The sequence below is a fragment of the Pan troglodytes genome, chromosome 1, assembly GCF_028858775.2.
Source record: "Pan troglodytes isolate AG18354 chromosome 1, NHGRI_mPanTro3-v2.0_pri, whole genome shotgun sequence".
NCBI classification, from domain to species: Eukaryota; Metazoa; Chordata; class Mammalia; order Primates; family Hominidae; genus Pan; species Pan troglodytes.
The window spans coordinates 18,746,213-18,888,970 of NC_072398.2; the positions used below are offsets into that span (position 1 = coordinate 18,746,213).

The following is a 142,758-nucleotide window of genomic DNA, read 5'->3' on the forward strand; positions in this document are numbered from 1 at the left end:
CAAAACGAAGTTATACTTTCTCTTCAAAGGAAATGGCAAAATGGTTAATTTTGCCAATTAATAGTGTGTTGGGCATAGAAGGTGCTCAACAAGTGTCTTTTATTTGATAAATTATGGATTTTGAAAGAAGCCTGTCTCTTGTATCTAAAAGTAACATAAATAGTAACAAAAATAAGAAAGGCACACTGGCGGCCAGTGACATGTAATTAAACTTATCCCTGCTCTATGAAGCCAAGAGCTTAATTACGTTTGAATGATTGAGTAGAGTATGATTAAGAACAAACACCAACGAGATGCCCAAATGCTCAATTCCTCTTCCTGTTAATTTTCTGCTAGAACAAAACAAAAGCCCCAGGGAGGTTTATGTTGCTACTGAACATAAAGGGTGCCAAATCCCACACTAGGGAGCCTTGGGAGTTGTTTTGATTGTGGATATGTGGAGTTACATGGAAGTGCAAAGGATGGCTCACCATATGTCTATCTACTAAGGTGCACAAGAAATATAATTTTAGTTTTCTGAAATGTGTCTAAATTTCTGTTTCAAATGCAATTTTGCCTATTATTATGGGGTGCATTGTGTCCCCCCAAAATTTATATGTTGAAGTCCTAACCTGTAAGACCTCAGAATCTGACTGAATTGGGAGATAGAATCATTAAGGAAGTAATTCAATTAAAACAGGGTTATTAGGGTGGGCACTAATCGAATATGACCTATGTATTTATGAGATGAAGCAGTTAGAACACAGATACACACAGAGCTGCGACCATGTGAAGACACAGGGAGAAGACAGTGCTCTGCAGGTCAAGAGAGGCCTCAGAAGAAATCAACCCAGAGGCCGGATATGGGGGCTCACACCTGTAATCCCAGCACTTTGGGAGGCCGAGGCGGGCAGATCACCTGAGGTCAGGAGTTTGAGACCAATCTGGCCAACATGGCGAAACCCTGTCTCTACTAAAAATACAAAGATTAGCCAGGCGTGGAGGTGGGCACCTGTAATCCCAGCTACTTGGGAACTGAGGGAGGATAATTGTTTGAACTCGGGAGGCAGAGGTTACAGTGAGCCGAGATTGTGCCACTGCACTCCAGCCTGGGCGACAGAGCCAGACTCCATCAAAAAAAAAAAAAAAAAAAAAAAAAAACAGAAAGAAAGAGAGAAAAGAAAGAAAGCAAGGAAGGAAGAGAGAGAGAGAGAGAGAGAGAGAGAGAAAGAAAGAAAGAAAGAAAAAGAAAGAGAAAGAAAGAAAGAAAGAAAGAAAGAAAGAAAGAAAGAAAGAGAAAGAAAGAAAGAAAGAAAGAGAAATCAACCCAGCCAACACCTTGATTTTGGACTTCCAGATTCCTGAACTGTGGGAAAATAAAGTTCTGTTGTCTGAGCCACTCAGTCTGTAAGACTCTGCTGTGGCAGCCCTAGTATACTAATACGCCTATGTTTCAGAAATGATCTCTTTCAAATTGAGGGTCCTTCCCTTTGCCCTAAGGTTTTATTTCAGTTTGGGGGGTTTGTGTGGCGCTACTGTGTCAGGGCAGGAGGCAGGGAAGGAGATCATGGGCATTTGCCCCACAGGGTCATCCAGTTACTGCACAGCTGTTCCCAGGGCTGGCTATAGAATTTGCAACCTTAGTGCAAAAGGAAAATATAGGACCTTTTGGTCAAAAAGCATAAAGAAAAGCACTGTTAAAGATACTAAAATAGAAAGAATTTTTCTTTCTTCTGGGGTCTCTCTCTTGGCTTGCCATGGTGTTTTAATTTCCTATTTAATGCTGCCCTAAGTAAAGAAGTATTTGAAATTTTAATCATCAGGATGAATTTTACCATTTATCTTTAGAGTGTGCAATGCTAGCTTTGAATCACTCATATGTGGACCCACCAAAATGACACAACTCAATCTCAAAACTGGTATAGGCATATGGATTTTGTTCTTCACAGAAGGGTGGAAATCCTGCACAAAATGAACTCAACTGCTTTTATTTCGCTTCTTGATGCACACACATTCTACCAACACTCCTTCCTCTGGCTAACTGATGAGTAAGGAAGGGCTGAAAAGACAAGGAACTATGGGTTGCCCTATCTGTTCCTTTCCTTCTATGTCACCATTCTCAGCGTAAGTGGTTGGCTGACCCTAGGAAGTAATAGGGGTGTGGAAGGATATGCTGAGGTTCCTGGTTGTTCATGTTTCTTAGAACACCATTGCCTTCTTTCTGCATCTGGTGCAAGTTCTTGTGTGCGGGGAGCATGTGGCCTCTGTGGGTGGCCCATGCCCTTTTTTACTGAGTGGCAGATGTCACTCGCTTTGCTTGTATTCACTGCCCTCTCTCACATTGTCCTGGGTAATGCTGGGCTCACGGGCACCCTGAATGCTTCATGCAGATGAGGAGGCTAGAAGTGTAGGACACAGCCGTCATCCTACCTCCTATGCTCAGAAACATGCTCCTCTGTCCCACCAACTTCACTCACAAAACACAAGTTCAAAGATAAAATCACTGAAAATCTCAACCCATCCACCGCAGAGCACAAGACCCAGCTCCAGGCACTCCTGAGGGCAGGTCTCTGTGTCTACGGATTTCCACCCCGAAGCCAGCCCCGCCTGTCCCTCCACTTTCTTTCCCCAGTCACCTTTAGGCTTGGAGACTAGAGTCAAAACTAAAGGAATGTGTCCAGTTGTTTTACAACTGCAGTGGATGGCATGTTTTCAATATCAATTGACTGGTTGTTCTCAGCATGTTTCAACCCCCTCACAATCCCCAGGTTTTACTTTTTCTACTTTATTTAACTGCACAAGATATAACATTTTGTGCTCAAGGACTGAGGGAATAGAGATGAGGGGAGAGAGCAGAGAAAACTTAGTCTATTCTCAATTTTTAAATTTCCAAAGGCTCATCAGTAAATGGAAAAGAGTTGTGGCATAGACAAGAGATTTGGAAGAAAGCATGGTGATAAAAAGAAATTGTCTTGCTGGGTGTGGTGAGACACGCCTATAGTCCCTGCTACTCTGGAGGCTGAGTTAGGATAACTGCTTGAGCCAGGAGTTCAAGTCCAGTCTGGACAATGTAGCAAGATCCCCCTTCTCTATATAAAAAAAATATAATCAGTCAAGACTGGAAAACAATTCCCAGGCAGAGGGAGCATGGAGATTTGGTGGGAAATCCAGAGAAGGCAGCCATCAGCAGTTTCCCTGGAAATAGGTCTTAATCAAATCCCTAAATCCCAGGGCTGAGCCTTGGGAATTAATGAGATTGTTCAAAGATCATTTTATATATACCACAAAACCGCAGTTGTAGGAGAACAGTCATAAATGTGAAAGATAGAAATTATATTTTAAGATAAAAGCATATTTTAAATATATATTCTTTAATCAAAACAAACGATAAAGCCAGAATACAGACAAAATTCTTGAATACTTGTGTGGTGAGTTAATGATGACCCTCTAGAGTGTCTACATCCTAATCCCTGGAACCTGTGAATATGACCTTACATGGCAAAGGGAACTTTGTGGACATGATTAAGAATCTTGAGATGGGGGATCATCCTGGATTATCCTCGTGGGCCATAAATATGATAATAAGAATGCTTATAAAAAGGAGACAGAGGAACATTTGACTACAGAAGGGGAGATGGTGATGTGATGAGGGAGCAGAGATTGGGTGATGCACTTTGAAGATGGAGGAAGGGGCCACAAGCCAAGTAATGCAGGTGGCCACCAGGAGCTGGAAACAGCAAGGAAATGGGTTCTCCCCTAGAGTCTCCAGATGGAACCAGCCCTGCAGACACCTTGACATTAGTGTAGGGGACCTGATTTGGGATTGCTGACCTCCAGGAGTGTAAGGGAGGTGATAATGATGAAACAGAGTAACTTTGTTCTCCATTCTCAGGTTTACCTTTAGTTTACTCTTGCTTTGATCCTTGGAAAGTCTCTGGAACAAACAGATTTAGGAATGCACAGATCTTTATATTTCTTTCTTTCTTTCTTTCTTTTTGAGACGGAGGTCTCACTCTGTCACCCAGGCTGGAGTGCAGTGGCACAATCTCAGCTTCCTGCAACCTCCACCTCCTGGGTTCCACTAATTCTCCTGCCTCAGCCTCCCAAGAAGCTGGGATTATAGGTACATGCCACCATGTCCAGCTACTTTTTTGTATTTTTAGTAGAGACGGGGTTTCCCCAGGTCGGCCAGGCTGGTCTCCAACTCCTGACCTCAAGTGATCCACCCACCTCAGCCTCCCAAAGTGCTGGGATTACAGGCGTGAGCCACTGCGCCCAGCTCAATCTTTATATTTCAACACTGATTTACGTTGGTGGAGCAGACACTTGGGCCTGGGAGTCGGGGGTGGCTGGGAGAGGAGGAGGCCAGAGCTATCCAATCTTTCAAAGATCACTCTACATTTTTTCAAGTTTCTCTTAATGTCACCTGTCTCTGCCCAAAAAGGGGATACTTTAGATGACTTAAGTGGCCTGGAGAATAAACCTGCTTCACCGTCTCTTGCAGGCCTGGATGAGTGACCTGAAGAGTGAATGCTGTTTGTGCTGAGGTAGAAAAGCTCTGTTTGCTTCATGAACAATTCTGCATTGGCAGCATCTTATAAAGTAGTGCAAGGCTGGTCTTTCAACTGGGGCCGGGCCTTTTTGTGAGTCTCTGCAAACACCTGCTCCTCTTCAACAGCTCCGGAGGGCAGTGCTGCATCTTGAGATAAACATAAATATGTATATTAAATTTCTTTGTATACATATTTACATATATAAATATAAAATATGAATATCATTTAGAATACTGATTCGCCTTCTATTTTGTCAAGATAACACTGCTCCCAACTTCATGACCTCAATGTAACATTCTCTTTTCTTTTCTTTTCTGAGACAGGGTCTTGCTCTGTTGTCCAGGCTGGAGTGCAGTGGTGCCATTGTAGCTCAGTGCAGCCCTGACCCTCTGGGCTCAAGTGATCCTCCTGCCTCAACTTCCCAAGTACCTGGCTTTTTTTGTTTTTTTGTTTTTTTGTAGAAGGGTCTCAAACTCCCAGGCCCAAGCATTCCTCCTGTCTTGGCCTTCCAAAGTGCTGGTGTGAGCTATTGCACTCAGCCACATTCTCTTAATTAACCCTCACAACATCCCTACCCTTTAGATGTTACAATTAAGGTTCAGTGAGGTCCAGTCACTTGCCTAAGGTCATACACCCAGTATGTGGCCTCCAGCTTTGGTTAAGCAGCCCCAGTGGGGGATTTGGCTGGGTGTCCTTGACCAGGAAGACAAAGCCAGAAGATGAAGGCAGAGGCAGACACACTGGAGTGGAGTTGTTGGGGGGAGTCTGAATTGGTCTTCTTCCGCTAAAGAAGGTTCCTTAGAAAGAGTCCTGTCACCCAGAGAAGGAGGCATCCCACTGGTCCGGAGTGGGCAGGAATCTCAGAGCAGAACTCTCCAAATTGTGGATTGGGGGTGGGCTCTCCTGGGAAATGCTTGGCCAGTAGGGAGCACTGCCTTCTCCATTCTACAAATGTCGTAGGCTCCCTCCCACCTGATAGCTTTCTGCCCACTTGTCATTCTTCCGCTTAAACAGGGTTCTCAGGAAAAGGCCTGACCCATGCATCCAAACTGCAGAAATTCTGCAAATGGCATGCCGCATTGACCCATGCCCAGAGCTGTTGATTATTATGAGGGTGCAAGTAACCTTAAGAGAAATTAATACATTTGGAGCACCAGCAAAATGACTCCAAGAGTAACGTAAGGGCTAGCTATCATTATTGGACCAGAAATATTTCTGGGAGTTGCTCTTAACATCCCCCCTTCATTCTTCTTTCTCATCTGCAAGTGAATGCTGTGATGTTTAGGTTTCCTGAAAGAAACATGGTTGACAGTAAACTGTGTGTGACCGCTGCAGCTTAATTCATCCCTGAACAACAATTAATATTGATGGTTTGAAGGATGGATAGTTTCTTGGGCAGAGGAAAAAGCTGAAGCAGAACATATGAGTCAGCCCTTCCATCCTGGGTATAAATTATTAAAGCCAGCAGTTACTCCTCATGCACAGCCACTGTGATTTAGAGATTGCTGATAGTCCCTAAGTAGGAATGGGATAGGGAGCAGGTGACAGTCAAAAAACTATAGGTAGCCTCCATTAAGAGCTCAGTTTGGAACTGGACTGCCTATGTTCTTTTCTTTTCTCTTCCTTTTCTGTGACAGGATCTCTTCAGTTGCCCATTCTGGAGAGCAATGGCACAATCAGAGCTCACTGCAGCCTCGACCTCCTGGACTCAATTGATCCTCCTACCTTGGTCTTCCAAAGCGCTGGGATTACAGGCTTGAGCCACTTTGCCTGATCTGAGTTCTAATTCTGACTGCATTGTCTACTAGTTGAACAACACTGGAAAATTGACTTCACCTCTCTTAAGTGTAAGTGTTGTCATCTACAAAATGAGGGTCATGAGCATACTGATCTTGTAGGGTTTGTTGTGAGGGTTAAACCAGATACTCTATGTAAATCATTGAGCACAGTTTCTGGTATACATAAAGCATACATAAAACTTTACTTTTTTTTGTTTTTTTTTAGACACTAGGTCCCACTATGTTGTCTGGGCTGGTTTTGAACCCCTGGCCTCAAGGGATCTTCCTGCGTTGGCCTCCCAAAGCCCTGGGATTACAGGCACAAGCCACTGCCTCTGACTAAAGATGATTATTATGTTTATGGACTTCCATTTGTTAGCCTTCAGTAAAGAACCAAATGTTGTTTCTAAAAAATACCCACTACTGGCCGGGCGCAGTGGCTCATGCCTGTAATCCCAGCACTTTGGGGGGCAGAGGCAGGTGAATCACCTGAGGTCAGGAGTTCAAGACTAGCCTGGCCAACATGGTGGAAACCCCGTCTCTACAGAAATACAAAAGTTAGCCAAGCGTGACGGTGGGTGCCTGAAATCCCAGCTACTAGGGAGGCTGTGGCAGGAGAATTGGTTGAATCCAAGAGGCGGAGGTTGCAGTGAGCCCAGATCAAGGCACTGCACTCCAGCCTGGGCAACAGAGTAAGACTCTGTCAAAAAAAAAACAAAAACAAAAACAAAAACAAAAAACCACTACTTAGAATGTTATGAGAAAGAGATATCTGTGTTGACCTTATTAGAATAAAGTGAGACATCCTTTTTGTTTAAACCTTGATTAAAATGTCCTAACCTCTATTAATTAGTAGTGCTCCTTTAGCAATTAGAACAAACATTAGAGAGCAATGTTTTTCTGATAATTGAGCTGCCCATTGTAATCAGGGGCATTATTAATCCCAACATTAATGCCTATAAAAAACAATTACTGAATTGTTTATCAGTAATAGAGAAATGGTTGGAGGTTTCACTAAATTTGATGAAATCCCTAATATGAGTGTTTCTTATTGTGGTTCTATTCTCTTTCTCCCACCATGAGTGCAGTTGTGTTCCACCTAGGTGATGGCTCAGGTTTGCTACATGTGTTTTGTAGATGTCTAGCCTTTTGATGATGATTTTTTAGGAGCCATTCTTCAGTATTCTCACAGTAAGAAACCTGAGGGATAGATGTGACTTTATACTAAGTCTACAACAATATGTCAGTTCAGACTCCAGTGCTGGTCAGGCATGGTGGCTCACACCTGTATTCACAGCACTTTGGGAAGCCAAGGTGGGCGCATCACTTCAGGTCAGGGGTTCGAGACCAGCCTGGCCAACTTGGTGAAACCCTGTCTCTATTAAACATACACACACAGACACACAGACACACACACACACACACACACACATTAGCCGGGCATGGTGGCTCATGCCTGTAATCCCAGTTACTCGGGAGGCTGAGGCAGGAGAATCGCTTGAACCTGGGAGGCAGAGTTTGCAGTGAGCTGAGATCACGCCACTGCACTCCAGCCTGGGCAACAGAGCTAGACTCTGTCTCAAAAACAAAACAAAACAAAACAAAAAACAACCAACCAACCAACCAAACAAACAAAAACAACCCAGTGTTGACCTTAAGTTGCACTTGTGCCATCCATGAGGTTGTGAATTCAGGAGTGCTATGAAAGGCTCCCAGCTAGGAGTATCCCTCTCCGCTTCTTAGAATACCTGGGATCCTACTGCTAAGCACTTTGTTCATTTGTGTTAAGCACCAACCTGCAATTTCTCTTTTACAGGCAAATGCACTTCAGGGATGGTACTTGTATCAGATCCCTTCATTTCGTTGGGGAACAAGTAGAGTGGGGGTTGGGTGTGTTTAAAGTGGGAAGATGTAGCCAAGGGGACAGGGAAGAGACAAGACAAACTTACAAAACTGGGAAAGGGGCTTTGGAATCAGCAGTGGCTCACTAAATTATCCCATTATCTAAGAATAGGAAGATCTATAATATTTTCCAAAATGTTTTTTTTCTTCACTCTAAATGTCTCATGATGTTTGCTTGTTGAAAAAAAATTAATTTCAAACCCTGGGAAAAAAAGGTAGGTTGAAACATTAATCAGAGTTATTTGTGCTGCTTTGCAGGTGTCTAGCTGCCTTAAATTACTTTGTGAAAATGTTAATTATCTAAACAACTTAAAATAGAAAAAAAAATCTCATGATAAGAAGCCATTTATCTATCTCCCAACTACTTCCTTTTTTTTTTTTTTTTCTTTTGAGACAGGGACTGGGTCTGTCACCCATGCTAGAAGGCTGGAGTGTAGTCGTGAAATCATGGCTCACTGCAATCTCTGTTTCTTGGGTTCGAGCCATCCTCCCACCTCAGACCCCTGAGTAGATGGGACTACAGGCATGCATCACCACGCCTGGCTAATTTTTGTTTTTTTGTTTGTTTTTTGGTAGAGATGAGGTTTCACCATGTTGCCCAGGCTGGTCTTGAATTCCTGGGCTCAAGCAATCTGCCCATCTCGGCCTCCCAAAGTGCTAGGACTATAGGCATGAGCCACTGTACCCACCTCCATTTAATGTACTTTAATTCTTTCCCCCAAGTCCTCACTTGCTTCCTTTGCTGGCACAGATTCCATGCCCATCATTAGGATCAATCTCTCAAACTCTCCCACTCCGCCATACATATGTGTCAAAACCCCACTTTGGCAAAACCCAATCCATTGTCAACCCTGTTTCTGAGCCTGACAACTGAATGCAGTTAGAGAGAAACATAACGATGGTGGCCCATTTCAGGTTAAATTCTCAACCACAAATCCAGATTGTTTCTCTCTAGTCCATTGATCCTTGAACTCTCCTAGATAGCTATTTTGACTATTCCACACATTCTTTCCTCAAACTCCTAGCCCAGGGATCCTCAGTTCTGGCTGCACTGTTGAGTCACCCAGAAACCTTATAACACACCAGTGCCCAGGTCCCACCTCCAGAGAATCTAATTTACTTGGTGTGCTCTGGTGCAGTGGCTCATGCCTATAATCCCAGCACTCTGGGAGTCTGAGGCGGGTAGATCACCTGAGGTCAGGAGTTTGAGACCAGCCTGGCCAACATGGTAAAACCCTGTCTCTACTAAAAATACAAAAATTAGCCAGGTGTGGTGGTGGGCTTCTGCAATCCCAGCTACTTGGGAGGCTGAGGCAGGAGAATCGCTTGAACCCGGGAGGTGGAGTTTGCAGTGAACCGAGATCGTGCCTTTGCACTCCAGCCTGGGTGACAGAGTGAAACGCTGTCTCAAAAATAATAATAATAATAATAATTTACTTGGTGTGGATCAGGGCCCTGGATATGTGTTTTTGAAACTCCCCAGGTGATCCTAATGTACAGCCAAGAACGGAAGCTAAACTCCTCGCCCTCCCTTCATCAGGCGGAGCTCATGACCTGACTTCCCACTTCACTGAGAACATCAAATCAGTAAGGAAAGAACACCACAGCAGACTTCCACTAAATCTAGGAATGTGCCTGCACGAAGTCTTTACTTCACTGCCTTCTGCAATAAGACAAACCTTCTGCTTGTGCATTCCAACTCGCCACCATTCAAGCAATCAAGGATTTTGCTTTGGCAACTGTTCCCTTTCTCTCCAGCATCTCTCCCATATCCTTTCTATTGAAACATTCCCACAATCATTCAAACATCTGATTTTTTTTTTTAATCCCTCCCTCAACTCCTTAGTCCTGTTTGGCACCTCCCCTTTCTTCCTCCCTTTTCAGCAAAACTCCTCAAACTTTATATTGACTCAATACCCCCATTTCTTCTCCCATTCTCAGATCCACTCCAATCATAGTTTTGTCTGCTCACTGACAAACCCAGAAGTTAATTCTCAGTCCTCTTCTTATATCTCTTAGCAGCATTTGACAGTTATTTGAAAGTATTCCTCCTTGAGATACTCTTAGCCACCAGGACTTTACTTTGTCTCAATTCTCCAGCCTTCTCAGTCTCCTTGAGTGATTCATCTGCCTCATGTTTAGAAATCATGTGCTCTGGGAATCCCCCTCACACCCATTTCCTCCATATTTATGCTCCATCCACGGTGGTTTCATCCAAGATGTATCTACTGCCGGGTGCAGTGGCTCAGGCTTGTAATCCCAGCACTTTGGGAGGCCGAGGTGGGCAGATCATTTGAGGTCAGGAGTTTGAGATCAGCCTGGCCAACATGGTGAAACCCCGTCTTACTAAAAATACAAAAATTAGCCCTGCGTGGTGGCAGGTGCCTGTAATCCCAGCTACTTGGGAGGCTGAGGCAGGAAAATTGCTTGAGCCTGGGATGCAGAGGTTGCAGTGAGCCCAGATCAAGCCACTGCACTCCAGCCTGGGTGACAGAATGAGACTGTCTCAAAACAAAAACAACAACAACAACAACAACAAAAGAAACAAGATGTATCTACTATCTATCTGCTGATGGCACTCACAATCTTACCTCCAGCCTAGACCTGGATGAACTCCAGATTCCTGTTTTCAACTACCTGCTTTCCAGACCCACTCAGATATGTTAAACTCTACAGCTGAAAACCAAGCTATTGTTCCTCCCTTTTAATCCTGCTGCTCTTGCAGTAGCCCATGCAAACAACAAGAGCAAAGCCAAAACCATGGAGTCCTTCTCAACTCATCTCTTTCTCTCACTGTCCACATTTAATTCTTTCATAAAAGTTGTGGGTTCTACCTTCAAGACATATTCTGATCTGACCAATTCTCATCACTTCCATCACTCCCAGTCTGGTCCCAAATACCCTCTTTTATGGCCTGGACTATCACAATAGTATCTGAACTGGTCTTCCTGATTCCACTTTTCCTCTGCTCCAATCTATTTCCCTCTAAGCAGCTAAAGTGAGGCCCTTAAAATGCAAGCCAGATCTTATTTGTCTGCTCTATGCTCTCCAGTGGCTCCCAATTTTACCCAAAATAAAGTACAAAGTATTGCAAGATTTAACACCCAACTCTTCGATTTCATCTGCTACCACTTCCTCTCATCTATGTCTCAACCACATCTGCCTCCTCATTGCTGACTGACCACAGCTAGTGTGCTCCTGCTTTGGGTGCTTTGCACTTGTTTCTCATCCTTGAATGCACATGGCTTGCTTCTTTAATCCATTCAAGGTTCTGCCCAAATGTCACCTTATCAGAGCAACTTCTCCCAACCAATTTATACAAGCTTGTGCACACACACACACACACACTCCACCACCATCAGTGTGTCCCTGATCACAACCACCATCAGTCTCTGTCCCTCTGCTTTTTATCTCTTATCAACAACAGGTATATACATATTTACTGGGTTGTTTATTTTTTGTCTCTTCTCTCCCCACCCCCCGCCACCATTCCAATGTAAGTGCTATAAAAACAGGGTCTTCGTTCTTTTTCTCTGATTTATTTCCAGTGCCTAGAAGAGAGCCTGGCACATAATAGGACTCAATACATATTTTTTGAATTAGTGAGTGAATGAATGAATGAATCAATCAATGAAAAAGTCAGATCATCTCAATCTGAACACAAGGGAATTTTCTCGAGAGTTTTCCAGAGGATTGTCCTATTTCCTTCTTTCTGCCTCTCTGTGTTGGCTCCTAGATAAATTTACCACATAAAAGCACTGTGAGAGAGGTTGGACCCTTAGGTCCCTGCGTTAGATATGACCCCAAATGTCACCCTGTGCCACGCATATTCTCCTCCGACCTCCTCCCCAACATGCGGGCCACCATCCAGCAGCTGCACTCTTTCTCCCCCTACCCTCTCGCAGCCCCAGGAGCTTCTCCTTGGCTGTAGCTCCCTCCTTTCGGGTGATGAAGGCAACATGGGGAGAAGCAGCAGCTTCACTGACACCATCCCTGCCGTCTCCATCCAGAGTGACCAGCAACACGCAGACTTCCCAAGCCTCATCTGGCCTGTGCAGTCTGGAGCTGGCCAGGGCACTCTCTGCCACATTAGCATTCATGTTCATTTCTGTGTCCTGCCACAGCTTGACTATTTGCAAAATCAAGACTTGTAAAACTACCGAGGAAAAATATATACTGTATTCCATGGCTTCTAAGATGCCCACTTCCTTTTTTTCACATTTCACATCACTAACATCAGGAATGTCTTATAACTGGTGCTGGGCAAGTGAAAATCCCTGTGCAGTTAACAGAGTCTGAGTCTATGCCAACTTCATTGCTATTCCTAGGACATGCCTGACCTCATATACCCCTTGGTGTGCCAGGCCACAGGCCTGCTGAGAACCACTGGAAGAAGGAAATTGAATCTAGTTATTGTATGAAAACCTTGGATTAGGTAAAACAAAACAAAACAAACAAAACATCAGCATCAAGATCTTATTTCTCTGCTCTGTGCTCTCCAGTGCCTCCCCATATCACTCCAAATAAAATCTGAAGTCTTGCAAGATTTAACACCCACCCAACTTCCTCTTTGATTTCATCTGCTACCGCTTCTCTCTCAGCTCTGTCATCTGCCTCCTCAGTGCTGACTGACCACAGCTAGCATGCTCCTGCTTGGGGGACACATAGAGTGGGAGGCCAGTAGCTTGGATGAGTTAGGAGCACTTGTATAAGAAATGCAGCATATCAAATGCTCTGAGTGACTTGGAGGAGCATATTCTGGAGAAAACCTGGGCACTGACAGCTCTGAGTTAGAAAGTAAACAAGGATAGTGAGATTCTGAATGTGAAATTCGGAAAACTTTAATCAATTAATTTATATTTTATCTGTATGCATGCAATAGAGTGATACGTAATAAAAATCTGTCCAAAAATTATGATCAAATAGCTTTTTCAATAAGTTTAAATTATAATTAGAACAGAAAAGGAACCATTGTATCATAGTTTCCTATGGCAGCACTTTTTTTTTTAGTGATACATAAAACAATGGTTCACTGTACCATGAAAGGAGGTTTAGACTTAATGAAATATGGTGCTTAGCCCTAGTTACATAAAAGCATGAACCATTGGTTTAACAAAACCTAAGGAATCTACTACACAAATGAATTCTTTTTACTACCTTGAGCTGTTTGGGAAAACCATAAAACCAAAAGCTCAATATTAATCTAAAATTATTTAATTATATTTTATAATTAAATTATTTGGAAGATGTTTTCAAATGACTCAAAGTTAAAAGATCTCAGTGTGATATATATTCTATAATTACTCTCAGAAATGATGTTACTAATAAAAGTTAATGATGTAGAATCATAATCGTCATTATCAAATAGGAGGATGCCAGCCAGAGGAGAAAGCTTTTGTTTTGCAATTGTTTTGTCCCCTCACTCCTTCTCTTACCACAGTGAGAAGCAGTCATCTGTTTTCAAAGGTTGGAATGTTTTTACTTTTCTTGTTTGGAAACTGGCTTAAACAAATGTAAGTGCTATAAAATACTTCACTCTAAGTTGAAATATTCATCTAATTTTTATTGGACAAGCTTTGAAGTAACAATTTGACTTCTCAGTGTTTCTTTTGTGTCCATATAATCCTCTCCTCAGTGTTGCATGCGGTGTGAGCTACAAGCATTTGCGAGCCTAGGAAGCACAAGGCCCCAAGGTTTCCTGGGAATTAGCACCATAAAAATGCAAATTAGGGACACCGGAAGACTCTGTCCATCCTGGCCACTGCTGTTGTTTTGTTCCTTGGTTCCTTATGGGTAGCAAAGCAATTCATCGTTTTTAAAACACGTGCCTTAGCTGTTGACTTTTTCATTGGCTAGCTGGAGAAGAAAAGAAGGAACTCTTTCCTACAGATTTTAACTCTCTGAATCCCATTCAATTATTTTTTCCATTCAACTATTTAAAATAGATAACATGAAATCTTGCAGGAGCCTCACACAATTCCTAATTGCAGAATTTGAACTTGAGCTATGGAGTCTTACTCTTCTTCTTGCATCTTCAACCTATGCTTTACTATCACTCTTTTTGATAAGTCAGATTACCTGTACTCTCTTCAACAACTTTCAGCTGGTTAGCACAGTATATAGGTATGTTGGAAACCAGATATTTTCCGTGGCATAATTCTTCCAAGGGAGTAAAAATGCTTTGCAAGCACTTCCTCATTTTTCAGCCAATCCACATAGCAAGGAAAGTTCCATGAATCTTTTCCTTTTTATATATTGTCTGTTAGTGATGATCATGAACCTATGCCTGTGCAGAGCCCCTGATGTGGAAGGAGGAACCACAGGGGCTGGGGAGGGGAGGGCATGAGTGAAGGTTCCTGCTCGACACTAGAAGTGACCCCACTTGGCGGCAAAATGGTCCTTCATCCTTTATGCATTCGTAGAAATCGCAACATGCCTTTCTGTTTCATGTAACTACAATTTAGTTAATGCCCAGTAGGATTTGTAAGCCCTTCACATCTCTGAGGATTTATTTTATTTCAGAGTGAAAGTGACTTTATGGCCCATTTACCATTAGTGTGACTTATTGCATTATTCGAAGGAGGAGGAGGGGAGCAAGAAGACAAGGCAGTCTCCGTTACGCGTATCGCCATCAACAGGATGACCACCACACATTCCTGCCCAAGGAAGAGGGGCGGATGCAACCTTTCTGTGCTATTGTTTATGAGAGCACTGAAGCCTGGGTGATCATGCAATATTTCAGTACATGAGTGTTTCAAGTGTGTGTGTGAAGGAGATATTAAAATAGAGGTGTGAGAGTAATTAGTATTTGGAAGTAATGGATATTTGGAGTTCAAAAGATGCCACACGTCAACGATGATGAGGAATGACTAGCTACTTAACTCCAGTGCTGGCACCCTTAAATTACAGGGATACTGAAGCGAGACGGAGTTAGCAACTGACCAGCGACCAACAGTGGACCGGCGAGGCGGGCTCCTAATTAGAGCGAGATTCCCAGAAGCTGGACAGCCCCTGTATTTATGGGAGCATGCGGCGCAGCTGGCAGTGACCCCCAGGAAACCTCGGCAGCAGCCGCCGCCGCGGGAGTGGTGACCTCGGGCGCGCCGCCTACCTGGAGCGTTTCGGCGGCGCCTGGTTCAGAACCACCGGGGCGGACAGCTCCCTGGAGCTGCACGCGGACTGCGGAAGGGGACAGTGAGCGGAATCGGCCCGCGTTCCGTCCGCGGGCCCGGACCGCTGGAAGCACCCGGGTCCCCCTCCCCTCCTGTTCCCCGGTCCCGCCCTCCCCCTCCCGCGCTGCGCGTGGCGGTCCCGGGCTGCGCGTCCCTGTAGGAGGAGACCGGCACTGCCGCCGGCGGCCCTCCCACTTCCCGCCAGCCCCGGCCGCGCGCCGCGCCCCGCCCCGCGGAGGAGGGTGGGGGCGTTCCCCGCGCCGGGCCCGCCCAGCTCCCCCGCGGCCGTCCGGGCCGGGCTCCCCATTGGCCGGCGGGCGGGAGGTGAGAGGAGGCAGGGCCCGCCTCTGGCGGCTCGCGCCCGGGAAGGTCGGCAGCCGAGCGCCGGAGGCCGTGGAGAGGGCGGGCAGGGAGGCGGCGGGCGCCAAGGAGACGCAGCGGCGGCGGTGGTGGCGGCGGTGGCGGCGGCGGTGGCGGCGGCGGCGCCTGGTCTCGGCCGCAGCCTCTGCGTCCCGCCCGCGCTGGGTCGCCCCTGCCAGCCCCGCGCGCGGCTCGCCTCCCGCCGCGGCCCGCAGCCTGCGGCGCCCGAGCTCCGAGGGCGCTTCCCCGGGCGCTGGGCCCGAGGCGGCCAAGACGGCGGGCCGGCCGGGCACGGGGCGGCGGGCGCTGTGCTGCGGGCTGCGCTGGTGGGGGGCGGCGGGCCGCGGCGCGGGCCCGGGGCCCGGCGTGTGCGGCTGGGAGGCACTGTGGGGGGCGGGCGCGCGGGCGGCGGCCGGGGCCATGGCCGAGGGCGGCGGGGGCGCGCGGAGGAGGGCGCCGGCGCTGCTCGAGGCTGCCCGCGCGCGCTACGAGAGCCTGCACATCTCGGACGACGTGTTCGGCGAGTCCGGCCCGGACAGCGGCGGGAACCCCTTCTACAGCACCTCGGCCGCCTCGCGCTCCTCCTCGGCCGCCTCCTCGGACGACGAGCGCGAGCCCCCGGGACCCCCAGGGGCCGCCCCGCCACCGCCCCGCGCCCCGGACGCACAGGAGCCGGAGGAGGACGAGGCCGGCGCGGGCTGGAGCGCAGCGCTGCGGGACCGCCCGCCCCCGCGCTTCGAGGACACCGGCGGTAAGGGGCTGCCCGCGGGTGGATGTCGGGGGCGGCGCTGGAACCGGGCGCGGGGGAGGCGTGGGTGCTGGGGCGGGCGAGTCCAGACTCTCCGTGGGCTGGCTTGTGGGTGTCTCTCCGGAAACAAATGAGGCTGCAGGAGCGGTGATCGGTCTGACTGCTCCTGGGGGCTCCGAACCCGTGGGTGGAGAGGGTAAGGCGGAGGCCGTGGCCAGCACTTTTCCAGTGACAGTGTCGTCGGGGACCTTTTCCTTCACTTCCTGGGAGCACCCCAGCCCCTGCATGGGAAGTCTGTCACACCTGTGGGTCGGACTTTTAGGGGTGGATTGAAGTTAGGCTTTCCTAGTTGAGGGGGCTTTTCTGAAAGCCCGGCGTGGCTGGTGGAGGCAGGGGGAGTCGTTTTTTCACTGACAGCCCAAGAGCAAGCCTTACAGCAGGTGACGGAGGCGAGGCAGGTAGGAGTTGGCCCAGTGAGAGTTGAGGGAGAGGCCACCCGCGGCGTCTTGACTTGGCTTAGTTTTCTCCTTAATCTGAGAAACTTTCCCTGTCCGCGCCATTCCAGATCTCTTGTTAAGAATGGGGAGGAGTGAAGGGACCGATTGGGCAGCGTTAAGGTGCTTGCTTTTCCGCCAGAAGGTACTTTCAGGTGTGTCCTGCTTACCACTGTGGTCACAGACAAGCCCCGAATACCTGGAGAAGGTGGCTAGGGTGCTGGCAGCTGCGGCTGCCCCACTCCTCTTCACTGTCTGTTTTTGTGGGAGTTGGCTGTTGAAATATCACCACTTCCTCTGCAGAAGCTCCGCAGCCTCTGCCTTCTTTGAAAGCTGCAGACCAGCCGCCCTCTCATGCTGGTATTTCTTGTTCCACGGCCTTCTGTAGCAGGCCCGTGCTCCTGCATGCTGTGTTCTTCCGTAGAAGTGCGCGCAACCGGTGTTGATGAGGGCCAGGAAGTGGCCGCGGTGGGCATGATGCGGCTTTTCCTGTGGCCTTCTCTGATTATTGTTCAACCGGTCAGGAACACGGCACATGGGAAGGCAGGCCCAAGGGACCTCCAGCTGGTGCCTGGACTTGGATCTGGGCATCATGCTGCAGCCTGCTGGGAGGCCGGTAGGGTTAGCTGGACTCTGAGTAGGGAGTGGTCTGCAGACCTCTGGCAGGCTGCGGTGTGGATGCGCGGAGCTAAAGCTGGGCTTGCAAAGTCACAGTTAGCTGTGCACTGCTTTGGGGGTGGGTACATTTTAAAGCATGTGCATTTGGGCTGTAGTTAAGAGCTTGGGAATTTTCAAAATCATTGACTCTGTATAGTCCTTTTATACTGTCCTATATTTTCCAGGATGTCATTAAGGTCTCCTGGCCCTAGACAGCTGTTTTCCTATTGGCTCTTTAAGAATTGTACCAGTCCACAGACCTGGTTTGGCAGACTTTATGCCGTGAGCATCTGTGATCTAATTTCGATCCTGGAACATTTGAGATCCAGGTCCACCTGGGACTGCACAGCAAGTCTCTGCGTGTCTCAGGGCGAAATAGAGAACTTGTGCTAGGTCAAGCCTAGTTATGAAAAAGAATCCTGAATGTGCTGATGTGAGAAGGGTGAGCACACAGATAAATTTTAAATCCATCTTATATTTCTTAGTAACCTTGAAATGGGAGAAATTCTGCAGCAGAGCCATTTAATCCAGCCACCGCAGCACTTACGGTCATGAAGAGCAGGATCGTGTGTCATTTAGCGTTAGGTTCAAATTCTGCTTCCTGCAGATGCCCACTGAGTTCACACCTGGACCGAAGAATCAGGTCCTTTAACCAAAGACATTAGTGGTTATTGCCGGTATTTTTACCCAGTTTTGTTTTCCTGCCCTGTGTGGGAGCTTGCCTTTCAACTCCACATCTGATTTAGAATTTCCTCTTTGCAAATTTCTCCCTGAGGGAAATTTGGAGTGGTGGGGAATGGAGGGATGAGGTTGATGGCTTGTTAAACTTGAATTCAGTTTCCCCAAAACAATGGAATATGATTTATGGGGGCTGAAAATAGATGCAGAAGTGTGGGTTTGGTCAGAGAAAATCCTTGCGCCTACCAGTGTGGAGGGAGATGGATGTGTTTATTAAGAGGCTGAGAGCTGCATCCCGGCCACTTGGGGAGCAAAGAGGATCAGCCTGCTAGGGTTTACCAGAGCACAGTATCTAAAACGCTCCGACAAGCGTGCGCTCCCCACTTGCAAAGAATGCAGCCTGGATCTCTCTTCCATCTTTGTTCCCCTGTTTATTAACAAATCTCACTGCATGGGTAGAGTGGGGTGGGGAGGAAAGTAAGCAGGTGGCATTTTGATCTCTAATCAGGCTTTATAATGGAAAATTTATAATTCAAATTGCTCTTGCTGCTGGAATCAGATGAGGAAAGCACAGAATTCGAGATTTGATAGAGGCTTCCTGCCTTGCTGCAACTGTAAAAACAGGTATATGTGTATGTACATAAATGTGTGTTTTATGGAAATGTGCGGGTATGTAAATGTGTGTATGTAACTGGGTATTGTATGCAAATGTGTATTGCTTGTGCTAGGTTTTTGGTTTTTTTTTTAATCAAAAAGATAACTCTGATGACCTAGAAACCTTTGCAGAGTCGCTGTGCATGAGGGAGGTAGACACTGGGGACCATTATGAGTTGTAGTCGGAGTTGCCACATCCCCCCACCCCCACCATAAGGGAGTGCACACAGTAGGGAGATACTTGGTGCCCAGCTGGGAGAGGGAGGAAGCAGTGCTAGTTCCCGTGCCAGTCCTAAAAGCAACATTTCTGTAGTTAAGGTGGGAAATCCTCGCCATTCTTCAGGCTGTTCTTGTCTTCCCAGCCCTTTCCTTCTGTTTTTCAGCGTATTTAGCTTCCTAGATCAGCTCCTCCGGAAGTGCGGCCAGTAGTTATGGGTGGAGAGGGCCCTTGCCCACTCCTCTGTCTCCTCTCTCACCTCCCCTAGGTTCTGGCTGTGCATTGAGGTGTGGATTCCCTCGGGATGACTTAAATGCACACGCTATGCTTGTCGGGCTAGCTGTTGGGCTCTTAACCCCTGTGGAGATGCATGATCTGCCTGGGAGCTGAAATGCCTACTGGGAGTGCAGAGCCTAGGACCCTCTCTTAACCAGACTTGCAGCATATATCCCCCCAAAATAGCCCCCTCAAGCTGTCAGCCTGCCTGCCCACTGTGCAAATAACCAACACAGCATGTGAGCTCACTCTTTGGAAACAGAATGAAATTCAGGCCCGGCTGCTTTTTGAGCCTCTGCCCTTTTGGTTTCTTATTCTGAGCAGTCTTGTGATTCGTTTCTCGGAGGAGGCAGAGGAACAGACAGATTTCACAGATGCTCAAGGGCTCCCGTCTGTTTGGTTTGTCAGTCCTTTGTCATGGCTGGCCGGGATCTGAGCTGTTCACTCTTTCTATTAGAGGTTAGACTTCATAGAAGAGAGAGAGAGAGAGAGAAAAAAAAAAAAAAAAATATATATATATATATATATATATATATATTTGTGTGTGTGTATGTGTGTGTTTTCCCCCCATTTACCATCTCAGCAACCCTCTAATCATTCAGTGGGGAGGTATGACCTTGAGCAGCTGGAGAGAAACATATAGCATTGGAAATTAACATTGTTGAATGTTTTATCTTTACAGTTTGTTGTTGGTTTAAAGCCTTTTTAACAAAAAGAAAAATCTTTCTCTCAAAACCAGAATTAAACTGAGACCCTTGGCTCTAAAGGGGTTTGTGAACTCAGAGACCTGGAACCCTTTCTATGGTGTTAAGTATAAGAAGCTGCTCCTACCTTTAGCTCTGTACAGGATTCTGTGGCTCCAGGAGGAACTTTGAAGCTTGGTGAGCTGCAAGATAATCTTAGGCAAAGCTACATAGTAATCAAGTGCAAGACTGTGTGTCATCTTGCAGTGGCTGCACAGAATTCAGAGAAGGGAGCTTCCTGGGAGAGCTGTTTTGCTCTTTTCCCAGGAGTCTGTTCATGTAGGGGGTGAAACTGGAGCTGCTACTGCTAACCCTCAGTTCTCATTTGTCACTTGCATTTTCATGCATTATTATCAAACTCAGTCTTCACAAGGACTCTGTGGCCGAGAAGTTGCCACTGCCGTGTGACTGGGGAAGGAAGTTGCTGCCCCCACTTTCCCGGGGGTGATGAGATTACCAGATTAAGTGATCACCATCTAACTAGTCAGACTCAATAATTCAGGAAATGTAGTGCCTTTTTTTCTTTTACTAGAACCTTTTTCAGTAAAAAATATTTATTTTTATGGTTATACATGAATTGCTTTTAGTTTTGGGGGGAAGCGGATACAGTTCTGTGAGTTTTAACTCATGATTTGTGTAATCGATACCACAACCAGGATACAGAAGGGTAGAATCTTGCCAGGGTGTTGGTGGTATAGTGGTTGGCGTAGCTGCCTTCCAGAAGAGGAGAATCTGGATTTCTCTCTAGCTCCCTGTTTAATCCTTGCTGTCCCGAGTTGTCCTAATGAGTACTCAGAGCTGTTTTTCAGGAGGTGGGGCTTTGCATACACTGAAACAGGTGGTGAGGTCTAACCTAGTTTTAGAGTCCAAAACTCACTTTGTAGACTTCTTTTTAGAGGCACGGTCTCACTATGTGCCCAGGCTGGACTCAAACTCCTGGGCCCAAGTGATCCTCCCGCTTCAGCTTCCCGAGTAGCTGGGACTAAAGGTGCATTCCACCATACCTTGCTCACGCCTTTGTTTTTAAGGACTGTGATTGTATGTTTTTTTCTTATTAACAAGTTACATATATTCATTTTAGAAAATAAATAAGAAAAAGGATAAAAATTGTATTACTCCATTTTCATGCTGCTGATAAAGACATACCCAAGACTGGGCAATTTATAAAAGAAAGAGGTTTTTTGGACTTATAGTTCCACATGGCTGGGGAGGCCTCACAATCATGGTGGAAGGCAAGAAGGAGCAAGTCACATCTTACATGGATGGTGGCAGGCAAAGAGAGAATTTGCCAGCAAGGGAAATGCCAGATGCTTATAAAGCCATCAGATCTTGGTTCACTCACTGTCACGAGAACAGCATGGGGGGAACTGCCCCCATGATTCAGTTATCTCCACCTGGCCCCGCCCTTGACACATGGGGATTATTACAATTCAAGGTGAGATTTGGGTGGGGACATAGAGCCAAACCACATCAAAAATTGTAAAAATCAAATTACCTTCCTTTTCCCAGAGATAACCACAGTTGACATACAGAATATGTGCTTCATGTATCTTACATTACATTTTGTTGAGGGACCTGATTTTTAATTGTTATTAATATATTATGAACATTTTCCATTTAAATTTTAAAAAGATGTTTTCACTGAATCTGTAATACTCTAGGGTTCCCTTTTGTTAGGATTGAGTTTATTGCCCCTCTTCTCTCTCCCCTTTGTTTGCTGTTAAATTAGTGCTGTGGTGAACATTGTTGAGGCCTAAGTTTGTTTTTTTGTTTGTTTTTGAGGTGGAGTTTTGCTCATTTTGCCCAGGCTGGAGTGCAATGGCACAATCTTGGTGCACTGCAACCTTTGCCTCCTGGGTTCAAGTGATTCTCCTGCCTCAGCCTCCTGAGTAGCTGGGATTACAGGCACGCACCACCACGCCTGGCTAATTTTTGTATTTTTAGTAGGGATGGGGTTTTGCCGTGTTGTCCAGGCTGGTCTCGAACTCCTTACCTCAGGTGATCCACCTGCCTTGGCCTCCCAAAGTGCCGAGATTACAGGTGTGAGCAACCACGCCTGGCCTGAAGCTTAAGCTTATATATACATCCTCAATTTACTCCTTAGCATCAAATGATAAAGCAATATTGAGGTAAGGATTTTGTGTATTTTAAAGGGTTTTGATATCTGTCTTGAAAGAGTCTTCCAGAAATGTACCTTTTTATGCCTTTGCCAGCAGTACCCCAGAGAGTCCATTAGAACATCCTGCTTACAAGGCAGCAAACCGGTATGCGATGCCCACCAGTAAGAGTAAGATGGCTCTTAGAGGAGTATTTTGTTTTATTTTAATTTGTATTTACTTTTCACCTTTTATTTTAGACTCAGGGGATACATGTCCAGGTTTGTTATAAAGGTATATTGTGTGATGCTGAGGTTTGGAGTCTGATTGAGCCCATTACCCTGTGGTGAGCAGAGTACCTAATGGGTAGTTTTTCTCACCTTGCTCCCCTCCCTCCCTCCTTTAGGAGTCCCCAGTATCTATTTTTGCCATCTTCATGTCCATGTGTACCCAATGTTTAACTCCCATTTCTAAGTGACAACATGCAGTGTTTGGTTTTCTATTCCTGCATTAGTTCACTTAGGATAATGACCTCCAGCTGCATGCATGTCACTGCAGAGGACATGATTTCCTTCTTTTTTATAACTGCGTGGTGTTCCATGGTGTATGTGCACCATATTTTCTTTATCCAGTCCACCATTGATGGGCACCTGGGTTGATTCTGTGTCTTTGCTATTGTCAATAGCACTGTAATGAACATATGGGTGCATGTGTCTTTTTGGTAGAACAATTTGTTTTCCTTTGGGTATATACCCAGTAATGGGATGGCTGGGTCAAATTGTTCACTCTCAGTTCTTTGAGAAATCTCCAAAGTTCTCTGCACAGTGGCTGCACTAATTTACATTCCCACTAACAGTGGAATGATTAAGTGTTCTAGAGGATTACTTTATATAATGAAGCTTATGTGTGTCATAGCACACATAGATTGCATGAGACATTCGTGCACAGCACAGTGCATTCTTACATGGGTATACCTGTGTCACTACCACCCAGATCAAGGTAAAGAATGTTCCTAGTTCCAGATGCAGTGGCTCATGCGTAGCCTGTAATCTCAGCCACTTGGGAGCTGACGTGGGAGAATTGTTTGAGACCAAGAGTTCGAGACCACCTTGGGAAACACAAAGAGAGCCCACCTTTCCTAAAAAATATTCTAAAAAATTAGCCAAGCGTGGTGGTGAATGCCTGTAGTCCTAGCTACACTAAAGGCTGAGGTGGGTGAGGCTGCAGTGAGCTGTGTTTGTACCACTGCACTCCAGACTGTGGTACAAGCTGACAGAGTGAGACCCCATCTCGAAAAGAAAAAAGAAAAACATTCTTAGCATCCTGAAGATTCCTACCTGCCCCTTCCCCATCAGTACCTCCCTGTCCCCAGAGGTAGCCATTATTCTGAGTTCACCAATACTTAATTGTTTTACCTGTAAGATTCATCCATATCGCATAGAGCAGTACTATCTTTATATTGCTGTGTAGTATGCCACTGTACAACTGTACTACAGTTTATTTACCTGGTGTCCTATCGGTAGACTTTTGGTTTGTTTCCAAACCCGAAAGTTGCTACAAACGTTCTTGTACATGTTTTCTTGATGTTTGTATGCATCACTTCCTTGGGCCATATATATCTAGGAGTGGGATTGCTAGGCCATGGATTCATTGTATATTTACCCTTAGTACAAGGTCTTTCAACTTGGGCCAGATAATTCTTTGCTGGTGGAGGGCTGTCCTGAGCACTGCGGGACGTTTAGCAGCATCCCAGGCCTCTACCCACTGAATGTTACCAGCACCCCTCCTCCCCAGTTGTCGCAAACAGACATGTCTCCAGACATTGCCAAATGTCCCCTGGGGGGGCAAAAGCACCAGGTATTGAGAACCACTACTTTAGGAAGTGCTGCCAAGCAGTTTTCCAATTTACACTCCCACCAGCAATGGATGAGATGTGCCTCGTATTAATTCAGCCAGCACATTGAGCCCTGCTGGGATAAAACGAGAAGTTAGACATGTCCCCTGGGGTTCAATAGGAGAGACAGAGTGAAGGAAAAGAGATAAGTGTCTCTGGTGAATGCTGTGATCAGGGAAAACATGGATTTCTATGGGATTCCAGAGGTGCCTCACTTCCTCCAGCTGGGTTGGAGAAGAGGCGGCATTTCTGGAGGAGGTGGCCCCTGAGCTGCACCTTGAAGAACAAATAACTAGTCAGGTGAAGAGGAAGGAAAAGTGTCTCAAACAAGAGAGCCATTTGAGCAAAGGGGAGAGAAGGCGTGCCATTTTGCCCGTGGGCAGTCGCACTGGCCCCTAAACTGAGCTTCCCTACTTGAGACTTTCTTAGTGAAAATATCTTAAAATTTAACACCTATAATTATTACTATTGCAAGTAACTGTAGCTAGAATCCAAACTCCAGGTTCAGGCATGGATGTAGATTTACGTAGCAAACCCTGGATCCCACAGGGAGGGGGATTTGCCAAGCATGTTGAGAAATGAGTACTTAGGGCAGAATCCATGGAGAAGCGCTGGGGTCCTTCCTTTAAGGAAGGAGGAGGGAAAATGACAGCAGAAGGGAATGGGATAAGACCTTTATTGGTGAGAGGAAATACAGCATGATCTTGGGGGTGGGAGAATACTGAAATCCCTGAAATATCTGACTATGGAGAAGGAATGCTTGCCTATCCTCCCACAGGGTATAAAGAACTTTCCTTCCCCTCATTTGTGAGTTGCACGAAGAATTATTACAAAAGAATGAAAAACCGGCCACATTTAGGCATATATTTAAGAAGTTACTTTCATGAAAAAGTTTAGAACTACAAATCCTTCCACTTCTTATATCATTGCCATTGCTGCCAACCTTAGCCAAGACAGCATCACCCCTTGGCCAGGCTGGTGGGGCTTTCATCCGCTTGGATTCTCAGCCTCCACCTTTGTTGACTGCCCCTGCCCCGGTTTCAGTTTCCCCAGGCTGTGCTGGGAAAGTGATGTTTTACAAACACAAGTTCATATACTCACTTCTCTGCTTAAACTCCTCCAGTAACTTCCCATCCAAACCGAAGGGAAATCCAGATTCCTTAGCATGGCCTCCGGGTCTCTAGGTCCACCCTGGTCTTCCTCTCTATTGTCACCTTGTGGCACACGTCCTACCATTGTCTCTGGCCATGTGATCTTCTGTCTGCCAGGCCCTTGCCCGGAATGTTCTTCCTGACTTTCGAACGGCAGCCCTTGCCTGCTGGCCTGGTCTTGTTTCCAGTGTCACTGTCTTTACCCATCTAAAATCACTACCTTCCCTCTGGTCTCTCCTAGCACTCATTGCCACCTGCATAAGCTAATTTATTTATCATGTGTGGAGACCTTGGACATTCTGGTCACAGTATATCGTAAAAATGTGGCAGGTGCTCAGTTTTTTTTGAATGCTTGAATGAACAAAGGAATAGATGGACGCAGAGGTAGATTTTTAAATGGGTACGGGATTCGGTGCCGGTAAAAAATGTTCACAAGCTGAGCATTTCCAACATCCAAAATAGTGGAAGAGTTAATGGGGCAGCTCCACGAAGGAGTGAGTTTCTTACCCCAGAGGCACCAATGCCACCAAATATGAGGATTTCTGTCCTGGATGGAAGACCAAACTTGATGGCTACTGGGGAATTTAAAACAGTCTTGGGCTTCTACAACCTGCTCACTTCCTGGTGGCCCAGAGACACCCAAGATAGGCAGGAATCTATGAGGAATTTACAGGGAAGCCAGCTGCTTGCACCCCTTTATTCATTTAACAAATGCTTGTATATCACTTACTATATGCAGATGCTTTTCTAAGCACTTTCTAACTTATGTAATCCTCACAGCCATCCTGTCAAGTGAATACTGTCATTATCCCTATTTTTAAAATGAGGAAGTGGAGCTACAGAGTGCTCAGGAGTAGACTGGTCCCTTTGATTAGGGGACTAGGAAGAATCATATTAGAGCAATGAGTGTGGAACATGGTATATGTGGGTCAGATCAACTAATTTATAACAAGTCCCTAGCAAAGGGCTCTGAACCAAAGATGATCATTGCATAGCAAACCTGTCTTCCCCCATCGCCTTGTATTCTGGGAAATGGCTGCACCTCTTGGAGTGAGATGGGACTGCTGCCTGGTTTCTGAACAGTGCAACGTAAGCAGACGTTCTCACTGAGGTCTGTCATCTGCCTGCCCACGGGGGAAGAGAGACCCACATGGGCAGATGACAGGCCTCAGTGGGAAGTGGTCACTGCACTCATCTCTGCCAGGCAGCAGACAGGAAGCCAGTAGATAAATTCAATTTTGATGTTTCAAAGCCTCCAGCAAGCTTCCCTGGCAAAAGCAACTGCAAATGGAATCTGTCACCTTAGGAGTAACCAGAGGGGGAAGAAGGAGAGACCTATTTTCTCAAGTTTGAGAAACAGGGTTACAAAGAGAATATAAAGGATCACAATACAGGGAGATTTTTCTGGGAGGAAAGTCTGTCAACAAGTGGAATCACCCAGAGTGGTTAGTGGGCATCTTTCTTATTTGAACACTTTTTTTTTTTTTAGACAGAGTCTCGTTCTGTCACCCAGGCTGGAGTGTACTGGTGTGATCACAGCTCACTGCAGCCTTGAACTCCTGGGCTCAAGCAGTCCTCCCACCTCAGTCTAAGACTGCAGTCTCAGCGGAGACTACAGATAGGCTCCACCATGCTCACCTAATTTTTTAAAATTTTTTTGTAAAGACAAGGTCTCACTATGTTGCCTAAGCTGGTCTGAAACTCCTGGCTCAAGCCATCCTTCCACTTCTGCCTCCCAAAGTGCTAGGATTGCATGCATGAGCCACTGCACCTGGCTTATTTGAGCACTTTATGCGTTTGGGGAAGGTGACATCTTCCACCAGTGCCATCTTAAATAAGTGTTCCCAGGAATTCCACTGCTGAGTTTGTGGGTGTGGATCACATGAAGACGTGAGGTTCTGTGAGTAGACATTCACTTCAGAATGCACATGTAAAGCAGTCTTCATCTCCTTCCTTATCTGACGTAATGACATTTGCTTCCTTCAGGTCCCAGCATTGAAGGTAAATACAAATGTCCTATTTGGTTTGCTCTTTAGTGCTGATATTTCAGCTGAATTGCCTGTGTGTTTTCCTTGGCTGCATTTTCTTAGGCGAGCTGGGGTGTTGGAGCACAGCCTGTGGCATCTTAGGGGGATGTGCATTCAGAGTGCCAGTGGAGACCTGGAACAGAACCTCATTGGAAATTGAGACAACAGTTGTTTTTCTTTAAGATCGAAAGAGGTAAATTACAGGTAAATAATAGCAAGGGTAAACTCACACCTTGTATTATAAATGTATAGACTCGGTCTCTTCCAGAAGTGTAGCAGAGAAGAAATACAAACATTTTGAAAAAGATTAGGTAAATTTAGGAAGAAGGCAAATGACACTGGGGAAATTGGAATAGTTGAGAGAGTGCAGCCCCCATTTCTGAAGGTAGTGTGTGGGATGCTTTGGTGGGAAGGAGGGAAGATCCGCGGCTGTCTTTGGTTCTGCCTGTCAGAAAGGCATTGCGATGTGCACAGAGCTTTGGAGACACACAGACACTGGTCCCAGCTCTGCCTCTAGATTGTCATCTCCCAGAGGGGTGACTCCAGGCACCAGATGGGATTATATAGGGTCCTGCACAGGAGACATTCAGCCAAGTACCCTTTGCACTGTCTCTGTTGGGCTCCTAAGAGTGATCCAATGTTCGTAATCCCAAATGACTAACCTAAGTCACATGCACCTTGGGGTGTGCCAACGTTCCTTCACCCCATCAGTTTATCAGCTGCAGAGGTAGAAATTTTAACATGAAACGGAAGTAGAACAGCCCTGAGAAGTTTTTGAGTGTAGGCTTCATATCTTCTTTCAAATACATTTCATACATTTGGCAGATATTTATAGAGTGCCTACTCTGCACCAGGCACTATGTTAAAAACTGGGGATTGATAAGAAGAAGAGGTTCTAGCCCTCAAACAGCGTAACTCCTGGTGGTGAAGACAAACGGCCGATCCACAGATAGTTGTGATGCAGCGTAAGAGGTGCTGACATGAGCAGGTTGTCCTAGGTCCTAAGGGAACACCCAGCAGGAGACAGCGTGAAGGCATCTTTAGAGCCACAGAAAACATGATAGATGCAGATGGTACCAAGGGAAACCAAAGGATGACATGAAGTTTCATGCAGTATATTTTTTTAATGATTTAAAAAATCTCCATTGCATTTGCTTTTTTATACCTGCTCTCAATCATAATCTTGTCTGTTTTTGCACATCCTCCCTCTCTTCCCCTCCCCGCCCTTTTATGAGATGGGGGTCTGTGCTCTGTTGCCCAGGCTGGAGTGCGATGGTGCGATCACGGCTCACTGCAGCCCCTACTTCCCAGGCCCAAGCAATCCTCCCACCCCAGCCTCCTGAGTAGCTGGGACTACAGGTGTGTGCCACCATACCTAATTTTTTGCTCGAAATTCTGCTCCCTAACAGCTCCAGAATATCTCCCTCTGAGACAGAATAGGGAGGTTGGCAAGCTGGGAGTCTGGTTCCGGGTGGGAGTGTGGATGGCTGTGCCTGAGTTCTGAGCGGCATGCCACCAGTAGTCTGATTCGTATTTCCATTAGGGAGTGCAACTAAAGGTAATATTTACCACAAAGCACAGTAAGTCCTCACTTAACATCATCAGTAGGTTCTTCTGCAACTTTAAGCAAAACAATGTACAGCAGGCCCTTGAATAATGTCTTTTTGTTATAATGTTGATGAGAAAAAATACTGGTTTTCTTACATTATTTTGCTTAAAGTCACAGTTTCCAAGAACCTGTTAATGACTTACTGTATGTTACCCTGAAACTTGGACTGGGAAGGCAGGTGGTGGTTGTGGAGTTAAAAACAAAAGGAGGACTTTTTATTAGTCGTTGTGATATTGCATGCAATCTTTAAAAAAATTATGCATGCGAAAATATATACAGTTGACTCTTGAACAACACAGGTTTGCACTGTGTGGGTCCACTTATACACAGATTTTCTTCCACCTCCACCCCTGAGACAGCAAGACCAACCACTCCTCTTCCTCCTCCTCCTCCTCAGCCTACTCAGTGAAGATGATGAGGATAAAGACTTTAGGATGGGCCGGGCGCGGTGGCTCATGCCTGTAATCCCAGCACTTTGGGAGGCCGAGGAGGGTGGATCATGAGGTCAGGAGATTGAGACCATCCTGGCTAACATGGTGAAACCCCATCGCTATTAAAAATACAAAAAATTAGCCGGGTGTGGTCGTGGGTGCCTGTAGTCCCAGCTACTCGGGAGGCTGAGGCAGGAGAATGGTGTGAACCCAGAAGGTGGAGCTTGCAGTGAGCCAAGATCACGCCATTGTACTCCAGCCTGGGCAACAGAGCGAGACTCTGTCTCAAAAAAAAAAAAAAAAAAAAAGACTTTAGGATGATCCATTTCCCCTTAATGAATAGAAAATATGTTTTTTCTGCCTTATGATTTTCTTAATATCACTCAACAGTAGGCTATTAGTAGTTGAGTTTTGGGGAAGTTGAAAATTATACATAGATTTTCAACTGGGTTGGGGTCAACCCCTTAACCCCTGCATTGTTCAAGGGCCAACTGTAATTTCATTGATAAGCATTAATATAATATTATACATGGTTCTTGACTGGAGTCCTTTTTCTGACCCTTTTCCCTTTGTTGTTGGAATTTCCCTCCCTTCTCCTTCTCTATCTCTGTCCACATAACCCATGTAGAAAACTTGGTGCTCATACATGAACACATTTTTGCATACATGTACATGTGTAGGGTTTTTCTTTTGGGGGGAGAGTTCATTGTTTAACAAATACGGGTTTGTTTTATATACCTTTTGTCAAGCTCTTCTCATGAATATCTTCTATTTTACTTCATTTTTAAAAACTTTTATTAAATGCCTTTTTAGCATTTGTTGCTATTATTGCTATGATTCTGTAGTCTTTTCCATAATTAATTTGTTGACGAAGTGAATTTTATTGATTTCCTGGTACTGAGGTACCCTTATGTTCCTGGGATAAACTCAGGTTGGTCTCAGTATGTAGTTCTCTTTGATACACAGCTGAATTATGTTATTTGCTAATATTAGTTCAGAGTTTCTGTAACAAATCAATCATAAGCCAGATTTGTTAATAATTTCTCATCTCTCAAGTTTGGGAATTAAAATTATGCTTGGCTTCATAAAGGAATTGGTTTATTATTTCTTAATTGCCTTTTGCCATTTAATAGTAGAATTACGGGTTAGATAAAACTCAGCTGTGAACCTGTCTGGTCATGGTGACTTTTTCTGATTTTTTCCACTTACTGAATCAGTTTGATGATTTATATTTAGGAAATCATTTGTTTCTTCTAAGGCTTTCAAATTTGTTGACATGAAGTTCCATGCAGTATATGTTTTTAATGATTTAAAAAATTTCTACTGCGTTTGCTTTTTTATACCTGCTCTCAATCATAATCTTGTCTGTTTTTGCACATCCTCCCTCTCTTCCCCTCTCCGCCCTTTTTTGAGATGGGGGTCTGTGCTCTGTTGCCCAGGCTGGAGTGCGATGGCACGATCACGGCTCACTGCAGCCTCTACTTCCCAGGCCCAAGCAATCCTCCCACCCCAGCCTCCTGAGTAGCTGGGACTACAGGCGTGTGCCACCATACCTGACTAATTTTTTTTTTCCTTAATTTTTTGTAGACAGGGTCTTGCTATGTTGCCTAGGCTGGTCTTGAGCTCCTGGGCACAAACAGTCTTCCCACTTCAGCCTCCCAAAGTGCTGGGATTACAGATAGTGTGAGCCACTGTACCTGGCCTCTCTCCCTTTTCCTTTGCTCTTCCCCTACCTTTCCCCTCACCACCCCCACCACACTCACCTTTTCTTTATCTTATGCTTAATTGGGCATTTGAGGGGTTTTTCTATTTTATTGGTCTCTTCAGAGAGCCAGCTTTGGGCTTACGTGTCCTTTTTTATTTTTTATTAGTTTGAACTTTTATCTTTTTTGTGAAATCTTCCTTTTGAAGTAGAAGCTGTCCTTTTCTAATTGCTTAAGATTAGTGCAAAGTTCCTTTTTATTTGTAAAATACCTTCATTAATATTGAAGGCATTTGACACTAAAGTCTCCTCAGAGTAAATCTTCTGGAGCGTTCTATAAATTTTGATATGAAGTGTTCTCTTTTCCATTGCTTTCAAGATATCCTCCAGTTCCCCTTTTGATTTCTTCTTTGATCTAAGAATATGTTTCTTAATTTCTAAGTAGTTAAGATTTTTTGGTTACCTGATTATTTAATCCTAATTTTATTGGATTGTGATCAACGAAGTATCCTTTAAATTTTTAATTTTAAAGGTTTGCAAAGGTTTTCTTTGTTGCCAAATATGCAGTTAATCTTTAAAAATGTGGCATAGGTGTAAGAAAAAATATATATTCTTATTTGAGGGAAGTAAGGGTATCTGTTGATCTATTTCTCTTCTTCATGTCTTTATTATTTTCTCTCTGGGAAATATTCTCATTTGAGAAATAACTTTTTGTCATGTTCTTGAATTTTAAGAATTTTTAGTTGCCGTATTATTTGGTGCACACATACGTCTACCTTTTATATTTCTTCCAAAACCATGCATTTAGTAATACCACTCTATCCATCAGTGCCTTTAAGCTCAAGTCCAGCTTGTCTGCTGTTAATTTTGCCATCCCTGCCTTCTTCTTTGCATTTGCCTGGTATCTCCTTGTTTTGTGTATTATTTTCAACCCTATTTGTCCTTTTAGGTATGTCTCTTGAACAGCATAAATTTATATATATTTTTAACACAACCTTATAGGCCCTTTAGTTGGATAAATCAATCTGTACACATTTAAAGTAATAACAAACAGGCTTGATTTTATTTCTTCCATCTTATTTTATTGATTCAGCTTTTTTTCTCATTTCCCCATTTTTGATATTTTGATCAACTTGTTTATCCTTTTTTTTTACTTGATAATATGGAAGTTCTTCACTTTCCATTTTTTTAGTAACAGCTTTATTATAAAATAATTCAGCCATTTAGTGTGTACAATTCAGTGGCTTTTAGTATATTCACAGTTGGTGAAACTATTTCCATCACCCCATAAAGAAACTTTAGCCATCTAAATTACCATTAATCTCCTTTCTGTCTCTTTAGCTTTGCCTATTCTAGACATTTCGTATACATGTAATCATAATATGTGGACTTTTGTGACTGGCTTCTTTCATCTAGTGTAATGTTTTCAAGCTTCATGTTGTCACATGTCTCAGTATTTCAGTCCTTTTTCTTGTTGAATAATATTCCATTGAGTGTATATACCACATTTTATTTATTCATCAGTTGAACATTTGGGTTGTTTTCACCTATTGGCTATTATGAATAATGGCAAAACCTTTATGTACAGGTTTTCGTGTGGACATAGTTTTCATTTTTCTTGGGTATATACCCAGGAGTGGAATTGCTGGGTCATCTGATAACTCTGTATTCAACGTTTTGAGAAACTACCAGGCTGTTTTCCAAAGTGACTGTACCATTTTACAATCCCAGTGGCAGTGTATGAAGGTTCCAGTTTCTTCATATTCTTGCCAGCACTTGTTAATGCCTGTTGTTTTGATTCCAGCCTTCCTGGTAGGTGTGAAGTGGAAGCTCATTGAGGTTTTGACTTGTGTTTCCTGAATGACTCATGATGTTGAGCATCTTCTCATATGCCAACTGTCCATTTGCATATCCCATTTGGAGAACTGTCTATCAAAGTCTTTTGCCCATTTTTAAATTGAGTCATTTGTCTTTTTATTGAGTTGTTAGAGTTCTTTATATATTCCGAATATTCCTTATATAGTCTTATCAGATATATGACTTCCAAGTTTTTTCTTCCATTTAGTGGGTTGTCTTTTCACTCTCTTCATGATGTCCTTGGAAGCACAAAAGTTGTACATTTTGTGACATCCCATGTATCCATTTTTCTTTGGTTGCTTGTTTTTGGTGTCCTAGCTAAGAAACCACTGACAAGTTTGAAATCACTGAGATTTAACCCTATGCTTTCTTCTAAGAGCTTTATCATTTTATGCTTGCATTTACATCTTTGGTCTATTTTGAGTTTTTTTGATATATGATGTAAGGTTTCCATTTTTTCTTTTGCATGTGGATATTCAGTTGCTTCAGCACCATTAATTGAAAAAAACTGCTTTTCCCCCATTGAATTATTTTGACACCTATGGTCAAAAATCAATCGATTGTAATTTATTTTCTATTTTAATAACTGTCCCTTTTTTCTTGACTACTTCGCAATAAAATATGTATTGCTCTACAGTCCTTTGAAAACGGTATGCTATTTCCCCAGGTAAGACTACTTTCCCCTCAACAAGACCTTCTATATCAGGAATTCTTATTTAACTTTTATCATACTCAGTCCCAGAGATTGATTGTTCTTTTACATTACATGCATACATACATACAAGATACATCAAATATACATTTTTGTCCAAGTGGGTAAATGTTTGCTTAAGTCAAGACGAAGCCAATTATGGAAGGAATTTCTAGGATACAAGAGTACTGCCTGAACTTTTGTTTAAAAAATTTATACTGTATTAGATTCAAAATTATAAAGGTTGACAATGTAGTATAGATATAATAACCTCTCATGCTGTCAGTGGCTTGATTGTACCTGTAGTCACTCTACCACACATTTGTGAAAATTAAGAGAGATTCAGTTGGGACTGGGGACTGGGCAAGGCAATTTGGGCTACAACTGTGAACACAGGGTACTTCTGCCAGTGACGTCTCCACCATCCTCTCCAGCAGTAGCTCTCTAAGGTAAAGACTTACCTTCTTTTCATCTCCTAGACTTGAGGATTTGACCAATCCACAGGATGATGCAGTTTCATGGACACAAACCCATGAACAAATCCTTGGTTCACTGCTTAGAGGTATTCTTTGAATATTTTTAGGAGTAAATTTCAGATGTTGCCCCGATTATAATTTTTACTTGTGATATTTCTGCATGCAGTTGTTTCCTCTCATAATCGCTTGAGGAAAAACTAGGAATGTGTCAATGGAGCAATATGTCTATCTTTCAAGATAAAATCATTTTTGAACTTCTGTCTGCATCTCAGATTTTTTTTTCTATGAACATTAGTTTTGATGTCTTCCCTGAGGAGACAATAGATATCATGTAAGGAACACTTAACGCTCTCAGGACACATCAGTTTGATTACCCAGAATTCCCTGGGACAGCCAGCCAGAAAGGGAGGGAGAAACATGGCTGATTTCCTCATTAATCCAGCAAGCAGGCTGTCAGACTCAAAGGCCTGGATGTGTTTGCACAGCCAAATGTCTGCTGTACAAGATACAGAAGGAGCACATTAATTCAGGGAACAGTTTTTTTTTCCATAATATGGTTTCCAGGAGGAACTTAATAATCAGGATTCATAGCTTGGGCAAATCTCAGCAATTCTTCATCTTCTAACTACTGAAAATGATAATTTGTTCATGATAATCATTTTAACAGCCATTTTGAGTGTCGCTTTAGTCTCCATAGACTTAAAACTACAAGGAGTTGTCTGAAGACATTCTTAAGAGGTCTATTATTGAAAACAGACATTTTTCTGTAACTCTTTTCTTCAAGCTCTGAATATTCTTTTTTAGTCCTAGATTGAAAGTGATGTATTCTGGGCTGGACATGGTGGTTCACACCTGTAATCCCAGCATTTTAGGAGGCCAAGGCAGGCGGATCACCTGAGGTCAGGGGTTCAAGACCAGCCTGGCCAACGTGGCGAAACCCCGTCTCTACTAAAAATACAAAAATTATCTGGGTGTGGTGGTGCATGCCTGTAATTCCAGCTACTAAGGAGGCTGAGGCAGAATTGCATTTGAACGTGGGCGGTGGAGGTTGCAGTGAGCGAAGATTGCGCCATTGCACTCCAGCCTGGGCAACAAGAGTGAAACTCTGTCTCAAAAAAAGTGATGTTGTCAAACTTGATTGTGAAATTTTTATCCCTGAATTTTTAACGTGGTATAGTTGAGTTTTTGCTTTTAACTCATCATCACCAGATGAAGAATTTGCAAATAGGAATGTTTCTTGAAATAGTTATAGCCTGAATAAAATTAAATGACAATAAAATTACACTAAGTTCTTAAGGGCTATTTAGTATTATGAAAGCTAATATATGAAATAATTCTCCAAAGATTATAATTATGATCTAAACTCTGTTGTTCTGTCTTGTATTATTACTTAAATTTTATAACTGTCATTTCTAAAAGGATAAATATTCTTTCTAAAGTTATCTGGACTACATACTCATAATATTTCTGTTAACTGTCATTCTGTTTCTCAATTTATATACTTGAAGGCTCTTAATTTCTTAATTTTTTTGCCTATAAAATTAGTAGCTATTACAGTCTTTAATTATTGCAACATTTTACTCTTGCAGTAATAACTAAATATTTCTACTTTAACAGAATTTCTTTTTTTTTTTTTTTTTTTTTGAGACGGAGTCTCACTCTGTTGCCCAGGCTGGATGGAGTGCAGTGGCGCGATCTCGGCTCACTGCAAGCTCTGCCTCCTGGGTTCACGCCATTCTCCTGCCTCAGCCTCCCGAGTAGCTGGGACTACAGGCGCCCGCCACCACGCTCGGCTAATTTTTTGTATTTTTAGTAGAGATGGGGTTTCACCATGTTAGCCAGGATGGTCTCGATCTCCTGACCTCATGATCCACCTGCCTCGGCCTCCCAAAGTATTGGGATTACAGGCGTGAGCCACTGCTCCTGGCCAACTAACAGAATTTCAAACTGTAAAGAATCTTAGCATATTTTTAGTCTGAGTTGTGTCTTAGAATTATCTGTAAAAGTAAATACTGTGGCATTAATTTAAAAACTGAATTGCATGTCTTGTGCATATCACTGAGATGCATTCTGCTTAGACATGATGGGAATCTACACGATTAAATGACAACAATCACCCATCAAATCAAGGGTGTCAGAAACAACATTGAAATAGGCATCAACTATTCACCCCTGAGAAGGCCCAAGACCGTTCGGCTCATTGGTCATTAGTTCTTTCTCCTCTTTTCTCACTGTAGGGTCTTGGTTCTGGTCCATATATTTTTAGAGACCTTTTTTTACTGTTGTCCTCAGCCAGGGAGGCTACTGGTATATACAGCTGATGCTTGAACAACACAAGGCTTAGGGGAGCTGACCTCCCACACAGCCAAAAATCTGTGATAAAACTTAACTAATAACAGACTACTGTTAACTGGAAGCTTTACCAATCATATAAATGGTCAATTAACAAATATTTTGTATGTTATGTGTATTATATACTGTATTCTTAAAATAAGCTAGAGAAAAAAATGTTATGAAGAAAAATCATAAGAAAGAGAAAATATATTTACTGTTCGTTTAGTGGAGGTGGATCATCCACGCCTTCTTCAGGTTGAGAAGGCTGAGGAGAGAAGGATGAGGAGGGATTGGTCTTGCTGTCTCAGGGGTGGCGGAGGAGGAAGGAAATCCGGGTATAAGTGGACCCACACAGGTCAAACCCGTGTTGTTCAAGGGTCACCTGCACTCTCAATTTTTTTCTTCATATATCTTTTTTTTTTTTTTTTTGAGGTGGAGTCTCGCTCTGTCACCCAGGCTGGAGTGCAGTGGCGCAATCTCAGCTCACTGCAAGCTCTGCCTCACAGGTTCACGCCATTCTCCCGCCTCAGCCTCCCAAGTAGCTGGGACTACAGGCGCCCGCCACCACGCCCAGCTAATTCTTTTGTATTTTTAGTAGAGACGGGGTTTCACCTCTTCATGTATCTTTAAAAAAAAAAAAAAAAAAAAACTTGATAGCCGAGTGATACCTTGCCTTGGGAAGCCATTTTTTTGTTTGTTTGTTTTTGAGATGGAGTTTCGTTCTTGTTGCCCAGGCTAGAGTGCAATGGCGCAATCTTGGCTCACTGCAACCTCTGCCTCCCTGGTTCAAGCAATTTTCCTGCCTCAGCCTCCAGAGTAGCTGGGATTACTCTACCACGCCCAGCTAATTTTGTATTTTTTGGTAGAGACGGGATTTCTGCATTTTGGTCAGGCTAGTATCGAACTCCTGACCTCAGGTGATCTGCCAAACGTCAGCCTCCTGAAGTGCTGGGATTACAGGCATAAGCCACCATGCCAGGCCAAAAAAAAAAAATATATATATATATATATATATATATATTTTTTTTTTTTTTTGAGACAAGACCTTGCTCTGTCTCACCCAGGCTAGAGTACAGCAGCACAGTTGCAGCCCACTGCAGCCTCAGCCTCCTGTACTCAAGTGATCCTCCCCTCCGTCCTCAGCCTCCCAAGTAGCTGGGACCACAGGTGCACGCCACCACACTTGGCTAATTTTTTAAAATTATTTTTAGAGATGGGGGCCCAGGCTGGTCCCAAACTCCTAGGCTCAAGCAGTCTTTCCACCTCAGCCCCCCAAGTAGCTCAGACCACAGGAGTCTGCCACCACTTCTGGCTAATTTTTTAAATTATTTGTAGAGATGGGGTCTCCCTGTGTTGCCCAGGCTAGTCTCGAGCTCCTAGGCTCCAGCAGTTCTCCTGTCTCGGTCCCTGAGTAGCTGGTGTGCATGTTTTCTCATGGCATGTATCTAGAGCTTGGGGTCTTCACTGCCCCTGTTCATCCTTCCCTTTTCCTCCCAGGTCTCAGGATGCACCCTCACAGTCTCATAGCTTGACGCCTTCCACCCGGCATCTTCCACTCTTTTCTTTCCTGGTCTTGATCTTCTGAGTGAGTAACTCAAGAATCCTATGTGCCCACCTTTCTTCTCTTTGAAGAGTTGTTTAGTTGGGAAATCATGTTTTCTAGTTACAGGAAATCTTTTTTTTCCCTCCTCTGTATGTTGCAGTGGAATCCTCTTGAGCACTATAATTATTTTAATTAGAATTCAAGTTGTATGTATCCTCCAGTAGCTCCCTCTTTCTGGGGGTGTGTCTGTTTCTTCTGGGCAGTCCCCCTTGTGTGTTGCTGAGACTCTTGGAAGGGGTTATCACTCTTTGTTGGCTCAGGGGGCCTGGGTCTGGTGGAGCACTGATGGGGTTAGTGGGCCTGCCCTGGTGGGAGAGAAGGCGGCTCTTCTGTGTCCAGAGCGGACCCCGCATGACCTTCCCTTTACTTGTGGGCTCTGGGACTTGCAGCACCACCTGTTGCTTTGCCTCTGGAGCCTGGGAATCCAGGCGGAGCACTCAGGTTGGGGCTGGTTTTCCTCCAGGGCCTGCAGGTCTCTCCAGGCCAGCCTCCCCTGAGGCCTTTGGCTCTAAGATCCTCATCCTGAGGCTCTGGTGCTGGTCCCTCCAGCTTGAGAGGGAAGAAGCCCTACACTGGACCTCTCCACTGGGAACTACACTGAGTGCACCCAGCCACTTCTTCTCAGTGCTATAGAGACAGAAGGAGGACAATTGGAGGGTGAGGGGCGATGTTTGGCTCGACCATCTTCACTCAGATACCTGAAAGGCTTGATCTCGAGGAAAAGAGTAAACATTGACAGGGCAGCACTCTACTTAAATTATTTTATTTCACACTTAGGTGTAAGTATTGTTATCCCCATGAAACAGACGTTGGGAGATTAAGACACTTCGACTGTAAGTATTAGTGGTAGAGTCAGGAATTGAATGGGGTGTGCTTTGGTCAAACTCTTAGGTGCTTTTGCATCCACCCATGTTTCTGTTAGAGAAGAGGCCTGGAGGCATGCTTGCCATAGACTAAGCACTTGGTGTTAGCTGTTCTTGTCTGATAGGACTCTAACGACCTCACAATTACACACCGATGGGCAGCTGGGAAGAAAATGATGGAGTGATGTGCGGTTCACAAAGACTTGATCTTGTAGTTGCTTGGATGAAGACAAGGATCCATTAAAGGCAGGTCTCCCTAACAAACCTCATTCTGGAACATCAAGTTCAGTGGCCATATAAGCAGTTGCTCAAAGCTACCATATCATTGGCAGAGAGTCACATGACATGTGTTCTACCAGACTAAATATATAATCATTGAGACATATTAAAATGTTGCTGGCTGGGCACTGGGGCTCGTGCCTATCAACCCAGTGCTTTGGAAGGCCAAGGTGGAAGGACTGCTTGAGCCAAAGAGTTTGAGACCAGCCTGGGCAACATAGCGACGGCAAGCCAAGGAGTTTGAGACCAACCTGGGCAACAAAATCTCTACAAAAAATTTTAAAAATTAGCCAGGAGTGGTGGTATGTACCTGTAGTCCTACCTACTTGGGAGGCTAAGGCAGCAGGATTGCTTGAGCCCAGGAGTTTGAGGCTAAACTCAGAGGCAAAGCCCTCTCCCCCAACAGTGAGCTCTCTTCACACCACTGCACTCCAACTTTGGTGACAGAGCAAGACCCTGTCTATAAAAAAAAAAAGTTAAAATGTTGCTATTGCTATCATTAAAAGCTTTTTGTTTGGGTCTTTAGAGATAGCTTCTCACTTTCTATCTGGAGAAGCGTTCCTGGACCTTCCTCGAGGGCAGCGAGGAGAGGCGTTAGGCCACATGGACTTCTGTGGGCCTGCCTAGGCCGTGAACTCCCAGGCCCACTCCCTCTAGGGTGATGACTTGTGTGTGAACACGGATGTCAGTTTCATTTAGAATCAACTCACATGGAATCTGTAGCTCACAAGAAATGTGGTTACAGAATATGCTTAGTAATGCTTGGCATGATCATTTCTTTTTTTTTAAGGAAAGACTGGAAAAATCTGAGCCTGAAAGGCTTCATCTGGACTCAAAGGCAAAACTGCCTTCTCTCCCCCTCCCTGTCACCCACCACTTCCTGACAGCAGCTTTGGTATCTGGGGCTGCTGCTATCTTACAGTGTGAGACACTTCAGGAGCCCTTGCCCTCTCCCTCCCCACAGCTCATCAGAGTCCATCAGCTCTCAAAGGCCAGCAGCCCTGCCTCTCCTTGCCTGGGAGCAGTTGTGGATGTCAGCCCCGTTTGCTCTTGGTGTGCCAGGAGGTGTGTCGTATGGGGAAGTGAGCAGCGTACCTGCCTGTGTTGCCAGGGCGCCTCCAAGCCCGGGTGCAGGAGAAAACCGACCCCAGGAAAGGAAGCCCAGTGACTAGAGGTCAGCGAATGTGGCCGGAGGCCTGAGGGCTCTGATGCGGGGAAAGGCCGGGCAGCAGAAACCCTAGATTATGAAGGGTAAAATCTGATTACTTGCTGAGGCCAGTGTGTTTTCAGTGTTTCTTTAATCCACTGGAAGTCAGAGGTGAGTGAAAATTTCATAAAAGAATCATTTTTTCCTTCTGGGTCTTGCCGCCTTTTGATCTTGGCATAGGACAAGGGTCTGCTCAAGGGTTGTTTCTCGGATCTTTCCTTAGTGCTGTTTGCTATTCACGCTTCTCCCTGGCCCCAAGCAACAGGCCAGATCAGGCCCTCATGTGACAAGCTGGGCGTTCCCCATGAGAAGAGCCACCTCAACGGGGATGAGCAGTCCCGGAGCACATACTGCCTGTTGGAGGCCGTGTTGTACACATGCGCATATGCTGACCGGACCAGACCCACCTGTGTCCAGTGTGCTTTGTCTATGCCCCACAGCATGTGAGGGGTGGAGCCAGGATGTGCTCCTGTGACCCAGGGGAGCTGGTGACCCAGGTGCCGAGGCCAGCGTCCTTAACTCCCACCACGCAGCTCCCCTAATGGTGAATGCGGCCCAATGCCTGTCCTGACCGTCTGCGTAGGGCTGTTCCTTCTGGTAAATGTTAGGTATCAGGTGGGAGGGACAGTGAATGAGGAAGGGGACAAGGACAGTCTCCACGTAACTGTAGATAATATGCGTGCTTCTCAGGGTGGCGATACAATCTCGTGGGCTTTCGTATCTAGGTCAGAATTCTGACCTGTTTGTGGTTATGTGTTCTCTGAGTCCGTTTTCTCATTTATAAAGTAGAGAAACTTCAACCTGACTTACTACAAGGCAGTTGTGAACATTGAATTGTGCAGCCTTTTTGTTAGAGATGGGATTATGCTATGTTGCTCAGGCTAGAGTGCAGTGGCTATTCACAAGTGCAGTCAGCACACTACAGCCTAGAACTCTGGTGAGTGATCCACACACCTCAGCCTCCTAAGTAGCTGGGACTGCTGACATGTGCCACCGTGTCCAGCTTAAATTGTGCAACATTTAACATTTAACATTTCTAAGAAAGAAAACCTCTTTCTTAGTGTCTGGCACATGAGAAGTACTGAATAAGTATTGGCACTTCTCCTGCTACTGTTCTTTGGTGACCACGCAGTGGATAGTGAAGCACCTAGGTTTTAAGTCTTTACTGAGCACCCATTATGTCTCAGGCACTGTTTTGGGCTTTTAGAATACATCAGTGAACCAAATAGATTCTGGCCTCCATGAAGCACACATTCTAGAGTGGGTAACAGACAATAAGCAGTGAACCAATAAGCAGATGGCATGTTAGAAAGGAAATGTTGTAGAAGGAAACAGTAGGCAGGTTTAGGGGGCTTGAGAGTGTGGGGGAGGGGTGGAAGGCGTCTGTTGCAGAATTAAATAGGGTGGGCAGGCCTGATTCAGAAGGTAAGATTTGAGCAAAGCTCCCAGGCAGTGAAGGAGTTGGCCCAGTGCATTTCTGGCAAGTGGAGATCCCTCCCATCCAGGTGAGGTGCCTGACGGTGTGAGGCCCGAGGCAGGAGTGTGCCTGGTGGGCGAGGCGCGGAGGAAGGAGGAAGGCGGTCAGAGAGCTGCAGGGTGGAGGCGGGGCACAGAGGGCCTTGCAGGCTGTGGGAAGAACTTGCCTTGCATTTTGAATGAGATGGGGAGTCTTTGGTGGATTTTTAGCAAAGGGATAACATAGCCCTGTGTAAGTTTTAAAGAGATGCTATGAGTGCCAGGTTGAGAACAGACCCTAAGAGGACAAGCGTGGGATCTGGCTCCCGCCATAACCTGGCAAGAGATGGTGGAGACGATGAGACGCCTTCAGATTCCCGACGTGTTGTGAAGCTAGGACCAGCTGGCTGCCCTGATGGATCGCGTGTTTCCACCGTGGGAACTGAGTGTTGGAAGGATCTGCGGCAACGTGGGCAGGAGAAATAGGCGTCATTTTGTGAGTTTGGATTGAGTATCATGTGCCCTCAGCAGCATCCTCCGGTCTGCGGGGATCCTTCAGTCACTTGACCCTACCCCCACTGCACATTCCTATGGTCACGACTGGTGACGGTGGGAGCAGCACTGGTAGCAGATGTCTGAGAGAGGACCAGACCAGAAGGCTGGCTCTACGTGGTCCATGATGGCTGAATTCAGGGGTGTCGAGGAGATGGCATGTACCTGCCTTCTCCTATAAAGTAAACATATGGGTAACCAGACCCATGGGAGGGTTTTGGAAGAGGGTGGGGCCACGGCAAGGGGTTAGGTCTGCAGGTAGCCCCCTCCTGTGGGGATCAGCTCTCCAGGGCATCCCTGGCCTGGGCCTCGTGCTCTGAGCAGTCAGCTCCGTGGGAGAACGGACTCCCTGAGAAGACACCAAGTGTATATCAGCAAAGTGGGGGACTGTTCTCATGAAGTAGGGTTGCCAGACAGAATACAGGACACCAGTAAAATTTAGATTTCAGATATACAATAATTGTTCAGCTTAAGCTTGCCGGTCATTACATGGGCCGTATTTACATATGAAAAAAATTACTTGTTTATTTGAAATCCAAATAGCGCTAGCTATCCTGTATTTTAAGTTGCCAACTCAGGCTCCTGTCTCGGTGTGTTCTTGCTCGCTGATGAGCTGCACCTGACACTTAGCCAGCCCCCTTAGTAACCTGTGAGGGTTGCCAAGAAACAAGACTTTGAAAGAGCCATTGAATTTTGTGGGGAAAAGGTTCTGCCGGGCTCCTGGGTCTGTCTTTCCCTGTTGTCGGAGCCTGGCCCCGAACTCATTGGAGCACTCTGCATCCAGCCCTTCCGCTTCTGTTTCAGACCAGCTGCTCTGGGGGACTCCATGCTGGCCCATGGCTATGTTTTGAATCTTACCGATGTGACAGTGCAGGCCCTTAAGGAGGTGGTGCTGAGGACTGATAGCAATGCACTGACGCTCGAGATCTTCACCCCCTAAAAACCCAGTTCTGGGAGCTGTGGGGTGGGGTCACTGCCAGGAGCCCAGAGGTCTTGGGTGGGCTCTGCCTACTGAGGGCTTATGGTCTGGTCTGCTGGGGAGAGGGCCTTGCCCAAGACCCCTGTCTCTAGTTCTTCTGTCCTAGAACTGCCTAGTTCTGTCTAGTTCTGCTGAACAGCACCTCCCATCTGTCATGAGCTGAATTGTGTCCACCCCAAATTCATATGTCGAAGTCCTAACCCCTAGTACTTCAAAATGTGACCTTCTTTGGAGATGAGGTCTTTAAAAGGTAATTAAGGTAAAATGAAATCATATGGGTGGGCCCTAATCCAATCTGATTGGTGTCCCAGTAAGAAGAGAGGAGGACACAGACACACATGGGGGAGCCCATGCGAAGACACGGAGACCGCCCTGTGCGAGCTAGGAGAGAGGCCTCAGCAGGAAAGAAGCCTGCCAGCACCTTGATCTCACACTTCTCGCCTCCAGCACTGTGAGATAATAAAGTTCTGTTGTTTAAGCCACCGTTCTGTGGTACTTTGTTATGGTTGCTTAGCAAATGAATGTACCATCCTACAAGATGAGACGTGCAAGGCTAGACAGGAAAGCAAGGCAGGGAGGCTGGATTCTGGGGGTTCAGATGGAGCGGTCTCAGCTCTGCGCCACTCAGCCTTTTGCCAACTGGGACTGTTTCAGGGTCCTATAGGAGTTTCTGGGTGCCAGATGTGCCATTTCAGACTGGAAGGTAACCCATTAAAGCTGGCCTTGCAGATCTGTGAGAGGGGAACGACTCCTTCTCCAGGGCACAGCCACCAGTTGGGTGGTGATAGCTTCTGAGCAAGAGGAGTCTGTGCCCATGTAGGGGACGCTACCCCCAAAGCCAGCTCTGTGCTCTCACATACAGCTGGATTCTTCCCGGCAGCATCCTGTGGTTAAGCTTTAGAGAAGGCAAGACACGTAAGGAAAATGTCATCCGATTCAGAAGCTCTGAGCCTGCCGATCTTCCTTGAGGAGGTCTGACTTTGGTGTGTGTTTGAGCTGTGGAAGAGATCACCATCTTAAGTCACAGGCCCATGATTTTTGCTTCTGTGTATGCCCAGGCATTCCTTGAGGAGATTTGGGGAAAAATATCCCAGAGCTATTTTTATGTCAGTGACATCTTTGGGTAATTAAAATTATTTTTATATCATTGTTCTCAGGCATGAACTTGATAAATATTCTTAAATCTCCTCTTGCTTGGATTAATTTGCCATTTAAAGATTCATCTTTATAAAAATGTCACTTTATATGTCAAAAACTAGGAATTAGAAGACTGGGTAGATTTAAGGAAACGAGCAAATCTTGATTCTGTATTGGTTTTGCTATGCTTCAGAACTTCAAAATTATGAAAGTCTTACTTTTGCTACTGGAATGCTATGGTGGTGTTTTTACTTTGAATTCCATAGTTAGGGAGACAATTAGAAAATGTAGCCACTGAGGTTAGCAAAGCCAGGGTTGTAGTTCCACGTGATAAAGCAGTACAGCTTGCAAGGTGGGCATCCAGATTTCTGAGCGGGAACAGTGGGAAGGAATTCCTCCACAGTGGCGGGGGTGAAGGTGTGGTGTGAGCATGCAGGCGCGTGTGCGGGTGGGCGATGGGAGGCCTCAGTGGAGTCTTGATTCCCATCTCTTGGAATCGGGTCACAGAGAGCCGAGGATTTGGCATAAACCAGGTGAACTCCCTGTCCAGTGGCAACAGTGCACCTCCCAGCTGTCCATAGAAAGGACCCCCAAGGTGTGACTCCATACCCCTAGAAGGGGCCATAGGTGTGGGACATTTCCAGGAGTGCTCTGACTTCCAGCGTGATTTTAAATGTGAGTGGCCATTGTACATAGCACCTTGCTAACAGGCTTGTCACACTCATTGGTCTGCTCCGCACACAATCCCATGGGGAGGGTGCCTCTCCGCCAGTGTATGCTCCTGGTTTTAAATGCAAGGAAATGGAGGCTCTGAGAGCAGAGTGGCCTGCCGGGATCTCATGTCAGTACACGGTGTTGTTTCAGGCGGACACCATGGTTTTGTAACTCCAAAGCCAGGCCCTTCCTATGATGCCCCCATGTGTGCCGTCCTCAGGTGCCTCAGGATAGGTGTGTCTCTGGGTTAAGTGTGGTCTCATGTTCAGGAGCTTGTGGTCCATTCCAGATGAATGGGGGGGTGGCACCAAAATGTACCTTAGCTGTCAAGGGGGCTGGAAGGAGAACCTGATAGGAGTATGGGTGAGTGGAGGAGGACCCTGGCTGCGGAAGTAGGGGGAAGTTGAGGGGGAGGAGGATAGAGAGTGAAAGGGAGGATGGTGGGGATGGGGGAGGAGGGTGGAGAGTGAAAGGGAGGAGCTTGGGGAGCAAAGGGGGAGGAGGGTGAAGAGAGTAACTTAAGAATAGGGAGTAGAGGAAAAGGAGTGTGGGGGTAAAAGGGAGGAGTGTGGGGGTAAAAGGGAAGAGTGGGGGTAAAAAGGAGGAATGTGAGTAAAAGGGAAGAGTGTGGGGGTAAAAAGGAATGTGGTGGGTAAAAGGGAGGAGTGTGGGAGTAAAAGGGATGAGTATGGGGGGTAAAGGGGAGGAGAGTGGAGGGTGGAGCAGTAGGAGGAGCGGAAAGAGGGAAGCAAAGGGAAGATGGAGGAAAGAGGGAAGCAAAGGGAAGAGGGAAGCAAAGGAGCAGAAAGAGGGAAGCAAAGGGAAGAAAGAGGGAAGCGAAAGAAAGAGGAGCTTGAGGTTGGGGAGGAGGGTGGGAAGTAAAAGGGAGGAGCTCAGGGATGGGGAGGAGCGTGAGAGGAGGGGAGTAGGGTGGGAGTGAGAGAGGAACTTGGATGGGGAGGAGCGTGAAGAGGGGGAGGAGGGTAGGAATGAGAGGAGCTCAGGGATGGGGAGGAGTGTGGGAATGACAGGAACTCAAGGATGGGGAGGAGTGTGAGAAGGGGGGAGGAGGGTGGGAGTGAGGAGCTCAGGGATGGGGAGGAGTGTGAGGAGAGGAGGGGAGGAGGGTGGGAATGAGAGAGGAGCTCAGGGATGGGGAGGAGCGTGAGGAGAGGAGGGGAGGGGGTTGGGAATGAGAGGGGAGCTGGGATGGGGAGGAGTGTGAGGAGAGGAGGGGAGGAGGGTGGGAATGAGAGAGAAGCTCAGGGATGGGAAGGAGTGTGAGGAGAGGAGGGGAGGAGGGTGGGAATGAGAGAGAAGCTCAGGGATGGGAAGGAGTGTGAGGAGAGGAGGGGAGGAGGGAGGGAGTGAGAGAGGAGCTCAGGGATGGGGAGGAGTGGGAGGAGAGGAGGGGAGGAGGGTGGGAGTGAGAGAGGAGCTCAGGGATGGGGAGGAGTGGGAGGAGAGGAGGGGAGGAGGGAGGGAGTGAGAGAGGAGCTCAGGGATGGGGAGGAGCGTGAGGAGAGGAGGGGAGGGTGTTGGGAGTGAGAGGAGCTGGGATGGGGAGGAGTGTGAGGAGAGGAGGGTGGGAATGAGAGAGGAGCTCAGGGATGGGGAGAAGCGTGAGGGGGGGAGAAGGGTGGGAATGAGAGAGGAGCTCGGGGATGGGGAGGAGGGAGGGAGAGAGGAGCTCGGGGATGGGGAGGAGTGTGAGGAGAGGAGGGGAGGAGGGTGGGAGAGGAGCTCGGGGATGGGGAGGAGTGTGAGGGGAGGAGGGAGGGAGAGGAGCTTGGGGATGGGGAGGAGTGTGAGGAGAGGAGGGGAGGAGGGAGTGAGAGAGGAGCTCTGGGACGGGGAGGAGGGAGGGAGTGAGAGAAGAGCTCGGGGATGGGGAGGAGTGGGAGGAGAGGAAGGGAGGAAGGTGGGAACGAGAGGAGCTTGGGGATCAGCAGGAGCGTGAGTGGAGGAGAGGAGGGTAGGAGTGAGAGGAGCTCGAGGATGGGGAGGAGCATGAGAGGGGGGAGGAGCATGAGGAGAGGAGGGAGGGAGTGAGAGAGGAGCTCGGGGATAGGGAGGAGCATGAGGAGAGGAAGGGAGGAAGGTGGGAATGAGAGGACCTTGGGGATTGGGTGGAGCGTGAGTGGAGGGGAGGAGGGTAGGAATGAGAGAGGAGCTTGGGGATAGGGAGGAGCATGAGGAGAGGAAGGGAGGAAGGTGGGAATGAGAGGACCTTGGGGATTGGGAGGAGCGTGAGTGGAGGGGAGGAGGGTAGGAATGAGAGAGGAGCTCAGGGATGGAGAGGAGCACGAGGAGAGGAGGGGAGGGGGGTGGGCAATGAATGGAGCTTGGGGTTAGGAGAGGAGGGCAGGGAGTGAAAGGAGCTTGGGGATGGGAAGAAGCACAGCGGGAGGAACTTGGAGGACCCTGGCCAACTAGGGGGAGGAGCAGCACAGGGAGGGGCTTGGGGAGCAGAGGTGGGGTGTGGGCAGCAGGGGAGGAGCACCATTAGCAGTGCTTGACAATGAGCAAATCCTAGGAGTAGGCTCCCCCTCCTCATACTCGAAAACCGCCACTCCTGTAGCACAATAGAAGGGCAGAGTCAGAGTTGGTCCCTGTGGAGTTTTTTAGGGGAAACGAAACAGAGGTTCTTGAGGGTACTGGGCACGTTTATCTAGCATGCTTTGTCCTGGTCCTCAGGCCTGAGACAGGAGGGAGCACCCTCCCTGGCCCTGTGGGATGATCCCCATCCAGGAGTGGCTGATCTCCAGGGAGATAAAATAGGCATGGTTTGTTGAATATGAGTATAGGATATGGGGTGGCGTTCTCTGAGGAGCCATAGGTAGAATTTGGATAAAAGAAGTCCATGTTTCTATAAGATTTGTAGCCCAGTCAGGGGCGGAATGAGCCAGAAGAGTGGGAGAGCTGGAAGCCTGCAGAGGACGCCAGGCCGGGGCAGGTGTGGCAGACTCTAGGGCGGGGAGCCAGTGAGGGAGAGCCTTGCGAAGCCACATGTTTCTAATCAGGCTGTGGACTGGCGGGCCCCGGGCCTATTATTTTCTTTTCTGAGCTCCTTCTGAGGCTCTTAAAGCAGGCGCTAAGATTGGGTGGAAGCCTCTGGCAGCAGAGACCCTCCCGTGTCCTGTGAGAATCTGTGAGTCACCTCCTTAAAGGTGGGATGGTGAAGTGTCCTAGGGTGAGCCTCCTAGAGTCTGCCTCCTCTCCTCCTCCTCGCATCCCCGCCAGTGGTCTCCTGTGTCCAGTGGCTGCACTGGCCCCTGAGCACAGCACGCCCCTCCCCCTCCCCTTTCTCTTCTCTTGGCTTTTTCCTCCCTCCTCCTCCTCCTCCTCCCCCCCCCCTTTTCCCTGCTCTTCTCCCTTCCTTCCTCCTCCTCTCCTCCTTTCCCTTGGCTTCCCTGCCTCCTCCCTCCTCCCCCCCCTTCCCCTTCTCTTCCCTTTTTCCTTCCTCCTCTTCTTCCTCCCCTACTCTTCTTTTTTTCCCCTTCCCCTTCTTTTTCCCCTCTCCTCCTTCCTCTTCCTCCTCCGCCTTCCCCTTCCTATCCCTCTCCCCCTTTCCTTCCTTTCTCCCTCTCCCCCTTTCCTTTTCCCTGATTTGCTCCCCCGCCCACCACTGCTCTCCCTTTTCCTCCTCCTCCCCTTCCTGTGCCTCTCCCTCCAGTTCCTCTTCTCTTGCAGCTGGGGTTGGAGAGCTGTCTGCTCCTGCTGCTCCAGGCTCTGGGGCTGAACCCCACGGGGTCTAGTGTGCTGTCAGCCAGGCCTGCCTTCATGCTGCTGGGCTGAACTTTTCTAGCTCAGCCCCTCCAGCTTCCCAGGCCGGAGAGCCAAGCACTGTGGGGCTTGTATCTCCATTGTGAGGTGGACCTCAGGGCCGCACGGGGGATTTCCTTGGGTGAGAGCAGGCCGCTGCTGAGGAGCGGGTGTGGAGCACAGGTTTTGCTGGTGGGAAGTCCTGACAGTCCTCTGGTGAAGGACACGCTTGCAAGGAGCCCCGGAAGGAGGAGAGTCGGGAGGAGGCAGGGGCTGAGCAGCCTCAAAGTTCCAAAGCAGCTGCCCTCCCCGGGCTCCTGCGAGCCGGAGATAAAATAACAAAGCTCGGGTGCTTTGTAACTCAGCTTTGGAGGGGGAGAAGATCTGCCTGGAATGAACTGACATCTGAAGGCTTCCTGTCAAGCAGGCCTGTCATCAAAGCCTGGGGCTCATCAGCCGGGCCTCGGGCTCTGGCCTTCCCCAGCTTGATTCTCACCCAATGGGATAGAAGGAGGGGAGACGCAGGGGTACGTGGGGCACAGGCATCCTCTTATCCTGGAGGGATGCCCCTCCAGGGCTGTGGGTCAGTGCTTATCCCCAAAGGACCCGTGACTTTCCCCATGCCTCTCAGGGCAGCCCTGGTGTGGGGGGATGTGGCCAGGAAGCACTGAGGTTATCTGAAGCTGGTGGCAGCTGGGGATCAGCCCCATGACACATGACCAAGGCACTCTTAAGAGAAAAAAATCAAAGCAAGTAGAATTTTCGTTTGGAGATCTGGTAGTGAAGCTTCACAGTCCTAGTAAGCCTCGGTCCAGCCTTTTCCTATAAAAAGTTCATTTCATCTTCTGTTCCTTTCTAACCGCATCATTAAAATGAGCAAACGCCCAGCAGGACTCCTGTGTCGGGCTCCCTTTGGGGGAGAAGGGCAGCTTGGCCCCCTTCTCTGGGGTAGGCTCGGGCCACTGCTGAGCATGGAAGAAAGAAATGCAGCATGGGGCTCGTTTTTTATTGAATTTAACGAAGATCAGTGCCAGGTGTTTGGGGCTGCTTAATAATTATAAAGCCTCGCTATTTATTGGCTACTAGAAATGGTGAGGAAGAGGTTTATTTTTCTGGAAATAGCATATCCTCCTAAGTGCACCAAAATACAGTAGGAGCTGTGTTTTATGGATGGCCAAATACAGCTCTCTCTCTCCTTGGTACCTCACAGTTTGGTCTTGGAAATTGTTTTACTACAGGAGGCAAAAGCTTGTCACTGAGGTCTTAAGGTGTGAGGAGGAGGGAGAGGGGTGAGGAGAAAGGGTCTGATTTGACGTTTGCTTTGTGTGTTATACTTTTCCCTGATTCCAGGAAATTTCACACATAAGGTACACCTTAGCATATACCATTTTGTAATGATGCAATTTGAGAAATTCTCTATCCGTAAAACCTCTATTACATCCCTGCAGGGAAGGAGACAGCAAACTCATATTTTTTCCTAGGGGAGAAAATGAGGGGGCAAAATCGGAAAATTGCTAAACTGTAATCCCATGTGCAATTTCTGAATCTTTCCTAAATGTTTTGATGACTAAAAGGAGGGTGAGTTGGGACTATGTCTCAGGCCCTCGGAGATGTTACCATGAAGTCCCCATCTGCTTTGTTCCAGATGTCAGCCACAGCGACAGGCTGGTAGCAGCTCCCTCCCGCCCCACCCCCCACACTCAGGCAAACTGTCCTGCCTCGGTGACATGCCCTGGTGCTTTCCTGATGGACTGAGCTCAGTCACTATGACTAGTCACTATGAAATGGAGGTGGATAAAAACTGGCAATGAGGCTGGGCGTGGTAGCTCATGACTGTAATCCCAGTACTTTGGGAGGCCAAGGCAGGCAGATCACTTGAGCTCAGGAGTTCGAGACCAGCCTGACCAACATGATGAAACCCTGTCTCTACTAAAAATACAAAAATTAGCTGGCTGTGGTGGTGCGTGCCTGTAATCCTAGCTACTCGGGAGGCTGAGACAGGAGAATCGCTTGAACCCGGGAGGCAGAGGTTGCAGTGAGCCAAGATCACACTGCTGCACTCCAGCCTTTTTTTGAGACTCCATCTCAAAAACAAAAGAAAACAAAAAACTGGCAATGAGCCTCTGCTAAAACACACACCCAACAAGTGGGCTTCTTGAGATGTCCCAGGAAGCCTTCCCTGGCCCCATGATTCTGAGCTGCAGGAGCAACCCAGGCTCCCTGGAGTGGGCAGGTAGGGATGGGCAGGGCTTGGAGATGCTACATGTGATTCTGATACCACCTCCACCCTCTGGGTGAGATGCCCGACCTTAGACTTGAGTTTGCCCTCACCCTTTGAAAGCCCACCAGTAACACAACTATTGTCAAACAAATGTAGGCTGATTTGGTTTGCTGCAGCCAGAGAGGATGCACCCCAGAAGAGGGGTGAGATGTTCAGGTGAGGTGAGAGGGGTTGGGAGGAGCCAAGAATGGGGTTTGGGCTTCTGCTGGTGATTCTAAGGAGGGTGTGAGGAAGCTGAAACCAGCTCTGACGGAAGGCTGTGTAGACCCAAAGGCATGGGTGGGTGAGAGAGCATCTGGGTCCCTTTCACCTGGAAGATAGAGGCTCACCATGGAACTGGATTGGCAGCAGTAAAGAAGCAGTGGTCACCCACTTATGGTGGGCAGAGCGAGGGGTATTGAGTTCTTCTGGTTGCAGGGTTCCCCACTCTCTGCTGTGTCCCGCCATGTCACAAAGCAGCCTCGCCTGATGATTGGTACATTTTGGGTCCTATCCCAATCTGACTGGCAGCCTCTAACTCCAGAGCTGTGTTCTATTTTCTCACCCTCCCACCTTCTGGCTGTGTGATTCAGGCAAGTCACTTATCTTCTTGGCCTCCGTTTCCTCCTTTATAAAAGGGAGGGGAGTGAGGATGATACCTTTTCTGCCCTAGGCAGTGTCACTTTGGGACAGGGTGATGTCCTCAGGTCCCATCCCAAATCATTGCAAACATTCCATTCTTCCACATCCTACACCACCTATACATTCTAAATAGTGTATGAGTTGAGTTGCTGTTGACCAGTTGGCATAAGGCTAAACTTTCTCTATTTTATTAAAACATTTACTAATTGGATTTTTCAACCTACTTTTTATATTATGGGGTTAATACAACCTTATTCCGGGCTTGAACATTTCCACAGCTCTCTCAACTGTATTCTCTGGGTACTGTGCCTGCAGTGTCTAAGGAATGGAAAAGCCCTGCTTCTCTCCTGCAGACATCCTGAAGGCCGAGATCCTACAAGTCCAGGGACAAGGTTTGAGTGTCCTAGGAGCCCTTCATATTTTATGGAAAGTTTAACGTATACATGCTCATTGATGTTTATAAGAAAAATGTTGGCTGGGCACGGTGGCTCACGCCTGTAATCCCAGCACTTTGGGAGGCTGAGGCGGGTGGATCACCTGAGGTCAGGAGTCCGAGACCAGACTGGCCAACATGGTAAAACCCCGTCTCTACCAAAAATACAAAACTTAGCTGGGCATGGTGGCACGCGCCTGTAATCCCAGCTACTCAGGAGGCTGAGGCAGGAGAATCGCTTGAACCCGGAGGCGGAGGCTGCGGTGAGCCAAGGTCGTGCCACTGCACTCCAGCCTGGGTGACAAGAGTGAAACTCCATATCAAAAAAGAAAATGTCATCACTTGTGTAGAACCTCCATCACTTGCGTAGAACCTCCAAGGGTTTTGCATCATAGCAGAGATTTGCATCGAAGCCTTGTCAAATGATCAGTTGGGGAGGGCTAGGCCCACATACCTTGTCTCCTTGCAGCAGCGGTCTGAGCCCAGGGCAGCTTCCTCCCAGTCTTCCCAGGGCATTGGGGCTAGTGGTGGGCATAGGAGAGAGCCCACTCGACAAGACCTCATGTCTGAGGGCCCCCCGGCTCCTGCCCTTTCCTGTCTCCAGCCCGGGAGGCCCCTCCTTTCCCCATTTCTGTGGTCTGAGTCAACCAGAGCCCAAGGTGCTAGCAGCTCCTTTGCTGCTTTTCTTTCCAGGGGGGTCATGGCCACCCTGAGAGGTAAAACACGTGGCCTGCAAAGAAACCAGCCTCCCAGCCTCACCCTCTCTGCAGTTCATTCTTGGGCATTTAAAAATGTGGCCAACAGGCCGGGTGCGGTGGCTCACGCCTGTAATCCCAGCACTTTGAGAGGCCGAGTCAGGTGGATCATGAGGTCAGGAGATCGAGGCCATCCTGGCTAACACGGTGAAACCCTGTCTCCACTAAAAATACAAAAAATTAGCCGGGTGTGGTGGCCGGCGCCTGTAGTCCCAGCTACTTGGGAAGCTGAGGCAGGAGAATGGCGTGAACCCAGGAGGCAGAGCTTGCAGTGAACTGAGATCGTGCCACTGCACTCCAGCCTGGGCGACAGAGCGAGACTCCATCTCAAAAAAAAAAAAAAATGTGGCCAACAAGGGGAAGTGGCCGCAGTTGTCATGTGCAGCCAGAGGACGATTCAGTGCGCATCTGAGTGAGGGGGCAGTGCCTGTCTCACTCAACCCCATCGCCGCTTGGCTTCCAGGAGGCCAGGGTCCTGCTCTCAGCCTTGTTGGAAATCCATGCGCCTCAGCTGGCAAGGCGTGTCCGCTCTCGTCCTTTCTAAGCCACCCTGCGTCGAGTCTCCCTAAGTCTGTGATCTTCTAAAACTACAGTTACCGTCTTGGCCATCCTCATGCACAGCCCTTCAGTGGCTCTCCATTGCAGTAGAGCAGGGATGCACATTTCAGCTTTGGGGCCAACATGAATTGGTTGGCGGGGGCTGCTGGGAGCAGTAGAGAGAGCTTCACACTGAGTTACGTCCATCACTGGGGGACGCAGGGAGCAGCCCCTTGATGGCACCCATTTGCTCTCACCGGCCTGGGTCAAAATACACAGCCCGTCCTTTGCTGCCACATCCCTCCACGTAACTTCCCCTCCAATTATGTAACCCTACGGCGTATTCCTGAAAATGTTCTTCACCATGTGATCTGCTTGGCCGATACCTCCTTACCTTTTGGAATGCAGTTGCAGGCCCGAGCCTAGGAGCGTGTGGGAACATTCAGAATGAGGTTGTTGGACACTTCAGGCTTGAAAGTAATGATGAAGGTGCTGCTGAGACCATGGCTATTCCACTTCTTCCCTGGGGGCTGTGGACCTCCCTAACCCGAATCACCACCCTTCTACAAGCCATGGCCTCTCTGTGTCTCTGAATAGCTGAAAAGTATTGCATAGAGCAGAGCCCAGCCAGGTACCTGCCAAGAAACAAGGTGAGTCTCTTTTTTCCCACCAGGCCTGGATTCAGTCACCTGACCTAATGGCCTACGGAGCCTCCCCCCAGCCTGGCCTCCTGGATGCTGGGTATGCACAGACAGCTCAGTGAGGCCACAGGCGCTTCCCCAAGCCTGCAGCCTGTTTGGGGCCACCTTGTATTCTGCCCCCTTTATTCTGCTTCTAAATCTAAACCATGCTGACTCCTTAATAAGTAATTGAATCAGGGTCAGGAGAGAAAGGTACTATCAGTAAGCCTAATTTATTGTTGGCTCAGAAATAATGAATCCTGGAAATGAGGTTATGAGGAAGGCCATTTAGAAACATGAAAAGCTTCAAAGCACATCTCTCGTTATGTCTCTGCCTGCTTGCCCTTTAGAAAGTTAAAATTTTATGTAAGTGACACTCCACATACCACTTCCTATCTGCTAGACTATAAGGTTTATTAAAAAGAAGTGCTTCCAGCTCCGTGCTCTAAAACAATCCAACATCTAAAAATAGAAGGAAATGGGAATGCTCCTTTTCAGAGCTCAGTGAGGCTCTTCCGGGTGCCTAAAGTAGCAGGGACACATCATCTCAGTTTGGAGACGTTAGGTTAGGAACGTGAACTCACTTCCATAAGCGATGCTATTTATGTGGGTAGAAGGAAGATAGTGATGCCATATATATTCCCCTAATTCAGGCTTCCTTTTCCAAAATCCTTTCCTGCCATTGAAATGTAGCCCAGTGCTGGGCAGAACACCATGTTTGAAATCGGGGCTATATTTATAACACATTTTAAAGAGATAATGTCTAAATATATAGAGATGTCTTACCAAATCAAGAAGAAAAATGACAATCACCTCCAAGGCAAAATCAACAAAGGACCTAAACAATTTGTTTAATCCAAACAAAAGGCCAATAAGTAAATGAATTTATGATTAACCACACTAATATTCAGGTAAGTTAGCCAATGGCGATGAAGTACCATTTATTTCTATCAAACTGTCAAAGATTGATAAAGACAACTGCTAGGATTTGTGTGGAAAATGGGCACTCCCAGTACTGACAAGAGTGAAATTTGGCAACTTCCATCAACGCTCTTAAGACGAGCATCCTCTACTGTGCTCTAGGCAGATTACCAGACAGGGAGACAGAGACATTTGGTATAAGAATACACATCGGCCGGGCGCGGTGGCTCACGCCTGTAATCCTAGCACTTTGGGAGGCCGAGACGGGTGGATCACGAGGTCAGGAGATCGAGACCATCTTGGCTAACACGGTGAAACCCCGTTTCTACTAAAAATACAAAAAATTAGCCGGGCGTGTTGGCGGGCGCCTGTAGTCCCAGCTACTTGGGAGGCTGAGGCAGGAGAATGGCATGAACCTGGGAGGCGGAGCTTGCAGTGAGCCGAGATCGTGCCACTGCACTCCAACCTGGGAGACACAGCGAGACTCCGTCTCAAAAAAAAAAAAAAAAAAAAAAAGAATCACATCACAGTACTAATTAGAAAAGTGAAACTCGTATATTCACATAATAAGAGGTTGGTTGTCTAAATTATACTGCTTTTTCTTTTTTTAAGATAGGGTTTTGCTCTGTCACCCTGGCTGGAGTGCAGTGGCACAATCATAGCTCATTACTGCCTCAACCTCCTAGGCTCAAGCAGTCTTCCCACCTCAGCCTTCCGAGTAGCTGTGACTACAGGCATGCACCACCACACCTGCCAAATTTTTTGTAGAGATGGGGTCTCGCTGTGTTGCCCAGGCTAGTCTCGAACTCCTGAGCTCAAGCGATCCTCCAGCCTTGGCCTCCCAAAGTGCTGGGACTGTAGGTATGAGCCATCGTACATAGCCATAGCACATTTATAACATGGAATATGAGGGAGCCACTTAAAATGAGGTAGTACAATACTCCTTAAACTCTAAAGTGCATACAGGTTGCTGGGGAGCTTGTTAAAATGCTGATTCAGATTTAGCAGGGCTAGGGTGGGGCCTGGGAATCTGCAGGTCCAGCAAGCTCCCGGGTGATGCTGCTGCTTGAGGGAACACTCTTAGAGTAGCCAGGATGGAGAGGAGATGTGCATTTACTGACAAAACACTTGTGTACTATGTGATGTGAAATGGGGGCAAAATCAGGTTATAAAAAAGAGGGCCAACTCTTTTTTATATTTTAAATGTAAAATATACACACACTCTCCCTCATTTTATCTGGACAGATATTTACCAAAATGCAAACAGTATATAGCTCAGCGTGGTGGGGATTTATGGTATTTTCCTTTTGCTTATTTGTATTTTCTAATTTTCCCTATAATAAGTGAGTCACCTTTGTGTGCTCTAAAAGGAGTTGAGGCAGAAATCAGCCTTGACTCAGCACTGCTGCGACGGCTGGTGCCCATCCACACAGGCCGTTTTTATCTTGCCTTCATTTCGGTGGAATCTCAGTCGTGGGTCCTTTTCCAAAAACCTTTCTGCATTAGGAAGGGAGGTGGAAATACTTTAAGGACTTATTTCATTTTTCCCGTCACGTAAAAGCTGTGGGTCTGGCTCTTTAAAATACTGCTTAAAATTCTCCCTTAAAAAACAAGGCAATTACTTGCCAATCCCCTGCTGTGGGAAGGAAACCTTGTAATTACCAAGCATCTGTCTCTCAATTCAAAGTCAAGGCCCCACAGCCAGAAGACACTGTGATTCAGCAAACAAGAGGACAAAGTGAGTTATGGGGGGATCTACATTGAAATCCTAAAATAACACGTGCGCGAGACTGAAATTTCAGCCTCAACGCTGCGTGTGAATATATCATATGAGGGGGAAAAAAATACACGCCTCTTCATGTGGCATGCTGGGCTGACTGGCAAAATGAAAGGCAGCAATTTTAACTGTCACCTTCGCTGAAAGCAAAGTTGAGTTCGATGATTAAAAACATATTTACTGAAATACTTCTATAACCAGCCGCCTTGCTACAGCTCCAGGAAAAAGTGAACACAGCAGCTAAGAAGTCAGCAGGCCCTTGACCAACACCAGTATTTCTGGAAACAGCTTTTTAGAGCAATGGGTTAAGCACTACTAAAAGGAGGAAGGGAGGTAGAGAAGGGAACTAATATTTAATTAAGCACCTGAGTGCAGAGAATTTAACACACACAATGCCCATTTTATAGATGAGAAGACTGAGGTAAGAGGCCGCGTGGTGTCGTGAGAGTCAAACACACCTAGTGCTCTTGTTCTGCTCCTTACTGCCTGTGTGGCCTTGAATGAGTTCCTTCTATCCTTTACGTTTTATTTGTAAAACGTGGATAATAAAATTTACCTCCCCTGCTCCCGCAGGGAACTGAGGGCACCTATGGCTGCTGTCCAGCGCGTGCCCAGTGCTCGGTGGGTGCTCAGCAGGTAGGAAACTGTTAGGAGGGATTGTATCTTGCCCAAGGACACCTCGTTCAGCTTCACATGCCAGGGGCAGAATTTGAACCTGGGTTGGTCTCTCCCCAGAGTCCCTCTACACAGTCTCACCACACTTCTGTACCTGCTGGCCAAGTTTCCACACATACATCCCTCAGATCTCCTCTCCCTCCCCTATTTCCCACCCCATGCAGTCAAAATGTACATTTCACCCAGTGATCCAGAGTCACAACGTTGAAAGTATTGCCACATGTTCCCTCTTTTTACTACTCCTGTTTGTTGTTTTTGTTAACATGATGTTCAGTAATACTTTTAAATGTAACCTAAATGGTTGAAATATATAGCATCCAATACTTCCCCAGTTGCTCCGACCCTCTTTGCAAAAAGTATTCCCCCAAAGAAATCAGGAATCTTTCCGTCTGTGCAGAAAACCAGCTTGTTTTAAGTTGGAAGGCTTTTCAACTGTGCTTGGACGGACGGGACAAGCACGCTGTTTCTCCGCGTTCCATCACCACTGTTGCTTATCCCCGATGTCACAGGGGAGGACCGAGCCTGATCTACTGCCTTCACCTGGGCTTCTCTCACCACTGGCTTCATCTCCTCCTCTGCTCACCCTGCCCACCCACACAGCTTTGTCCAAAGGCATCAGCACAGTGTGACTTTCGCTGGAACAGGTTTTGTTTGGGAAGCCAGAAATAGAGGCAAAAGCCAGGCAAAGCTCATGGGGCTCAGGCCCCTTCAGAAGCCACTGGCTCCCAGTGCTGTCTCTGCTGCTCTCCAACTTTGAGGAATTGGGAGTCTCTCGAGAGACTGTGGGGTCGGCATGATGGCTCACACCTGTAATCCCAGCACATTGGAAAGCCAAGGGGATGCGGTGGGGTGGGAGGATCGCTTGAGCCAGGAGTTCAAGACCAGCCTGGGCAACATAGTGAGACCCTATCTCTACAAAAAATACAAAAAATTTTAAAATAAGCCAGGCTTGGTGGTGCACCTATAATCCCAGCTATTTAGGAGGCTGTGGTAAGAGGATCGCCTGAGCCCAGGAGTTTGAGGTTGCAGTGATGCGTGTTTGCACCACTGCACTCCAGCCTGGGTGACAGAGTGAGACTCTCTCTCAAAAATTAAAAAAAAAAAAATGCTGGGCATGGTGGCCTATAATCCCAGCACTTTGGGAAGCTGAGGTGGGTGGATTGCTTGAGTTCAGTAGTTCGAGACCAGCCTTGGCACCATAGTGAGACCCCCGTCTCTACAAAAAAAATTTTTTTTAATTAGCTGGGCATGGTGGTGCATGCTTATGGTGCCAGCTACTCTGGAGGCTGAGGTGGGAGGATTGCTCGAGCCTGTGAGGTCAAGGTTGCAGTGAGCCGTGGTTGCTCCACTGCACACTGGCCTGGGTGACAGAGCAAGACCTTTTCTCAAATATTTACATACATACACATGTAAATACATACATACATAAAATAGAGACAGCGAGATGGCAGGGAAAATAAATAGCGAGATGGCAGAGAACCATTGCCTGGACAGCTGCCCCACCAAATTCTAGTCAGGGAAAGTTTTAAATAGAGAGCCTGCATCCTTACAATGAAGTAGTAACATCTGACATTTAAAGATCCCTCCTTGAACATTCTTCTTCTCCCCCATCCCATAACCTCTTTTCCTAGAACCCATGCCCCCATTCTTTCTGTAACCTCAAGACAGTATATAAGCTTCTGTTACTCATTGAAATGTTGGGTCTTCATTCTGAAGACTCCCACATATATACATTAAATAAATGTGTATGCTTTTTCTCCTATAAAATCTAAAGATGCCTGAACACCTTGCACGTGTTTTCATAACAGACTCACCTCCTCTCAGGTGACCAACCACCCTAGTTTACCTAGGATCGCCCTGGTTTCAGAGCTGAAAATCCGGGGCCTAAGGAAACCCCTTTGTTCTGTGTAAACCTAAATAGCTGGTCACCCTATATCCAGTGGATCAGTGAGCCAGTTCCCTGAGATCAGGGGTGGCCAGCATACAAAAGCCAGAGCTTCCCTTGCCCATCATCAGTGTAGCCTGTTCAGTGCAGTTCAGGTGCTCACAGTTGGCCGCTACAGGCCTGGCACTCAACAGCTCTTCTCCTCACGTGACTATGGAAAAGTCCCCATGAGTGGACATTCCTGAAATTCCATCATTAGGATGTCATTCCTTTACAAGACTCTTGTGTCCTGTTAAAAATTAAAATACTTCAAAATGCCCAGGTAGAGGAACAAATCATTAGTGAGTACTTTCATCAACAACCACAGACGATTCTGCAGCGAGACACTCAGGGCTGTCTCTGAGCATATCCGGGCTCCGTGGTTGCCTGCTGGGCTCCTGCTGGCCTAGGAACTGCAGTAGGCAGTAACCACGTGGGCTGACAGGGAAGAATTGGGCGGGACTAAAGCTTACAGTACTAAAGTCCAACAGTAGTCCACAGTAGAAAGTTAAAACTTTGCATGAGAAAGATGTAAAGTCTTTGAGAATCCAGAGGAGGGAAGCAATTTTTTTTAAAAGCTGTGAATGACAAAAGTTTCATGAAGAGGGTTGCAGCTGAGCTAGATTTTGCAATCTCTGTGAGAGTGGATGTAGGATGGGAGAGGGACAGGAGTGGGTACTGTAGCCCGAGGGCACAGCATGCAGTGATCCCAGCATGCTGGGGTGAAGGGAAGAAAGGAAATGAGGGGAGGGGCGGCTCACACTCTGTCCCGGATGCCCAGCTGTGGAGTTGCAAGGGAAGAGAACACAGACGGCGGCTCCGGGAACCCTGGGCGTGGAGGGTGGCTGGGACTTGGACTAGGCACAAAAGGGTCCCCTGCTCACGGAACAAGGAATTCAGCCAAGTTAGCAGTAGGGACACTGATAGGACAGAAGAAAGTAGTGGGTGGTTTTCTCATCCCACTGCTAAGTGCCTGGGCCAGCCAGGGAGTCTGCTCAGGCAGGGATGGGGTAAGCCTAGGCTGGCAGAGGGTCCAGCCTCTGATCAGGGTTGGGGTGCACAACTGGTCCACTGCAGCGTGAGACATCCAGTGGCGGCCCCTGGCCAAGATGCTGAGACTGAGAAGTGCAGCTCCATCATGGCAGGCCATCTGGGAAGGAGGCTGCTCCAGAGTGCAGGCAGCAGCAGCGTGTGCATGTTCCCCAGGGACACCCAGAGAGTAGGCTGGTCGCCTGGGATGCCAGTCTGTTGGTGCCAGGATTATACTATACCTGAGTGTGCTCACAACCTGGCAGTGGGACATGCTGAGAAAGGAAGTGCTCTGGGCTTGGAGACAGAACTTGGGTTCAGTGCTGGCTCTAACTTTATAGTCCAGGTAAATTTCACAACCTTGTTTGGCTTTCAGTTTCCTTATCTATAACATGGGCAAAACAATAGGTATTTCAGAGGTTCACTGGGAGAAGGGCAGAAGTGTGTGTGACAGCAGGTTTATAAACTGTAAGCACTGTGCACGTGGATGGTGTTTGCCTCATTGTCACTCCTCTCTAGGGAGAACACGGCCGCAGACGGCCACCCACTCCTGAGCGGGGCTCCCAGAGCCATCCGTGTCCACAGGGCCTAGCACTCTGACTCTTCCCTTTACCGTTTCTGGGTTGATTCCGGCCATTGCCATCTCTTGGGCCACTTCAGCTGCTCCTGTCTTTATTCCACTTAAGCTTTCTCTTGACTGTTGAGCCCTTTGGTGGACAGAGCCCTGCACAAGCTGTGATTGAGCCCGAGACACAGGGTCTTGAAAGCAGAGATTGATGCACCTGGTTCTTGAGTACAGGTGTGGGTGCTGACCTGCATAGCTTCCCTCTTCACCAGGTGTGCATTTGCTTACAGGGTTTTCTTTGGAAACCCTAAAGCCATAACCTGGGCTTGGCATGGATAGTACCTTGCATCTCCTTTCTCCTTCCTGCAGATGCACAGATTCTTGGCAGCAAGAGTGAGGGGCTGTTGCTTATGTCCACTTGGAGAGCCGGGAGGGGAAGGAGGTGCTGGTTCTGCCCCAGACGGTAGTGGTGGGTGTCAGTTTCCACCACAAGTGACCAGCCTTTAGGGTGAGCACCTGGAAGGAACCCTGCAGGGCCCCACTTAGGTATGCCCTGCCCAGAGGGCCCAGAACAGGGAGGCAGAGCGCCCTGTGGCTGCCAGTGACACTGGTCTGGCATCTGAATTAGTAACTCGCAGTAGGATTAATTTCTCTATGTAATTAAGTAAAGGAAAATGGCATGAAAGTACTGCCTGTCTCTTCCACACAGGGCTTTGTTTTCTATCCTGTGATTACAAGGGAAGTCCATTTGACTTAATTAACTTAGAAAGTATCTAGCTGACCCATTCATCTGGAGCTGGCCTCCTATCTGCGTTTGGACAGATGCGTCACAAACTCCTACCAGGTGTGTGACATTTGCTGCACTCTGGGTCTGCAAATGTAAATAGCACACGGCCCCTGCTCTGTGGAATTGCCTAGCCCTGTCCAGCTCTGCACAGTAGATAAACATGAAATCAGTAATTACAATCCAGTATGCTGAGGGTAGTAATGAAGAAATGAGGTGCAGGAGCCAGACTTCCTGGGTTCAAATCCCGCCACTTGGGCAAGTCCCTGAATCTCTGGCTTCAGTTTTCTTCATCTGTAAAATGGGGATGATGATAAGATTTCAGAGGGGAGGATGCAGATTAAATGAGCCAACATGTGTCAGTGCCTAGAAAAGCACCTTGCACTGTAGAGGACATGATTGGTAACTGTTGGCTCTGTTTATCAAATCAGAGAGGTGGATCGATCACTACGAGGGTGCAGAGGAAGGAGGAACTACCTCTGGGGTGCCAACAGGCTAGTTGAACTGGGTATTGAAGTAGGAATGAGTGTGTGGAAGATGACCAGTTAACAATGCAAGAGCAAGGAGGCCTGAAGGGCATTGCATGCTGGTGAACATGAGTATTTTAGTACAGCTGAAACTGAAAAGGTACAGAAAGTGGAGGTAGGCATTGAAGAGCCAATGGGGCATTTCAGTGAGGGGTATGGTATGATGAGAATTGTGTTTTTGAAAGTTAATTCTAATAATGATGGAAACAGAGTCTGATTAGCAGGCTACTACAGTCAGCCTGAGGAGATCCTGAGGGGACCTGGTGGAGAGCTGGCATCCTGGAATGGGCAGATGGGACTTGGAGAGAGTAATTTGAACGTGGAGCTTGTGGATGGGATGTGCAAGTGGAGGTGAGGAGCAAGGGTTGAAAGGAGGTCTCCAGGGTTGTGGCATGAATTACTAAGTGAATGGGGTGCTGGTCACAAAGCAGGAGAGCAGGTTGGGCAGGCAGCAGGTGGGTGAGGTTTGGCATGCTGGGTGCAGTCTTTCCTCCCCTAGAGTTGGACATCTAGGGATTGGCTCAGGACAGTGGCTGGACTGGAAGTAAGAATCGGAAGTCATGTGAGTGAGGCCATGGTTGGTTGTGAGGCATCAGATGGGTTCCCTTAGGTTCCCCCTAGTCCTTGGGGTGGCTTTGTTGAACAGAAAAACGTCCCCTCAAGGTGGCTGCAGCCCTGCAGGCTCGTGACTTGGCCATCAGCTCCTTTCACCTTGTACATACATCACCTTGGGACCTCAGGCAATGGCTGCTTTCTTTGGGTTGACTCATCAGTGTCTTTATGAAAGACAGTAATATCAACCCTATTCATAGGGTTATTGAGAAGACTGAAGGACTGAAGGCCTGTGAAAGGGTTTCTTATCTCATCCAGACATTATGGTTTTTGCCCATTTCAGGAAATGTTGGCCATGCTGAGATCTACGGGCTGCAAGGGAAGCTTCCATGCTCAGGGCTGTACTGCAGCTCAGAGAAGAGCTTTTACGGGGGCATTTGTCCTTGCAGGGTTTACAGAGAACAGGCAAGAAGTAGGCGGTGGTTCAAACAGAGGTGGAGAGAGAGGTGGCACCTTCCTTCAGAGAACTACACACAATCAGGAGAAATCCCAGCTCCCATCTCCAAGCTATAGTACTGATGTCATTTCTTCCCAGACCCTAAAGGCATGCTCAGGTGCTTGTAGGTGAGCATATATGAACTAGCAATGTGGCTCCAGGTAACTGGGAGATTTCTGAATACAGAGAGAAAAGGGATTGAGTTATGACCTTAGGGGATGGAAGACGGGAGGAGGCTATTTTATCTTTGTACTCAGCATTAACTTGACAGCAAATCCTGTTTATGAAGGAACCACCTGATGACCGTTTCATTATAATCCCTGCAATGGCAGTGATTTGATTTCTTTGTGCTGTGTTAGATCCTGTGTCTCCTGGAGAGGCCAGGGAAGGTGGGCATAGAAGCAGTCCAATACTAGGTCCTATGTGGTAGTTTAAAATCCTCATCACCACCAGGAGGAACATGAACATTCCCAGAATAACTTCTGCTGCTCTTGATTCCAGAAGTAAAAGTATGTTTGGTATTTGTCTGCTAACGTGTGACATGCTCACCTGCTGAGCTTTCTGTACTTGGACTCAAAGGAGTAGCCAGAAAGGGATCTCAATGAGGAGTGCATGTTTTCTATTTTCAGTCTGTATAAATATCACATTGCTCCTCCTCAGACTCAAATTCAAGCCAGAGGTGCATTCTTATTTGGCCTCACTGGTCTTTAAGAAAGAGCCTGATTACCATGTCTGCACTGGGAGGCACATGCCCAAAATGCTAGCATTGCATCAGACGGCATTCATAATGATGGCCAGTGCTTATCCCAAATGTATGAGCCGGATGCTGCACTGTGCTTTATGCACAGTATTTCATTTTATTCTCACAATGACTCTTTGAGGTGGATACTCTAATCTTTGCCGTTTTACAGATGGGGAAATGAAGGCTGTGTGGGATTATGTACCTTGACCAGGGCACCTGTTTGGTAGGTCAGATATGCCTGACTACAGAACTCGAGCTCTCTTCGTGCAAAGTACTCTCGGGGACTCTGCAGGACCTGAGCTGCAGTTGCTCAGCATAGTGCCCGGCCGGGATCTGCAGCCAAGCGATTCATTCACAGGTACAGCTGTCTTAGTAAGGCCCTTCCAGCTCTGGGCAAGAGATCTTTTCATCCATGTGTTATTGGCATCTTCATCATCATCATCACAGCTTCTGCCTTTATGAAGGATTTATCGTGTGTTGATGTCAGCATTTCACCTGGATGGCCATTGCTTCTTTGTGCCTATGACAGTCACTGCTCACCTCTCTGATTCTGCAAACCACAGTGGCACACAATGTTGGAATCAGGGTTAAGTCATCTGCAGGACATCTGTCCCTCTCTTCTGTTGGAGGTAAACCACCATTCCTTCTTATCTTAAGGCATTTGCTTCAAGGTAGTCAAACTCAGCACCTTACACTTATGCATTTAGGAGCTCATTCATCTAGGGGCTGTATGCACTTGGAGTTAGGAAGGGCCTTTTTCTGCACCCAGCCAGACTGACCTCTGCTCTGCACCAAAGGCAGGAAGCCCTATGCCCAGAGAAGTGCCCTTTCTCTGTGAGTGGGCCCTTACTTGCTAGCTGACCGTAATTGTAGCTGCTGTTTATTAAGCACTTAGTCAGTGCCTGGCCCTGTGTTAAGCACTTTACAAATGCCATCCCAGGCCTCCTTCTGACAGTCTTGTGAGCAAAGGAGGATTATCCCTTTCTTACAGTAGGAATAGTAGCAATGAAGTTAGGACCTGCTTATTGCCTGGAGAAGGCAATTAGTTTTTTTTAAAGAGCCAGAAAGAACCTTAGACATCCTTAGTCCAACCCGTTTATTGTGTAGAGGAGAAAACTGAGTCACCTGCCCAGTGTCTCACTGCTCATGGGAGGTGAAGCTGGACCTGAGCCCTCCTGTCTCCATCTGGTGCTTGCCTTCGTTCTGCTCTGCCCACCTGCTGTCTGAGCACACAACGCCGCTGCCCAGCTCAGCCCCAGGCCTCGGGCACAGCATTCAGGCTCTGACCCTGGAGTTGTGTGTTTGCAGTGATCCTTGGGATAGAATGAACATCCTGAACAATGGTGATAGGAGCAGACCATTCAGTGACAGTGACTGCCCTGGGGGCAGCTCTGCAGAGGGCAGGAACCATCCAACAAGAAGCCAGAGGCCAGGACCTCAGGCATCTCATGCAGGATACACAGCCAACAAAGGGCCGATTGACACCCAGGCTGTTGGTGCCAGAATCCACTCAGCCGCTCTAGCTGGTGTGGGAGGATCATTCTGAGGTGGTGTTGGGTGATAATTCTACTTTCTGTAGAATTCTGGGCTTCCAAGTGTGGAACTCTGGAGCTTGGATACAGCAGGTCAGGCGGGCTCAGTCCAGGACGACAGGACTCCTCTGAGACAGGTGAAACAAGCTCCAGGTTTGATGGGAGGCAGGGAGCAGCCTCCTGCCAGCTTGGAGTCCTCTTCTTAGTGAAGTGTGCTAATAAATTACACAGCACATCAGCTCTCTCAAGTATTCTTGGAACTGTGCCTGCATAGAAAGGAAGGACTCCACGCATCCCAGCTTGGACATCCTGTGACACTCTGCCCACGCTCGGCTCTCTCTGTTGCTCCCTGTCAAACAAAGAGGCTGTGGGATGACCATGAAAATAACAACAGCAGCAACAGTAGGAATAGCTGCTGTTTCCCAAGCACGTGCTGATATGCGCTCACTCAATCCTTACAGCTCTGCAAGGTAGGCGGACTGAGGCATCTCACACAGGGCACACAACCAACAAAGGCCAGATTGACACCCCGGCTGTTGGTGCCGGAATCCACTCTCAGCTGCTCTAGCTGGTGTGGGAGGGTGGAAGGATTAAAAAAAAAAAAAAAAAAAAAACTGTAGAAGTGCTCCTGACAGCTGCCAACACTAGTACGTGTCTAGGGGTTGGAAGAAAAAAGCTCTCTTCTGTCTGCCAATGACCTCCTGGATATTTTCCTCTTTCCTTGTGAGGTTATTCCATGTATTAAAAAAAAAAAAAAAAAAGTCAAATAGGAAGCTCAGATGAGCTTGTGTCTTTAAAAAGTCAAAATCTAACCTGACCATCTATTTATTTTGCATATAAGGGATTAGGAAGATGCTGAGTTATTTTCCTTTGTACATCTGAAGCATCCAATCCAACAGAAATTTCAGCTGCATTCTGGGTTTAGGACCACCTCACAACTAATTGGAAGATGAGAGTGCAGTGCAGGAGGGGGTGACTTCCTTGTGTGTCTGGCATTTAGCTGCTGTCCCCCCACCGCCCTCCACCAGCAACTCATCTGTATAAACTCCCCTCTAATCAGGGACCTTGCTTGTGTTTTGCCAACAGCTGCTTTTCCTTCCCGGAGACTTGACAGGCCATACCCTGTGTTACAGAGAGAAGCATTTACAGCCAATGGAAAGGACAAACAAGTGTTTGACTACCGTGTTAACATTTGGGGGATTCTTTTATTTTTTTCAGCCTGATTAGACATTCATCTCCTGATTAGAAATTCATCGTTAGAAATTAGAGATCTGTACTGCTTTCAATCTCCGCAAGTGTGGGTGCTTTTGCTTGTCTGCTTTCTTATTCCTCCTTGGAAACTTAGGTCAGGGAAGAGGGAAATTCCAAAGAAGAAAGGGCCTGGCATCCTTTGGAAACGTATGAAGAGATTTCACCCCCTGAGCGGGGCAGTGGGCTGCTTCCAGTTGAGGGCTGCAGGCTCAAGGAGGGCCACGGCCTGGACCCCATGCCTGCTCTCTCCTCATGGGCTCTTGTGGCCTCCTATTTAAGGAATAAGAAGCTTATTTAAGGACTAAATGTTGTTTAAGGAGTATAAGTTGACGCTGAGGCAGATAAGGTGGAATACACAGAATATCAGCCGTGGGAGGGAGAGAAACTTCCTAATCCTGCTCTCTGGTTTTGCAAATGAAACTGGCCCTTTACCTGGAAAAAGGTTAGAAGACTGTTGGGACCTCTAGTGCTTGTTTCTTTAAAATAGCACCTGTTTGTTCTTTTTCTACTCATAAAAGCCATATATTTCATGATATCAATTATTTCCAGAAATTGTATTGAGAAAAGCATAAAGAACAAACTGGAGATCACCTATAATCCTACCACAGGAAGGGGATCATGGCTGATGCTTAGCTTTAGATTCTTCCAGTCATTCTGATTTGCAAGACAAAGTTTTAAGTTTGGATCATACTATTCATATTGCTCTGTAATCTCTGTAAAGGTGTTCTCATGAAATTTTTTATTTTTCCTTTTTGAGATGGAGTCTTACTCTGTTGCCCAGGCTGTAGTGCAGTGGTGTGAACTCCGCTCACTGCAACCTCTGCCACCCGGGTTCAAGCAGTTCTCCTGCCTCAGCCTCCTGAGTAGCTGGGATTACAGGCGCCTGCCACCATGCCCAGCTGATTTTTGTATTTTTAGTAGAGACAGGGTTTCACCGTGTTGGTCAGGCTGGTCTCAAACTCCTGACATCATGATCCGCCCACCTCGGCCTCCCAAAGTGCTGGGATTACAGGCGTGAGCCACCCTGCCTGGCCAAAAGTTTTTTTATATTCTTAAATATTCCTCAAGAACATTCCTTTTAATGTAGAGAGAGTTCTATATCATGAATATTCCAGATTTTTTCTATTCATTCTCAATTTGTGGGCATTTCATTTACTGCACTGTTTTGCTATTTTAAAACTCACTTGTGGCCAGGCGTGGTGGCTCACACCTGTGAGGTTGAGGCAGGAAGATTGCTTGAGTCTGGGAGTTAGAGACCAGCCTGGGCAACATAGTGAGACACCATCTCTACGAAAAATTAAACTAAAAATTAGCCGGGTGTGGTGGTGTGCATCTGTAGTTCCGGCAACTAAGGAGACTGAGGTGGGAGAATTGCTAGAGCCCCGGAGTTTAAGGCTGTAGCGAGCTATGATTGAGCCACTGTATTCCAGCCTGAGTGACACAGCAAGACACTGAATCAAAAAAGAAAAAACCTCACATGTATCGCTGATTGTTTTCTTCAGAATAACTTCAAAAAATATGAACATTTTACAAAGTCATATTTCACCTTAAAAATTTAGTACCTGTTTATATTTCTACAAACACAAAATATGTTTCTTGAGCTCTGAATAACACTGGGAGCTGGTCTTTTAAGCATGCTCAGATGTTTGGGGAGGAACAGTGTCTTCCTGGTTTGCCCTCCCCCACTGAGCATGGCAGCCCCATGGCCCTTGGCACCCTCGTCCCCCTCACCCATGGCAGTTATCACTCAGCAGTCACAGGCCCCAGGCAGGGATTCAGAACCCTCATCAACAGCATGCGCAGGCAGCTACAGACTATTGGGGCCGACACAAGACCCAAAACCTATTTGCCATCTCTGGATCAGGGATTGACACCTATTGTGTAGTGATGTGCAAAGTCCTGCTGTGCTCATTCCTGAAGAGGTGAGTGTGTGAGGTGCAGGTGACACGGGTTGCACCTGCACAGAGTGATTTTGGAAACACCCTGAGTGATACTCCTGTGAGCACCTGAGCAAAAGCTGAAATGCACAAATTGTAACCCTACTCACTGGCATTGTCCATACCTAGCGGCCACTCTGTTCTCACCTTACCACTGGAGTGATTTAGGAAGCTGAAGCCTTTGATATTCATGAAGCCTTTATTAAAGTGAAAACTCCTTTGGGAAGGGACCTGAAGGCTTTATCCACTGGTGTTTCATTCTCCGTCAAGATCTTGGCAGAGCTGCAGAGTTAGACTGGGAGGAGGCGATATGTAGAGAGGGGGACGCACCACAGAGGAAGGCTGGGCCAGGGGAGGAGGTGGGAGGAAGAAGGCCACCTGCAGGGCCCTGAAACATCATTGCCCAGCACCTCAGTTGACCACAGCAAGGATCTCTGAAGGGACTCACACATCATTTATTCTGATCATCTTCTGTCCAGGAAATGAGTCCATGGCGCGACGAGGGTGAGGAGAGTAAATAACTTCCATCTCCATCACTGTTTCCCTCATGGAGTCTGTTAGCAGAGAACATCTCTAAGGAGGCTGTGAAATAATTAGGATTTATGTAGAAGTGGGGCAGCCTTTCCCACTGTATCCCCATCAGTTGGAGGGTTTCCATTGGAGAGGAGTATTCTGTGTTCTTGGCATTTACGTGGGGGTGCTCTCCAGGAGCAAGCTCTTTATCACATCAGAGGGCATTCGTGGGATGATGGCGGGGGGACGTTTATCTTGCATGTTGCTAGGTATGGCTTATAGTGTTCTGCGTCTAACAGCTTTCACTTTTGATGTTTCACTCTAGATTGTTTGTCTTTTTGTATGAAGATCAAGAACGGTTGTGTTATGCTTTGCAACTGACCTGTCTAAGGTGGGATCCCCTTTAACAGGAAGAGAATACAGAAAAATTCAGCAGCAACGAAACTGCTCTGTAAACAGGCTCACAGTGCACTCTAACTTGGGTGATTTGATTTGCCGGAAAGTGAAAGCTGAGCTGCAGAGCACCTTGCTTCTTCAATCATAAACGCCTTCAGCTTGTTCTTTTCTGGGCTGATGACATTAGAAATGCATTTGCTTTGTGTGTCATGGACAGTTCTCTTGGGGCATCGCCTAGAAGACCTGCTTGCTGTCACTTGCACTGTATTGGAACGCTTAGATGATACGGGCCACTGAGTGTTGGTTGGGTAGGGCTTCCTGTCCACGGGAACCTTTTATATTCCCATCCCCTCCTCTTCCATTCCCAACTAGCCTCCTCATCCTCTGGGCTCAGGCAGCTTGCCCACAGGTTTTATTAGCACTTAAGGTACTGCACTGAGGTGGCGAGCTTCCGCGGTAGGGCAGCATCATGCGGGAAGGAATCATGATTCAAACCCAGGCTCTGTCACTCGGTGGATGATGTTGAGTGATTTGTGCAAGCTCTGTGCCTGTTTCCTCACATGTAGAATTTCTCTTGGAAATATGTTATCCTGCATAAATCCCCAGTGGTGTGGCAGCTCCAAATTAAGGTCAGTGTTCCCTTCACTTACCGGACACCTCAAAATTAGTACCTTGTAGAATTAAAGAATCCACCTTGGAGGCTGCCTTCCAGAAGGAATAATCTGACTCTTGTCCAAGTTGAACAAGTTTACTGGGAACAAAACAACTGCCTCTGGGTTTATGCTCGTCTGCTCTTTTAAGCAGTGAAATGCTTGTGTCCAGGAGCCAAGTGGCAGTAACCTGTGTGACTTCAATTCTTCCAAGAATAGGTGTTTCTTAATAGCCCTGATTGAATTAGAACTCAAGTCCCAGCTGGTTGCCTTCCACTGGCCAGAAACTGGCTCCTGGAACTGGCTCGATGGCCTGGCCCGACTATCTCAAGAAAGCTGCCCCTCCTGCCCAGCAACTGGGTCTCATCCAAGGGCACCTTGTCCCATTGCTGTGTTCCTTTTTATGAGAACCCCATCCTGAAACTGCATAATTGCAAGCTTAGAAAAAAAATAGAATTGCCATAAGATGGGGCAAAATTAGAATAGCTTTTGGGTTTGAAAGTTAAAACTCATTTTAAGTATGCACAGACAATTGTCTGAGCTTCTTCTCTTGCAAACAGAAGTCTTGGGGAGCTGAGGTGAGTTTAGACAAATAACAATCAGTCTTCCTTTTGAAGTGAGCAGGGACCAGACTGTGCCCCTCTGGAGAGGGTCTATGAGTGCCCCAGTCCTGTCCAGACTCAGAAGAGAAAAGAAGGCCCTGAGGGCACACCAGGAAATGTGATTCAGCCAACCATGTTTTGAGTGCCTACTCTGTCTGTGCCTGAGGGCTTTCTTTCTATCTAATACATGGGACCAGATCACAGACGGGCAGCTTCGAGAGGTGAACACCAAAGGGGCTCTTGGCTTTCCGTGCCATTTCCATAGAGTTCTCCTTCAGCTCTTAGCCACGTGCGTTGAGGCTGTGAGGGCATTGGAACAGCACAGTCTCCCAGTAAGACCACAGTGTGGTGGTCAAGGGCAGAGACTCCAGAGCTGGACCATCTGGGCTATTTCTAGTTCTACCACTTACTAGTTCTGTGACCTCATTAGAGGCTAAGAGTTAAGGCACATCCCTTAACCTCTCTGACTCAGTTTCCTCTTTGGATAAATGGGTGTTAAGAATAGTGCAGATCTCATAGATTTGTCATCAAAGAATAAGTGAATCAAGTGATGTGCAAAGCAGACAGAACACAAGCCTGCACATAAACACGTACAGCCATATGCATGTTGGTTCTACAAAATAAATACACATGATTTGCTTCTATTTATTGATAAATAAATAGGATGTTTCCCTTGGCGACACTTCTGGAGCTGGGCTCTGGAAGCGTGACCTTGAGAAAGGGGAGGGGACAGTGGGACCTGAAGGGCAGAGTCCCCACGGCTCACAAACCGCAGCGCTGACCTTTCCCTTGTTTCCATGGGGAATGTGAAGAGGATGGTGCCAACAGCCTGGAGGCCACGATGGGACCAGCAGTGTCAGGGCAAGGCAGGTAGCGCCCTGCCCCGTCTTGACTGCAGTGGCTGGAGGGGAACGCAGAGCATCTTTCCTGCTCCCCTGCAGCTCCATCCCCGTCCTTTCCCTCTGGTCTCCTTTTCCGTGTTACGTTCTGCATCTGCAGAGGCTCCCGTCTCTGTCATCAACCTAACTCTCCTTGTGAGATGAGGAAGCTGAGCCCTGTGCCCTTGTCACTTATTTGCCCCTGGGCGGACAGTGGCTGGGGTGCATTATTTATCTCCTTTCCATCATCGTGATATCTGTGTCTCCATCCTAGCTACCCTTTTCCTTATCTCTTCCTTTTCTCTCATTCTTTCTCTCTCTCATCCTGGTGTGGGTGGGTATGCAGGGAATTCTAGGGATATAATTAGTAGCCAGGGAGAAAGCAACTCCAGCCTGCCTTCATTTTTTCTTGGACCAGTTGTGCCGAGCACTGTCTGTCCATGGGATGCCATGAGTACCCCAGGGTTGTGGAAAGGGATCAGGATCCTGCCCATGGACCCTTCCTACTGTCTCTGACCCCAGATATATTGTGACACACTCTCTCCCTGTCCCCAGCACACACACAGACACTCGGAGTAAGCACAGAGGGCCTGATGGGGGAAGAGATGGAGCCAGGTGTGTGGGGTCAATCAGAGCAGGGCTGCGCACCTTTGGCAGGTGACTGGCATGGCTGTTAAAGCAGGTAATGGATTGCACCAGTGATTCCAGCCCTGTGCAGTGTGTTTCTCAGGGTGATGCACCTGCCAGGCAGAGCAAGCTAGGCCCGGGATGGGGAGGGGTGCCTGTGACCTGGCCCATGCCCCTGGTCATGGAGGAGTGAGCAGAGGGCAAGCAGTCCCCCTGACCCGTGAGCCTGTCTTATAGGTGTGGCTCCACGTGGATTTCGTTGATGTCTTCATCATTGTCCTAATGTATAACCTTGACATTGCTTCCAAGGAGCTGCTGCTTAAGCGGGATTCCTGTCCTGGGGTGGAAGTCTTCAGGTCTCTCCTCCACATCCACGGTCTGGGTTCACCTTGTGATGTGACACATACATTTTCATTTGGGTTGGAAAGAGCCAGACCCTTTGGGGCCCTGCAGTCTTCTGGCTTCACCCGAGACTCTCATTCTGTCTGGCCTGTGGCCAAGGCCTTCCAGAGGTCAAGACAGGGCTTGTGCCACTTCCTTTTTGTTCATTTGCTTCTTTGGGCTCCCAATATTTTTTCAGTGCTAAGATAGGGTTACAAAAATGGTAGCACATTTTTATGTCCAACCAATTCTGTGTATCCCTGAGACTGTGTGTAGAACCTCACTTGTGTATAAGAACAAAGGCCTACATTCCAAGATCTTGGGGATCAAGAGGCCTGGGCCCAGCGCACACCCTACCTCTACATGTGCATGCTCACTCACATACACACACACGTTTCCCCGGCCTCGCCAGGGCAGGACCTGCCTGTACTTCAGGCTGCCAGAAGGGGTTCCTCACCCTAGACCTGGCCCAGGCATTACGGACCCTGTCCCTGTGTCTTATTCTTCTCTCCCTCAGCATTTTCTAGCAAGCACCTTCATGCCTTTGACTTTCTGTGTGTGCTGCAGGGATGCTGCTGACTACGCTCAAGCCCTGAAGAGTCATCATCCCCCTGCGTCATTTCATTTCCCCACTCATTCACTCACTCCGCAAGAGGTGCCCCAGGGGCCAGACACTGTTCTAAGCCCTGAAGATGCAGCCAGGAACAGGACAGACAGTGTGGACCTTACACACACTTTTTCTTTTAACCCGTCCCTAGGGATTCACCATAAATGACAGAATCCCAATCCCTGCTGACTTCCTCTAAAAATTTCATGTTTGCACTTTAGCAGTCAGACTCCTTGGTCCTGCCCTGCCGGGCCCCACACTCTTCCCGGTTGCTTTTGGGGGAGGGGCCACTTGGCCTCAGCAACACACATTTCTAAGAATTTATTTTAGGCATGGAAAAAATCCCAAGTCCATGTATATTTCAGTGGTCAGCTTTCAGCTTTTATCCATCTCCCCAAGCCTTCTCTCTCCTCCATCTTATTCCTCCTCCGCAGCCTCCTCCTCACCACCACCATCTGTGTGGTCAGAACTTGAGCACATCCGTGGAAAATCAGAAGCAACCACAGAGCTAAAAAGACCCAGCCTTCCAGGGAGTATTCATTCCTGCCTATGTGGGGTGTGGTGTGGCGTGGGGAAGAGAACCCCCAGCTCCTTGGTGTCCAGCTTGCAGGACCTTGAGCTCCTTGGTGTGCCAGCTTGCGTGACCTTGAGCAAGTTCTCTTCCCCGAGCCTCTGCATTCACCTGCAGAGCGGGAGTCTGGTAGCCCTGTGCTTGGCTGTTGCGAGAATGAAATTGGACGCGAGAATGCTCTTTGTAGTGGTTGATACGATGAAGAGCCTCCACGGAGTATGCCGGAGTGTTTTTTTCTGTCAAGGACATTGTTGGAGTATAATTCTTGAAGCCTAGATGACGGAGCACCCTTTTTAAATTTTATTATTTTTTAAGAGACAGGGTCTCTGTCACCCAGGCTGGAGTGCAGTGACGCAGTCATGATTCACTGTAGCCTCAGCCTCCTGGGCTTGAGCAGTCCTCCCACCTCAGCCTCTCGAGTAGCTGGGATTATAGGCGTGTGCCACCACACCAGACTTTCTGTGTGTGTGTAGAGATGGGGCATCACTATCTTGTCCAGGCTGGTCTCAAACTCCTGGGCTTAAGCAACCCTCCTGCCTCGGACTCTCAAAGTGCTGGGATTACAGGCAAGAGCCACTGTGCCTGGCCAGCATCCTTTTTGTCACTCAGATTGCTCCCTATATGGCTGGTGACGTGGTCCCTTTCTCCATTGCCTTTCATGGAGGAAGGACTAGGGTGGTCCCTGGAGGGCAGGAGGACGTGTGCCATGGTACATGGTTTGGCACGTTGGGGGCATCGGTGGCCTCAGCTGGGGCCCAGTGAACAAGAGGAAGCAGGCCTGGGGAAGGAGCCTGAAGAAACAGCGGCCCGAGTAGAAGGAAAACTGAAATGGACCCAATTTGATTGCGACTGAAGAGCTACAGAGGGTGTAGCTGGAGCAATAAGCGGGGAGGGAGAAAGCTGAGAAGTCGTGGAAGAAATTAGCAAGTTACCTGGGTGGTCCCTCCCATCTCAGTGGGTTGCTGTGTATGAAATGGGGCCTCTCCTCACCCCCACCTTCCTCCTCGTCAGGTCCCACGGAAGTGGGAAAAACACTTCTGCCGTCCTTTTGGTACCCAAGCAGAGGCTTTAAAAATATGAACTCGTGAGAAGTAGACACAGTGCCTAAATGAAATATAAACTGTGGTGGCTACGGCGGCTGTTTCGTAACAGCCATCTGTACGTCGGCTCCCGGGAAGGGGGACAGAAGCCTGTGATGAGGGATTAGCAATGCTGTCGTGGGTGTGATCAGATACCATTTATGGGGCATTACTAGAAATCAGGCACCATGCAAGCCACCTCATCCCACTTAATCCTCACACCAGCTCTGTGAATTCCACACCATGGCTGTCTTCACTTTACCAACAAGGAGACCAAGGCTGAAAGAGGTACACAGTAACTTGGCCAAGGTCACACATCTCATGAATCCAGGAGTTGGAGCCTGGTCCAGGACCTCAGCTTTGCTGGACAGCAACTAGTTCAGAATAATAATGTGAGGCTTTTGCATAATAACTTACATTCCTCAAGGTACTTATGATTGTCTTATAATTAGTCTCAGAAGGTAAATAAGGCTAGGTAGATAGGCAAGTTACCAGTGAAAAAACTGAAACCTAGAGACACTGCAGCTTCTCAGAAGTCAGATAGATAGTGGAAAAAAAAACAGGAACAGGATCCAGCCCCACCACCCCCCAGCCCCATCTGCAGGTTAATCCATCTCTCATCCCTACAGACAGCACTATGTTTTAGTTTTGTACTAAGGATGAGTGAAATCTATGGTTTGGGTAGCAAAGTATTAATATCTTACTGGATGAGCTTGGTCAAGAGGAGAGCAGATGAGCTTTCTAATGAGCAGCCTGGACTGAAGAGAACCATAGCACACATAGGCATGGCAGGACTCACAAATTGCCACGGATTAGCCCTGTCCCCTCCTGGCCTTTTATTTGATTGCTGCTAAGGGAATCAAATCACAGTGGGGCTTTCTGTTTGCAGGAGTTCATTCATTTGACTGACATTTGACATTACAGGATTCGCCCTGCTGTCATCCCTGTGCTAGGCACAATGTTTGCAACCCTTCCTGTGTTGTTATCTTGCTGTTTACATTGAGTCCCAGATCTGGCTGAAGGGGTAAAAATCCTTTGTTCCATCTGTGTAAACATACATGACCTGATCTCTGCCCACTGACAACATCCAAAGAGTCATTCATCCACATGACATAGAATGTCAAATGCTGCTACTCCACATAGAGGTGGGACCCCCATGGGAGGAGGTACATGTGACGGGGATTTTGACTGGAGGACCCTCGAGCCGAGCATGTGGCAGTGTAGTGCTCACCTTGGAGAAGACTCAGCCAGCCTTTATTTTCCGCTGCTCCATGGTTCACTTCGTGCCCTCAGAGATGGTCAAGCCCACCTCTGCCTAGCAGAGCACTCCCGAGAGATGTTTTTAAGTAGGTCATCTGCAGGTGGAAGGCACTTGAGTTGGCCATCACACAGAAATGAAATCTCACGTGTCGTGTTGAGAGTGGCTCTTTTATGTGTATGGGTGCCTTGTATGATAAATGGTTTTGAAGGTTAGCTGCCTTTAAATCGTTGGTACATTGGGCTTTGGGGGCATTGTCACCCCTTTTCTGTCCACCAGCCCTTTGTCATGTGACCTCTAGTCAAGGTTATGGATTTAATATCTATATTAGCCAATTGATTAGCTTTTTTTTTTTTTTTGAGATGGAGTCTCTTTCTGTCGCCCAGGCTGGAGTACAGTGGCATGATCTCAGCTCACTGCAACTTCTGCCTCCCGAGTTCAAGCACTTCTCCAGCCTCAGCCTCCTGAGTAGCTAGGACTACAGGTGCCCACCACCACGCCTGTCTAATTTTTTGTATTTTTAGTAGAGACGGGGTTTCACCGTGTTAGCCAGGATGGTCTCAATATCCTGACCTCGTGATCCACCCACCTTGGCCTCCCAAAGTGCTGGGATTACAAGCGTGAGCCACCACACCTGGCCTTTTTTTTTTTTTTTTTTTTTTTTTTGAGATGGAGTCTCTTTCTGTCGCCCAGGCTGGAGTACAGTGGCATGATCTCAGCTCACTGCAACTTCTGCCTCCCGGGTTCAAGCAATTCTCCAGCCTCAGCCTCCTGAGTAGCTGGGACTACAGGTACACACCACTGCGTCCGGCTAATTTTGTGTTTTTATTGCAGGCAGGGTTTCACCATGTTGGCCAGGCTGGTCTCGAACTCCTGACCTCAGGTGATCCATCCACCTTGGCCTCCCAACGTGCTGGGATTACAGGTGTGAGCCACTGCGCCTGGCCAGCTTTTATTTAAACCTTTAGGGACTATGTGCAACTATTCTATGGTTCATATTTCCTGTGAACAACTTCAGCTCAGATGCTGATTCTAAAGCTATTTTATTTTTATTGCTAACTTCTTTGCCAACCACTGTGTTGCGTTAGCATGAGGAATACCTTCCAAGTGCACAGACACACACGTGCACATGCACGCAGAGCGTACCTTCTCTATTCCTAACAAGAAAGCCCTGCTGCTTGATACATTTATGCGACTGAAGCTATATTTGGGGTTTTCTGGCAGTTTCTGCATGTTTTCTAAGGGCTGTACGGAATGGTTAGCAGCTTCAGATGTCCTTGCTTGGAAGATACCATTTAGGAGGTTAACACTAATCTGAACATAATTTTGGAATATTGGTAGGCATGTAGGTCAGACCTATGCAGAAAGGGGAAGCCTTCACACTCCTCACAGCCATCCAGTGAATTAGGTGTAAGTTATTTCACCTGGCTACCCAGATCGAAGGGTGCCAAACCCAGTGGTGTCCGGAAGACTCAACCCCACGGGCACCTACCCCCACGGGAGTACCCCGATAGAGCTGAGAATCAAGTTTGTTCACTTTGGTCACTTAGTTGTGAACAAAGAGATTGAACAAGGGAAAAAGTCTTTGAGGCACTCGTGACTGAGTGACTGAATTCTACAGTTGAGACTTGGACCCCAGGTGTTTACTAACTAGACAATAGGCTTGTCCTTCATCTCAGCCACAAGGGGGAAGGAAAAAGGGATGCGAGAGAAATGGTGATTACTTTAGCTGAAGATAAGTACCAGCTGCAGCTGGCATTGAGAAAACAATGAGATTGGCTGTTTCCTACATTGCCCTTTTATGGAGTGTAACTTTGTGTCTCAAATGATAGGAATATTTTTGTGGTGTTGCAGGACATTCTGGTTATATTTTTGTACCTGTTTGATTTAGCGTGGAGATAAATGATTCCATCCTCTTAAGCCCTTCATTTAAAATATTAATTGATTCTATCTGTATCACAAAACGGCTGACAGTTTGCACCAAAAAATATCAGCATATGCAAAATGCCCTTTTCACTGACCCCTGCAAAACCAGTGCTTGAGGCTCTAAAAGGCTGCAGTTTAGAAGGCACATAAAGCCACTTTTTTTTTTTTTGAGATGGAGTCTCGCTCTGTCACCCAGGCTGGAGTGCAGTGGTGCAATCTTGGCTCACTGCAACCTCTGCCTCCCAGGTTCAAGCACCTCTCCTCCCTTGGCCTTCCGAGTAGCTGGGACTACAGGCGCCCGCCACCACACCCAGCTAATTTTTGTATTTTTAGTAGAGACGGGATTTCACCATATTGGCCAGGCTGGTCTCGAACTCCTGACCTCAGGTGATCTGCCTGCCTCGGCCTCCTAAAGTACTGGGATTACAGGCATGAGCCACCATACCTGGCCAAAGCCATCCTTTTCTTCCCGATGGGGCAAGGGTGGGGATTAGTCCCACCTGTGGGGCGCTTAGCTGGCCTCCAGATCTGAATGAAGGCAGAGAGCAGGAGCGGCCCCCAGGACCTGCATCGCTAAGGCCCAGAGCTGCCTTCTTGCCTGTGTGTGCGAGGTCATGTGATCTTCTTACCCGCTGTGGGGTGGTGGTTCCCACTTGATCAATAAAGAAACTGAGATGCAGAGAGGTTGTGTGTCCTGAATTCTCAGGCCATCTCTCACCTGGGACTCAGTAGGCCCACCCCCACTTGATTTCCTAGATGGCGTGGGCATCCTCAGGGATGTGACCGAGAGGTGTGCCCACTGTGCTTTCACCACTCGTCCCACCCACCCACTCAGGCCTCCCCATATGCACAGGTGTCCCTGGCTGACCTAACCTTGTCACCAGGCATTAGCACGGGGACTGTTGCCATAGAGACCCAATGCTTCCCACTGAACACAGAAAAGATGCTCCTCCCCTTGGGTGGGCCAAGGCCTCTCCCCTCCCCTTTGTCATCCAAAGGTCAACAGGTTTAAGAGGTAAACATGCTGTATACGAGGCTCCAAGGACACAGAACACACCAACCCTGACCTCTGCTTTCACACTTTAGCTGGGGTCGGGAGACGGGCCACACAAGCAGACCAAAAACGAGCATGAGTGGCCGATGGGACAGCTGTGAACTGTGCTAAACCCAAGGAGAGGCACCGAGTCAGGGCTGAGATGAAGAAGCTGGCTTGGGGGTCAGGAGTTTCCCCGAGAAGGTGATGCTTCATGAAGCTGGAGCCCCAAGAGGGCTTCCTTCCAGGAGGATCAGGCCTTGAGGCGGGAAAGAGTTTGCCACGGCCCAGGTCTGACACAGGCTTCCCCGGCAAGCCTCCACAACTGTCTGTCATCCAGGCCAGAGGCAGCGACAGCTGTGGATGGAGGCGACGCCTCGGCTGCCCTATAATCCATTCCTTGTGCCCTGCACACCCGTGGGGAAACTCAGTGCAGAGCATGGAGGTGAAGGAGCTGGTAGAGGAAGCTAAATCCCAGCCAGGTCTCACCTGATTTGGGGAACAGCCATCAGATCCTCCCCCAACCTCTCGTGCAGCAGAGTGAGCCTGCTGAAGTTGCAAGAGCATGGTCACGTGGTGCTCACAGCCCTTCACTGGCTTCCCACGCCCTTGGGCAAGTCTGAGCCCTGTGACAGCGACCAGACCCTCACACCCCACTGATGCCTCCAGCCCCACCCACTCCCCTTCCTGCTCAGTTGCACTAAATTCAAGGCATTCTGTCTGGCCACAGGACCTTTGCGTGAGATGCTCTCACTGCTGGAAATACCCCGCAACTCCCCACTGGGGCTGATGGCTTTTTACCAGTCACCCTTTTAAGCCCATCTCAGACAGGGCCTCCAGGAAGCCTTCAGGATCCTGCCTACCCTGAGGCTTGGGTTTGGGGCCCTTCTTGTGGGCACAGCTCTCCTCCGAGCCTGGGTCCCAGCTCCTGCTGCCTGCTCCTCTTACTCCCAGTCAGCTCCTGGGGAGGGAATATCAAGTCTTACTCCTTTCGACTTTCAGGATCAAATGTGCATTGACTGAGTGGTTTCCATAATTGCCCTTGCGTTACAATCCCCTTTATAAATGGAACATCTCCTTTTCTAGTCACTGCTGAGAAGAGGGAATCTGTTTCCTCTCTTGGGAACAGGGAGAGAGGGGATCCCTTTGTGGGACTGGGCATTACCAAGCCACTATACATGCTGCCCTGGGTCTGAGGGAGTGGGGAACCCAGGTAGGTGGTGTGATGGGGGCCTTGACATGAATGGCCTGGTGCGGTGGGGGAAGGAAAGGACATGGCAGTATGAGTTTTGTCTGGCAATGCACCATCAGCATGCACAACCCTTCATCCTAGCCCAGGCACCGAGGCACACCCAAGCAGCACCTCCTCTTCCTCCTCTAGGTCTCCTCCACCTCCTCCTTCCCAATTCCATTCTGCCTTTGCTTTTTTATTTTTTTTTAAACCCACATAGGTTCTCCCTTCCCCTTCAGAGTTACTGTAGATATGCATTTTCATCCTGCGTTATCCCCCGCAACACATGAGCACTGTGGAGGTGGAGGGAAGTTTTGTGTTTGGAAGAGGGAGGAGGTGATGGGAAGACCATCCCGTGACTTCAGTCGTATGTAGGTACCATGTGTAGGAGAGCCACGTAAAAGGGACAGAAGGGCTGCTGCTAGTAACCACAGCAGGTGCACTCAGGCTGGCCTGGGAGGAAGGCCTCCCCAACTGTGAGTCACTTAGAGTGGATGCCCTTGGGCTGCGTCCTTCCAATTCTGAGGTCCCATTTCCTCAATTGCCAAATGGGATGATGCCTCACGTAGATGTTGTGAGGATTACATGGGTAATACCTGGGAAGCTCTCATAAACGGATCCGAGTCTTATCTTGGCTGGGGGTGCTGCCCATGCCAGGGCCATATTGTTCAATGGTCCTGTGATTAAGTTGTTGATAAGTACTAACTGTATTAGTCCGTTCTCATGCTGCTATGAAGAAATACCTGAGGGTGGATAATCTATAAGGAAAAGAGGTTTCATTAACTCACAGTTTGCATGGTTGCGAAGACCTCAGGAAACTTACAATCATGGCGGAAGGGGAAGAAAGGCACCTTCTTCACAGAGCAGCAGGAAGGAGAAGTGCAAGCAGGGGAAATGCCAGACAATTATAAAACTGTCAGATCTTGTGAGATTCACTCACTATCACGAGAACAGCATGGGGGACCCGCCCCCATGATACAGTCACCTCCCATGGAGGTCCCTCCCCAACACGTGGGGATTACAATTCAAGATGAGATTTGGGTGGGGACACAGAGCCAGACCATATCACTGACTCCTGAATAGCATTTCTTTCCTTCCTTCCCTCCCTCCCTCCCTCCACAGGTCACAATGATTCACCTGTGCCAGGACTTCTCAAATCCCAGTAATCCCAGCAACTCAAAGAGGCCTTAGAGAATGCTTGTAAATCAAAACCAAACAGTTAAGAGGGAGCTGGCTGCTTCCCAGTTCCTTCATGAAGCAGCTGGCCCAGGCCAGGGGTTGCATGTGAATTCATTTTGAAATGGCCTGGGGGGCAAAATTACTTTAAACATAACTTTAAGCAGAGAAAATTCCATTCTGCTTCGTCAGCATGATGTAGCAATTAAAATGCTGGTTTTCCTCCTCTTTGAGCACTATCCTTGAATAATTGACGGCTGCACCCACCGGAGGCTGCAAGGCTGTGCTGAAATAAAATGATTTTCATTAGGAGTAGGTGTGGAGCTTCAGGCTACACCTGCGGAATCGGCCCTCATTCATCCTGGCCTCATCGTCATGCCAGCCAGGGCCTCTTCCTCCAAGACCTGTTTGGTGCCCAAAAAATGGTTGGTGAAAGTGATGTATGTGGTGCCACTTTACCCTCCAGGCCACTGTTGCTTCTGTAAAATGCAGATAGTTAGAGTCTTCCTTGGAAAGCCCTCGGCCTGGCTGTCAATGAATTTCTGTTGATGATATCTTGGTAAAAGTTACCAAGCCTCAGGAACCTCCCTTAGGGCCAGGCACCAGGTGAGGTGCATTATTCACATGATCTCATTTATTTCACGCTGCATGACAACCTTTCAAAGTAGGTATTCCTGTGTCCATTTTTACAAGAAAACTAGAGCTAGGAGGGATTAAGAAATTCCTCTAAGACTGTGCAGTTAGCTAGAAGTAAATTTGGGGTGTCAGAGCCCCATCCATCACTCTGATTCTAAAACTTGGGCTGTCTCATGCACATTATCTCTCTTAATTTTTCTGCAGAAACTTGTTTTTCAGAAACTGTCTAAATCAGTAATAAAGGAAGGTTGGAGAGAGTGATGATTAAAATCTGAAGAATGAGAACAACTTTTGTTAGCAATCAATATACAGGCCGGGCGCGGTGGCTCACACCTGTAATCCCAGCACTTTGGGAGGCCAAGGCGGGCCAATCTCTTGAGGTCAGAAGTTCGAGACCAGCCTGGGCAGAGATAGGCAAAACCCCGTCTCTACTAAAAATACAAAAATTAGCCAGGCGTGGTGGCGGGCATCTGTAATCCCAGCTACTCAGGAGGCTGAGGCAGGAGAATTGCTTGAACCTGGGAGGTGGAGGTTTCAGTGAGCTGAGATTGCACCAGTGCTCTCTAGCCTGGGTGACAGAGACTCCATCTCAAAAAAAAAAAGAAAAGAAAAATCAATATACAGATGCAATAGAAGCAAATTTTGTCTCTTACAAATCTCTACATATAGTTAGTGTATCTTAGGTTACTACATAGAATTGTAAGCCATAGCTCTTTAAAAATATATGTGTGTACACACACAGAGTCATGCTTCACTTAATGACAGGGATACATTCTGAGAAATGCATCATTAGGTAATTTTGTTGTGCAGACATCATGCAGTATACTTATACAAACCTGCATGGCACAGCCTCCTACACACCTAGGCTATACGGCATAGCCTATCGCTCCTAGACTACAAACCTGTGCAGCATGTGACTGTACTGAATACAGTACAATAGGCAAGTGTAGCGTAATGGTAAGTATTTGTGCATCCAAACATATCTAAACATAGAAAAGGTACAGGAAAAATACAGTGTTATAATTACATGGGACCACCATCCTATATGCAGTTCATTGTTGACTGAAACATCTTGGAGGGGGGGGGTGTGTGTGTGTGTATTCAAAGGGCTGCATTAGTCAAAAATTGTGAGGTTTTATCCTATATGTGAAATTATATGAATAAGCCCCTTCAGATGTAGTCCCTAGTCACCATAAAGTGACTACATAGGGAACGTTTAATGAAAATTGCTTTTTCCTAGGTGGAATTTTTCAGGCCCCAAGTGATGAAAGCGTTTTACTTACAAAACCGCCTCAACTTACCAGAAAATGAAAGCCAGAAAGCCGTAGCCATGCCCCTGTGTTAGAAACACCATGTGTCTTTGCATCTCCTCCCTCCCCTTATGTGTCTTTTTCTCTTCAGATCAGTATTTACCGAATGTGCCAGATTTGTAAGAATTTGCATTCTACCCCCCATTCCCAGGGAAAGCGTGGGGTCTGCAGGGGAGGGAGGAGCCCTGTGTGATGGCATGGCGGGAGACAGGAGGGGCTGTTCACTGCTGTCTGGGGGGAGTGTTGGAGTGCCTTTTGTTTTTAAATGTATATACATATATATATAAACATTTATACATCGATGTATTTGTAATATCTGTATTTATTTTTAAATGTATGTATGTGTATATATGTGTGTGTGCCTGTGTATATATGTATGTGTGTGTGTATGTATGTGTATATATGTATGTGTATATATATGTATGTATATGCATGCTTTCTTCCTTGTACGGAGAAGTACCCCAGACTGGCAGACAGTGCTTTTAATTTATATGTATAAATATGCACATTTTAATTTTAAAACTTACATGTTGATGTATACATTTATATGATATATATATTTAAACATATACATTTATGTGTGTGTGTACATCTCTAGTTAAGACTCGGCTTGTGCCCCGAGTGTGTGAAACTCCCTAGACCGACACCCTGTGCCACACGGGTTCTGGAGAGCAGGGATTCCACGTGACTGCGCCCCCCGAGGGCTGTCCTCCGGTCTGGTGTGGAGATGCAGGCTGCAGCTTGCACTCCGGGTGTCAGGGCTGTTTGTTCCTGTGGTGTCTGGGAGGAGCTGCGCTCCCACACACACAGCAGGAGAGCTGGCTGTTTTGGAGCAAAGGGGCGTACAAAAGCTATGGGAGCCGGCACTGTCAGGTGGTTGCAGCAGCTTCTGGAAGGTTGGAGGGGAAGGCGGTAGCATTGGAGGCAGCGGGGGCACTCGGCCAGGGACCCAGGGATTGGAAATGCAGCCGTTCTCGTGTCGAGTCAGGGTGTGGCGGCCGTCCTAAGGAACACTCCACCTGTCTGTGGGTTTCAGGTCCCACCCGAAAGATGCCCCCCAGCGCCAGTGCCGTGGACTTCTTCCAGCTCTTTGTCCCAGACAACGTCCTCAAGAACATGGTGGTGCAGACAAACATGTATGCCAAGAAGTTCCAGGAGCGGTTTGGGAGCGACGGAGCCTGGGTGGAGGTGACGCTGACGGAGATGAAGGCGTTCCTGGGCTACATGATCTCCACCAGCATCTCCCACTGCGAGTCCGTCCTCAGCATCTGGAGTGGAGGCTTCTACAGCAACCGCAGCCTCGCCCTCGTCATGAGCCAGGCCCGCTTCGAGAAGATCCTCAAGTACTTCCACGTCGTGGCCTTCCGCTCCAGCCAGACCACACACGGGCTCTACAAGGTCCAGCCCTTCCTGGACTCCCTGCAGAACAGCTTCGACTCTGCCTTCAGGCCTTCCCAAACCCAGGTGAGGCCCGCGCAGGAGGTAAGAGCTTGTCCAGGTGTCCTCGCTCTCTCGGCCTAGCCTAGTCTGTTGGCAGGGCTTTGGGGTGTCCTTCCTGCCCTGCCTGCCCTCTGAGTTCACTTCAAGGTCACCTCTGCTATTCTTCCATTCCATTAATCCACATAATCCAAATGAGATCGGAGGGGAGTAATAATAATAGCTCCAGCCTTCAGACAAGTCAGAATTCAGTCTTTTGCTCTGAGAGGCAATCTTCCGCCTCTTGTCTCCCTTTCCTTCCTTATCTTTAATTATACTTTCCAAATGGTGTTTTGCTCAGGCGAATATTAATTTTATTGTCATATTCTCTGAGTGTGGCCTCACCTGTTGGTGATGAAAGGAGGCTAGAAGCCTCCTGGGTGGCAGAGGGAGTGAGCCTGGAATTAGGACCATTCTTCAGATCATCAGGGGTTACTTATGCCCACACAGAGCAGAGCCAGAGCTGTTGGATGAGGGTTTGGCAGAGCTCCAGGCATCTCTGGTCTGATTCCCTAATACCTTCCCCAACCAATTCCAGAAGAAAAGGTTCTGCCTACTCTCAGCTCCCGAGCCCCTTCCTGCCTTCCACTGGTATCCACTTGCACCTGGGACAATGGCACCTGGCCCTGGGGAGATAGAACTCCAGAGTCTTCCTCAAAATTTGCCCGGCTGGTCTAGCAAACCGATGAGATGGCTAATTTCTAGAGATGTCTCTAACCCAAACCAGGAAGTTCTTGGTCCATGTGAGCCCCATTCCCTTTGACTTGGTCTGTGTGGCAACAGAAGTTCAGTTCAATTTTATGTATATATTTAAAGACCCACTGCACATCTCTCTGTCCTGTGCTGCTTCTAAGGCTCTTCTAAATAAACCTCCAATTCTTGTTGACATTCTCCTGTAGGTCCTCTCTCTAACTCTCTATAGCGTGCCTTCCCCTCACACAGCTGAAAATCACAGGGTTTTTGTGGGGAAGGCAGTGCCCTATTTCGTGTCTGTGGGAGCCTTACATTCCCTCTGGATCGTTCTCCCCACTGTCTGGTGAACATGTCAGGCTCGTTATGATTTCCAAGTGTTTGCAGCGTGCCTTCTGGCCCTTGGAACGCCGCCTTCTTCTCTCTGCTTTGCAAATGCATCCAGTCTCCAGGGCCAGTGTAAGGCCCACAGTCCCGTGTGGATTCCCTGTTATCTGAATTCCCCCCACTATTGATGGGGCAGCCAGATGCCACCGCGCCTCATCCTCCAGTGTGGCATTTACCTTCCTAACAAGAAGTGGAGACTTTCGAGGACATGAGCTCTGCCCTGTAACAGGCCCTGTGGTACCAAGGACGGGCCTGAGCACATTGTCTTTTCTTTCACTAAATACTTGCTTGGTTGAAAATGAAGCAAATGAGAGACGGTTGCCTGGATGCAAGGGAAAAGTACACAGCACATTCAGACCATGCTGGGGTCAAACATTTGGAGAGGTGCTGCAGAAGGCTGTGTGCTCGCTGTGCCTAAGTATCTCTCAAGAGGTATCTGCAGTGTAAGTCCAGGGTGAGTGCCCGGCCTCTCTGGCACACTGCAGCGCCTACTAGGAATTCTGAGACTTGTGGGCTCGCCTCTCTGCAGCTCCCAGGTACAGGTGTCCTGAGGGGAGGCCCAGCAGCATTGCTGAGCCTGGCTGGGTGGGCAGTGGCTGGACTGCAGGTGGGCAAGTAGGCAGGTGTCCAAGGGAGCAACTCTGCCTCCTTAGCACATGGCTCAGATGGGCAGTACCGGGGTACCAGGAACAGGGAGAGCCTAGAAGGATGATCGTGTTATTCTGCCGCTCACTTGTGTTTGCTTCCAGGTGATGAGGCTTGCAGAAGCAGGGCCTGAGATGAGGCTCAATCTGGGGAAGGGCTCTCAGGTCATGTTTGGGGCTTTTTCCCCTTTACTTTTGCCTTCACTTTTCCACCTCTTCCTCCTCTCTCTCCTCCAGCTCATTCTTCTCTCCTTCTATTACTTTGTATTTCATTTTTATTTTACTATATTTGGGAAATTACATTTTCTTCTTGCTACGTTTTCTACTCGGTGCCCCTACGTGGTAGTGAGGATCCCAGCAGGACACAGATGCTGAGCTCCATCTAGAAGGGCAGCCGAAGAGATGTTGATGCAGGGACTGTTGGCTAGGGGTGTGATCCGGGTTAAGGGAGACCCGAAGGGAGCAGAGAAGGCTGTAGCCCAGGGAGAGGCCTCAGGGTAGGTGGGCAGAGCTTTACCTTGAAGAAGCAGATCTATGGCCACTCCTTGGAGCCTATTTTTATGATGCCATTTCTTTTTTCTTTATTGTCTTATCATTGGTAAAAGTTATATAATCATGTTATCAAAAAATTGAATACATGAAATAAGTTCGAAATAAGTTTAAGGGGCTGATCATAGGTCCCTCCCCTGACTCCCTTGCTCTCTGGCCTCTTGCTGATGACTCCCACTTGGCTGAGCAAGCCAGAAACTAGGGGCAAAGAAGCTGGGTGGGGTAATTTATAAGAAGCTGACCTCCAGGCCTCAGCTCAGGGTCTGCAGGGTGGAAAGTGACCCTGGGGGGCAAACAGAGAACACCCAGCACACTCCATCATACAGCCTGGGGCATGTGGCTCCAGGAGAGTCAAAGGGTCTGACTGGTTCCACGCAGCCTGTTGCACCAGCTCCGTGTCAGTAGGTGTAGAGCAAGGTAAGTCAAAGGAGATGAAGTCATAACCACAGAGTACGGTTGGGTGTTTACTATGACCAGAACCTCATGCTTCCTGGGGCTTCCTGTATGTCACCTGTGCCCCTCCATTCCCTGGAGCAGCAGCTTGCCCCATCTGCTGAGGATGCCCCGGGCTTTCCAGTTGGGGTGGGCCTGGCTCTCCCAGGGGCTTGCAGGCCTTGCTGTTCCCTGGGTTGCCAGCATCGGCCCGCCCTGCTCGGCTCCTGCATTTATGCTCTTCTCAGAGACGCATCTGCCACTTAAAGAAGGAAGAGAGTTCTTCTCCTGATGCTTGATTGGAGAAGCTGGAGGCTCTAAAGGAGCCTTGGATTCCCAGCTTTCCGGCTCTGTGAAAATCCCTGTTGGACCCTGGAACATTCAGCTCACAGAGAGGCGATGATTTGCTTGTAAGCCTCAGGGCTTTCTTGGAGGGTCATTGTCTCTGTCTGCAGACACCAGTTGGAACAGTTCTCTTCCCATTGCCCTCATCAGGTGTGTGTGTGGATGGATTAGCTGCAGATTCCCAGGAATCACTCTGCACCCGTCCCTTACACCATCCTTCGGGGCTGCACTCCAAACACACAGCACACTCACCTCACACACTCAGCTCACTCGCACCCTCCAGCCTGCAATCTTGGGAGCCGTTTTATTCCAGCAGCTGTGACCCTTTGGTACGAGTTTGGTCTTAGAGTCTTCAGAGGATTCCCAGAATGTAGCAATGACCAAAGCAGCTGGGGTGTGTGTGTGTGTGTGTGTGTGTTTCTACACAAATACAAAATGGGGAGACACTGCATCTCCTCAAAACTGGAGCCAGATTAATTAGAGAAATATTTTCAGGGAGGGATTGTGCAAATCAATACATGGATGTTTTGTCTTTCCCCTACCATACCTACCACCCTCCACACCTCAAAACGAGCTCATCAAGCACAGGAGGAGGCTCAGGAGATACAGTCGTGTAACAGAGAAATGCTGACCCGTGTGTAGCCTGGAGGAGAAGCAAGTGGTTTTTCTGGCAGGCAAAGTTTTTGGAGCTTTGGGGAGCATGCTGTTCCGTGCTGCATTTAGTAATGACATATTCATAATTCATTTAATGATGATAGAAAAGGAAAAAGATCATTGAGGGTCAGAAATTCTTGCCCTTTTGCTTTGATGAGGCATGTGATTAAATATAAATTTGCAACTGATCATATGTTCAATGCAAGTGGAATAGAGGTGCACTTTCTTTCTGAAGAGAATGAGAGAGGGCAATTTTCATTTGCTGTGGCCTCAGAGGACAGAGTAGGATGCACGTCTTCGGCAAGGATCATTGGGCAGGGAAAGGACAGGCAGAGGGCTTTTTTATGCCATCTTTTCCCTTCTCCATCCCCTCCCATTCTCCCACTGTGTGGGGGACTTGTTCATTGCACTTGAATAGTTCCAAATGGGGCTTTGAATGTTTTATGAGCTACAAAGAGCCAGCAAGTGCAAGAAGCCAGGCGTGAGGGCCAGGGGAGACGTTGCAGCTAGGCCAGCCTCCCAGCCTTCCCCTTCACAAGACAGGGGAGACCACATGTGATGTCCCCATGTGTCCATTAGTAGAAAAACTGAGGAGGCAGATATGCACTGCTAAGACTGAACAGTGCAGGGCTGTCACTTTTCGAAAATTGAATGCACGGTAACCTTGCATTCAATTTGCATTCAACCTCGGCCCACCTTCCATTCCTAGAAGAATGGAAGGCTGCTGTCCACATCACACGTGGTAAGTATCATCCTCCCTTCTGTCCTTGGAAGACCTTTTTCTGCCATCACCTGGGAGCTTGTTGGGAATGCACAGTCTCAGACCCGGCCTCACAGAATCACAATCCACATTTTAGCAGGATCCTCAGGTGACTGATTTGTTCAAACTTTTTCTGTAAATAGCCAGATGGTAAGTATTTAGACTTTGTATTGGTGTGGTCGCTGTTGCGTGTTGTCAGTTCTGATATTGTAGCCCCAAAGCAGCCACAGACAATATTTAAATGAGTGAGCATGGCAGTGTTCCAATAAAACTTTATTTACAAAAACAGACGTGGGCCAGACTAGGCAGTAATTTGCTGACCCCTGATCTAGGGCATCGTGTAGAGTTCTTGGAATCATTGCCTGCACTCTTCATTTCAGTTCCCTACAGATGCACACTCTAATTCATAATTAAGCTTGAGACGGGATCAGGGAGGGAAGTGTAGCACGTTCCTGAAGTTTATCCTAAAGCCTCCCAAAAGAGCTTTACCTTGAAGAAGCAGATCTGTGGCCACTCCTTGGAGCCTATTTTTATTATGCCATCTCTTTTTTCTTTATTGTCTTATCATTGGGAAAAGTCATATAATCATGTTATCAAAAAGTTGAAATAGATGAAATTAGTTTCAAAATTGCCTTGGGAATCTTGTCAGAAAGGTCATGACAACCTAGAGGAGAACCAGAGGCTGTGTGTTGCAACAGGCCAACAGGGAACTGGGTCATTTGATGAATGATTTATAAAAAGAGGAGGTTCAGCCTGGAAGAAGGAGGTTGTGGGCTGACACGAGGGCTGTCTTGAAAATCCAAAAAAAATAGCATTTTTTTTCTTTGTTTCTCACTGGACAGAAGTCACATCCCTAGGTTTCAGTTAAATATAGGTAAATTGTGGATCAGTGAAAGACTTTTTTAGCAGTTGGAACTTTCCATGAGTGGAAGGGGCTTCCATGAAAAGAAGTGGGTGCCCATCACCAGGCATGTCCAGCCAGAGGACACAGGACCCATGCCAGAGATCCCTCAACCAAGTGAGAGTTGGGACAAGGGACCTTAGGCCAATAATAACAATAATAATAAATTCCATTGATGAAATATCTACTGTGTATCAGGGCCGGTGCTATTTTGCATGAATCTTACTGAATCCTTTCTTACTGCATCCTTTCTGGAAACAGTAGTATAGATAATGATACCACCCTCCTATAGATAAGAAGGGTCAGGATCAGAGAGGTAAAGTAACTTAGTTAAGGTCACAGAGCTGCTCAAAGGCAGAGGCTGAATTTGAGCTCCAATCTGATGAGCCCTCAAGCTCATGCTGCCTTCCGTGAGAGCCTCCGCTTTTTCCCTCCTGGCAGGTGCTACATGAACCCCTGATCGATGAGGATCCTGTATTCATTGCCACGTGCACAGAGCGGGAGCTGCGAAAGAGGAAAAAGCGGAAATTCAGCCTCTGGGTCAGACAGTGTTCTTCCACTGGCTTCATCATCCAGGTGAGCCCTGGGCTGAGCCCAGGGAGGGTCGGTGAAGAGGGTCGGGGAAGAAAATCCGGGGGACTTGGGCTCATCTGATACCCAAGAACTTGTTCACATACCCTTTTCACTGTGTGTCCAAGTCCACCCAGATGCTCCTGCGGAGGCCAGGGCTGGGCTGCTCCCTCCTCACCGAGGCAGCGGGTAGCCAGCCCTGGAGAGGCTGCTGCCACCCCTGGCCCCGTTCCCTGCACATTCTTCCTCCAGACTCAAGCCCATCTGGGTAAGTGACTCATCAAGGCTCAGGCCGTAGCAATGTTGGCTGGAAGTGTCACCCAAACAGTGGGTCATACGAGGTTTCTACCATCTCCCTGGAGGCTGTCCCTCAAGACTTTTGGACTTGTGGCTTTGAAACTTAAGGCTGTCCCAGAAGGCCTCCCCACTCCCACCGGGTATCTGCCCAACCTTCCTGTTTCCAGGATGCCTTCTTCACAGACCTCCACCAACAGCCTGCTGGTGAAATTATGAATAACCTTCAGCAGGAGCACGTGCCCGAGTCCTAGGCCCTTGGAGCCAGCATGGCCAACATGGGTGCATGTTTCACAAGAGGTGCCTGAGCTCTGCTTTTTGTGATGATACTCCCAGGAAAAGCATCTGAGGTTGAGCTGCCAGGAGCAGTAGGGTACACAAAGGGAGATGGTGGGGACAGATACACACCAGAATGTGGCTCCTAAGTGACGTCTCCCTGCCTAGTCTAGTTTTTCATGCGTGCTGCGCGGCGACACCTTCTCTCATCAGACAGGCAGGCCAGCCCTGTGGTGACAGCTGACCGCACGCTCACTTGCTGCCCTCGCTTGACCACATCTCCAGGCCCCAAGGCACAGGGTTTTTGCACTTCCATCTTTCCCTGAACTACAGCAGGATTCGTAGGAAGATTCTGCCGAACATCTCCTCCCCACATCCACTCCAGAACCACAGTGGGGAAAGTGTGCTTGCTCCGGGAAAATGTCTTCCCTCCAAAGCACCATCTCGGCTCCTTCTGCAGGTCTGAAGGACCTTCAGGTTGAGTTGGGGTCAGGATCTCCAGCCAGACTCTGGGGCTCTGCTTGTGCATAGGCATTGTTTGGGGTCTTGCCAGACTGGACCTATCCCAGAGCAGAATTCCCTCACTCCTGGAGGTGCAGCCTCAGCTCCTTGTCCCCTCACATTCTCCAGAGTCCTCTGCCATCTCTATAGTGCCTTTTGTGATGATACTCCCATAGGTACAGGTGCGTCGGGTTCATTTTATGTAAACTTTCCCAAGGGACATTCATTTATTCTTTCAGTAAATATTTATTGAGCACCTGCTACCTGCACACAATTGTGCCAGGCATTGGGATATGCAAACGTGGTCCTGCCATCCTTGAGATCTGCCTAGGTAGCTTTTTTTTTTTTGAGACGGGGTCTGACTCTGTTACCCAGGCTCAAGTAAAGCAGCATGATCATAGTTTACTTCACCCTCAACTTCCCAGGCTCAAGTGATCCGGTCACCTCAGCCTCTCAAGTAGCTGGGATCATGGACATGTGACACCATTCCTGGCTAATTTATTTTTATTTTCATTTTGGTAGAGATGGAGTCTCACTGTGTTGCCCAGGCTGATCTTGAACTCCTGGGCTCAAGTGATCATCCCGCCTCGGCCTCCCAAAATGCTGAGATTACAGGCAAGAGCCACCATACCGGCCCTGTGTAGCTTTGGAATAAATGTTTACATGCGGATCCTGTGTGCATCTGGCACCACTCCCTTCTCCCTCTACAGTTAGTGAGGAGCTAGAAATCACATCTGTCACCAGGCGAGGCCAAGGCCACAGATCTCTCTCAGTTCAGATTCGTTCCCAAATTTACAAAATCTGTAAAATCCACATCTATAATATAAGAAGTTTGGGTTGGTATCTTGAAGCTTCCTTTCATTTCTAAAACTCTTGATTCTAGGAGGTTTTGCAGCAGCGTGAAAGTTTGTTTTTAGAAGCCAGAATTGAAGCTGACAACTCCCAGTCAAAAGCAGCGTAGCTTCCACCATTGCCAGGGGCAGCCCTCAAAATGTGCTCAGAAGTGCAGAGCCAAGGAGGCAATTAATTACCCTTCAGTTTCAGGCTGTGCTGTGACAGGACTGGCATGAGAACTTTCTCAGCCCCCGCAGTCCCTCTCTTTGTTCCTAGGTCCAACTGAAGGTGCCTGTGGCAGGCACAGCACAGGGAAAGGACATCTCTGCCTGTGAGGGGCCAGGAGACGTAGAGGAGCCACATGACCCGGGGACAGTTGTTTTTTTAGAGTCCTGCCCCTTTTCTTGGTTCTCCAGGTGCTAATCTTGGTTTGACAGCTTTTGAAGGTCAGCAGCCTGGGCAAGCACAGCCCTGGGGCAGAACAATACCTTACACCGTCAGAGCTTTCACACCGCAGTTCCCTGATCCTCCCCACAGCCTTGTAAGACATAGAGAGCAGGCAGTGTTGATCCCATTTCTTACATGAGGTGGCTTTGGCTCACAGGGGTTACCTGCCAGACAGCTGGTCAGCGCAGAGCTGGCTTCTCCCCTGGGCCTCAACCTGCCTCTTCCCTCGTCCATCCCCAAGGCATAGGCAGCCCCTGCTCTTGCATTTACCTCCCACGTGAACTAGCTGCTCAGTCATTGCTCTGGAATATGGAGTTGTCATCTAGAAACTAAAGATGGGATTAGGTAACCAGTGAGGTCCCTTCTACTGCCAGTGTATGACTCTCTTCTTTGTAAATGTCATATATAGGGTTCTGTACACAGGACATTTTCTTCATTGTAGTTCCTCAGATGCATTGAGCTCTCCTGAATGACTTAGCGGGGAAGCTCAGTTGCAGCTGACCGTATTAAGGGTCCTCTCCCATTGTGCTGTGCCGCTCGTTAGCGTAGCATCTGCCCCACGCCCTCCTGTTTCTGAGGCTGGCTTTGGCCCGTAGGATGCAGGCAGCTGTGGTATGTGAAAAGATTTGAAGGGGCAAGTGCATACCTCTCCTTTTTTGGCTTCTCTGCCCTGGCCATGAGAAAATGACCAGGATGGATCACCTGGGTCCCGAAAACCTGGGAGCTTAGTAAATGTTTATTATATGGCACATCGATTTTGTAGCTGTTTGAGACCCACTGTAATTGACCCAGGAGCCTATCAGTTAGGTCTGCACAGCTGACCAGGTAACTTTCTTCCAGCCACTATCTACTGTAGACCAAGATAAGGTGTTGAAGGGATGGTGGGGGTCCAGGTGTGTTCCAGGAGAGCCCAAATTATGCATAGACATTGTTGCCCCAGCTTTGTACAAAAAAAATTAGCCAGGCATGGTGGCGCATGCCTGTAATCCCAGCTACTTGGGAGGCTGAGGCAGGAGAATTGCTTGAACCTGGGAGGCGGAGGTTGCAGTGAGCCAAGATCGCACCACTGCACTCCAGCCTGGGCAACAAGAGTGAAAATCCATCTCAAAAAAAAAAAAAAAAGAAAAGAAAATGAAAATGATTGCTGTGCCCCGAGAAAAAGGGAATTCTGCCAGCAGAAGGCCTTTGGGCTTTAGCAGCAGCTTGTCCCTGGGCACCCAGCCTGCTGGGCTTCTCTGATTTTGGACTTGCCAGCCTCTGTAATTTGCATGAGCCAGTTCCTTAAAATAAATACCTCTGCCTCTTCCTCCCACTCTCCCACCTTCCATAGATAATTGTGTTTATATACACACACTCGTGCTTCTGTGTCTCAGGAGAATCCTGGCTACTACAGGGGGCTTCCTCTGGCCCACCTGGTTTATTCAGGCCTGTTTGCTTCTCTGATTCTCACTGCTGTTGACCACCTGGGAGTCTGAACTAGAGGGCCGGGGCAATGCTTTCTTCAATGTTGCTTTTCTAGAGCCTAAGAATACTTATTTATTTTTATTTTATTTATTTATTTATTGGTAAGAGTTGGACAGGTCCCTGTTTTCAAGAAGTTTTACAATAAAGAGTTGGGAAGATAAGACCTGCACCCATGCAAATCTAGGCATGGACTGTTTGGTTAACCACACCACCATAGAGTGAGCTTCATGCTTGGCCCCTCAGAACTAGAGATAGAGGGAGCCCTCACTGCCTCTCCAGTAGGAGAGATGGACACGTTAAAAATATTCATCGACATAGCGTGACAAGTGCAATACCGGAGGTGTGTCTGTACGTCGCAGGACTACAGGAAGGCACCTGTAGGGGTAAGAAACACCCGCAGAGGCATATACAGTAGGGTATGTGGTGTGGCAAAGAAGAGAGTAGCCATGAGCTCTTGCCACAGGCCAAGCACCAAGACACCCAATGTTTTAATAGCAGCACTTAAGACAAAAGTAAGCAGGCAGGGAATTATTTATAAGGTAGGGCTCAGGAAATCTTGCGATATGCTTGCTCCTTAGGTGCAGAATGCTGGGTATAGATGAGGCCACAGCCAATGCCTTCTTTTTTGGCTTTCCCACTGCTATTTACCCAGGCTGGTCGGGTTCCACTGCTAGTTACCCACTGCTAGATACCATGGTGCACTTAAGACAGCATGCAGAAGCTCTTCGACTTATAATGGGGTTACGTCCCCGTGATGAACCCCTAGTAAATTGAAAATACCTTGTCAGGTTAAGCACAGTGGCTCACACCTGTAATCCCAGCACTTTGGGAGGCCAAGGTAGGCAGATCACTTGAGCCCAGGAATTCAAGACCAGCCTGGGCAACATGGCAAAACCCTGTCTCCACAAAAAATATGAAATAGCTGAGTGTGGTCGCACACATCTGTAGACCCAGCTACTTGGGTGGCTGAGGCGGAAGGTTCCCTTGAGCCTGGGAGATCAAGGCTACAGCCAGCCAAGATTGCACCACTTCACTCCAGCCTGGGTGTCAGAGCGAGACCCTGTCTCAAAAAAAAAGAAAATATCTTAAGTCAAAAATGCATTTAAAGCTGGGTGCAGTGGTGAGTTCCTGTAGTACCAGCAATGTGGGAGGCTGAGGACGGAGACCACTTGAGTCCAGGAGTTTGAGACCAGCCTGTACAACATAGTGAGACCCTGCCTCTAAAAAAAATGCATTTAATTCACCTAACCTACCAAAGAGCATAGTTTAGCCTAGTCTACTTTAAACATGCCTAGAACACTTACATTAGCCTGCAGCTGGGCAAAATTAACACAAAGCCTCTTTTATAATAAAGTGTTGAATATTTCATGGTTGTTTACCCTCGTGATCGCCTGGCTGACTGGGAGCTGCAGCTCACTGCCACCACCCAGCATTGCACAGCATATCACTAGCCAAGGAAAAGGTCAACATTTGAAGAAATTTCTACTGAATGCCTGTTGCTTTCACATGATCATGAAGTCAAAAATCATAAGTCAAACCAGTGTAAACTGGAGACTGTCTGTATTTATTCTGTGTCACAGGCCTGGTAAGGACTAACCTAGACCCCAGAACACCCTCCAGCCCTACCCTGTTTGCAGAGGGCTTGTGAGCGTGGGAGCTAGCCAAGTTTCCCCTCCTCTCCCCTCATCTGCAGGCTCCCCTGTGAGCCAAGGAGGAGAAAAAGGAGAGATTTATACAGGTGATTAATCTTCCAGTGTAGGGAAAGCCACCTAATTGAGCGATTGGAGTTCCTCAATCCAAGATGCTGAGGCTGCTCATCCTGGAAGCCTGTGCCCTCTATGTGGGTGGAAAGAAAACTCTGCAGCAGTTCTCTGCAGAGACTGCTGTTCAGGCTCCACAATGTCAAAAAGATCGAGGCTCCAGTGGGAAAAATTGGCCAACAGGTTAATGTTCTATCGACCTTTAGGGATTAATGGAACCCCAAGATTCTTTGGAGGAGAAAAAAAAAGGTCCACTAATTTTTTTGAATGGTATAGTCTAAAAGAGCAGATTTCTCCTGTTTGAACACGTTGGGCCAGGCACCTGCCTCTGCAGCATGAGACCAACGTTCCCAGCAAGGGATGTTGACAGATGGACGAACACTGAGGAGGGGCTGAGGAGCAGATGCCTGGGAGGTGTCCTGAGTGGCATCCTGACTGGGGCTTGGAGAGACATAGGGAGGTGTCATCTGAAGAAGACAGGACAGACCGTCTTCAGAGGGCTGGGTGGCTGTCATGTCAAGGAGGCAATTCTGGATGACAGCCCTGCTTAGTGGAGGCAGGGCTTCAGGTTCACGCTGGGCATTGACATACTCCGGAAGTAGATGGGCATTAGAAGCCAGAATTCAAGATGGTAACCCCCAAGCAAAAGAACCCCTGCTTCCTACCCCCTGCACACATCATGGAATCTGTCCAGGCAGAGCCCTCATGACATCTGTGAGGGACACTCTGAATGAGGTCCGTGTGCCCCGTGCTGCTAAGCTAGCTGACCTGGAAGCCCCTTCCCTCCCTCAGTCTCATCTGTGGATTCTGGCAGCTGCTTCTGGCATTCAGGAAAGAATGACGAACATTTACAGAGTGTGTGTTGTGGGCCAGGCTCTGTGCTTAAGCACTTCACATGCAGGATTCATTTTTTCTCCACAAGGGCCTTAAGAGGCAAGTAATGTCACCGCCACTGTTTCTTGGTAAGGAAACTGAGGCACAGAGAGATTTGCTGCCTTGCCTAAAATTAGATCTACAAAGCAGTAGACCTGGGATTAAACCCAGCCATTCTGACTCTAGATCTCACCTTCTTTTTTTTTTTTTTGGAGACGGAGTCTCCCTCTGTTTCCCAGGCTGGAGTGCAGTGGCGTGATCTCGGCTCACTGCAAGCTCCACCTCCTGGGTTCACACCATTCTCCTGCCTCAGCCTCCCGAGTAGCTGGGACTACAGGTGCCCGCCACCACGCCTGGCTAATTTTTTGTATTTTTAGTAGAGAAGGGGTTTCACTGTGTTAGCCAGGATGGTCTGCATCTCCTGACCTCGTGGTCTGCCCGCCTCGGCCTCTCAAAGTGCTGGGATTACAGGTGTGAGCCACTGTGCCCGGCCTGGATCCCACCTTCTTAACCACTAGGCTATGTTGACTCCTCCAAGGAGAGAACTTTTCCCGATTTAGACAAAAAGCCAAGTATCTTTTATCCAGCTTGATTGTTGGTAGGACAGTGGTCTAGCATCCACGTCACTAATTTCCCTTATTTTGAGACATACTATTTATGTTGAAAGAATTTAAAGAAGGTGCACTAAAGTGTTTTTTTCCTTATTTGACTCAATCTTTTTACATACTAAGTGAAATATTTTGCTCTTGACCTATAACTAATTGAATTGGCTCTAAAAGTGAGGGCCACTATGGAATTAATTGGCTGGAGTGAATTTTGCTTGTGGATTCAGAAGCTGGGCAGGGCAGGACATGTGTCCAGCTGTTTAATTGTGCAGTGAGGAGGATGCTGGCATGAGATCCTGTCCAGGTTGGACATGGTAAGTTGAGGATGGGATTGGCTGAGACAGAAGACATAACCGTGGACCTCTTTGTGTCCTTGAGCAAGTAGCTGAGAACTACCTTCTTTCTCCACTTTTGAATGAAGTTAATCCACCCACACCTCTTTACTGTATAGGACTTCAAAGATGAAAATAAAGTATTTATTAAGTGCCCAGGTAAGTGCACCAGCTACTGTGTGGATCAGATTCAACCCTCTCCCTAAAGAACTTCGACTCTTCAACTGCACAGACATGAGTGTGTACAGAGAGCCCACATGCTGATACATGTCCCTCCTCCAACCTGTCATTTTGAAAGAACCACCTCAGGCTTTGAGCTTTGGGATGAGATGAAGGCAAGGCTCCCACAGGGGTCAGTGGTGCTGAAGGTGCAGCCAGAGAGGAGAAGGACCAAGAACAGACTCAGCACATGAGCTCTTCCTGGGCATGGTCATGGTGAGAGGCCTGAGAGAGAAACTGGGCAGAGAGATGAAAGTCATCAGTATGGTGATGGCTTAGAGACTTTGCTAGAAGCCCCAGCTAATACACAAAGATGACACAAGCAGCATTGTCCAGCAGGACTCTCTGCAATGATGGAAATGTTTCATATCTGCTCTCCATGATGGCAGTTCCTAGCCTCATGTGACTGTTGACTATTTGCATTGTGACCAGTGTGGCTGCGGGCCTGAATTTTTCATTTTAGTTAATTTAAATGTAAATGAAAACAGCCATATGTGGCTGAAGGCAACCACATTGGGAGCACAGTTACAGAGCTTTGCTATATTAAAAAATCACTTCTATGTGTACAATTTTCACTTAAAGACAAGGGCCTTGCAAGGTGCATATGGCGATGTTATCCTTACAGATAAGGAAAGCAAGGCTCAGAGCAATTAAGTAACTTGCCCCAAAACCCACAAGCCAGTGAATGACAGAGCCCGTGCCCATGTATCCTGGCACTCACCCTCCCTGCCTCAGTTCTTCTCATGACAAATGACTGCCATTTACAATTCACAACTCTCTCAAGTGGCTGCCCCATACAGATGTCCCAGGTGACAGCCGCACACACTCCGTGATCTCATTCTGCGTCTTCAGTGAGTGCAGATCGTGCACTGCTGTGCTGTTTCCACAGCTGAATTACTTTCACCTTGATAGCTCCTTGCACACTAGAGATAAGACTGAAGAAAAGGATCACCAGTCCCTACGATGTGATACCCTTCCCCCAAATATGCTCTTCACTGAGAAAATTGATTCTCTTCTGTGCTGAAAAAGAAGTAGGGTCATTCATTGGTCAAGACCAGTATAGCTGAACTGGGCTTTCTCCAGTTCTTTGTGTTAGAGAGGCAGGAGGGTGCCCGGATCCCAGCAACAGCTTAGTGGAACTATCAGCTGGTAAGTCAGCAGCTACTGCCACTAGCCTTACTGTTCTTTTGAGAAGTTGAGGGAAAAGATGAACTAGATCCTGTCTCTGGAGGTCGTGGGGGCATTTCAGGAGAGCTAAGATAAATCCCATGTGCTGTATGTGTCCCCCAGGGTATTAACTGCTATAATCCATAATTCCTAAGATCCTTTTTGTTGTAATGTCAGTATAAAATATGCAACATTAGGAATAATACCCTGGGGCAAAGTATAATGCCATATAGTAATAAACTTGCATGCCTACTTTCTTAAATATATATATTTAAAAATCATAGGAGCAAAAAAAACTTTTTAGGAAAAGTGAAAAGCTTGGCAACCACCAAATGGTACATTTTCCTGCTCTAGAGATACTTGTCAAGCAGTCTTGTAGCTCAGAAGTGTCTATAACTGGCTGCATTTTGCCCAGTGATAGGAAGTCACCTATGTCTACACACGTTGGTGGAACCATATTAGTATGATAGTGCTTTCTCTAGATATGTCTAGGGAGATATCTGACTTTTTGAAAAGCAGACCAGGAAGTAGTCACACATCTAAGTGAATGGTATTTCCTTCCGTGTCGTGTCTGGGGAGCTCTTGTAGAAAGTACCCAACCCAGTGTCTGAATACATGTGTGGGTTCCCAGTGATTCTGCTGTTTCTCAGATTACTGGCAGGATTCCTTAGGATTGTCTTTTAAACCTGGACAAGATCATTAGCATAGCTTGTATAGCTTAAGCATTTGTAGCAACAGAGCATGGATGGGATAAGACTTCACTGGAGGTTGCTCATCCAGCTAAGGGAAACAAGTTACTACCTTTGACCACTGACGTTATTCTGTCAAAGCAAACCAGGACCAGTCAGGTACCGGACCTGCCTGGCCATCAGACCAAGCAGTACCTCTTAGACTGGGCCTTTTCCTGGCCAGATTTTGACTGCCTTGCCAACAGTTTTTCCTAAATCATGCCCTCAACTGAGACTTTCAAGGTTACCTCTTTTTTGTATTTATTTAAATGAAGGTCCTATTTTATATTCACTTTTAGAAACTCATTATTTTATAGCAATGAGTGCCACACATTTGGGACTCTCTTTGGACTCTCATTGGTGCCACTTCTTGGCTGCATCCTTCTTCCAGATTTCCTAATAAGAAATCTTTGACCTTCGGCTCAGTGCCTGTCTCCTCTGGCTCAGTGCCTTTGGCTCAGTGCCTGTCCCCTTCTCCTGTGACATCCCAGTTGAGCGTCCACTTCTTCAGAAGAGACTGGCTGGAGTCTGGAAAAATGGCGGTTTTCAGAGGTGCATATGTGGACACGAGGCTGAGTAATTTCAAGGCAGTCCTGCAGCAGGACTGCCTTCCGTATTCTACCCAGGGGTTGTAAAATCTCAGCTGCACATCACTGGCTTTTGGGAAAATGTGTTAATTCCAAGACAGCAAGAGGCTACCCTGATTCTCAGAGTCATCGTCATCTCCAGGCATGGAGATGATGAATAACCGTTCACTCAGACCCAAAGATACTGCAAATTCCAAATAGTCTTATGCTTGGGTAATCCTGATAAGGAAGTTATTTTATAATTATTTTTACTGGGTTGTTTTCTGATTAAGTTGTATTACATATTTAGCATCAAAAACATTAAAAGCCCAGCATATCTGTCATTCTGATAAATACTTTTTATACAGAAATAGCCGCTTGAGTGTATAGTCAACATATATTTATAAACACACACATATATACACACTTGCACTGTTTTATAATCTGGCTACTTACAAGGATATTGTGAACATTTTCTATGTTATTAAACATTTTTTCTACATGATTTTTTAAAGTATATCACATTCCATTGTACCTACATATATAATTTTAACCAGTCTCCTCTTCATGTAAGATAGTTAGGTCATTGTTAATTTTTTTACCATTATAAAAAACCCTGAAATGGACATGGTATTTTATATATAAATCCTTTTAACACATTTCTGATTGTTACCTTGGATTGAATTCCTAAAAGTGAAACTCATGAGTAAAATAGCATGAATATTTTTAAGGTTTTTTAAAAAATTATTTTTAATTGACAAATAAAAATAGTATATTTTTATTGTGTACAACATATTTTGAAATATGTAGACACTGAAATGGCCAAATTGAGCCAACTGACATATGCATTACATCACATAGTTATCATTTTTTGTGGTGAGAACACTTAAAATCGACCGTCTTGGCAATTTCCAAGAATATATTGTTATTAACTTTAGTCACCATGTGGTACCATAGATCTCTTGAACTTATTCCTCCTATCTAACAGATTTTGAATTCTTTGACCAATACCTCCCCACTCCCACTTCCATCCCCCAGCCCCGTAACCACCATTCCACTCTCTCCTATTAGTTCAACTTGAAGTTCACATGCAAGTGGGATCATACAGTGTTTGTCTTCCTGTGCTCGGCTTACTTCACTTAGCTTAATGTCCTCCAGGTCCATGTTGTTGCAGATGGCAAGATTTCCTCCTTTTTAAAGGCTGAATAGTATTTCATCTTGTGTATATGGCACATTTCCTTTATCCACTTATCCACTGATGGACACTTGTGTTTCCATATCTTGGCGATTGTGAATAATGCAGCGGTGAACGTGGGAGTGCAGGTATCTCTTAGAGATCCTGATTTCAGTTCCTTTGGGTGTGTACTCAGAAGTAAGATTACTGGATCCTATGGTTGTTTTATTTTTAATTTTTTTGAGGAACTTCCATACTGTTTGCCGTAACAGCCATACTTTAAGGTCTTTGATTCATGGGCAAAATTTCCCTCCGGAAAGTTTATGCGTATTTATACCAAATCAGCACAGTGCTCATTTCCCTGCATCCTCACTGACACTGAGTGTTTGGACGGGGAAGGTGTTGTTCACTGTTGGTCTTCAGGAAAGTACATTGAATCAGTCTGTTTCCCAGGGAATAAAACTGACGTCATCTTCACTCTGCTGGTTTAAAAAAGGTGGGGAAGCATTAAATAAGGTGGGGAAGCACTCCATTTCTCAGCTATCACATTGCAGTTCTTCAGATGCATAGAAGTGCCTGGTGTGGAAGCAGTGTGCCCCAGTGTGTGTTAGAACTCGAAGATACAGGCTTCCTGCCCCTGGTGTACACACACTTGCCCGTTATTCGCTCAAACAGTAATGTGGGTGTTGATGAGAAGGAATTTGGATTTTGCAAATGTATTATGGTCCTAAATCTGTTAAAGAGAAATTATCTCGCATGGGCCCAACCTACCCAAGTAAAGCCCTAGAAAAGGAACCGGGCCCTTCCTGACAGAAAGCACAAGAGGGACGCAGCTTCAAGAAGAGGCCCCATTGCGGGCTTTCTTTTCTTTTCTTTTCTTTTATTTATTTATTTATTTATTTTTGAGACGGAATTTCGCTCTTGTCGCCTAGGCTGGAGTGCAATGGCACGATCTCAGCTCACTGCAACCTCCACCTCCTGGGTTCAAGCGATTCTCCTGCCTCAGCCTCCCAAGTAGCTGGGATTACAGGCACCTGCCACCACACCTGGCTACTTTTTTGCATTTTTAATAGAGACGGGGTTTCACCATGTTGGTCAGGCTGGTCTCGAACTCCTGACCTCAGGTAATCACCCTCCTCAGCCTCCCAAAGTGCTGGGATTACAGGCGTGAGCCACCGTGCCTGGCCAATCATTGCCGGCTTTCACAATGGAAGAGGTCATGTGGCAAGGACTACATGTTGCCCCCAGGAGCTGAACGCAGTCCCTGGCTGACAGCCAGCAGGGACACAGGACCTCAGTCCTGCAGCCGTAAGGAAACAACGGGAATGCAGATCCCAAGCACCAGATGAGAACCCACCAGTCAACATTTTGATTGCAGCCTTGTGCTGCCCTAAGCAGAAAATCCAGCCGTGCCCTGCTCAGACCTCCAGCCTACAGAACTATGAGCTCATAAACGGATGCTGTTGAAGCCACTGAGTTTGTGGTCATTTGTGCTGCAGCAATTTAAAAAACATAATACACAGCATTTAAAAATTTGAGTGTAGATGTCTGCATAGAAACCACAGGCAACATGCGAGCTGCATGTGTTAATGTAGAAATAATCTGTGGCGGGCTCAGATCTATGAACTTCTCTAGCAGTTCTGGTTTGCAGTGACTTACCGTCGTCCAACACCACATTTTGCATTGTGTTTTGTTTGTTTAAGATATTTTCGCTAAGTCACATTTCTTGCACCTGTACTGGAGGCAGTTGATTTTTTTGAACATGCTCTTCTTCAATCCATTAACTTTCCTGCCTCTACCCCTTTGTTGATGTTCATGGAAGCAGCATGAAACAACGTTTAAAAATTGCTCACTGAGTCCCCACACATCCTCTTTGTTGGCCCTGGACTCTTGGGCAAATGTTTAGCCCTCAGTCCTGTCTCCTCTGCACCATGAGGGGAATCATACCTCTTCTGCCTGCCTGAGGGGGGTTACTGTAAAGAACAAATTAAACAGTCATTATGAACATACCTTGTAAATTAAGAAGCTGTATTCAAATGGAAAGTACACAGATAACGTGTATTCCTAACAGGTGAGGTTGCCTTTAATTTTATTTATAGTGAATTTAAATCATTCCTGTGTTTGAAAGCCGGGGAATGTATTTGCACTGTCCCATTACCCATGGCTGCTTGTTCCTTTCCTCCTCCACCTTGACCTTTCCAAACTGAAGCATCTGGGGCTGAGTCACCAATCGCCAAGGCCACGGGGTGTGCTTGGGGGTGACCTAGAGTCCCTGTGAGCTGAAAAGATGATGGGGGCTTTTCCATGGGCTCCCAACTGGATGACTGAGACCCATGAGACCTGTGCTTGCTGAATACTCGGGCTCCCAGCCTGACACTGCTGTGAGCACGCTAACCTCTGTGTGTTTCTGTTAAAGATTTATGTCCACCTGAAGGAAGGTGGGGGCCCAGATGGCCTGGATGCGCTGAAGAATAAGCCCCAGCTCCACAGCATGGTGGCCAGGAGCCTGTGCCGGAACGCGGCAGGCAAGAACTACATCATTTTCACGGGGCCCAGCATCACCAGCCTGACGCTGTTTGAAGAGTTTGAGAAGCAAGGTTAGTCAAGTGGGGAGCCAGTGGGGACACGGCCCAGCCTCCCCGGGGAAAGTAGGGGGAGAGGTCCAGGTGGGGGTGCAGATGCGTGGTGGCCACCACAAACCACAGGATGCCAGGTGATGAGGCCCTTCCTTGAGGGAACAGATGCATCTCAGCCACCCTGTGTGCTGGATCCCGCTGGGCACTAGAGATTGCAAGGTGTGTGAGCCACGGGCTCAAGGTCTAGAGGACATGTCGGCGCAAAGCTCTGCCTGGTCTTCGGGGCATTTCTTTGTGTGTCCCCTGATGGAAATCTGTAGCCATGAAAAGCCTGCGTCCCCTGGACACAGCTTCTAGTAAGGCTCTAGGAAGTCTCTCGAACTCACCCATCATTTATAATGTGGCCCCTTCCCAGGAGACAGGCAAGAATTGTGTGAAGCCTTAGAAAAGTCTTAGGTACTCCGGGTGCTCAGGTGTTTGGTGCACGCATGGCAAAGACTGGGCAAGCCTTCTATGGCTCTGGAAGAAATAGGGGCTATAGAAAAAGAAGATCTGGATCCATTCAGGGAGCCGCCCCGTGGCAAGTTGCCCTGGCCTTTGCTTTGTCCTGGCTTTGGGGATTTAGATCTGGTCCACTCAGAAGAAGCACAAAAAGTGCCTGCTTCCCTGCAGCAGCCACTAGACTAGAATTGCAGACCATTTGCTCAGCAGCAGTCAGACATCTGACCTTAAAACTAGACCCTCTTAAGTAACGAGGTATAGACAGCTGACATTCTGGAGCCCTGGCAGCTGCAGTGAGGCCGCAGCCCTGGACTTCACTTTTTGCTGGCCTCAGCTGCATCTTACTCATCTGCAAAGCCCAGGGCTTAATAGTTATTTGTTGGAAGAATCAAGGGTAGAGAGATCCGACGACATGAAGTGGGGCTGTGAAAGTAAAGCAAGAGAAAATTGGCCCTGAAGCACAGTACCCAGCTGCTTTGGAAGAATGGGGGGTTCTCTGTTTGAGCACAGGGTGAGAACCGGGACTGCCATCTCTCCTGCCCACTCGTACAAGGCCGAGTGCGGGTACTGCGAGTGTGATGTTTATGTGTGTTCCAGGGCCTGTTCCCTGCCTCACACCATCAACCTGGACTGAAAGTAGAAGGGGTGTATGTGTGTCTCTGTGTCTTTGTGTGTCTGTGTGTGTCTGTGTCTGTGTCTTTGTGTCTGTGTGTCCGTGTATTCATCTGTGTATCTGTGTGTGTGTCTGTGTATATGTCTGTGTCGGTGTGTCTGTGTCTTTGTGTCTGTGTGTCCGTGTATTCATCTGTGTGTGTATCTGTGTGTGTGTCTGTGTATATGTCTGTGTCGGTGTGTCTGTGTCTTTCTGCCTGTGTGTGCATCTGCGTGTCTGTGCGCATCTGTGTGTGTCCATGTGTGCATCTCTGTGTGTCTGTGTGGCTGTCTGTGCGTCTGTGTGTCTGTGTTTGTGTGTCTGTGTGTCTGTGTCTGTGTATGTGTGTGTGTCCATATGTGCATCTGTGTTTGTCTCTGTGTGTGCATCTGTATGTTTGTGTGTGTCTGTGTGTATCTGTGTGTCTGTTTGTGTCTGTATGTGTACCTGTGTGTCTGTGTGTCCGTGTGTGCATCTGTGTTTGTGTCTGTGTATGTGTGTGTGCATCTGTGTGTATGTCTGTCTGTGTGTGTGTCTGTGGTTGTGTCTGTGTGTGTACCTGTGTGGGTATGTGTCTGTGTGTGTGTGTCTGTCTGTATCTGTGTATCTGTGTGTGTCTAAGTCTGTGTGTCTGTGTGTGTCTGTGTGTGTCTGTATGTGTACCTGTGTATGTATGTGTATGTGTCTGTGTCTGTGTATCTGTGTGTGTCTGTGTGTGTACCTGTGTGTCTGTGTGTGCATCTGTGTTTGTGTCTGTGTGTGTACCTGTGTGTGTGTGTCTGTGTCGAGTGGGGTAGATGCCAGGGAGATAAGGTAGGTGGAGTGGGGATGCTAGAGGACTATCCCCGGCCATCGATATGGTTCCCAAAGAGCTGAGTGTGCTGCTCCTGTGGTTCTGAGGAGGGGATGCCTCTTGGCTCAGAGAATTAGGAGGATGGGAAAAGAATCTTCTAGCTGGAAGAAAATATTTAGATATGGAATTTGGATTTTTTTCAAGAGAAGGTTAGGTAAGAGATAAAAAAGATCTCCTTGCCTATTTTTAGAAGCGTCTAAACTGAGCTCTTCACCCAGGGCGTCATCATGTACCTCCTCTGCCGTGACTGAGGGTAGTGTCCTCCAGCGTGTCCACAGGGAGGGTCACTGGTGGCTGCACCCTGCCTCCTCAGGACACAAATCACATTGGTCTGGGCCACTGTCCCCCCACCCTGGGGGATTCTCAGGCAGCCAAGGTTGAGGAGAAGAATCAGAGCTGAGAGTCTGGTTGTCCCTCCTAGGGCCACACAGACCGTTGTCAAAAGCCAGAAAGGACATTCCTAGAATAATTTCTGTGTTTATAAATGGATAGATTCATGGAAACTTGAGTGCTGCTGGAATGTTCTTTCCCTCTTACGAACATGCAGCTTCTCTTTGGCTGGTGGTGTAGATTGAGCCCCAGATGGGTGATTTTGGACATCCTTACCCTGGTTCATGTCATCCTCCTCCCTGTTTGTAAGAACAGATTCTCCTTTTTACATCTCTAGATGAGAGTAGCTTGAGTGGTCACGTGCGGTTGCTAGGAATGGAGCTGCGAGCAGCAGCCCCCTCCTCTTTTCAGCAGCGAGACTCAAAAGCACCTCCGGGTGCATCTTCCTTCCCACCTGCCACAAGGAAAGGAATTCGGAAGAGGGAAAGATTCATTCAACTGTCCTTCTTCCAGTGCAGGGTGGGATGCGGGGATGAGGAAAGCAGATGCATGGGATATGGGATGTGTTCAGGTGACCGATGGCACTGTCGGTCCTCCGGGAGCTGAGCAGAGAGTAAAGGCTGAGACTGCTCCCAGGGTCTCTGCGTCCCCTCCAGGCTGCTGGGGAGCAGCTGAGTGCTTGTGGCCCCTGTGGCCTTCTGTCCCAGCAGGGTGGGGCAGGCCCATGAAGTGGAAGGACCTGAAAGGCCTTGAGTCCAGAGTGGAAGTGAGCAAGTCCGCGGTGGGTGTTTGTTCATACTGGTCTCTACCGCCCACCAGCCACCCATGCCAGTCTTCCAGGCCTGAAAGACCGAGCTCAAGCTCCTTCTCCCTCAGGAAGTTCTCCACCCACTCATGGAAGGACACTTGGTTTAGTTCACATTCTTGGATTATTCTTTCCTTCGCATCAAATATAGCTCCCCAAGGAGATGGGGGCTCCGTCTGACAGCTTCCTGGGGTGCAGTGTGGCCTGGCTCAGCACTGGGCTCGCGTTCAGCCACGTCCTGGTGAGACCATTAGGATGATGTAACCGTGGCCAGGTTTGGATGCTGGACAGTCCTGGGCTTCATGCCTGTCTTTGCCCTCCCAGCTGTGAGTCTGGGGGCTTCGCCCTTCTCAAGTCTCAGTTCTTCTTCTCTAATATGCATGCCATAACCTATGGAGTGCAGAAGTTTCTTGAAGTAGATGGGATGATGAGTACACGTGCGTAGTGCTGTGCTGGACACCCAAGTGAGGGTCCAGGTGACAGCTCCTGCTGCTGCTGCCAATCCATTGCTTGTGCTGTAGCCCTACATGCAGTCTTAGCATACTGTATGTTCTTAGGGAGGGACCTGGGGAGATTGTCACGGGGAGAGACAACAGAGGGATACGAGACCTCAAAACTTCAGCAGTCTCTTCTAGAGGGGTCTCTAGAGGGTCTGACTCCCAAGCATCAGCCTCAGAACCGGGCAGTCCCGTCCTTTCCTTGGGGGTGCACAGGGCGGAGGAGCCGCCGGCATCTCCGATGGTGGTGAGTGTGTGATCCTTCCTCCCTCTCCCCTCAGGGATTTACTGCTGCGGCTTGCTCAGCGCGCGGAAGAGTGACTGCACCGGCCTCCCACTGTCCATGCTGACCAACCCAGCCACACCCCCGGCCCGGGGCCAGTACCAAATCAAGATGAAGGGGAACATGTCCTTGATCTGCTGGTACAACAAAGGACACTTCCGCTTCCTGACCAACGCCTACTCCCCGGTGCAGCAGGGTGAGTGCAGGTCCGCCATTGACACAGTGGGGCGCGCGGGGATTGGTTGAGCTTGGCCGAGCCCACCGCTGCGGTGGATGTGGCGTCCACTGTGGGCTGTGCTGCTCTGGGGTCAGACTACCCTCGGTTATTCCCCAGCATCTGGGGCCACGCTCCTAAGTGTGGCGGCTGTGTGGAAGCAGCGGGGAAGCAGCGAGGAAAGAGCTCCCCGTTCGTTGTAAGCTTTTGAGCGGTGCAGGCTGACGGGGTTTGCAGGTGGCTCAAGCAGCCCCTGGAAGCCCCCAGGTTGTACACGGGGTATGATAATGGGCTGCATTTGAATGGCATTTCACTTTGTCGTCTGGGATTCTGTGAAAAATCCGTTCTGATGGAAGGAAAATCCACCGTTCTTATCTTTCAACGTCTTCCTTAGAAGTTAAGCATGTGCGCTGTCTGGTTCATCCGCTGTTCCCTGATTTCTTCATTGATTTTACTCAGGATTTAAAATCCATTCTTAACAAAGGGACTTACTTAGCAAGGAGCCTATACTTAAAGTAACATACAGTGAAATCATCACTAAACCACTGAAAAGAACACTGAAAGGACAAAGGGGCCCTTGCAAAGGCGTTCCCAGCTGTGCTGTGCTTGGGGGCAGCCTCCCCTGCCTTCACACGGAGGCTTTCCTCAAGACAAATGACGACGAATGAGGTAGAAAACAAAGGCCTCTTTCCCCTTCACTTGTAAAGGAACACTGCTAAGGAGCCCAGGTGTTTGTGTGTGGATTTGTGCTCTCACATGTACGTGTGTGTGGTGTGTAAGCTTGCCTGGCATGTTGTGTGTGCTGTGGAGTGTGTATGTGATATGTATTTTTGGTGGCATGCTGTGTGTGGTGTGTGTGTATATATTGGTGTGGTGTACTGTGGTGTGGAGTGTTTATGTGGTATGGTATGTGTGGTATGGTGGGTGTGGTGTGTGTATATGTTGGTGTGTTGTATGCGGTGTGGAGTATGTGATATGTATGTTTCTGTGACGTGTGTGTATATATTTGTGTGTGTGGTGTGGAGTGTGGATGTGATATGTATTTGTGGTATGGTGGGTGCGGGGTGTGTGTATATATTGGTGTGTACTGTGGTGTGGAGTGTGTATGTAGTATGGTATGTGTGGTATGGTCGGTGTGGTGTGTGTGTTTTGTTGTGTGGTGTGTAAGTTTGGTGTGTGTGGTCTGTATGTTGTGGTGTGGTGTGTATACACGTGTTTGTCTATGTTATGGGCATGGTGTGGTGTGTGTGGTCTGTGTGGTGTGGTGTGTATATGTATGTTTACATGGTGTGGTGTGTGTAGTCTATGTGTGGTGTGTATACGTGCATGTCTATGTTATGGGTATGGTGTGTGTGTGTGGTGTGTGTGTGTTGTGTGTGTGGTGTGTATCTTTCTGCAGTACAGTTTGTGCATCTATGTTTAATGTATGTTGCTAGTTTATTCCCATGCTTCACCTCCCGCCAGCTTAAGTTGCATCACGCCTCAGTGGAGATGGCGATCGAGGGACCCCAGCAGATGGGCGTCAATACTCGATTTGGGTGTAGAGGGTTGTAGGGAGCTGTGCTCTTGAGTGCTGTGTCTAGGATCAGTTGAAGAAAGGTTTGAGCCAGGCCTGGTGGCACCCACCTGGAGTCCCAGCTAGTCAAGGGGCTGTGGCAGGACATTGCTTGAGCCAAGGAGTTCAAAGCCAGCCTGGGCAACATAGAAAGACCCCCATCTACCAAGAGAGAAAAAAAAGAGGAGGAGGAGGAAGAACGAAGAAGAAAGAGGAAGAGGAAGTAGAGGAAGAAGAACGGAGATGAAGAAGGAAAAGAAAGGCTTGGAATTGGCCTTGCAAGCTGAAGGCTAGAGTTTGGGTTGAACTTCCAGACTCCAGTGATGAGGGTCTTGGTGCAGGACGAGGGAATTTCCAGGGAACATGTTTGAGAGTCAGGGGCAGGAACTGCTTCCTACCAAATTATTTTGTTTATTTATTTATTTTTGGGACAGGGTGTTGCTCTGTCGCCCAGGCTGGAGTGCAGTGGTGCTATCATAGCTCACTGCAGCCTTGAATTCCTGAGCACAAACAAATCTCCCACCTCAGCCTCCCAAGTAGCTTGGACTACAGGTGCATACCGCTGCGCCCGGCTAATGTTTTTTTGTATTTTTTGTGAGACGGGGTCTCACTATGTTGCCCAGGCTGGTCTCAAACTCCTGGCCTCAAGCGATCCTCTAGCCTCAGCCTCCCAAAGTGCTGGGTTTACACGCATGAGCCACCATGCCCAGCCCCACCAAATTATTTTAAGTGATGACCTCTGAAAAGGTATCTCAAGGCAGGATATCACGTTCATCTGAGCTCAGTGAAAGCAGATAATGAAGAGAAAAGAATGAGGCTGGAGAGGTTCAAAATCCTCTCCAGGATTTAAGATGACAAATGTTAAAAGGCTAATTTTAAGGGTTGGAGCTCTTAAAGCAGACACCAAAGGAGCATGTAAGGAGGATATTGATGGGCAATTGATTTTTAAATCTGTTGAAATTTAGTGTTCATGTTTAATGTACTTACAATTTCTGGATCCAAAGTATTCTATTTTACATCATAAAGTTCAGAACCCTAGCATCCCTTAAAAATCCCAAGGAATGACCACAGCATCACTGTAGCCCCACTCCCCGCTCCAGCGGCCCTGGTCCCCTCTCCCAGTACCTCTAGAAAGCACTCCCAGGGAAGTTCACACTTGCTCAGTGAGCGCTTCAGGTGGGTGCTTCAGGTGGGCACAGACCTGGGTGTAGCTGGAATGAGTGGGAAATTGCCTGGGGGAAGGTAAAGTTCATAGCTGCTCCTCCCCAGGAAATCTGTTTTGGGGTTCACATCTTAGAGTTCTTTTTTTCATGAAGAGAGATCGTCTTCTGTACCTAGTATTCCTTCCCTTTGGATGTGCCATAATTTCTTCAGCCAGTGCCCCTATCAATGATCCACTTTTTCGCAGTGTTAATAATGATACAGTGATGTCTTCATACATAAACATTTGGGCACATCTTTGATCATTTCCTCTGGGTCAATCCAAAAGCGGAAGTGCTGGGTCAAAGGGTGGGACGATGTCAAGGTTTCTGGTGATGGGTTGCCGCAGGCTGTACTTCTCTGCCATCGCAGCGGGCACAGATGCCTCCAGCTTTACCGGCGCTACTTTTTTATTTGTCATTCTGACAGGTGAAGATGCCCCCAGATTTTAAATGTCAATCACTCTGACTGCTGGAGAGGTTGCACATCTCTCCATGTGTTGATTGGCTAATTTCGAGTGATTTTTTTTATGTTCCTTACAATTTTCCTTTTGAGATATTTGTCACGTTCTCATTCACTTGAAAGGAAGTTTTCTGCCTATAGCACATTGTTTTCTGTATTTCATTTCCTTTTGTTTTTATTTGTGATTAGTATTATTTAACATAAAAAAAAGTTTTCATTTCTTCATAGGCGGATCTGTTGATACCTTCTCTGCTCTCATGCTTTAGGTCTCTGCTCTGTCCCAAGGCCAGATAAGTATAAGTTCACCTGGCTGTTTTATGGTGTAATTTTGTGCTCTTTACCATAATCCACTTCAAATTTATTTTGATGCATGGCATCAAGTGGGCCTCTACTATCTTGTTGTTTAGTGGCCAGGCTGGGTTGACCCAGCAGCTGCACCTCTGTGCCTAAACCATTTATTGAATAATTCATCCTTTTCCTATTTATTTTAAATCTCACTCAGGGCCAGGTGTGGTGGCTCATGCCTATAATCCGAGCTACTCAAGAGGCTGAGGCAGGAGAATCTCTTGAACCTGGGAGACAGAGGTTGCAGTGAGTCGAGATTGTGCCACTGCACTCCAGCCTGGCCGACAGAGCAAGACTCTGTCTCAAATATATATGTATATATCAGATGATAAACTGAAGCATCATATATTCTAGAGACTACTTCTCAGCTCTATCTTATATTCTGTTCTACTATGACCATATATACTCTGGTTGTAGTTGAGCAGAATTTCCAATTTTAGGAAATATGTAACTAGGTATGAACATTTTAGGAACTGGTTTATTTTTTTTTTTACTCCAGATTCTAGGGAATTGTGAACCTTTTTGTCACAGAGTATGAGCATATGTACAGGCTTTTTAAAAAGTTAAATGCAGGCCAGTCACAATGGCTTATGCCTATAATCCCAGCACTTTTGGAGGCCAAGTTGGGAGGATCACTTGAGTCCAGGAGTTTGAGACCAGTCTGAGCAACATGGCAGGACCCCATCTATGCAAAAAATACCACCTCCCCCCGCAAAAAAATTAGCTGGGCATGGTGTAGCTGTAGTAGTCCCAGCTACTGGGGGTGGGGGTTGGTGGGGCACTGAGGCAGGAGGAACACTTGAGCCCAGGAGGTAGAGGCTGCAGTGAGCCGAGATCGTGACACTGCACTTCAGTCTGAGCAACAGAGTGAGACTGTCTCAAGAAAAAAAAAAATGTTAAATGCTGTCACATGTCAAGGGATATTCCCATTGTGAGCCAAACCCTTTTGCTTTTCTTTCGAAATCCACCTTGGGTCTGTCATCTTCCTCCTGGAGTCTGCCCATTTAGGATTCACATTCACTTAGGATTCACATTCACTAAGACTAATGAGAAGGCAGAATGTCTGCATATGAATATGAGTCAGGTCTTGATTCATTCCCTTAAATTTGCAGAAGGGTAGCAGGAATGTCAGTCAAGCCACTAACAGCCGAGGAAGGTGCTAAGACAGAACAACTGTTAGAATGGGAAGACAGGGCCATGTCGATCTTGAGCATCACAGAGACAGACGTGCAGAAGATAGACGTGTGCAGATCCATGTAGCTCTGAATACAGCGTCCACCACGAACCTGTGCATGACATACACACCATTCTCAGTGATTCACTCAGTCAAGACAGTCACTGTCAGATTCCCTCTTGCTAATATTGCCAATGTTAGCAATCAGAAGATGTCACAGGACAGCTGCCTTGCCTTTTTCAGCTGGGGTACTACCTCAGAATCCAAAATATCATAGGGAGAGGAGGGTGATCTGGTTTATAAACTGGGGAAATGCTCGAGGAGAGGATGCGGATCTGGTGTGGAAATAGCTCAGTTTCAAGCCGAAACCCCCATGTTAAATTTAAAATTATGAAAAAGAATGGGAAAGAAATGAAGAGTTAAAGAAGGTCTCCCATGTCCCATGGCGAGGTAGATTGGGACAGTGACAGTCCAGGAGCCTCTGCTCTTATTGGGCTGAAATCAGGAGGTGAAAAGCTGCAAGGTCGGTGGCTATGGGGACGGGTCTATGGGAAACCCCGAGATCTTCGGAGAGCGGCCATGACTCACCGGAGACACTAATGACTCAGAGCGGGGCATCCTGAGTTCCGGGAAAAGAACTAAGGGGATTTGCATTTCTTTATAGGGATGGTCTCACCTGCTCACATCCAAGTGGAACCCTAAAGAGGCCAGAGCCTCCTGTGACCCAGAGAAGGTCGTCATTGGAGGTCAGGCAAATCAAAACATAGCTGGAGATGGGAGACCTGCACGGGCCACATGCTGTGGCCCCAAGTGTGACAAGGGGTTCCTCCTACTCGGTCTTGGAGGCAGAGGCAGCTGAGATAAGGGGCCGGGGACAGGAACCCTCAGGAGGGGCGTTGGAGAGAGACGGCAGTCCTTGGGCACTGCAGGCCCGCACGCCCTCCCTGGCGCCTGATGCACTGAGCCCTGGAGAACGCCCCCTCTGCGGGCTCCCGACAGCAGAACATCTCTCAGGAGGAGGGGCTCCATAAGCAAGTGAAGGAGGCCATAGTCTTCCGGCCAGGAGGAAGCTCCAGTGTGGGGGCCGCCGTGGTTTTCTGGCCCTTGGAGAGCTTTAGGAAACGCACTGCCAGGGCCCCTTCCCCGGTCCTGCGTCTCTAGGGCAGGCCTTGGCAGCTCAATTTCCCACAAGCTGGCCAGTGTTTCTTCCATGCGAAATGCTGCTGTTTCTGAGGAAAGAAGGAAAGAGTCCGGCTCAGTGTATGTAAGCAGATCTGCGCGACCCTGGTCTCCTCAGCCACGGACCCTCAGTGAGAGTTGTGGGGGTGGGAGGGGGCTGGCCCCAGATGAAGCTCCTGTGGACCTGCAAAGGACATGCCCGTTTGACTTTGACCTTGTCCATTTAAGTATTGCTGAAATTGCACAATCCTGTGAGCCAATGCCTTAAAAAAAAAATACAGAAAAATGGCACTGTGCCCATAGTCCCTTGCTGCTGTGAGGGAAGGCCAGTTCAAGGAAACAGTAGGTCAACTCCAGCCACACTCGAATGGCCGCGGCTGTTAGGAAGAACGCGTCCGTCTCATCTTCCGTGTTGTCTGCGGTGGGTGGCGCATAGGGCAGGCCTGGGAAGCCAGAATGACCAGCAGTGGCTTGGCAGCGGGGCAAGGAGGGCTCATGGGTCTCCGTGTGCTTCTCAGGCCCTGCTGGTAGGATTTGTTCATCTTGCCATGACCTTCGCGGTGCCCCTGGGATGCATTCCCAGTTGTACTTAGTAGAGGAAAAGGTGTTTGAGGGTGTAGGGCCCCCAAAGTTCGAGGAGGCATGAAAGGATGGAGCTGGGGGATGGGAGGGTTGAAAAGGACAACCTCCTCCTTCTTCTGAGCCTCTAATTCCTTTTGGCTGCGCGTGGAGGCTCGCACATGTAATCCCAGAGTTTTGGGAGGCCCAGGTAGAGGATCACATAAGGCCAGGAGTTTGAGACCAGCCTAGGCAACATGGTGAGACCTAGGCAACATGGTGAGTCTCTGTTTTAAAAAATTGTTTTAATTAGCTGGGCATGGTGGCATGTACCTGTGATCCCAGCTCCTTGGGTGGCTGAGGTGGGAGTATCCCTTGAGCCCAGGAATTTTAGGCTGCAGTGAGCTATGATCATGACACTGCACTTCAGCCTGAGTGACAGAGCAAGACCTCATATCTAAAAAAATAATGATAATAATTCCACCCTTTTGCTTTTTTATTTTTTATTTCATTTTGAGATGGAGTTTCGCTCTTGTCACCCAGGCTGGAATACAATGGCAGCGATCTCAGCAAACCGCAACCTCCGCCTCCCAGGTTCAAGTGATTCTCCTGCCTCAGGCTCCTGAGTAGCTGGAATTACAGGCGCCTGCCACCGTGCCCAGCTAACTTTTGTATTTTTAGTAGAGATGGGGTTTTGCCATGTTGGCCAGGCTAATCTCAAACTACTGACCTCAGGTGATCCCCCCGCCTTGGCCTCCCAAAGTGCTGGGATTACAGGCGTGAGCCACCATGCGCAGCCTCCTTTTGCTTTTTTAAATTGACAAACAATAATTACACATTTTCACGGGGCACATAGTGATGTTCTGCTACATATGATGTATGGAGATCAGATCAGGGTAATTAGCATATCCATCATCTCACACACTTATCGGGGGATTTATTAAAGGATGCAAAACCACAGCCTAGATGGGAGGAGTGAGGTCTAGTGCTCTGTGCGGGGTGACTCTGCAGTCACCCTGTGTGGGGTGACGAGTTGCCGACACCCCTTGGCTTTGATGAAGGCAGGTGGAAAGGGCTCCATGGTGCTGTCTGACCTCAGCCACCACCTCTTCTTCCTAGCATCCCTCACCCAGCCTGGCAGAAGGGGGAGGGAGGGAGGAGTGAGCCCTGTCTCCGCTTTCACTCTTTCAAGGCCCAGTCGGATGCAGCACCCTTCCCCGTGCTGCTTAGAGCCCCTTCAGGCCTGCCAGGATCCTACAGGCCTGTAAACCCCATGACTTGGGGTGCTGTGTCTGGGCCAGCACATACCATGGCCCTCACCTGACTGATGCTTTCCTCAATCCCTCTGAAGCACCTGGTGGTTGGTGCTGATTGTTCTTCTTCAACTGTCCCTCCCCTCCTCCTCCTCTGCTCATTATTAAGTTGGGAGCAGCTAAGCTGGACGAAGATAGGCACATTTATAAAGTAGCATTAGGAGGAGGTGCTGAGGAAGGGGCTTATCTTGTCTCTCGCCTTCAGGAGTCATCATCAAAAGGAAGAGTGGGGAGATCCCATGCCCCTTGGCCGTGGAGGCGTTTGCCGCTCACCTGAGCTACATCTGCAGATACGATGACAAATACAGCAAGTAAGTGGCTGGGCACCTCCATGACAGAAGGGCTCTCATAGTTGTGCCGTCTCGGAATAGATGTAATGGCAGATGATCACTAGTTTCCCCAGTGTAAGAACTGCAGGATGAAGACCCTGAGAGGTAAGATCCTGCCCTCAGCCTGGGCTTCTGGGCCTCGCCTGTGCACACATGGCTTTACCTGGAAGTCCTCTGCCCAGGTACTCTGTGTCCTCCACTCTCCCAATGCTGGGTTCACATTCCCTGTGCCCAGAGGCACCCTTTCCTTTGCTTACTGAACTGAGCTGTCCCTCAGCAGTGAGCTCAAACTCTAGCCGTTGGCATCGCTTGCCCCAGTCCTCTATTCTGAATTGCTGTCCTCCTTCCCCACACCCCTAACACACTGGGCATCAGCTCGGGCACTTCAACCCCAAGTCACATGTGTTCTAGCATGGGTGCCTTAATTTTCTCAAATATGGATGCCTGTTTAGATCACCAGATGTGGTCTCATGTTCAATATACACATAGTATGCATAGTTTACACACAGCATAGACAAGATCCACAATGTGCGGACGTCCAGACACCCACGATGCCACCCCTGACCTCGTGCCATTATAGCCACCATGATGGGAACTCAAAAAATGACGACTATTGAACATTGAAACTATTAAATTACTGGGATTGAGCCTTACCACTTAGAACAGGGTTGGGCTAACTCAAAATCAGATATTGACTGAACCTTCTTTGAGGGTAACCTGTACTTCCTGGCCTTTTTCATGCTAAAGAGGGAAAAACAAGGACCTGGTTCTCTCTGGAAAACTCAGCCTGTGTGTGAAAGGTAGTCCCACTCCTTGGGGATTCATTGAACAAGTCTTTGTTGAACGCCCACTATGTGCTCAGCACCTTACTAAATTCCATGAGGTTGTTACAAAGACATTGGCATTCAGTTCACTGAGCACCTGCTATGTACTGGCACCTTGCTGTGTTCTATGAGGTTGTTCTAAAGCAGCTGGCATTTGTGGAGTAGATGTCTGTCGTGCCTGCTCTGTGCTGGGCATTTCAGACATAGTGAGATATTAAGGATACCGATCCTCCCATACTTTATACAGGGTGCAGAGGCAAACTCACAAATGGAGAAGACAGTGCAGTGAGTGAGGCCTGAGGCTAGTGCTCCCAAGAAGGCCAGTGTTCTCAGGGTCTGGGTGGGCTTCCCGGAGGGGTGACCTCTGTGCCTTCATCTGCAGGGATGGTGGGGATGGCAAAGTACATTCGGGAACAGGGTAATGCCCTGCAGGGGCCTGGAGCTGAGGAAGAGCTTGGCCTTGGGGGAGTGTCAGCTGCACAGCACGCACAGAGCACAGCTTTGCAAGGAGCATTCAGCAAGCAGGGAAGCTGGAGGGGCTGGCAGGCGCCTGTCCACTCCGGGGCTGTGTGCCACCCCAGCACACCTGGCACCTGGCTTTCAGGGTCTCCTCCAGCAACCTTGTTATTTTCATTTCCTTGGTCTTAAATGAAGTTCATTGTGACAAAACCCCCAGCTGGAACTCACCTAACATCCCAAGCCTGACTCCTGCCCCCACAGCCCTCCTGCTTCTGTCGGGGGCGAACCTGCAGCGTCTCACGGGCTGTGGTGAGGGGGCCCTTTGGGATGCATCTCCGGGTGCCATGAACCATCGGGTCAGCCGTTCTTATTCCCTCTGTCCTCAGGTATTTCATTTCTCATAAACCAAACAAGACCTGGCAGCAGGTGTTCTGGTTCGCCATCAGCATCGCCATCAACAATGCCTACATCCTGTACAAAATGTCAGACGCCTACCACGTGAAGAGATACAGCCGGGCGCAGTTTGGAGAGAGACTCGTCAGAGAGCTGCTGGGCTTGGAGGATGCCTCTCCGACCCACTGATGCTGGGGGCGCAGGACTCGGTCAAGGGAGGGGCAAGAGGAGGAGGAGAGCCTGCCGTTCCAACTTGCCCATCAGAGACCCGGACACGGCCTGGTGTGTGGCTTGCTGCCTGGGAGGGATGCACAGGGCCTCTGGAGGGACAGGATGGACCTGGTCAGAGGACGGTTGCTGTCCTCATTTGCATTCCAAGAAAAGCATGTCCTCCCTCGAGAAACAGTGCCGCCGGTGTGATGAGCACTTACACCCACGTTCTCAAGGGCAGATTCTCTCATGACATCCGTGGAGCTTGCGAGGCAGCGTGGACTGGTGACTGTGAAGGAAGGCCCCCGTGGTAGAATGAGCTGGAGCATGCTCTAAGAGAGATGCCTGCTTCCTAAAGATCTACAGCAATCTGGGACGTGGTTCAAGTTCAAGACTTGAAGGAAGCAAAGATGCCCTGCATGGTTACAATGGCTCAGGTGTCAGGGGAGGCCGGAGGGTTTTCCAGCATTTGCCTCATGCCAGCACCTTTGAACCGGTCTCTTAGAAGAAGACACACATCCTGGGTGTACAGTGGTGAAATGGGGAGTGGGTGCCCATTCTGAAAAACGAGGCATTCCTGCTCATTCCCTCTGCTTAGCTGGTGGGCAGGGGAGAAAGGGAAATGCCAAAAACTTGGAGTGAAGGATGATGCTATTTTTTATTTTTAAATATATCTTCAGGTTATTTTCTTACTGTTGCTTCAGATCTAATGTAAAAGGCAGATGTCCCCTCCTCTCCACCCCCAACGCTGACCCCGGCCTCAGTCACGGCTCTTTGCATGATCACAGTTCTGTGTTCTGGCCTGTGGCAGGGCCGGGAAGGGCCGCTGGCTTCCGAACAGACGTGGTTGCTCTCCACGAGGCGCATGGGGAGCCCGCGGGCCCTAAGCTTTGTCGCAGATGTCATCATTGGCAGAATTACTTGTCTTGAAAAATAAGTAGCATTGCTGAAACACACAACCGAATTCTCTACGATGGCCATTTGCTCATTGTCTTTCCTCTGTGTGTAGTGAGTGACCCTGGCAGTGTTTGCCTGCTCAGAATGGCCCCTCAGAACAACAGGGCTGGCCTTGGAAAAACCCCAGAACGGGACTGTGGTGACAACTCTGGTCAGGTGTGATTTGACATGAGGGCCGGAGGCGGTTGCTGACGGCAGGACTGGAGAGGCTGCGTGCCCGGCACTGGCAGCGAGGCTCGTGTGTCCCCCAGGCAGATCTGGGCACTTTCCCAACCCAGGTTTATGCGTCTCCAGGGAAGCCTCGGTGCCAGAGTGATGGGCGGATCTGACCGTCCCCACAGACCAGAAACAAGGAATTTCTGGGATTACCCAGTCCCACTTCAACCCAGTTGATGTAACCACCTCATTTTTTACAAATGCAGAATCTATTCTACTCAGGCTATGGGCCTCGTCCTCACTCAGTTATTGCGAGTGTTGCTGTCCGCATGCTCCGGGCCCCACGTGGCTCCTGTGCTCTAGATCATGGTGACTCCCCCGCCCTGTGGTTGGAATCGATGCCACGGATTGCAGGCCAAATTTCAGATCGTGTTTCCAAACACCCTTGCCGTGCCCTTTAATTGGATTGAAAGCACTTTTACCACATGGAGAAATATATTTTTAATTTGTGATGCTTTTCTACAAGGTCCACTATTTCTGAGTTTAATGTGTTTCCAACACTTAAGGAGACTCTAATGAAAGCTGATGAATTTTCTTTTCTGTCCAAACAAGTAAAATAAAAATAAAAGTCTATTTAGATGTTGATTCTCTGTTAATACGTGAATTCGTTTAAAAGGTCAGGGAATAGGCGGGGTGCGGTGGCTCATGCCTGTAATCCCAGCACTTTTGGAGGCTGAAGCGGGCGTATCGCTTGAGTCCAGGAGTTTGAGACCAGCATTGGCAACATGGCGAAAGCCCATTTCTACAAAAAATACAAGAATTAGGTGTGGTGGCACATGCCTGCAGTCCCAGCTACTTGGGAGGCTGAGGTGGGAGGATCTCTTGAGCCACTGCACTCCAGCCTGGGTGACAGAGCCAGACCCTGTATCAAGAAAAAAACAAGGTGAAGGAACAAAAATACAGGCTACTTTTTAAAATACTTGATTTTTTTTTGTTATATAATCTGGTGTATATGATATTAACTGTTCTTGGTGTCTCAAACCACTGAGCAGTTTATAGAAGAAATGTTTTTGAGCTTTGGCTAATAGAAATACCTCTTGATGTTGCAGTCGTATGAGTGCAGTTGTATTTGAGGTGCCTGTTTCATTGAAGACACTAGCAGGCCTGCCTTCCGGCCTGGTGGTTTTCCCTCTTTTCTTCTAGTTTGTGTCGTGTGTCATTCCAGATGAGCAGGAAGAGGTGCTGTTCTGACAGGCAGTGGGTGGCTGCATTCCCCAGTCATGAGAGAATAATTGTACCATTGTAACACTCTGTTTCTAAAATGGCAGCCACCTGTTGTCTGATACATGATGGGAAAAGGCAGCTGTTGAGCCGGGTCTAGGGGAGGCTTCAGTGGCCACTTCAGGTCTCTGGAGCAATGCTGTTGACTGAGAAGAGTTTCTCTTCTCCATCCAGAAGGACAGAATAGCATGTAGGACTGACTGACAGAACCTCCAGGGACCTGGACCTTGCCTTAGAGATGTGATTCAAAGTGGCTTTTTGGAGTGACTCTAGTTGAAGTGCATCTGGTTCCAGTATCTCCCTGGGTTCAACAGCCCTCAGGTTGATTCTTGATTGGCTTTGGAGTAGCTGGCCATCCCTGGGGATGAGGAAAGAGCATCGTAAGTGGTCTTATGACAGAGGGAGCCAGCATGGCCCTGGCTGAGTATATGGGGCTGGCAAGCACCACTGCACATATGGCAAGTGAGAGCCCATTCCACTCAGATCCAGCCACTAAGCCAAGCCGATCCCCTGTGGGATGTCTCTGCTGCAGGCTCTGGAAAAAAAAAGATGGAGCAATGAGCTTCCCAGCCTTATGCAAAACAAAACACCCACAAAAACTTCCAAGCTTCTCCAAAGAGAATCTGCATTTCCCTGCAACTCACAGGGAATTGAACCTGCACTGAGCTTCACGGAGTTTATGAGACCTTCCCATTACTGCAGTTGTGTTGAGAGTCCCGTGAGGTCCTTCTTAGGCAAATTCAACTTCATTGAGTGAATGTCTGTTTCTGTTTGGTGCCTACTTGATCAGGTTCCATATTCGACTTTCATTGTCTTTCCCCACACTCTGCTCCCTAAAGAGCCTCGATTTTGGCCAGGTGTGGTGGCTCACACCTGTAATCCCAGCACTTTGGGAGGCCGAGGCAGGTGGATCACAAGGCCAGGAGATTGAGACCAGCCTGGCCAATATGGTGAAACCCCATCTCTACTAAAAATACAAAAATTAGCTGGGTGTGGTGGTGGACACCTGTAGTCCCAGCTACTCGGGAGGCTAAGCAGGAGAATATCTTGAATCCGGGAAGCAGAGGCTGCAGTGAGCCAAGATCGCACCACTGCACTCCAGCCTGGGTGACAGAGCGAGACTCCAACCCCCCACCCCGCCACAAAAAAAAAAAAAAAAGCCTCGAGTTTGAACAACGTCTTCCCATGGACCATGGGACATTATACTAGGGACATCTTTCAAAAGTCAGGCAAGTCATATGGAAAAGTCTTGGTGGCTGGGTCATTCTGAGCAAACACATCCAGTACTGACTAAATCAGATGAGGCTTGGTCACCAAAATTGAGTTAACTCTGCTGCGTGCAAGAAGCAAGAAGATTGCAGGTCCCCAGGACAGAGCCTGGAAGGTTCTGAATCCTTCCTGTGTGGCCCGTGTGTCGACATCCTCCCCAGGGACCCAGGCTCAGCCCCCCAACAGTGAGGGGGGTCACCAAGCATCAGGCTGAGAGGAAGCAGGGCAGACCCGGGAGGGCCATGGGGCCTTGCAACTACGCAAGCCTCACACATTCTCCTCCAGTCCGCATTCATGGCAAAAAAAAACATTTCCCCACTTGCCTGGGATTGGGGCGAGAACAAGTCAACGACACACTGATGGGGGAGAAAGGTGACCTTGGGTGTGGTACCTCCCAGATCTGTCTCCTGCATCCTCGCAGGTGCTGTGTTTGAAAAGTATGACAGCGGTGGCTAACAGGCCAGCACACTTCCAGGTGGCTTGGGGTGGCCCCTCTGCCCCAGAGCCTTACTCCTCACAGGGATCCCTGTGGGTTAGGCATGGACTGTCACCACGCCCAGGTGGAGAGGTGCAATGGTTCTCCCAGGTAAGCAGACCCAGGTTTGCCTGATCCAGGAGGCCGCATCCTAACTGCTGTGGGGACTGGCTGTCCCGATTCATCACGAGGATGGGGGATTTTATCCCTGACTTACCTGACAACTTTCTAGGGGATTTTCTCCTTTCCATATCCAATCCTGTCTGCTGATCCGAATACTGAAAACAATCATTATGAGATCCGGGACATCACCCTCCCCCTGGGTCCTTTTCTTGTCCTAGATGGAGATGGGTGTTTTGGAGCTTAACAACTACTGAAGCTAAAGTTCGCCTGGTAGGGAGCCACTATTCTGGGGGGCATTTGGACAGGGCAAGCCCTTGGCCGCGCCAGACCCTGAGCCAGAAAGAACCACAGTGCTTTCCTCACCCAGACGGCCCCAGCTCACAGCATGGGGAGAGTGGGATGGGGTGGGGGAGTGGAGCCAGCTGTGGGGTCTCATCAGAGTGCCCTGGGATCTAGGCCAGAGGCGCCGTCTTCACCCACATGCCAGCTTTGTAGTTCTGGTCCCTCTTCCTTAAGCAAGGGCTTGCCAAGCCTTGGCTGTGGAAAGCCTTAGCCTTGTGTAGTGGGAGTTCCAAACGAAAGAAGTCCCCAGAAGTTCACAAGGTAGTGGCCAGGGAAAGTGTCCCCAGTGCCCCCTCCCCACCGGTGGCCTCTGCAGCCTGCTTTGGAAAACAGTTCTGTCTGTGAAGAAATCTCTCCTGTTATGGCCCTGTGTCAATCAATGCGGGCTTGGCTGTCTGCCCAAATACCTTCCTTCCTTATCAGGAACATGACTGAGGCTTCTCACTTTTGCCTCCATCGCTTAATCCCTTTTTCTCCGTGGCTTCTGTGTGTCTCATCTTCAAGAGTATTTCTCAGCCTTCTTTGCAGGTATGTTATTCTCTCCCAATAAGAAATAAAGACTATCAGGTACCAAAGTGGCACTTAGAGCTGTTGCCATAAAATAGCACCAGAGAGTAAGCATGCCCTCTGGCCACGCAGCTCGCTGCCATTTAGCCATCTCTGTGTCCCTCCCTCCCTGGGGTGCCCAGTTCGCACCCCAGTTCTCCAGCAGCCCAGGCACATTCTCCTAGCTCTGACCCCTGTCTGGTGGTAGCCGGGCAGCCTCTCTTGAGTGTAGGGTGGTGGTGCTGGCGCTGGTGGCAGCTCTGTGTGAACTGTGTTCCGGGGGGGTAGGGCACCTTCACCCTTCCGTGTATACCCATGTATACACAGTCATAATGAGGAGACTCCTGCGGGAGACTTGATTGTGCGCTCCATGTCACTAGCTACTCTATAAGCAGATACCATTCTTCAGGTTTTTTCCTTAGTTGCTTGGAAGCTTGACCTTGTGTGCATGTATTTGGAGATGAAAACAGAAAGGGCGGGGAGGACATCGGCTTGTGTGAAAGACCTAGGAAGACGATGGAGGAGGGTGTGCAGCTTCGCTCACGTGTCAAGCCTCCTGGCTCCCTCAGGTGGAAGGGGCATTTTATGGCTAAGGAAATTCAGTGAGGAGTGAAGGGTGAGGCTGAGCCCGCCAGAGAAATCAGCCTCGGCCCTCCCCTCCCCAAGGGTCACCCCCCGGCAGCGTACCTCTGTTCTTGGTGCGTCTCGCTAGTCTTTGATTCATTCTTCTGCCGTCTTCACCCAAGCCTCGCTGGACTAAAGAGTGACAGTTAATGCACATGGAGCATTTCTGTTCCAGCAGGTCACGTCTCCCTGTATGGTTCCTTTGCTGAGTCCTCAGCATTGCCCTGGGAGCTGACAACCATCGGTCCCCCTTTTGTGATGGGAAAGTGACACTCTGAGAGCCGTGGTGACTCTACAGGGTGTGGAGCCAGGTTGACCCTCACTCCGTCTGCTCCAGGGCTTCCTGGTTCTCAGCCACTGCTGCTTCTGAACTGCTACAGGCCAGGCATTGTGCTAAGAACTGGGCACGTGTTACCCCAACGTGGTCTGTGCCCTTGAGGATGCCATGACTGAAACACGTTGGGGGCACACAGCAGGCTGATTCTCCGCCGAAAGAAGGCTCCAGCCAGAGGCCGAGACCCTGTGTGGGGGAGGTGGCAGTCACCATTGCTGATGGACTCAGCAACCCCCAGACCCTCCACCTTGCTTGGCAGGCTCACATGCACCTGGCTTAGCACATCCCTGCAAACACAAGAGTCTGAACCTCCTCAAGAGGCTGCAGTCACACTGCATTTGACCAGGACTTGGCAACCTGCAACTTGTCCTGAGAGCCAGGTATGTGTGTGTGTATCTGGGGAGCACGCCCCAAACATGAGCAGGGACAGTGTTCCCAGCTATCCGAGAGGTCATGCCCAAGCCAAAAGGAAGGCTCTAGCTCTTAAACATGAATAAGTTTATTCCTTTCATTTCCACAGTGTCTTATGCTTGCTTCTGTTTTCTCCAAGGAAGTATGGTGCCCACCTACTCCTCCAGCCTGACGATCCATGTGAGGGTTCCTTGTTCCCAGCCCAATTCTCATGTCCCACCTTTCTCCACTAAGAAACAGCCAAATTTTGGCAAGAGTCGTGGTAGGAAAAAAAACAATAATTGGGCAGATGAGGATTTTTCGCTTTTTGACTAGTTCTTTCTCTAGACTTTCCTGTCTTTTTAAAACTTCTAGTTTCCCCCTTGAGCGCTCCCTCCCAGTGGGTAGACCACGGAAGGAATGAACAGGGGATGGAAGCAGGGGATGCAGTCCCTATTATTTCAATAGATTGGAAAGATGGGCCCAGAACAATTGTGTACGGTGTTCAGTGTAAATTGAAGATCTGGAGTTGCAGGATTGTTGAGGCAATTTTTAGTTACTTTGCTCCATCTAAACACAAGGCCATAGGATAGTGTGACTTTTTACCTTCATCACCTTATCCACATCAGAAGTACAATGTCCACTTAATACATATATACATATATGCATACATACATCTGTAATACATATATGTATGTGTATATATACACATACAGTGTGTGCACATGTATATGTATGTACATACATATGCATATATATATACACATACAGTGTCCACTTAATATATATATCTTGTGTGTATGTGTGTGTAAATATACACACACATACACACATGATAAAATACAGAGTCTACCACATGATGAGCCTCTGCTAGGTCCTTAGCAATCAAACCACATGTCCAGTCCTGGCCCCCATTCTACAACAAAACACATGGGCCAGTTTAGGGGTCCAGGAGGGCAAGGATGGTGGGTCCACATAGAAACCAGGTAAGGGAGGAGCAGTCCACAGGACTGGGGTAATGGGCTGGTGAAGCAGTGTTCCAGGAGGGGAACTGCCACTCACAGGGCTGCCCTGGTCGCCCTCGGGATACAGCCAGACTTGATCCGAGTGGCTCCCAGGGCCGAATGGGGACCGCTGGGTGCATATCCTGGGAGGCAGCCTTCAGCTCAGTGGGGAAAGCAGTTTCCAACCTTAAAGCTGCCCAACACTAGCACAGGGCACCTGAGAAAGGAGGGGCCCCTCTGCCTTTACTCAGTATCTCCCACTAGAGGCAGCTTGTTCCTGCAGGGAACTCTGGTGGGGGGTGGGGGGGGTGCTGGTTCTCAGTGGGCAGGGGTGACCCTACTGGGGTCAGTGGGCTGGCAATGCTGGTCTTCACTAAGAAGAGTTGAAAACAGCCAGGAAGCTAAGCTCTGGCTCCTGGGCTCCTGGGCAGATGCTTAATCAGGAGGAAGAAGGAACCAAAATCATGAACACAACTGGCTCTCTCAGGGGGAGGCTGTCACCCTCCAAGCTCTTCTTCCCCTTCCTCAAATGGAGATTCACACTCACTCCTAGTTCAGGAGAGCCGCCATTCCTGATGAGGAAATCCGTGTCAAAGAAGCTGGAAAGACTGCTATTCATTGTGAGAATTTTGTTTCCACCGCTACATTACATTGTTTCATCTTGTTTTCCCTTCCAATTTCCAGTTAAGAATCTTCCACAGAAAATTTTTAATTTTATCAAAAACTACACAGATATCACACAGCTGCACCCCCATTTGGTGACACAAAGCATACCCTTCTGTGAAGATTTTCGCTTTACGCCAAGGCATGATTTTCACTTTACGCCAAGGCAATAAATTTTTACAAATTTTGTATAACAGGAGCTGAATTCTGGGTTCTCAAATGTGAAATGTGGCCCAAAAAAAAAAAAAAGATTTAATTCAGGCATTTTGTCATGTGGTTCTTATTTCTTCAACCAAGTTTGTTTACAGTGACTGCCTTTGAAATACAGTCAAATACATTCTGTTTGCTTCTCTCTGGTGGTTTTTCTTTGTGGGTGGCTGATGAGGGAGGGAGGATACAGGACAGGGCGCTCATGAAAGTATGATGGGGTCTGTTGCTGGAAATGAATAGCCAGGGAGGTCGGCCAGGCCTGGGGAACCCACCGCCGGGCTCTCTGGAAGATGAAGAGGGAATGACAGGGCAGGGGGGTCTTCAGGGGGTTCAGGCCTGTGCTAACACCTTAGCTTCCTCAACCCTGCCCCTGATCCTGGGAAAAGTCAAGGGGATCCCCAAAGCGGTCTTCCTTGTCTCCCCTCCCATCTTCCCTCCACCGTCAGACTGGATTCTGCAGCCTGTAGCTGCAGCCTGTATTGGCTGCTGTTATTACCACAGCCCTAAGGGCCTCCACCATTCTCCTCCCACTCCTCAAAAGGTTCCAGAATCTGGGGTGAGCGCTCTTGTCAGAAGCTGGAACAGGAGGAAGCAATGTTCAAGAGCACTGGTGTGTGCAGAATGCCAAGGACCCCAGGAGAGCTGCAACTGCCCGCTCGTGACTGTGGACGATCACCATGTCCCCAGCTCTGCCAGCAAATGCCACCCAGTCAGATGCTTTCATGATTGCAGTTCAAAACAAAAACAAAAAGGGCATGATATTGGCTTTAGCAGCGTTATCCTGACAGTCACAATGTGGACATTGTTTTTCTTACCATAGAAAATCTCTGTATAAAATGAGATGACGGATCCCACTTTCCAAGGTTGTTTTTCTTTTTAATCACAAATGATTTTGAGGGCTGATCACAGTGGCTCACAGCTGTAATCCCAGCAGTTTAGGAGGCCAAGGCAGGAGGACCGCTTGAGGCCAGGAGCTTGAGACCAGCCTGGGCAACATAGTGAGACCCCATATCTGCAAAACAGAGAAGATTTTGAGAAGCTCGTGCTTCTCCATCTAACATAGGAATTCAAGTGTTTTTACAGCACATTATAACAAACATGCCTTGTTTTTCTACAAGCCAAAAATAATTTTCAAACACTCTTAAAATGTTAACGATTTCAAATCTTTGCAGACCCTTTAGTAAGCACTAAATTTACCTTTACTTTTGTTGTGTTTATCCCTGATGTAATGATTTATTTTATAAAATCAGAGCCTTCCCTTTACCACTATCTTTTATATGATTTCCCCTCATTTTCTTTTCCACATTTCATGGCCTCTGACTCTGTCCTTTGCAAATATCTATTCCTTCTCTTTCTCCCTCCCTCCTCTTCCTCCCTCTCTTCTTCCCTTCCCCTCTTCCCCTCCCCCACATTCCTTTGCTGAGCACAGATAATCCATGTCCCCAGATGTCCCCCTCTGGATGCCCGTCCCCCAGCCCATCACCTGGCATACAGGTTCTCCTGCCTCAGGGTTCCCACGGTGCACAGGGACCTTCCCCTCTCAACGGTAGTAGGGTGAGGACATAACCTTTTGTATCCAAGACATTTTGAGGGTAGAGACATCCATAATGAGGAAAAACTCCAACAAGGAGGATTCAAAAGACCGTTTATAGATGAATAGGATGATGGGATTTAGTTTACTGATCCCAGGGCCCAGCCTTCCCTGCCACATTGACTGAATGCTGATCACATCTCCCAGTGGTGCTGGGGCGCAGTAGCTCATGCCTATAATCCCAGCACTTTGGGAAGCCAAGGCAAGAGGATCACATGGGGCCAGGAGTTCCAAACCAGCCTGGGAAACATAGTGAGACCCTGTCTCTTAAAAATAGAATTTAAAAAATTAGCTGGGCTGGGTGCTGTGGCTCACACCTGTAATCCCAGCACTTTGGGAGTCTGAGGTGGGTGGATCGCTTGAGGTCAGGAGTTCAAGACCAACCTGGCCAACATGGCAAAACCCTGTTTCTACTAAAAATACAAAAATTAGCTGGGCGTGGTGGCACACGCCTGTAATCCCAGCTACTAGGGAGGATGAGGCAGGAGAATCACTTGCACCCGGGATGTAAAGGTTGCAGTGAGCCAAGATAGCGCCATTGCACTCCAGCCTGGGTGACAGAGCAAGACTTCGTCTCCAAAAAAAAAAAAAAATTAGCTGGGCATGGTGGCATGCACCTGCAGTCCCAGCTACTTGGGAGGCTGAGGCAGAGGATCGCTCAAGCCCAGAAATTCAAGGCTGCAGTGAGCAACGATTGCACCACTGCACTTCAGCTTGGGCTGAAGGATCACTTTAGCCCAGGATCACTTTAGCCCAAACAAGACGCTGTTTGTTTAAAACAACAGCAACAATAAAAACAAACAAACAAAAAAAACAGAACCATCTCCCAGGGGTGTGGGCCTTTGTGGACATGCACAGGAATACACACAAAAAAAGACAAATATGTTCTAGTTTGAGCAGAAGAATAGTACAGGGCAAGTGGACTAAGTCATTCATTTAAAATAATTGAGCTCTTCCAAATCAGCAGGCACTATGCTAAACACTAAGGGTATAAGCAAGGACAGTCTTTGCCATCAAGGGCTGTCAAATAGTGGGAGAGACACAAATGCAATATCTCATGTGGCCAGAGTAATAATAGTATGTAAAAATTAATCAAGGAATGAAGCCCGTATTTTCTCAACCACAAATGGGGATACATGAATCGTGTTCTGTCTCTGGGGCAGAATATTTTAAAAGTAATTGCTATGGGAGACTGACATGGCCAGAGAGCGGTCAGGTGTGGGTGTTATTCTACAAAATGAGTAGACTCGTTTTTTGGAACAAACCCACGTGACACTAGCTGATTTAGAGCCAAAAAGCTCAGGGATTGTCACTGGGAGGATCTTGGGCCAATAGACATGAGCCTGAAAATTCTGCCCTGGTTAAACCACCCTGACAGTACCAGGCAAGAGAATGTGAAGTCTATACACATTAAAAATTTCTGGTTCCAATTACTGGGGAGGCTGGAGCAAGAGGATCACTTTAGCCCAGGTAGTCGAGGCTGCAGTGAGCTATGGTCACGCCACTGCACTCCAGCCTAGATAAGACACAGTGAGACCCTGCCTCTAAAACTTAAAAATTAAAAAAGAAACCTGCCTAAAGGAACAGTAACCAGTCCAGAGGGAGGAGGCTCTCGATCCTGAAGAAGCCAAAGGTAACTCGACACGGGATTTTTCTGTGCCAAGCATTTCCCAGTTAGGCTGTGGCTGATTCACCCTCTCTGTCCCCCTCTCACACTCTCCTCAGTCCCAGGAACTAGAAAAAGATGGAGAGCTGTCCTTCCCTGAGTCGCCCCAACCCTTAGCAGCAGTCTGACCTTATGCGGCCTGAGTGAGGCCCAATGCTGGTAGCGGCTCTGTTCACACTCACCCTCCAGCAAAGCAAACGTCGAGAGACCAGGAGAGGGGAGTCCAACCCCAAAAAGGAGAGCCAGTGCCTGCGAAAATAAGTGTGTTCATGGAGTTAACAGGATGGAATACTTCAAAATCCAGGATGCCCTGAAACTATATGTACATCTATTAGATATCAATTAAAAATTATCTTAATTAAAAAAATAAAAATAAAAATCCAGGATTGTTGTCCTGGCATGGATGGAATGAAGAAGGGCCTAGGAGAGTAGGAAGGTGTAGGCAGATTTGTCTGATTTTAACAGAGTTAAAACAAAAAAATATGTAATTAACAACCTGCTCCCAAACCAAATTTTCACCCTCCCCCTTTTCAGACTGTCCACCTTCTTTGAGATGAAGCCTTTCCCATGGGTGCCCAGCAGAGGGCAGCAGAGGACACCTTATGAGCCTCCGTCCCCTGCACACAATAGCGCATTCGTTCAACAAATGCCTTCGGAGTTTGGAGTGGACAGTGTTCCAGGCACTGTGGACACTGCCCTAAATAAGACAGATGAGGTCTCTTCTGGTCCAGAGCAAGGGGAGAGAACAATAAGCAAAGTCATGGAGACTATAGCACCGTAAAGTGATGGGGACAGGAATGGAAAAGGGGCTTGCTGATTCCACATTTCGGCTTCCAGCCAGTGTTTACCAGTACTTGTTAGGGGCCAGGCACTTCTGGGGACAGTCACCAACACAGAGGCCCCTGCCTTCATGGAGCTTACGTTCCAGCAGGAGGAGAGAGCACCATAAACACAAAAAGGGCCACAGAATCTTTTTTTTTTCAAGACAGTTTCACTCTTGTCCCGCCAGGTGGAGTGCAATGGCGCGATATCGACTTACTGCAACCTCCACCTCCCAGGTTCAAGTGATTCTCCTGCCTCAGCTTCCTGGATTCTCCTGCCTCAGCTTCCTGAGTAGCTGGGATTACAGGCACGTGCCACCACGCCTGGCTAATTTTTGTATATTTAGTAGAGACAGGGTTTCACCATGTTCACCAAGCTGGTCTCGAATTCCTGACCTCAGGTGATCCACCCGCCTTGGCCTCCCAAAGTGCTAGGATTATAGGCATATGCCACCACACCCGGCCTCAGCAGAATCTTTTAAAGGACACCGAGTGTTACGGAAAAGGAAAACATAGAGCAGGATTTGGGGAGTGTCAGGGAGTGGGGAGCAGCAGGCTGGTGTAGCCAGGCTCCCTGAGAGGCCAGATTGGAGCAAGGTCTGACAAGAGGGACTGCCAGGTGACTCCGAGGACCCACCACAGTCTGGTCCTCAGCCGTTCTATGTTGGAATCACTGCGGGTGCCTGGGTTCCACCCGAGGCCTAGGTTGAGGACCTCTGGCCTAGAGCAAGGTTTCTGGGCAGCCCTGTCTCTCACCCCTTATGCCTTCCTCTCCATTTTACAAATGAGAATAGTGACACTCAAACACGCTCACGCCGCCCTAAGTAAAGGACGGTCAGGATTTGAACCCAGAAGTATTTGAACCCAAAACTCCCATGTTTCCTCAGCATCACACCGTCTCCCAGACCACGTGACTCCTCTCTCTTTTGGAAAATATCTAGGAGCAAATGGCTCTTCCTGCCACTACACCCAACAAACATCTGGATTGTTCTGTGTCATTGGTTAACTTGCAGGGACACAGCCAAGGTGGTAACGAGGTTGTGCCTCTTGACCCGGGACAGCTTAGCCTTCCCCCGACCCATAGGACGCTGTGGGTCGCCAACAGGCAGCAGGGACACAGTGGAGCCACCCAAGCTTCTGAGGTCTTCCCTGCCTTGGACCTTTATTGCCTCCAATGCACAAGATGCCAGGGAGCTAAGGATGCGCTCTCAGAAGGAGGCGTGAGCTCCAAGATGGGGCGTCCAAGCCCACCTCCGGCCCAGTTGATGTTGGCAAAAAGACTTTAATTAATTTCTTTATTTTGGGGCACAATTCCAGCAAGCTTAATTGGGGAATTCATGTCTCACTTGCGAGCCTTTCCTTGGCCAATGTGGTGGCATGTGCGGGAGACTGGCGGCACCCACAGACTGCTGTGAGATGGCGAGAAGCAAGCCGGGCTGGGGGCTGCAGGGCTCTCCGAGGACCCGCAACGCTTCTGGTGACTCTGGCCATGCACAAGAAACCATGGGTCACGGAGCACAGGCGGCCTGGGGCCTTGTCAAGCCACAGTGCTGACTCCCAGTGTTTCGTGGTGTCCCGAGGGTTTTGCACTTGCCTTTTGATACCTGGACGACCTGGGCGTGCAGGTGGCAGCGCTCAAGACTGCATCTGTAGCCCTGAGTTCAGGTTCAGCCTCACCGCACATGCTCTGCACCCTAAAGGAGTCAACAGCCTTTCTGGGCCTCATTTCCCCCGCTATACAGTGGGCCTAAGAATACCTGCCTAGCTTTCTTCCCAGGGTCCTTGTGAGACATCAGGAACTGGAGTACCCAGGTACTAGAGTCCTCACTGAAAGCACCTCCTCTAGGGCCTGGGAGAGCTGGGAGGTGCAGAGTAGATTTCGGGAGCCAGTCCGGGATCCCTCCTTCCTCCCGCCTCCCCACCCCTAGCCCTGCAGGGTTCAAGATCACTTAAACCTTAACAAATCCCTCTCCTCTTAAATCTGTGTGTGCCACCAGCTGCCCCTCTTTGTGGAGGGTCCATCCTTCCTTTTGGTAATAAGGAACACTTGCTACTTAGTGATTCACTAATGCCTGCAAATCTCCTGGTTCAAGAGTAGGAGCTGAGAATTCGCTAGATATTCGGGAGAGGGGTACAGCACACCCAGCGGGCCCAAAGCTGACTGTCCGCGTCCGAGTGATTATCCAGGAGGCACTGCCTCCAAGTCAGACCAGAAGGCTTTGACTAGGTGTGATGACTAAGACCATACCACAATGGGGAGTGGACATCAGGAAACAGGACCTGGCTGCTGGCCACCTGGCAGCCAGCCACTAAGCAGGATGTTAGACTCCTCCAGTCACTGCTTGGCTCTTGCAAGTAAATCACAAGGTTCTTCTGCCTTTGCACAGGTCTAAACGCCAGGGAGACAGAGCGAGGAACAGGCCCCAGGGTGGTTAGCCCAAGAGGACTTTGCAGGGAGGATGATGCATCTTTCTTTCTGAATGTTTTTTTGGTACGAGGGCAAACAGCATTCTTTCCAGAATGGTCCAGGTGAATCTTGCCAAGAAATAGCCCCCCAGCTAGAGGGACCCCTCAGGGCTTCTGCATTATCTGAGGATTGGCTCCCACAGGAGGAGTGAGTTACAAATAATGGATTCTTCCTTTGCTCCTGCAGACAGTAGACTTGATTGACATTGTGATCAAGGGCCTGCTGGAAGGAACCCCAGGCAGCAGGCACTGCTTCCCCTGATGGGATCTGAAGGACCCTGAGCATCCTCTCTACCCAAAAGAGACACTTACCACCACTGCCCCCACCTTAGATCCTCTCTGCTTTCACTCTCTAAGCCTCTCTTATTTAAAACTATCCCCAAAGGTAACATAGATGAACTTTCTTCTATTAACTGTTTAATGACAATTAGTTGCTTGCTGTCGTTCATTTTCATTCACCTGGTGAGTCATTCAAGGAAGAAGCAGCTTTAACTATTTCCTGAATGCCAGCATGCCGTGACCAGTAAGACCCAGGCAGAGGCAGAAATGATTGGCTAGAGTGTGCTGCGGTGAGTTCCAGGGGGGTGACCAGAAGAAAACTAGGACTTGAGGGAAGCTGAGCCAGCCAGGAAAGTGGAGGGAGGGAAGGCCTTCGACATAGACAGGGAGTGAGCTAAGGTGTTGGGAGGGAGCCAATGAATGAGTGGGGTTGGGTGGTGGGGGGAGTAGTTGGATACGAGTCAAAAAACTGGATTAAGCCCCAGTGCTGAAGGGCCCCATGGGCAGGAAAATCATTATTTCTTCTGTAGGGCAGGAATTCAGGGCTCTACTTGTAAGGAAAATATTGTTTTGTGTATGTATATGTGACCTTCTTTTTCTTTCTGGGAAGAAGTCCATAGATTTCATCAGTTACAAAGGTTCCATCAACCTGCAACTGTTTAAGCTTAAGTGTCCTTGCCCCAGATTTAAAATTTTTTTTTCTCAGTAAACTAAGGGATGTTTACTGTAAAAGCATTGACTTGTTTGTGATGCTTCACGTTGGGCTAGAGGTGAGGTTTGGGGATACACACTTGGAAGGCTATATCAACTCTACTTAGAGATGCTTTTGATGTCGTCCCTGTGATACCAACGAGTGAAACTCCCGTCATTGTAGATGACTGTCAGTAAACATCCTTGCCTTCCCCATTTTGCTGTTGGCACAACCTGTTTTTTTGTTTTGTTTTGTTTTTTTTAAATTACCAAGGCCGGGCGCAGTGGCTCACGTCTGTAATCCCAGCACTTTGGGGGCCGAGGCGGGCGGATCACGAGGTCAGGAGATTGAGACCATCCTGGCTAACATGGCGAAACCCCATCTCTACTAAAAATACAAAAAATTAGCCGGGCATGATGGCGGGCGCCTGTAGTCCCAGCTACTGGGGAGGCTGAGGCAGGAGAATGGTGTAAACCTGGGAGGCAGAGCTTGCAGTGAGCAAGATCATGCCACTGCACTCCAGCCTGGGTGACAGAGCAAGACTCCATCTCAAAAAAAAAAAAAAAAAATTAGCAAAAGATACTTGGACATGTCATCATAAGAAATTCTCGTTAGTATTCATGCTTTTCATAAAATGATGAAATTGACCTTCACACGTCTTCCTTCCCTCCTCCACCCCCACCACGAGAGGGCATTGACTTCCGCCCTCTGAGTCTAGGAGAGGTAAGCACTGTGCATCAATTGAGTTTTACTTTCGGAGCTTGGTACAGTTTGGATATTTGTCACCTCCAAATCTCATGTTGAAATGTGATCCCCAGTGTTGGAGGTGGGGTCTAATGAGAGGTGCTTGGATCATGGGGTGGATCCCTTATGAATGGCTTGGTGCCATCCCCATCGCAATAAATGAGCTCTCATTCTGTTAGTTACCTTTAGGTTTGGTTGTTTAAAAAGAGCCTGGAGCCAGGTACGGTGGCTTATGCCTGTAATCCCAGCACTTTGGGAGACTGAGGCAGGAGGATCACTTGAGGTCAGGAGTTCAAGACCAGCCTGGTCAACATCATGAAACCCCATCTCTACTAAAAATACAAAAATTAGCTGGGCTTGGTGGCAGGTGCCTGTGATCCCAGCTACTCAAGAGACTGAGGCACAAGAATCGCTTGAACCCAGGAGGCAGAGGTTGCAGTGAGCCAAGATTGCACCACTGCACTCCAGCCTGGGTGACTGAGCGAGACTCTGTCTCAAAAAACAAGAGGTTGGGGCCAGGCTTGGCAGCTCATGCCTGCAATCCCAGCACTTTGGGAGACCCAGCCAGGTGGATCACTTGAGGTCAAGAGTTCAAGACCAGCCTGGCCAACATGGTGAAACCCTATCTCTACTAAAAATACAAAAATAAGCTGGGCTTCTTGGTGGGTGCCTGTGATCCCAGCTACTTGGGAGGCCAAGACCTGAGAATCTCTTAAACCTGGGAGGCGGACAGGGGTTGCACTGGACCAAGATCACGCCACTGCACCCCAGCCTGGGTGAAAGAGTGAGACTCCATTTCAAAAACAAGTAAATAAAATAGAGACTGGCATGTCCTCCCCTCTCTCTCTTGCTCCCTTTCTCTTGCCATATGACATGACAGCTCCCCTTCCCCTCCCACCATGATTGGAAGCTCCCTGAGGCCCTCAGCAGAAGCAGATGCTGGTGCCATGCTGCTCTGCAGCCTGTAGAACTGTGAGCTAAATAAACCTCTTTTACTGATAAATTACCCAGTGTTCGATATTCCTTTATAACAATACAAAATAGATTTATTCAGAGCTCTTTCTAGGCCTTTTTACATACATGCAGCCTTTTTCTTTTTTTAAAACATTAATTGGATTAGATTATACATATTTGTCACTTTTTCTCTTATCATTGATCTTTATTTACATGTGTCTACGCTATTTTTAAATGATGTAATATATGCCATAGTATATGTGTACAAAGATAACAAAATTATTCCCCCATTGATAAGCTTTTAGAATGTCTGGCTTTTTTTTTTTTTTTTTTTAGATGGAGTCTCTCTCTGTCTCCAGGCTGGAGTGCAGTGGCACAATCTCAGCTCACTGCAACCTCCGCCTCCCGGGTTCAAGTGACTCCGTCCCTTCCTCTTGGTGTATAGATGTATGACATTTAATCACACTTGTAGACTCCAGTAATCACCACCTCAGTCAGGACGTGAAACTGTCCTATCTCCCCAAAGAAACTCCCTTATGCTACTCCTTAATAGCCTGGCCCAATATGTTCTTGTTTCTTCTTTTTATTAAGATATAAACATGTATGATAAATTGTGTAAATTGTACTATCAAACATATAAACTGTAAAATAAAAAATAGCTTAAAAATTCACTTTTACATAATAGCTTTATTGAGATATGATTTAGGAACCAAAAAGCCTACCCATTTGAAGCGTAAGGTTCAGTGGTTTTTAGTATATTTATGAGGTTGTGTAATCATCACCATAATCTAATCTTAGAACATCTTTTTTATTCCCCAAATAATCCCCGTCAACAGCCGCTCCTCACCCCTCATTCCCTCACCCTCTAACCCTTGGGAACAGCTCATCCACTTTCTGCCCCTGCGGATTTGCTTATCCTGGACATTTCATATACGTGATATTGTATAACATGTGGCCTTTCGTGGCTGGCTACTTTTGCTTAGATTCTTCCATGCTGTGGCGTGCATCAGTACTTCAATCTTGTGGCTGAATAATATTCCCAGGTAGGCATACATCACATTTTATTTATCCACCCATCATCAGTTGATAAACATTTGGTTGATTTTCACATTTTGGCTATCACAAATAGTGCTGCTATGGGATTTGTGTACAAGTTTTTGTGTGGATTTAATATATTTTCATTTCTCTTGGTAGACGGCCAGGGAGTGGAATCTCTGGGTCATGTGGTGACTCCACAGCTAATCTTTTGAGGAACTGCCAGACTGTTTTCCAAAGCGGATGCACCGTTTCACAATCTCACCAGCAATGAATGAGGGTTCCAATTGCTCCTCATCTTCGCCAACAGTTGTTATTGTCCCTTTGATTCTGAGTGGGTATGAAGTGGTGTCTCACTGTGGTTTCAATTTGCGCCTCTCTGATGACTAATGATGTCAAGCATCTTTTCATGTGAGATCTCTTTTCAAAAACTCACTTTAAGCCTGGTGCAGGGTGCATCCCTGTAGTCTGAGCTACTCGGGAAGATCACTTGAGCCCAGGAGTTCAAGGCCAGCCCGGGCTACATAGCAAGACCCCACCAGAAACAAACAAACCTTACTGTAACTCTTAGGTGGAGAAATTATGGAACAGAGGCAAGTGTGGCTGCAGAAAAGCCAACCTGCCCCCACCAGGCATGAGAAGGCCAGTGCCGGGTCTGGACTCACTGAGGAAGAGAGGGGGAAACTCATAAATTAGGATCTATTTTGTAGGAAAGAGTTAAGAAAGGGCAATTCCCAGGCCTTGGGGAGTCTGTGCAGGCTGGGGTCAGAAGCTGAGTCCCTCACTTCCAGAGTGGCACAGTGTCCTTTACTCTTATTTAAGTCACTTCGTCTTGCCTTGTCACTTAGAGCACCACCGAGGGCTTTTAGAAGAGTTCCTTAGTGTCAAAGTCCATGAGGAGAGGACTTGGACTAATTAGATGTACAGTTTACTGGTCAGAATTAGAGGCAGATTTGGGCTCCATACAAGAAAATTTTGTCTAATGGTCTGAACAATCTGCAATGAGCTTTACCACTCCAGCAGCTGTGAATCTGTCCACCAGATGGTGAGCTGTCCGTGTGTTTTCGAGGGGCTGCCCTCAAAGGAAGTGATGGCCAACTTGATGGATGGTGAGGTCTACTGTGACCCCAGACTCACCATCCTTAGGATGAAAGTTGAGACTAGATACTGTATTAAGACACCCGGGTGCTTTCATATGGTGCTACAGTATCTGGACCCGTTAATGATTACTGATTGGGAGACAGTGGGTCCTCAACACAGTTCTGGGTACTCTGGGGTTGCAGAGAAGCTTAAGGATAACAACAGCTGACATCGTTTTAATGCCACTTATTAAGAACCACACATTCTACTAAAGGCTTTAACACACATTAATTCTTTTTAATCCTAACAACAACGCTTTGAGGCAGGCACTCTTATTATCACTAATTGGCAGATGGAAAACTGAAGCACAGAGAGGTTAAGTAACTTGCTCAAAAACACATAGCTCGTAAGTGATCAAGCCAGGATGTGAATTCAAGCAGCCTGATTCCATGGCCCATACTTTTAGTTATTACACCGCATGGCTAAGATGTGGCTGCAGGTAGATTTTAGCCAACCTGGAAAAACCTGCTTTCATTCTACGGAACCACTTAGAAAATACACAAGGCAACGTGAAATTCAGAGGTCATTGTTGTCACTTCTTAAAAGTGCAATTTGAATTGAGAGAGCACAGAGCTCAAAGTATGCCGCCCCCCCGCCGAGTTGATTTGTAGGAGGAGTGAGTAAAGAAGGCCGGATCTAGAGGAGGGGCTGTCTCAGGTGCATCCCAACTGGGAAGAAGCTTCCATAAAGAAGTGGGGAAACTGGAAGGGCCTTGCTGAGGTCTCCAATCAGCTTTAAAGATTTGAACCTGCCATGAGAAGAAGACTGAACTAATTCAATATAGCTCAGGGGTCAGAATTAGAGGCAAATTTGGGCTCCATACAAGAGAATTTTTTCTAATCGTCTAAACAATCTGCAATGGGTTTTACCACTCTAGCAGGTATGAATCCTTTCTGTGAATCGCAGAGCTCCAGAGAAGGTTCTAAAAGGAAACTAAAGAGACAGCCGGCAATTCCAGCATGCTGCGGTGCTGGAGGTGGACACTTCAGGCACTTTTTACTCGGAGACCTTGTGGAGAGAGAGGGCTCTGTGACCTTCCCGCCACTCTACTGTACAGAGCTCCTGTCTAACAAGGAGCCAGAGATCCATGTGCTGACGTCGTGGATGGGCTGCCCTGCCCACTGGAGCCCAGCCCTCAGTGCTCTCAAAGACACAGGGACACCTGGCTCATTTAGAGGCTTCCAGGCTGGGCGTGGTGACTCATGCCTGTAATCCCAGCACTTTGGGAGGCTGAGGCAGGCAGATCACTTGAGGTCAGGAGTTCAAGACCAGCCTGCCAACATGGCGAAACCCTGGCCTCTACCAAAAATACAAAAGGATGTGGTGGCGGGTGCCTGTAATCTCAGATACTCAGGAGACAGAGGCAGGAGAATCGCTTGAACCCAGGAGGCAGAGGTTGCATTGAGCAGAGATCGCACCATTGCACTCCAGCTTGGGTGACAGAGCGAGACTCTATCTCAAAAAAAAAAAAAAGAAAAAGGCTTTGAGTTAGACTCCAGAGGGAAAGCAGCCCCAAACTCCACAGGGTGGCCTGCCTGGCTGAGGACTGACTGACCTGTGGAGACGCCAAGGCCAGCCTTGCCGACCCTGTCTCACCTTGCTTGAACTGTGGTTCTCAAGCCCTGCAGGTGGTCAGGCCCTTGGAGGCCACAGCACTTGTTAGAGAACACCAGGCACTGTTGACAGGCCACTGGAAATACCATAAATGTCTATGCGACCGCAGACACAGCCGCACCGAGTCCAGCATGGCCAGGTGGCTGCCGATGCTAAACACGGACACGCTCGTGGGAGCGGAAACTCCATGCAGAGGAAGGCCCAGCTGTTATTTCTCCTATATTATTTTTTTCAGACTGGGAAAATAAAGCCATTATTCTATCACCCCCCTCACCCGTGGAAGTTCAGAGTTCAAGGGAGGGGACTGGAGAGCAAAGGCCTCCAGAGAGCAGGCGAGGGGCTGCCAGGGCCACTGAGCCTCTGCAGGGTGCTCGGCCACCACGTCCGGACAGAGCTTGGCCCCTCTCGTCAGGCTTCCTGGGTGTGCCTCCTTGATTCCTCACTGCCCTGCCCCACTCACACCTGTCAGCAGCCTGGTGGTGAAGGGGAAGCTTTCTCTGCTTAGCGGGCCGGGCTGTCTTTATGCCCAGCCGGACGCATCCTTGCTAGGCATTGAGTTGACAGAGCAGCCACCCCGGCAAAGCTGGGGTCTCGTGCGCTGCGGTACGGGCATCTTCCAGCAAGAAGGGTGAGGAGGTCCCCAAGGTCTTTCCAGCACCCCTGGGAGAGACGGGAGTCTGTGAATAAAGCCTTGGGCACAGCTGAACGAAGGACTTTTTCTCTCAGCACAACTAATGTGAGAACACCATCACCTGCTTCCATCTCTGGGGAATGCATTTTCTGAACAGGTGCCGGCCCCGGCCCTCCCCTCCACACCACCTCTCCTTCAAATGGGAAATCTAAACCTCTCAAGGCCCAGAGGCTGTTTGTTTCTCTCTTATTTCTAAGGCATCCACCCATGAGCGCTAGAGAAACCTACCTTTCCTGCTGTTGGAGCCTTCTAGGACCTCCCTGTCTCAGAAAACTATGACCAGCACCGTGCTCATGATCAGCGGGCTGGTGCGCAGTGGTGGGGATGGCCTTAAACCCCGACTGCCCAGGTAACACCCTCATTTCAGTAATGGCCCATCATGATGGCAGGCCTTAATGGGAGGTGTGGTGGGCAGAACGAGGAGCCCCGACCCCGAAACAAAGAGGCCCACCTCCTAATCCCCGGGACCTAAGCCTATGTTACCTTTCACAGCAAACAGGAATTCAGGTAGCAGAGGAGTTCAGGTTGCAATCAGCCGTCTGTGAGGCAGGGAGAGGACCCTGGAATATCCTGTGGGTGCAGTGTCATCACAAGGGTCCTTGTGAGTGAGAACCTTTCCCAGCTGTGTTTACAGTGGAGACACGGCTGTGAAGAAGGCAGGAGGTGCAACGTTGCTGGCTTTGATGATGGACAGGGGGATGTAAGACAAGGGGCATGGACACCTCTAAAAGCTGGGCACAGTGTGAAGTGGAATCCTCCCTCAGAGCCTCCAGAAAGGACTGCAGCCCTACAGCCACCTTTACTTTCGCCCAGGGAGGCCGTGTCAGACTTCTGACCTCCAGAGCTGTAAGGTACTACATTTGTGTTGTTGCAGCCACCAAGTTTGAGGTCATTTGTTACAGCAGCAACAAGAAATCAATATGGAGGTGATTTCAGGCCCCGGAGGGATTCTGAGGGCAGTGGGCACTTTCAGGAGTTTCAAGTCAATACAGTGGTGACAGGTGCCCAGCACCTTACTTCCTCGGGGCGAATTTGCAGAAAAGCGGAGAGAGCAGGTTTCAATGCAAAGAGGAAGAACCAGGAAACAGTCACATCAGAGCATCTGCTTTTGTCCTTGCCGAATGCACAGGCACAGATCAGCTTGGAGAACTCCCTTTTGTGTTTCTGGTTCAAGGAACGGAGCCCTCATTTCTCCCTGTGCTCGTGAGGAACAGGAAGTCAAATGAAAGTTTAAAAGGATGACGCGGCTGGAAAAATCATTGTAATCGTGAGTACTGTCTCAGGGGCAGCCTTTAGACTTTGCCCAGTTTATCTGTCACCAAACAAAGGATCATAACAGGGACAGGTCCATTGTGATCTGTCTGCTGGGAAGAGCCTCACAGCCAGGGTGGAGACCCAGAAAGAAA

The 142,758-nt window shown here is 48.0% G+C and overlaps 1 protein-coding gene across 1 annotated transcript; it reads left to right on the forward strand.

Annotated features, from left to right (window-relative positions):
• The first annotated feature begins 16,149 nt into the window (after positions 1-16,149).
• Positions 16,150-121,044, forward strand: PGBD5 (piggyBac transposable element derived 5). The gene is made up of 7 exons (XM_016940651.2): positions 16,150-16,495; positions 84,963-85,390; positions 91,206-91,340; positions 104,991-105,171; positions 109,070-109,267; positions 117,277-117,382; positions 119,070-121,044. The coding sequence occupies exons 1-7, from the start codon at positions 16,165-16,167 to the stop codon at positions 119,263-119,265; spliced, it is 1,575 nt and encodes a 524-aa protein (XP_016796140.1). The 5' UTR covers positions 16,150-16,164; the 3' UTR covers positions 119,266-121,044.
• Positions 121,045-142,758: the final 21,714 nt, after the last annotated feature.

Coding starts and splice junctions, on each gene's coding strand:
- PGBD5 (XM_016940651.2), top strand. CDS start 16,165: ATGGCCGAGGGCGGCGGGGGCGCGCGGAGGAGGGCGCCGGCGCTGCTC. Junction 16,496..84,962: donor GCGCTTCGAGGACACCGGCG/GTAAGGGGCTGC, acceptor TGTGGGTTTCAG/GTCCCACCCGAAAGATGCCC. Junction 117,383..119,069: donor TACGATGACAAATACAGCAA/GTAAGTGGCTGG, acceptor CTCTGTCCTCAG/GTATTTCATTTCTCATAAAC.